The sequence below is a fragment of the Eleutherodactylus coqui genome, chromosome 1 (genome assembly GCF_035609145.1).
Source record: "Eleutherodactylus coqui strain aEleCoq1 chromosome 1, aEleCoq1.hap1, whole genome shotgun sequence".
NCBI lineage: Eukaryota > Metazoa > Chordata > Amphibia > Anura > Eleutherodactylidae > Eleutherodactylus > Eleutherodactylus coqui.
Window position 1 is genome coordinate 6,806,416 of NC_089837.1, and position 144,179 is coordinate 6,950,594.

Here is a 144,179-nt window from a genome sequence, read left to right on the forward strand (position 1 = left end):
GGTGACTCCATGGAACTCAAAGGCGGTATTACACATAAAAAAAATCTGAGTGCCCAAACATGGCAGGGTTTCACCCTGCCAAGGACCGCGGCCTCGGCCCACACCCTCAGAAATCATGGGCATAAAGCGGACTCGGATGCTAGTACAGCTGTGAACGTCTCATTAATTCAGTAACGCTCCTTTTGTTTGGCCCAAACCAGTGTCTCAGATAACTGTGGTAACACGAGAGCAAATACATATTGCCGAGTGCTGATCCCCAGACCCCAAGCAGGAGGAGATGGTAGCATAATAAGGCCGAGAAACCACGACCGAGGTAGGAGCCGCAATACTCTGTGAGGGAAATACCTGAGCGGGCCCTGTGTCAGGCTCGGTTCCATCCTCCACCTTGTGTTGTGAGGGTATATGTATATATTGCCATGTGTTTTTTATGCTTTTATACCTGTATGCAAGTTCTATTCAATGCTAAAATGAGAAAAACTTAAAGGGGTTGTCCCGCGGCAGCAAGTGGGTCTATACACTTCTGTATGGCCATATTAATGCACTTTGTAATGTACATTGTGCATTAATTATGAGCCATACAGAAGTTATAAAAAGTTTTTTACTTACCTGCTCCGTTGCTAACGTCCTTGTTTCCATGTAGCCGACTAATTTTCGCCGTCTAATGGCCAAATTAGCCGCGCTTGCGCAGTCCCGGTCTTCTTCTTTTTTCAATGGGGCTGCACGTGCTGGATGCCGGCTCTGTGTAGCTCCGCCCCGTCACGTTCCGATTCCAGCCAATCAGGAGGCTGGAATCGGCAATGGACCGCACAGAAGCCCTGCGGTCCACCGAGTGAGAAGATCCCCGCGGCCATCTTCATCAGGTAAGTAAGAAGTCACCGGAGCGTGGGGATTCAGGTAAGCGCTCTCCGGTGTTCTTTTTTAACCCCTGCATCGGGGTTGTCTCGCGGCGAACGGGGGGGGGGGGGGGGGGGGTTTGAAAAAAAAAAAACCCCGTTTCGGCGCGGGACAACCCCTTTAATATGTCGCCTTACATCAGATATTCCAAAGGTTTGCAAGGCTGAGAGAGATGTGTCCAGAAATTCAGACATGATACAGACCCGGATACGAAGGCCGCATGCTTGGCTGTTTTCCCAGAAGCGCCGTATCTAGATAACGACTGTTTAACTACGTATACAACTATCACTGCCTCAGGCGGAAATGCGGACTTCACAGATATGGTTATGCGGTGAATTTGAGCCAATGAGACCATCACCCATTCCTAGTGACGTGACCAAAGGGTATAAGACCCCATGTAATCTGTAATAAAGTGCGCAGTTATGTCCCCGTGTGAGGAACTATACCAGACCTCCGTGTGTGGTGTCTCTTCTTTACCGCCGGCAGCGGGGCATTAGGGTGGGCCTGATTGGTGCTGTACGCAGAATTTCCCTGACAGTGTGACGCAAGGTGCCGTGAGTTACATAGCTAGGGGAAATCCATGTGTCCGCACACACTTCATTCTGTGTATTTGTCAGGCAGCTGAACAGCGCTATGGGCAACCTTTGTGCACCCACAGTATAGGCAGATGTCTGAAACTTTTCTGTTGCAAGAGTATAGGTGAACCCGTCAAACCTTTCAGTTGGGAATGTATAGGTGGACCCCTGAAACTTTTCTGTTGCAAGATTATAGGTGAAGCCCTCAAACCTTTCAATAGCAAGTGTAAAGGTGGACCCCTGTAACATTTCTGTAGCAAGAGTCTAGGCGAACCCCTCAAATCTTTTAGCAGCAAGTGTATAGGCGGATGCCAGTATCATTTCTGTAGCAAGTGTATAGGTGAATCCCTTAAACCTTTCAATAGCAAGTGTATAGGTGGACCCCTGTAACATTTCTGTAGCAAGAGTCTAGGCGAACCCCTCAAACCTTTCAGTAGCAAGTGTATAGGCGGACCCCAGTAACAGTTATTGTTAACATACAGCGCGGCACGGGGTCCCGCAGTCGGCGCGCGTCGCTCCGGCGTCGGCTCCAGCAGCCTGGAGCCCTGTGTCGAGGTCATTCCAGCAGCTTGGGTTGGCCAGTGGGCGGCGGCGTGGGCGTGCCCGCCCGTAGGGTGCCGCCCGCACTCCTCTGTGCTTCTTATACAGCAGCGGGTGGAGTTGCCTCCTCCCACTCTCCGCCCCTGGGCGGAACCTTGTGGTTAAAAGACTGGCAGTGACCTGAGCTCACTGCCAGTTATTGGTTCTGCATGCACCTAGCCAGTCTGTCTGCGGTTCTGCTCAGCCAGTCCCTAGTTGTCGGTCAGCTCCCTCTGGTCCCCTATTACTCATTCTGTTTTTGTTGGTTCTGTTTGCCTCTAATCTAGTCTGGCCCAGTCAGCACTAGTTGCTATCCAGCACCCTGCCAGTTTGCCTGTGAGTTCCATCTCCAGCCTTGTAAGTTTTGTTGGTCTGATTCATCTGCCTCCTCTGTCGGCACTCTGTTCCCCCCATTAGGTAGTTTCCTGCTTGTCAGCCGCCAGGTCCCTAGCCAGGGCAGGGACCACCGTCCAGTTGTCCGCCTGGGGTTAGCCAGGGCCGAGGCAAGTAGGCAGGGACAGTGGGGTGCGGGAAGATCAGGGCATCCCACTTGGCGCTCGGGGGGCAGAGTGCCGTAACATAATAACTGGCCCTTAAAATATTGTTTTTCTTTTCATGGCGGCGATCAGCGCCCTTGCAAACCAGCTGCAAGACCTGGTGCCAGTGATCCGGGATTTGTCAGCTCGCATGGTGGCCCAGGAGCAGTGGGCGTTGTCGCAGGGGCAGAACGCCTTTACCTGTCCCGAACCCAAGTACCCTCTTCCTGAGGTGTTCTCTGGGGAGAGGAACAAGTTTTTTGTTTTTCAACAGGCGTGTCGCCTGTTTTTTCGGATGCGTCCCCATTCTTCCGGCTCGGAGGTCCAGAGGGTCGGGCTTATAATGTCCCTGCTGCGGGGCTCTGCCCAGACCTGGGCCTTTTCCATTCCCGAGGGTTCCCCCTCCCTGCAGTCGGTGGACTCCTTTTTTCAGGAACTCGGGGGTATCTTCGATGAACCGGACCGAGTGGGGTTGGCGGTTTCGCGGTTGCTGGCGCTGCACCAGGGGTCGCTTTGTGTGGAGGATTATTGCTCCAATTTCAGACGCTATGCGGGCGATACTGCATGGAACGATAGCGCCCTGAAAGACGTTTTTATGCAAGGTCTCTCGGACGCGGTCAAAGAACTGTTGATCTCCCATCCCGTTCCCGGGTCCTTAAAGGAGGCTATGGAGTTAGCAGTGAAGGCAGATAGGAGGCTCAGGGCTGGGAAGCAAGATAGACTGACCCATAGAGTCAGGGAGGTCATTTGTCCTGTTCCCTCCCCGTCCGTACCAGTCTCTGTTCCCGAACCTATGGAACTGGACCCGCTGGACCCCAAGGAGCGACGCCGGATTCGGTTATTACATCATCTCTGTCTCTACTGCGGGAAAGCTGGACATCGGGTGATAACTTGCCCCGGGAGGCCTCAGCGTCCACAGTCTGAATCGGCAGAAAGACTTCCAGTCCTAGGCGATTGCAGGGAGGGTCGCCTAGGACCTCAGGTACGTCCTAGACTTCTGATACCCTGCCAGGTTAGATTCCGGCACTTCTCCCGCCTAGGGCAGGGGTTTATTAATTCCGGAGCAGCTGCTAACCTGATTAGCATGCGTCTCGTTGAGCCCCTGAGGGCTGAACTTGTGGCGCTGAAGACGCCAATTCGTTTTGCTAGCATTGATGCTACTCCTCTTGCTTCGGGCTTGGTACGATGGAGGACCCCAGTGTTACAACTCATGGTGGGGGGTCGCCATTCGGAAGGTCTATCATTCCTGGTGATGGAGAAAATGTCGGTAGACATGGTACTAGGGATGCCGTGGCTGGCGTTGCACAACCCCCAATTCGATTGGGCCACTGGGGAGCTAACCCAGTGGGGGCCGTCCTGCCATAGCCATCGCGCTCCCCCTCCTCCCTGCTCAGTCGATACCGCACTCAGTCCCCGAGGTATCACTTACCCTCACACCCCGTCCGCCCGTCCTGCTGCTGATGTCGCCGCCGGTGCGCTGCAGGGGGGACGGAAGAAAGGGGTGGGGTCTCGTATGCAGTTGCATTTTGAGGAGAGTCGGTCGGTATTTGAGCCGTACAGGGTGGGACAGAAGGGGCACTGGTCCTCTGGAAATCGCAAAAGGAGGGGTCGCACGGGGTGCCATAAGTCCTTGTCGAAACCTGTTGTCTCTTCGGTGATGCCCACCTCCGGTCCCCCGCCGCCCACCCTGGTCTGTGATGAAGTTGAACACAAGGCCCAGGAGGTCCTGGATTCTTGCCGGGGTCCAGGAACCGTACAATATTTGGGGGCCCGGAAGAGTTTTTTGGAGTATGATAGCTCAGATGACAGTGATTTTAAAGTTAGAGATGCCTCAGATTTTGAAGGCAGCGTCATTGGTAGCGAGGATGGGTCAAAAGACAGTGGCGAATGGTTGGACATTGACTCGGAAGACGACCTGAAACATGACGATATGTCAACGGTTGGCCCTGAAGGAAATGGGGCAGCCACAGACTACCGAAGTCATGGACCTGAGGATCAGTCCATGGTGTCCGCTCAGGAGGGTCACATTCTCGGGTTGGTACAGCGTTTTCACAGCCGTTGCCTGGATAAGCCTGGTCGAGTTTCCGGGGGCCCGGAGGTCCCCCGTCAGAGGAGGGGTAATGTTACCATACAGCGCGGCACGGGGTCCGGCGGTCGGCGCGCGTCGCTCCGGCGTCGGCTCCAGCAGCCTGGAGCCCTGTGTCGAGGTCATCCCAGCAGCTTGGGTTGGCCAGTGGGCGGCGGCGTGGGCGTGCCCGCCCGTAGGGTGCCGCCCGCACTCCTCTGTGCTTCTTATACAGCAGCGGGTGGAGTTGCCTCCTCCCACTCTCCGCCCCTGGGCGGAACCTTGTGGTTAAAAGACTGGCAGTGAACTGAGCTCATTGCCAGTTATTGGTTCTGCATGCACCTAGCCAGTCTGTCTGCGGTTCTCCTCAGCCAGTCCCTAGTTGTCGGTCAGCTCCCTCTGGTCCCCTATTACTCAGTCTGTTTTTGTTGGTTCTGTTTGCCTCTAATCTAGTCTGGCCCAGTCAGCACTAGTTGCTATCCAGCACCCTGCCAGTTTGCCTGTGAGTTCCATCTCCAGCCTTGTAAGTTTTGTTGGTCTGATTCATCTGCCTCCTCTGTCGGCACTCTGTTCCCCCCATTAGGTAGTTTCCTGCTTGTCAGCCGCGCGGTCCCTAGCCAGGGCAGGGACCGCCGTCCAGTTGTCCGCCTGGGGTTAGCCAGGGCCGAGGCAAGTAGGCAGGGACAGTGGGGTGCGGGAAGATCAGGGCATCCCACTTGGCGCTCGGGGGGCAGAGTGCCGTAACAGTTATGTAGCAAGAGTATAGGGGGACACCTGTAATATTTCTGTAGCAAGAGCATAGGCGGACCCATGTAACATTTATGTAGCAAGAGTATAAGCGAACCCCAGTAACATTTCTGTAGCAAGGGTATAAGCGAACCCCAGTAACATTTCAATTGCAAGAGTATAGGCGAACCCCGTAACCTTTCAGTCGCAAGTGTACAGGCGGACCCCTGCAACAATTATGTAGCAAGAGTCTAGGCAAACCCCTCAAACCTTTCAGGAGCAAGTGTATAGGCGGACCCCAGTAACATTTATTTAGCAAGAATATAAGAGAACCCCAGTAACATTTCTATAGCAAGAGTATAGGCGGACCCCTCAAACCTTTCAGGAGCAAGTGTATAGGCGGACCCCAGTAACATTTATTTAGCAAGAGTATAGGCGGACCCCTTTAACATGTATGTAGCAAGAATATAGGCGGATCCCAGTAACATTTTTGTAGTAACAGTATAGGCAAACCCCTCAAACCTTTCAGTATCAAGTGTATAGGCGGACCCAAGTAACATTTATGTAGCAAGAATATAAGAGAACCCCAGTAACATTTCTATAGAAAGAGTATAGGCGGACCCCTCAAACCTTTCAGTAGCAAGTGTATAGGCGGACCCAAGTAACATTTATGTAGCAAGATAGAAAATGTACTTTAAAATGCGCCTCACTTGCAGTTTAAAAATGCTTTTGTAGCTAAATGAAAGGTGGACTTACCCGGTGCCAGAAGGGTTAATCCGGTGGTGAAGGAGTTAACCCCTCTGCACCTGTTGTCCACGTTTGCCTTCAGCAGGTTTCTTGCTTCTCCATGTTTCTTTTTTGGAGTGGCGTCCAGGGATATCCTTTCACCGTGTTTGCAAGCACGGTCGGGCTGGATAACTTAGTATAAAAGTAAAAAATAAAAACTATCCCGCGCCTTGGCAGAAAACCAATCTCTTTTTATTCTTTAAAACAACGCGTTTCAACACAATATGTGTCTTTTTCAAGTTCATCATTTCTGCCAAGGCGCGGGATAGTTTTTATTTTTTACTTTTATACTAATTTATGTAGCAAGAATATAGGAGAACTACAGTAACATTTCTATAGCAAGAGTATAGGCGGACCCCAGTAACATTTCTATAGCAAGAGTATAGGCAGACCCCAGTAACATTTCTGTAGCCAGAGTATAGGCGAACCCCTGTAACATTTCTGTAGCAAGAGTGTAGGCCAACCCCTGAAACATAGGTGCAGCAAGAGTATATGCGAACACCTGAAAAAATGTCGTGACCAAGAGTGTAGGCGAAGGCCGGAAAAATTTGTTAGATAACAGTGTAGGCAAAGGCATGAAATTCGGTGTACCAAGAATACAAGTGCACCACTGAAAAATTGGTCAAACGCGAGGGCAGGTGAAACCCATAAACATTTTTTAAAGACACAGCTCGCTGTTACTTAATTTGTAAGCCCTCTGAAAAGATTGGTTTCAGTTAGAGTATAAAAACTTTTGAAGCTTTTAAAAATTGTAAAAAACTTTTAAACAGAGCCTTTTTGACGGCAGAAAAATTGGCAGTTCAGCGTGATGACATGATGTTTTAGGAGGAGGAGGAGTAACAATATCCGAGAGGGATTGATGAAGCTAATTCCCCCTTTTTTGTGATGATAGAGGATGCATTTTTATCCTGTTGCAGCGAAAAGAATCATTAGGTTCTGTTGCTTTCTGCCGCTGGAGAAGAGAAGTTTGGGGAAATCCAGCCTTTGTTCATCTTTATGAGTGTAAGCATGTCGGCACTGGCAGTTGACAGGCAGGTACACTTATCGTGATGATTCCCGCAGCTGCACTAAACACCCTCTCTGATAAGAAGCTAGTGGCAGGGCAGGCCAGCACCTCCAGGGCGTACAGCACCAGTTCGTGCCATGTGTCCAGCGCAGACACCCAATAGTTGTATAGAGCAGAGGGATCAGGGATAACGGTGGTATGATCGGCTATGTACTCCCTCACCATCTTTTTACAGTGCTCTCTTCGACTCAGCATTGACTGGGGAGTGGTGACACAGTCTTGCTGGGGTGCCATAAAACTAGCAAAGGCTTTGGAGAGTGTTCCCCTGCCTGCGCTGGACATGCTGCCTGATCCCCGCGCGTCCCCTGCTAGTTGGCCCTCGGAACTGCGTCTTCTGCCACTAGCGCTGTCAGATGGGAACTTTAGTATCACTTTTTCCACCAGGGCCCTGTGGTATTTCAACACTCTCATACCCCTTTCCTCTTTGAAAATGAGAGTGGAAAGGTTCTCTTTATACTGCGGGTCTAGAAGGGTGTACACTCAGTAATCCGTGTGGGCCAGAAAGCATCTAACGCGAGGGTCACAGGAAAGGCAGCCTAACATGTATTCAGCCATGTATGCCAGGGTCCCAGCACGCATCACATCGCTGTTCTCACTTGTAGGATGACTTTCAGGATTATCCTTCTCCTTCTCCTCCTCCTGTTCAGCCCATACACGCTTAACAGATGAGAGGCAAACAGCATGGGTACCCTCTGCAGTGTGGCCAGCAGTCTCTTCCCCCTCCTCCTCCACATCCTCTCCCTGCTCCAAAACGCGCTGAGATATAGACATGAGGGTGGTCTGGCTATCAAGTGACATACTGTCATCCCCCGTTTCCTGTTTCAACTGCAAAGCTTTGGCCTTATGCTTAGCAGCGAACTTCTCAGCAGACAAAGCAGCGGGATGGTAACACTAATGATGGCCGCATCACCGCTCACTATTTGGGTAGACTCTTCAAAGTCTCCGAGGACCTGGCAGATATCTGCCATCCATGCCCACCCCTCAATAAAGAATTATGGAGGCTGACTACCACTACGCTGCCCATGTTGCAGCTGGTATTCCACTATTGCTCTACGCTGCTCATACAGCTTGGCCAACATGTGCAGCGTAGAATTCCAGCATGTGGGCACGTCGCACAGCAGTTGGTGCTCTGGTAGCTGAAACCAACGTTGCAGGGTCCTCAGAGTGAATGCGTACGTGGTGCACTTGCGGAAATGTGCGCAGACGCGGCGCACCTTGCCGAGCAGGTCAGACAAGTGGGGGTAGTTTTTCAGAAACTGCTGAACCACCAGATTGAAGTTGTGGGCCAGGCATGGCACGTGTGTAGGGCTGCCGAGCTGCAGAGCCGCCACCAGGTTATGGCCATTGTCACACACCACCATGCCCGGTTGGAAGCTCAGCGGTGAAAGCCAGAGGTTGTTCTGCTCTGGCAGACCCTGCAGCAGCTCGGGGGCCATGCGCCTCTTGTCACCTAAGCTGATTATTTTCAGCACGGCTTGCTGACGCTTGCCCACCGCTGTGCTGACGCGCCGCGCGCTACCGACTGCTGGCGATGTGCTCATACTTAATTGAGAGGTAGAGGTGGCAGAGGAGGAGGAGGGGAGGGTTCGGAGGAGGTGGCATAAAACACTGCAGATACCAGCACCAAGGTAGGACCCGCTATTCTGGGTGTGGGTAGGACGTGAGCAGCCCCAGGCTCTGACCAAGTTCACCCAATGTGCCATTAGGGAGATATAGTGGCCCTGCCCGCCAGTACTTGTCTATGTGTCCGTGGTTAAGTGGACCTTCCCAGTAACCACGTTGGTGAGTGCACGATTTATGCTGCGGGAGACGTGCTGGTGTAGGGCAGGAATGGCACTCCGGGAAAAATAGTGGCGACTGGGGACCGCCATCATGTTTTTTAAAGCCTCCGTTTCCACAAGCCTGTATGGCAGCATCTCCAGGCTTATTAATTTGGCAATGTGCACGTTAAAAGCTTGTGCATGCGGGTGGGTGGCGGCGTGTTTGCACTTTCGCTCCAACGCTTGTGTTAGCGACAGCTGAACGCTGCACTGAGAGACATTGCTGGATGGAGTGGAGGGCGGTGGAGGTGAGAATGTGGGTGCAGGCCAGGAGGCGCTCGTGCCTGTGTCCTGGGAGGGGGATTGGATCTGTGTGCCAGGTTGGGGCACTGGGGAAGAGGCAGTGGTGTGACCTGGAGGCGGTGAATGGCCTTCGTCCCACCTTGTGGAGTGCTTGGCCATCATATACCTGCACATGCTGGTGGTGGTGAGGCTGGTACTGGTGGCTTCCCAGCTGATCTTGGTGCGACACTGGTTGCACACCACTGTTCGTCGGTCGTTCACGCTCTCACTAAAAACATCCACACCCTTGAACACCTAGCCCTCTGCACGGAGGCTTGCCGCAAGGGGGTGTTTTGGGAAACAGTTGGGGGATTCTTCACTCTGGCACTGCCTCTACCCCTGGCCACCCCACAGGCTCTTCCAACCTGTCCTGCTGCTGCACTTGCCCCCCCCCCCTCTGAAGCCCTGTCCTCAGTAGGCTTAGCAAACCAGGTGGGGTCAGTCACCTCATCGTCCAGCTGCTCTTTCTCCGAATCCTCTGTGCGCTCCTCCCTCGGACCTACTGCCCTTACTACTACCTCACTGACAGACAATTGTGTCTCATCATCCTCAACCACAGAAAGCTCTTGAGACAGTTGCCGGAAGTCCCCAGCCTCATCACCCGGACTCCGGGATCTTTCCAAAGGTTGGGCATCGGTCACGACAAACTCCTCAAGTGAGAGAGGAACCAGTTTTTTCCCACTCATGTCAGGGACCCGTGAACAGTTCCCGGGAGTCTCCCTGATTAGAATGTCATTTTGATGGAGTGAGGAGGTTGGGATGAAGGAGGAGCAGCCAGAGTATTCAGAGTTGCAGTCCCTGGGCCGGAAGTAGTGGACTGCGTAGAAGACTGGTTGGTCGATACATTGCTGGACGCGTTTTCTGCCATCCACGACAGGACCTGCTCACACTGCTCTGTTTGTAATAAAGGTCTACCACACGGACCCGTAAATTGTGATATGAAGCTGAGGAGCCCAGAAACTTGCCTCTCTTGTAAACCCACAGCAGTCGGCTGTGATTCACCACGCCAAGGAACTCGGCCTATGCCAACACCCTCACTTGGATGTCCGCATCCTTGACCCTTACCCCTACTCCTCATCATGGCAGATTAAGAATAGAGCAGGGCCCAAATTTATTATCCCACTGTACAGCATTGACAACTGTGCTTAATTCACTGCACACAGAGACTTGTAGATAGCAGAGGCTCTATGCTGTGACTTCAAAAAATTAACCCGCTGTTTTGCGCTGATACCTAGGGGTAATTTACCGCTCGCAGAGACTTGTAGATAATAGAGGCTGTATGGAGTGGGAGAAGACTCTAAAGCGAGTGGCTAGTGCTTGTAACTGCGGTAATCTCAACCTCACCAAGGAAAGGGTATTGTGAGATGCTCTACACAGCGGCAGAGCTGAAATACTTTGCAGTGGCCCAGGAAATATTACAGTACTGTTTATCGGTGAGACCTCTGTCTAATGCACTGAAGACATTGAACAATATAGCTGAAATAGTTTGCAGTAGGCTAGGAAATATTAGAGAGTAGTTTCACGGTGAGAGCTGGTTGTACGGCACTGTAGGCTGAGAAAGCTATTACTGAAAGGCTGGGAACAGGCCTAGATGCGTAATAAAAAATGAATGCACTACTACTCCCAGCAGGCCACAACTATAATGCACATGGTCAGATGTAGCCCTAAGAAGGACTGTTGGGAATCTTGCACAGAGGATCAGGAGGGCTGTATAACTTTCCCTATATAGGCAGCACTGTCCCTAAACTCTGCATAATATACTGCAGACTGAGAACGCTATAGCTGGAATGGCCTGCACAGCCCGAGATGCTTAAAAAAAAAAAAAAGGTGCACTACTGCTCCCAGCTAGCCACAGCAGTAATACACACTATGAAGAGTAGCCCTAAGAAGGACCGTTGGGGTTCTTGAAGACAGGATCCTACGCTAACACTATCCCTGAATGAGCAGCAGCAATTTCCCTAACCTCTGCCAGCATGCGTTTGAGGCGAGCCGCAGGCGGGACCAGTTTAAGTACTCAGCGGTCACCTGATCTCGCCAGCCACTCACTCACTGCAGGGGGGTTGGATAGGGCTGGCACGTCACAGCAGGAAGTGGTAATGCCTTCCCCGCATGTCTATTGGCTAGAAAATGGTGCGGAACATGCGGGGAAGGAAATGCAATTGACTCGAGTACCGCATGGTGTTCGTCTCGAATAACGAGCAACTCGAGTACCCTAATACTCGAACGAGTATCAAGCTTAGACAAGTGTGCTCGATCATCTCTATCACCGAGTCATTCAGTCAGTGAGTCAGTCAGGTAGTGAGTCAGTCAGCGAGTTAGCAGGGGGAGCTGTCAGTCAGTGTGTCAGTCAGGCAGTGAGTTAGTCAGTCAGCAAGTTAGTCAGTAAGTCACTTGGTCAGTTAGAGCCAGTCAGTCAGTCAGTGAGTCAGTCAGTCAGTGAGTCAGTCAGTCAAGGAGTGAGACAGTGAGTCAGTCAGTGAGTCACTCAGGTAGTGAGTGAGACAGTGAGTCAGTCAGTGAGTCAGTCAGTCAAGGAGTGAGACAGTGAGTCAGTCAGTGAGTCACTCAGGTAGTGAGTGAGTGAGGGCTCCCACAAACTTGCGTTTGCATTTTTTGTTAACGTGATTGTCAATGGGACTTTCTAATGTTAAAAACGCAACGCAATGCACCAAAAACGCAAGTTGCGCTGCGTTGCGTTTTTAACATTAGAAAGTCCCATTGACAATCGCCTTAACAAAAAACGCAAACGCAAGTGTGTGGGAGCCCTTAGTCAGTCAGTCAGCGAGTCAGTCAGTCAGCGAGTCAGTCAGTCAGTGAGGGAGTCAGTCAGTGAGTCAGTCAGTTATTAAGTTAGTCAGTCAGTCAGCGAGTGAGTCAGTCAGCGAGTCAGTTAGGCAGTAAGTAAGTTAGTCAGTGAGTGAGTCAGTTAGTCAGTGAGTCAGTCAGCAAGCAGTCAGTCAGTGAGTCAGTCAGGCAGCAAATCATTCAGTCAGTGAGTTAGTTAGTCAGTCAGTCAGTTAGTGAGGGCTTTCACCTTCATATATATAGATATCTTCTGACATTGAGAAGCGATTCTTAAAGGGGTTGTCCCGCTGTGACAAATACATCTATACTTACCTGATCAAGTACCCCCCCCCCCCCCTATATTTACCTGTCCAATGCCCTTGGATACAGCAATTCCAGCAGTGTCTCATGCACGCGCATGCACAGTCCACTCACCCCATGGCTCTCACTGACGGTCTGGACCTTAAGATGAGGAAGAACAGCGGCTTCCCCCTGTGAACTGTCCTCAGCTAAGGGGTAAGTTTGGGATGGGGGGCTTATGTATGTTACTGTTTATGTGCTGGGGAGGGGGGCTGTCAGAGCAATTTGTCGGGCCGGGGGAAAGGGGCTGTCACAGTAATTTTTCTTGCGGGGCTGTCACAGTAATTTGTCAGGCAGGGAGACTGTCACAGTAATTTGTCGTGGGGGTGGGGGGAAGGGTTTCTTTCACAGTAATTTGTAGTGGGGGGAGGGTTGCTGTCACAGTAATTTGTAGTGGGGGGGAGGGTTGCTGTCACAGTAATTTGTCAGGGTGGGGGGCTATCACAGTAAATTGTAGTGTGAGGGAAGGGGTGCTGTCACAGTAATTTGCTGCGGGGGTAGGGTGCTGTCACAGCAATTTTTCATGGGGGTGGGGGCTGTCACAGTAATTTGTCATGGGGGAAGGGTGCTGTCACAGTAATTTGTTGTGGGGGGGTGGACTGATGCTGCTTGGGCTACTATTGTGGGGTTACTATTACTGCTGTGACTATAATTGTGGGGGCACTGATGCTGTTAGGGCTACTATTGTGGGGGCACTGATGCTGCTGAGCTATGATTGGGGGTAACTAATGCTGTTGTTGATACAATTGTGGGGGGCTGATGATGCTGTGGCTACAATTGTGGGGGCACTGATGCTCCCGTGGCCACTATTGTGGGGGCACTATTACTGTTGTGGCTATAATTGTGGGGGCACTAATGCTGCTGTGGCTACAATTTTGGGGGCACTATTACTGGGGATAGTATTGTAGGGGCACTGATGCTGCTCAGGCTATAATTGTGGGGAAACTTATGCTGTCGTGGCTACAATTGTCGGGGGCTGATGCTGCTAGGGCTACAATTGTGTGGGCACCGATGCTGCTGTGGGTATTTTTATTGGGCACTATTACTGCTGTGGCAATAATAATTTGGGCACTGATGCTGTTTGGGCTATATTGTGGGGCACTGATGCTGCTGAGGCTATAATTGTGGGGAAACCTATGCTGTCGTGGCTACAATTGTCGGGGGTCTGATGCTGCTGTGGCTACAATTGTGTGGGCACTGATGCTGCTGTGGGTATTTTTATGGAGCACTATTACTGCTGTGGCAATAATAATTTGGGCACTGATGCTGTTTGGGCTATATTGTGGGGGCACTGATGCTGCTGTGGCTACAATTGTGTGGGCACTATGTGGGAGTACCATGTGAGGGACTGTGGGAGCACCGTGTTATGTGGGAGCACTATGTTATGTGAGGTCACTGGGGGGGCACCGTTAGGAGACACTGTGGGAGTACCATGTGGTGGCAGTGTGGGGGCACCATGTTATGTGGGGTGCACTGTGGGAGCATCATGTTACGTGGGGGTGCACTGTGGGGGCACCATGTTATGCGGGGGCACTATGTGGGGGCAGTGTGTGGTGGTACTTTATTATGTGGGGACACACTGTAGGGGAACTATGTAGGTAAAGCATGGGGGGCACTGTGGGGGCACCATGTCATGTGGGGGCAATGTTTGGGGGGCACTATGTTATCTGGGGGCACACTGTGGGGGGGCAATGTCATGTGGGTGCACTATACTATGTGGGGGTGCACTGTGGGGACACAATGTCGTGCGGGGGCCCAATATTATGTGGGGGCGCACTGAGGGGGAACTATGTAGGTAAAGCATGGGGGCACTGTGTGCGTTACTTTCACTTTTCAATTACTTTCAATGGGACATAATCACCATCTCCTGCTAGAGCTGTGACAGCTGTGACAGGAGGTTCCTTCATCTCCCCGGCATGTCCCCTCATCACTGGACATGGTGACAATGATGTGACTGTTGTGTCCCAGTGTCCAGTGATGAGGGGACATGCCAGGGAGATGAAGGAACCTCCTGCTACATCTGTCACAGCTCTAGCTGGAGATGGCGATGCTTTCTTTCAGTGTGCACCTGTCGGTCTTCCAGTCATGTGACCGGCATCATCGGGACCGCGCCCGCTAAGGAGGAGAGAGAGCAGTGCATCATGGGTACTATCCCAGCGGTGCCATCTTTGAAAGTTTGTATAGGTCAGCTGTACAAGGAGAAGATAATGAATAAAAGGTGAGCAGAATATGGTTTCTATGTGTAATGCTGGATTGTAGGATGCTTTCACTTCACAGGCAGTAATGCAGCCCCTTTAATTACTGGGTATATCTGAGCCTCTACAGCAGGGAGGCACAACATTCCATCGGCCATCAGATTCCAGCACTTCGATGTATAGAATGAACTTCTGGGACCAAGTACAGTAGGCTCCGATCTCCAGAGCTGTAGGCGCTCCATGCTCTGCCTCATAGTCTGAGCTCTATAGAGGGGTCATATGAGGACATAATGAGGCTTATTTCAGTTACATTATTTGTATTTGTGTTCAACTCATTTACATAAGATACAGTTAAGATAGCCAAAGGGGAACAACCTTATATTAGCCCCTTAATGACGCGGACCCTTTTTATAATCCATTTTTGTTTTCACTGCCCCTCTTTTTAAAAATCCTAACTCATTTATTTATCCATCGACGTAGGAGGGCTTGTTTTTGTGGGACAAGTTGTATTTGCTAATGGTACTAGAAAATGTACTGAAAAACTTTAAAAAAACTGTAAGTGGAGTAAAATGAAAAAAAGAATGCAAAACAACATTCCGCCATCTTTCAGTGCGTCTTGTTTCTACGGCGCACAAACTGCACCAAAATGACATAACTTTATTCTATGGGTCACTATGATTACTACGATTCCAAAGTTATACAGTTTTTTTTGTTGTACTACTTTTTTTTCAGACATTTTGGAATACATACGACTTTTTGATCGCTTCTTATTGTATTTTTTTCTGGGAGACAGGGTGACTGAAAGTGCGTTTTTGAGGTTCTTTATTTTTTTCCGGACGATGTTCCCCATTTGGGGTAAATAAGGCACTACTTTGATAGATCGGACTTTTATGGACGCAGTAATTCCAAATACTTATTTTTGTTTTATGATTTAGATTCTTTTATTAAAAGTATTGGCATGCCATCTTTCTGCATGTACACTTTATTATAAGTGTCCTTATTTTAGAAGAATTATCTTGTAACCGATTCTGGTTCAGATAGAAGGATGACACTTCTGTCTCTACTAGGAACATTGTATGCTAGCATTTAACCCCTTAACGACGGCCCCATCGGGAAACTACGTCCTCAGAAAGTGGGCCTTAATCCTAGAGGACGTAGTTTTATGCATCCTCTTTGGATTGATGCCCACTGGCCTGAGGACGTGACAGCTCCATGCTGTCGGTGCCCGCAGGTAGCCGACAGCATGGAGCTGTCATCCCAGGATGCGGGCAGTCCCCCCCGGCATTGCGATCGGCGCTATAAAATGAATAGCGCCGATCGCAAAAAAGTACATAAAACAGTGTAAAAAAAGTAGTAATTCAGCTGCTATGATGGATCGGATCCATCACGGCAGCTGAAAACACTCACACGGCTTGTCGGCGGTGTCCCCCGGAGATCTGGTCATCCCGGACCCGCCGGCGGCCTTCTGCGCATGCGCGCCTGACGATGACGTCACGCGCACGCGCAGAAGCCCGGGTGTCCCCGGCAAATTTAAAATCTCCTGGCTCCCGGCTCCTGAAGGTAGCCGGGAACCAGGAGGTGTTACCGGGGACCACTGTGAGCGGTCCCCGGGCCCGCGATCACCGCTATCCATTGCGATAGCGGTGATCGCGAAAAAGTTTAAAAAGTAAAACAAAAGTAAAGTTTCACCTCCCCTCATGGATCGGATCCATGAGGGGAGGTGAAGATACTCACCCCCGGTCCTCTGCGATGTCCCGATGTCCCGGGACCCGAAATCCCCGTCTGCGCATGCGCGCCCGATGATTGACATCGGGCGCGTGCACAGAGGGGCTCGAGCCCCGGGAAATTCAAAATTGCTCTGCTCCTGGCTGCCATGTGTAGCCAAGAGCAGAGGGATGTCACCAGGGACATGATCACTGTCATCCAATGGATGACAGTGATCATGTAAAGTTAAAAAAAAGTGCAAAAAGTAAAAAAAAAAAAATAAAAAAAGGGGTAAAAGGTAAAAAAAAAAAAAAGTGTAAAAAGTTAAAAAAAAGTTTTAAAAAGTAAAAAAAAAGCTTGCGTTTCATCTCCCCCCACGGATCATATCCGTGAGGGAGGATGAAATGACGTACCTAAGGCCTGCGGATTTATCCGCGGACCTCAACCCAGCTTCTGCGCACGCGCCCGTCACCAATGTGGCAGGCGCATGCGCAAAAGCCGTGGTTTTTTAAAATCTCCCTGCTCCTGGCTACAAAACTTAGCCGAGAGCCTGGAGATGTCACGGAGGGCCGCGGTGAGCGGTTCCTAATCACGTGTTCGCCGTTATCCAAAGAATAATGGCGATCACGTAAAAGTTAAAAAAAGGTGAAGGTTCATCTCCCCTCACCGATGCGATCGGTGAGAGGAGATAAAACTTTTTACCAGAGGCCTCCATATTTGCACCCCGACGCAATCTTCTTCCGTGCAACTTTCCCGTATTCTGCGCATGCGACCGCTGGCAAAACACCGGACACATGCGGAGGAGTCGGGGAGCCCAGGAAACTTAATATCTCCTTGCTCTCGGCGACCAACAGTCACAGAGAGCTTGGAGCAGTGATGGGTGGCCTTGTTGAGCGGTCCCCGTTCACGTGAAAAAACGGTAGCGATCTACCTTTGGCCGGTCTCACATGACCGGATAGGAATTACGGATTCCGCATGCGTCTGATCCGCGGTAATACGCAGATCAATCGCATTGGATTACACAATTCCGCTCACATTAGCGGGTTGGAATTGCGTAATCCACTCGCAGAAAAGAGAACGCAGCAGGTTCTATTTTACCGCGGATATCCGCAACATAGAGCCCATTGTGCTCCGTGGTCGTGGATATACCCGCAGCCCATACGCAACTACGTTGTATACGGGCTGCGGGTACCCGCGTCATCGCTAAGCGATGGTGCGGGAAATACAAACAACAAAAAAAAAAGTGTACTGCGCATGACCGCCCGTGTAAGTACGCAGTTATACGCAGTACATTACGCGGCCGTACGCAGGGTCACAGCCGGGCTCACAGATGGGATCCGCTGCGGGCCTCCACAAGCAGATTCCACCTACGGCTGCGTGAGCCCGGCATTATTCAGACCGCTACCTGTAATACGCAATTTACAAGAAGCCCCGGGAACGCTCGCTTTCCTGCAGTTCCAGGAGCAGCTTGTTGAGCGCCTTCTGTGTGAGACCGCCGCACCTCGTCAAGCTTACGGAGACTCACAGAGCGCCACTTTTTACACCCCATGCCCACCACTGAGGTCAAAAAATGACTCCCAAAAAGCATGAGAGGAGGGGGGATACCCGGTTTTATTGCCCCATGTGCCCATCCCAACCAGCCTCCATAATTACCCGTCTTTGGAAATACTACACAGTTCACATTATTACTTTTATCTAAGATTTGGGGAACGCCGAAAAGGGCGTGGAGGGGGGGGGGGATTTTAGGGAGTCAATTTTTATTCCGTACAAATGAGCAATGGGGCCTGGAATTTATTCAGTTATACCCTGCAATCCAACTGGTGTTCCCTCCATTACAGGCCTTGCCATGTTTCCTGTAAGTAGATTAGGGCCACAATGGGTATGTTTTTGAACACGGGACAAACGGGGGTATCTATTTTGGGGTGAACGTCTTCATTCCTATGTACACTGTACAAAAAAAAAAAGTTTTTAAATTGACAAAATTGCCAAAAAAATGAAAATTGTAATTTTTTTCTTCTGCTTTGCTGAAATTTATTCAAATACTGTGTGGTCAAAATACGCAGTACACCCCTAGATGAATTCGTTAAGGGGTCTAGTTTTTAAAATGGGGATATTTGTGGGGGTCTTTATAGTTTTGGACGCTCAATGACTCTGTAAGTGGGCAATGGGGCCTGGAATTTATTCCGTTGTACCCTAAAATCCAATGGGTGCTCCTTCCATTATAGGCCTAGCTATGCGTCCGTTAAGTAGATTAGGGCCACTAGGGGTATGGTTCTGAACATGGGACAAACAGGGGTATCCATTTTGGGGTGAAAGTCTTCATCCCTATGTGTGCTGTACAAAAAAAACAGCTTTTAAATTGATACAACTGCCAAAAAAATGAAAATTGTAATTTTTTTCCTACTGCTTTGCTTACATTTATTCAAAAATTGTAGGGTAAAAATACACAGTCCACCCCTAGATGAATTCGTTAGGGGGTCTAGTTTTCAAAATGGGATCATTTGTGGGGGTTCTCTGTCGTTTTGGCCGCTCAAGGGCTCTACAAGTGTGCAATGGGGTCTAAATCACCTTCATGCTAAATTTCTGTTCTGAAAGCCACCGACTACTCCTTTCATTTTGGGCCCCGTTGTGCATCCAGACAAAAGATTAGGGCCACAATGGGTATGTCTCTGAACACGGGACAAACAGGGGTATCCACTTTGGGGTGCAAGTCTTCATTCATGCGTGTGCTGTACCAAAAAAGCAGTTTTTAAAACGACAGAATTGCCAAAAAAACGAAAATCACAATTTTTTCCTTTTGCTTTGCTTCAATTCATTCAAAAACTGTGGGCTCAAAATGGTCAGTACACCCCTAGATAAATTCATTAAGGGGTTTAGTTTTCAAAATGGGGTCACTTGTGGGGGTTCTCTTTGATTTTGGCTGCTCAAGAGCTCTACAAAAGTGCTATGGGCCTAAAACTCCTTCAAGGAAAATCTATGTTCTTAAAGCCACCGACTACTCCTTTCGTTTTGGGCCCCATTGTGCATCCAGACATAAGATTAGGGCCACAATGGGTATGTCTCTGAACACGGGAGAAACAGGGGTATCCATTTTGGGATGAAAGGCTTCATTCATGCGTGTGCTGTACAAAAAAAGCTGTTTTTAAAATGACAGAATTGACAAAAAAATGAAAATCACAATTTTTTCCTTTTGCTTGGCTTGAATTAATTCAAAAACTGTGGGGTCAAAATGGTCAGTACACCCCTAGATAAATTCGTTAAGGGGTCTAGTTTTCAAAATGGGGTCACTTGTGGGGGTTCTCTTTGGTTTTGGCCACTCAAGAGCTCTACAAAAGTGCTATGGGGCCTAAAACGCCTTCAAGCAAAATTTATGTTCTGAAAGACACCGACTACTCCTTTCATTTTGGCTCCCGTTATGCATCCAGACATAAGATTAGGGCCACAATGGGTATGTTTCTGAACACGGGAGAAACGGGGGTATCCATTTTGGTGTGTAAATCCTCATTTTCATGGGCTCTATAGGAACAAAATATGTCTTTAAAATGACATATTTGCAAAAATCTGAAATTTTATTTTTTGTCCCCTAAATTGAACTAATTCCTGAAAAAAACTGGTGGGGTCAAAATACTCATGACACCCCTCAGTGAATACACTAAGGGGTGTAGTTTTTAAAATGGGGTCATTTGTGGGTGTATCTATTATTCTGACACTTATGAGCCTCTGCAAACTTGGCTTGGTGCAGGAAAACAAAGTGCTCCTCAAAATGCTAAAAAGTAATGTTAAATTTGTACGTCCTCTAAATGGTTAAAAAAACACAAAAGTTTTTCAAGTGTGCATTCAGAATAAAGTAAACAGATGGAAATACATATCTTATCAAAAATTTGTACAGTATGTTTGGACATATTTGAGATATTACGGTTGAAAATGTGAAAAAATGACAATTTTTTCAAAATTTTTCCAATATTGGTACTTTTAATAAATATACACAAATTATATCGGTCTCTTTTTACAATCTAAATGAAGTACAACATGTGGCGAAAAAACAATGTCAGAATCACTGGGATATGTAAAGCCTTTACGGAGTTATGCCACATTGAACGACGCATGTCAGATTTCCAAAATTTGGCTCCGTCACTAAGGCGCAAACAGGCTTCGTCACTAAGGGGTTAAATATCAAATCGCTTTGGTGTAACTGACCATGTATTGGCCATATAGTAGGAGCATAATTATGATTCACAGTCCCTCAGAAATGTTTTCCTCCACAATTAATGTGTTCTGGTTGGCAAACATCTATTTTCTAAATCAACTGAGTTCATACCCTTTTTCAGGATGTCCAACAGGGATTCATCCATCTATCACGTCATCACACGGCCGGCCTGCCTCTGGCGTATGCCAGGGTCTCCTATGACAACACGCCGGTCTTGTCATGTCATCAGTGGCGCTGAGCGTGGTGACATCATCACGTCACGCCGCCGATCATGTCACGTGGCCTCTCAGGATGCCCAGCACAGTGACGTCACCACAGCACACAGACGATCATATCACGTGACCCCTTAGGACGTCACGGCAATTCCCGTTTTACAAATGGGTTGCACTGGGCGTCCCACTGACGTCTGATAAGCGGTCATCATGGCGATCATTATGCGTCGATTGACCGGACACTCAGGGACGTCTTATCTTCACCACAGTAATGGGTTTCTCTATACTGCAAACATTACTAATACCTATGAGAGGGGACATGGTGGTAGTGAGCAATGATCCTGTATCGTTCATTGTTTACATCAGTAATGAGGGGGAGTGTCAATCATGTACCCCCTCCTATGGGTGGAGCACAAATGCCATATATTCCCTGCAACTCCTCTTTGGCGGTTGATACTCTAGTCCACCATCAGGGCTATGAGTACTTTTTTATTTTTTATCTCTGATAGAGGGGTGATCTTTAAGAGGCGACTTTACTCGCAGCCCTAGTTAGCATTAATGTGGGGCTTAGTAGCACCGAGGGTGGCATAGCACTATCTACTGGATTAGGGTGGATCACCAACTATTCCACCTTATAACAAATTGGGTGCCACCCTAGGAGCAGTTAATTGGAGACATAGAACATAGTAGCCTGCAATATTATGGCTCCTACAAGATCTTAATACTCCCTCTCAGAGAGTACATGCTATATTACGGGAGTTGTGATTTGGGTGCACCACTATTATCAGCCCCTAACACTCCCCCTCTCTTAGCACATTCTACACTACGGGAGCTGTGATTTGGGCACCATATTATCAGCAGCCCATAACACTTAGGCCCGTGTGTGTATTAGTATCTTCCCCCTAGCACAAATGTGCTCTTCTGTGTGCCCCCATCGTGTTACAGCTCTCTGTAAATTACACTAGCTGGCAGATGGTCTGTCTTCATTAGTTTGGGCAGTTAATTGAGTTTTGGCTATGCCACTGACAATTACTTCCTGATGATCTATGAGATCCATGGGGAAACGCGTCGAAGTTTCGAGTCATAACACATATACATATACTTACACAGGGAGTCATGATCCTCTGAATTGCAATTTTGAAAAAGACCCTGTGGGTTTTGAAAGGTGCAAAAATAATGATTTGCGCAGAGAAAACATTGATTCAATAAATTCAAAATTATCCATGTTTGCCTTCCATATTTAGACCTGGATGCATTAGTAGAGGCGGGCAATCCATCATTAAGCCCCCCGCATGAGGCTGAATATACTATCCGAGCTGCATATTAGTTCCAAGTCGCAAGAAGCATTAATATATGCTATAGCTCCTTACATGGAGCAGTGATTCCATAAATTTGAATAATTAACACTGCCCTGGGTGCTCTTGGATTAGGCTGTATCAAGAGAGGTATTTCTTCTCACTTGAGCCTCCCACCTAGTATTATCTTGGAGAGAGTATCCCAGCAGCACACTTTAGGATAAGGAGTAGTGTTGGCATTAGTTTTTAAAACATATATTGTGAGTGCCAGCAGCTTCGGTTCATTGCCCAAATGGTTATTTGTTTTGTGTTCTTGTATGTTAGGTGTGCCCTATTGTGGTAAATGTTTTTAAGCAAATATCAATAAAGTTATTTTTAGAATAAGGTATATACTGTGAAACACAGACACACAACATATGAAAGCAAAAAGGGTGAAAGTAATAGAAAATACCAGTCTATGAAGCTGTTTCACACAGTCTTGGGGCGCGGAGTGAGTAGAAAGGTGGACAGTTCTGCATTTAGATGCATCTCCTGAGTCGGTGAGTGTGGGAAGATCCCCCTTTTGTTTTAAAGTCTATGAGGGTCCCACCTCCACCATCCTCTTCATGACTTCACTGAGGGTTAGCTGAATATGTGCACAGATCTTCCAGATGGAAAACCAATGTAACATTTCAGCCATATTTCCCTAGCAGGCCCTCAAATAGGTGAGATATGGCCACCATGTTTTAACCTACAAGTGGATACTTTAGGGGGTCTTTCAAGGGAGACCACTGCGAATGTTGCCGGGTCCAAATCAATGCGTCTGATCAGCGAGTACTCGGAGAAGACATAAAATGACACCACATGCAGTGTGGTGAAATCAGAATGAATTCTTCTTTATTGAAGCAAACACATCAGATTATATAGACCATAGACCATCGCCCATGCAGGAGGCGGTTATCTTACAGCCAGCATATTATTGCATAAACATATTCTTTCTTAATGAGCTATTATTTCTAAAACTTAGAGACAGAACATCCTGTTAGTCTAGCACAGATGTCCGTGGTCCGCTGCGTCCAGTTACAGGAGATAAGCAAGACCTTGAGAAGCTCGGAGAAATCAGTTTTCAACCAGCTGGTTCCTATCTCCACTAACCAAAGCATACTTTGTTTTTCAACTATTTATTCTTATTTTGATAGCTTAGCAACATAATTAACCCCGTACATAATCCCCCATTTGGACATGGAGTCAAGGCAAGCACGACTCCTAGTCCATAAACACGTACTTCATATTGGTGCAGAGAAAGCTTTTTCAGTACATTTGGTGACACATGAGATTACAATTTTTATAGCTATATACTGTGAGGGTATATATATATTGCCATATGTGTTTTTTATGCTTTTATACCTATATGCAAGTTATATTCAATTCCAAATGAAAAAAAACTTATATGGTCGCCTTACATCAGATATGCCAAGGCCTTGCCAGGCTTGAACAAAATGTATCAGCAAAGAAGAATCGGACGAAGGACACGTGTACTTGGCCGTTTTCCCAGAAACAAGATATCAAGATGTTCAAATGTACATAATTTTCACTGTCTTAGGCCGGACTTCTTAGAATTGTGTGGGTAATTCTTTGCACTGGAGTTAATTAAATACGTAATTTTCTGTATAAGCCAGAGGCGCCTCACTGTCTAAGGCGGAAATCCGGACTGCCCATATATGATTATGAGCCCATCACCCCCTAGTGGTGAGAGGGCAGAGGGTATAAGATCTCATGTAATCTGTAATAAAGTGCGCAGTTTTTTCTCCCGTGTGAGAAACTATACCAGACCTCTGTGTGGTGTCTCTTCTTGCGGCCGGCAACGGGGCAAGTGGGGTGGGGCCGATTGGTGCTGCACTTAGAATATAACCCTCATAAATGGCGCCCGAACGTGCGGCGGTAAAATCGGAGCTTACAGCGCAATTCACCCGGATCCACGCTACTGAGAAACCGTCCTACTGCAAACCGAGCCTGATCAACTCACTTAGAACTCCAGGTAAGACAAACATATATTTATGTTGTGTTTTACGCTGGGAGTCTTGCAGCAGGACTGACTATCTGTGGTTTGTGACCGGACGGGTTGGGTTAAGAGTTCTACACGGTAACTCGTGTGGGCTCCGGGTTTGCCGTCATGGACCACTGACCGTGATATGCGCACCAATGGCTCACCCAGAAATTAGTCTGTAGTTTATTTGTACTTTGAAGTCCGTAGCGTTTTAACGATAGTGGAGATTGTTTGTTGTATCTGCAGAATTTTTTTTTTTTTTTTCTCTTACTTTTCATTTGATCTCACAAGAGAAGGGACCCTCAGGTTAGTTTAGTTAGTTGTTAATGGTTTAGCAGAGAGGGATGCATTTTGTGAGATGTCTCATAGAAAGAAGGGACTTTCGGTCGGTTTGCCTTATATATGGGGCTAGCGATTTGATTTCAGAGAGATGCATTTTTATGGGACTGGTTCCATAAGGAGAAGGGACCCTCGGTTGTCTGCCGGTATATAAGGGGCTGACAATTTGAAAATTAAGAGGGATGCATTCTTTGGAGCGTGTTATTATTTTTATTATTTGTTGTTGTTCTAATATGCGTAAGATCTTATTAAAGAAGATAGAGCCCCTCAAGGGCTGCCGCCGTGTGGATGAATCTGTAGAATGTAAGAAAACTCTAATGAAAATGTGTGACACCGACCCTACGGCAGATTACAAAATGGTGTCTGGGAGGAGGTCTTTAGGACCGAGAGGTGCCTTGGAAGACCAAGGTTTGCTAGGGAGAGAGAGAGATAGTCAGAGTAAGTTACGTATGTACACATTATTTGTTTAAGAAAGTGTCCGTAAGTGAAATGTTGAAAAGTACAGTAAGTGATCAAGAGGGTGTCAGGAGAGTGTCTATTGAAGGTTATATTGGCAGTTAGGTAGGGGAGAAAAGTGCTGAAGGAGCAAGCAAGTCGATAAAGAATGTTACAATGCACGTGATTTGTTGGCAAAAAGAAAGAGATGAAAATGTGTATAATACAAGATAGATAATAGATAATATGTATAATCCATACTAGGTGGATATATGTGTGTGTATATATATATACTGTATGTGCAAATAGTTAACAGCTTGCTCTTAGGGGAGAAGAGGTTGTTGACAAGTAGCTGCAAGGTCAGGAAGATAACAGCGAGAGAGAAAATACAATAACATCCTTGGTTAATATCTTGGCTTGCTTGCAATGAATTGAAATGAATTTAATTAGTAGTTATACTGTCTTAGTAGGCAGGGAAATATAGTAATTTCTAATGTATATTCTTACTTATACAGGGGTTGAAAATGAATGTTGCAAGGTCCCAGCATATGTGTTAATTATGATTTCAAAATGTTTTTTCAACAGTTTAAGCTAAAACTTATTTCAGTTTGTGTTTCATAGTCGCGGAGAGATAAGAGGTTTGTTTTGAAAAAGTGGGGGCTTTCAGAATTCACTCCAAATTCAGGGTCACAGATTCTAAAATACTTCAGCGTTTAATACAGCATATAATAGCTTCAGTAGATAAGAAATATAGACTATTTCAGTCACTCAGCAAACTTTTTCACATAATTTGTCAAAGATAGCGCTCATTCACAATCTCATCTCAATAGAATTATGTACTTTATAAAAATAATAGCACTCACCTCGGTGTTTTTCAGCTGATGTATGTATGTTTGTCAAACTTTTTTTTGTCCGTGCATCTGTGTGTACTGGTACACCTCCAAGGGGGGTGACGGAGCAGACTTGAGCGCATGGATGGATGAGAGTTAGTGACCCGTGTTCGGGCTGTGGTGGAATGTGTGATGTGGAAATTGACTGGGGGTAAAAGTCCTACCCCATGCATGGGACTTTGCTTGGTTGAGATGTGGATGCTTGGACGGTTAAGCTGAAATTAAGTTGAGAAGACGGACGCACGGAGCCAATATCGAAGAGGTGGAGCTAGATGATGTAATAGTACGTAGTAATGTTTCATCCCTCCTCTCGACGAGGGAGGGGGTGAGCAGCTAGTAAAAATTTTTGTTTTGTTTTTTTTTCTCCTGTCTGAGATTTGATAAGAAATTGCAGGCAGGAACAGACTAATAATGAATTCACTTAAAGGGATCTCACATTTCCAATATTAATAGATGTTTTGTAGATTATTCTTCCCCGGTGTAACTCATGTTTCTGTTATAGGTGCTAACATTTTACAGGCCTTATCTGCTTCCATCAAATCTTTTTACACTGTTATAATAACTTAAACCCGGCTACTATTGTTCCAATTGAGTACCCTGGTTTAAAGGGGGGGAGGAGAAGGCATAGGTGATCTAGGTATTGCAAGTCAGCCATTTTAGGTATTGCAAGTCAGCCATTTTAGGTATGGCAAGTCAGCCATTTTAGGTATTGCAAATCAGCCATTTTTAAATTTTTTTTGCAAGTCATTTTTAAATTTTTAAATTTTTTGCAACAAGGTTCTAATCTTTTTGAAATAGCATATCAGCCTGATTGTCTAGCAGTGATGCAACAAGAAAATTTAAGTTTTAAAAAGTTACTGAAAGCCCTTGTTAATAATGCATATTTTGAGTTGTTTTTTATAGATGGTACCCAGGGTGATTGACGACTCCACACTGGATATACGGTGGTTACACAACAAGATGTCCTAAAAAGCAGAATGTCTCCGCATGTCGCAGTACAAGAAGCGGAATTAAAAGCACTCACGGAGGCGTGTAGAGTGGAGGAAGGTAAGACGGCAAACATTTACACTGACTCCCGGTATGCATTTGGCATAGCTCATGATTACGGCCCAACATGGAAGGCCAGACAGTTTTTTACCTCAGCAGGACAGCCAATTAAAAATGATGCAATGGTGCAGAGTCTCATGGAGGCCCTACTTCTACCTGACAAGGTGGAAAGCTCACACCAATTCCTACACCGGAGAAGCAAGAGGCAACGCCATCACAGACCACACAGCAAAAGCAGCGGCCCTCAAGCCGTGGAAGACAGAAGAAAAGAAGAATTTGACTAAACTTGGACTTTGATAAAAATCTTGGACTTTGATATGAACTTGGACTTTGATTATAGCTTTGGACTTTGACTAAAACTACAAATGGACTAAAAAGGGACGGCGTATGGTGAACAGTCAACAGCACTTGCTTACCATAGTCCCTGTGCCCCATGATGGCCCAGCTGACGCACGAAAAGACGCACCTCTCAAAGCAGTAATGATGTCGACGCTTGAACAAGGACGGGTGGCTCCTTGGTTTTCTGTAGCTGCTGCATCATTTGTCCAATTTTGCATGATCTTTGCCGTAAAGCAACAGGGCAGAAGTAAAATTTGCCACATCACACTTGCCTAGACCACTCTACCCATTTCAGGGATTGCAAATTGGCTACACTCAGCTCCCACTTGTTGGGAAGCATGAATATGTGCTTGTTGTTGATTTCTTTTCAGGTTGGAGACCTACCCTGTTACCAAAGTAAATAAGCAGGTAACCGCACAGAAGCTCATGAACGAGGTAATCTGCAGATACGGGGTACCGGAAGTGATTGAGTCAAACAAAGGTACAAATGTCACAGATGAAATAATGCAATACATCATGTCTGTTTTGGGTATTTCCCAGGCTTTTCACACACCCTACCATCCGCGGAGTAGGGGAAAGTAGATACAAAAGGCAATGAAGAAAATGGTAAAATTTTGAATTGAGTGTTTTCTATTAGTTTCTTTTTTCCAGGAGGATACATGCCACAGTATCAGAGTTTGGGGAATGATTTTCTTGTTAATGTTGTCATAGGTCTCTCTAAGGAATTGTTAGTAATGTATTCTGTAGTCTCTGCTTTTATCCCAGGTCCTACAGATGAGTGTCACAATCTAAAACCAGGTGACAGGGTCTATGTGGAAAAGTTTGAGCGAGAAACCCTGTTTGAATGTCCCTACCAGATGTTGTTCACCCCAACTGCAGTCAAGCTTGAAGGAAAGCCCACTTGGATCCACACTTCGCACTGAAAGAACTAATGATCCTGCATATCCTTTACATGCTATAATGTGGTACAATTCCTCTAACACACACCTTTGACTACTGTACACTAGCCCCCTGTTTCAGAACAAATTAATACAATCAAATGTGCAATATGAAGCCTACACTGAGGGGGAGAATCCAACACTGCATCGTGCTAAGAGAGACATTGGTCAGAAACGCTCTTTTCTCCTTAGGGAGAGCAACTATATACTATAAATAAGTGAGGAGACTCAAATGGCCACGCACGCTCCTCTGGGTAATATGCAAATAAGGGAGATGCAAGAGAGACATTGACACTCCAGGTGGTAACTTTGATCCACATGTACGCATAGATACAATAGGAGTGCCAAGGGGGGTGCCAAATTAATTTAATTCTAGAGATCAGGTTAAAGCAGGTTTTGAGTCCTTATTTGTTTTTGTCACTGTTAATAATAATGTAGATTGGATGAATTATATCTATTCCAATCAGCAGAGGTTTGTAAACTACACTAGAGATGCTTTTGCAAGGGTTAATTGACCGGTTGGGGCCCACTGCATCCATGGCGTTCCGAAATAGAGTGGCCCTGGATATGATTTTAGCAGAAAGAGGTGGGGTATGTAATTTCCTGTATGTGTATTTTCCCTTTGATCAAAAAGAGTATGAGTAAGGGACTGGATAATGTGACACCAACGTTTCCCTTGTTTGAAAAAAGATGAAGAGCCAGTTCCGATAATGGCAACCACGTATGTTACCAGAAGAATGGAGAGATGGACTAGTACTGTGTCTGCCTCAGTCTCATAAGATGGACTGTCAGTGGACTTCCCATTTGCCTAGGGAAAGTGCAGAAGACCTTAGGTTCCGGCGAGGGCACACCCTGCGGGGTGTTAACTCGTACAGATAGAGGGTATGGAGGCCCGGAAATAAGCCCAGGGAATCCATGGCCTCCTTCTGAGGTTAGGTAGGGATCCCTCCCTTTTAGGAGTAGGGACTTACGGGCAGTGGAGAAACCCTGACGCAAGGGAGAGACGACCGAGGAAGAGTGCAAGGTCTGATGCTTGATCTCCATATTAAGTTTTTTAGGGGGGTTTGTGAGGGTATATATATATTGCCATATGTGTTTTTTATGCTTTTATACCTATATGCAAGTTATATTCAATTCCAAATGAAAAAAAAACTTATATGGTCGCCTTACATCAGATATGCCAAGGCCTTGCCAGGCTTGAACAAAATGTATCAGCAAAGAAGAATCGGACGAAGGACACGTGTACTTGGCCGTTTTCCCAGAAACAAGATATCAAGATGTTCAAATGTACATAATTTTCACTGTCTTAGGCCGGACTTCTTAGAATTGTGTGGGTAATTCTTTGCACTGGAGTTAATTAAATACGTAATTTTCTGTATAAGCCAGAGGCGCCTCACTGTCTAAGGCGGAAATCCGGACTGCCCATATATGATTATGAGCCCATCACCCCCTAGTGGTGAGAGGGCAGAGGGTATAAGATCTCATGTAATCTGTAATAAAGTGCGCAGTTTTTTCTCCCGTGTGAGAAACTATACCAGACCTCTGTGTGGTGTCTCTTCTTGCGGCCGGCAACGGGGCAAGTGGGGTGGGGCCGATTGGTGCTGCACTTAGAATATAACCCTCATAATACATGCATAATAAAATCATCACAACTTGTAATATACTTTGTAGGATCCCCATAAACCAACCTCCTAACCCCGAGAACCAATTTGCAGGATTGAGGAAACTAAACCACCCCTGATCTTTATCTTGTTTTATGCTGGCGGCTATTTTCCCTAAGTTATTGATTCTTTGGTGTATGGATTCTGAGTGATCAGAAAGGTTAAAACAACACATCCCCTCAAATTCCTCACATCCGTGGTTTAGCGCAAGTAGCAAGTAATCTATGGTGGCCCTGTTCTGTAGGGCTGCTTTTCTAACTCCCTGTATATCTAATAGAAGAAGATCCAAAGCCTGAGATGTGGCATTCAGACCTTTTACCATATCACATGCTCGGCCATTAATTACTCTTGCCTTATATTGGGCCAGCCCGGGAACACCCACAATACTGACAGCAAGTGCCCTGTGTTCCGAAAAACTCAGTAAAGTGGGTGTTCCTTCACACTTGCTATCTAGCCCCTTCAACTCCCGTCTTTGTCTATTCATGGATCCCAGGCTGTTAGGTTTTTGGTACATTAGTATACTTAGCCTGGACAATGCACACGGTCCACCTGAAATATTACCAGGGATGTATGTATAGGTTTGATTACCACAGGATAAGACCCATCCCACCGGCAGTTTGACATGCCTAAAATGACTGGGGCTTCGGACCGTGTAGTTGCAGAGCATAGGGGTCTGTATTCTCTTGCATTGCTCCTTTGTACGGTTACAAAGTATCTGGGAATCATTAGTTACTGTGTGCCCTGGCGCACACCCTCCAATATACCTTTTATCACATGTGAAGTTATAACACACCTCAGCCGGAGCAACATTCCTTACCTGAAACCGAGTCATATTTGACCAAAGTGTGTGTTCGATGGCATCGCAATGGGGACAATATTCATATACATTTAGGAAGGTATTTTCTTGAACAACATTACCATCTCCCACATAGCTATCATTATGCACTATTGAATATATATCGCGAAGTGTTTTTACAGGAGTGGGGACAGACAGTAGACAAGTCCGCAAAATATCTTCCCCACTCCGAAGGTTGGGCATACACATGTGGGAAATATTTAATACGTCTTTTGTGAGGTATTCCCACATATTGGGGTGTCCTTCTGCCCATCCAGTCCATCTTCTTTCAATATGGATCGTTGGTGGGGGTGCATCCCGATAAAAGGACAGTCCAATAAGACAAACTGCAGATATCAGGGTCAAAATACCCAGTATTGTCCACCCTGGCATAAGTGCCGCATCCCACCCTGGTCTCCTGACCGCAACCCTCCCTTTCATTCTGTGACAGGCTCGGGCACTTTCTTGCAGTGGGAGGCGTGAATCCAAGTGGCTTTTCCTTCGAGTTTAACTGAAGTGGGAGTGGTCAGCAGCACTTGATATGGTCCGTCAAAGTGAGGTTCCAAAGCCTTTCTCATGTGTCTTTTTACGACCACCCAATCTCCAGGCTGCAAGGAGTGAGTTCCTTCTAGGTTATCAGGGTCTGGAATTGAAGAAAACACTAGATCGTGTGTTATTTTCAGCTTACGGCATAGTTCTTGTACATATTCAGTAACTTTATCACATCCTTGCTGAAGAGCCTGTGGATGGTACAGGCCTAATCTTGGCACTGAGCCAAACAGTACTTCATATGGAGAAAGTCCTGTCTTTCGATTGGGGGTGGTACGTACAGAGTAAAGGGCCATCGGGAGACACTCTGGCCATGGCTTCCCTGTCTCAGCCATGGCTTTTTGTAACTTCAATTTCAGGATACCATTTAGTCTCTCAACTTTCCCTGAACTTTGTGGGTGGTAGGGGGTGTGGAAAGCTTGCTCTACCCCCAAAGCAGCCATTACCTGCTGCATTATTTCACCAGTGAAGTGAGTTCCTCTGTCACTTTCAATTGTTTCTGGCACCCCAAATCTACACACCAATTCCATCACCAGTTTCTTGGGGGTGACTTGAGCGGTGGCACTCCCCATTGCGTAAGCCTCAGGCCACCCAGAGAAGAGGTCCATGCAGACGAGCACGTACTCATACCTTCCTGACCTGGGCAGTTGGATGTAGTCTATCTGTAGTCTCTGAAAGGGGTACATGGGCCGAGGTGTACATTTCTTAGGAGTTTTGACAACCTGCCCTGGGTTGTGTAGTGCACACACTTCACATGCCCTGACATATGCCTTTGCCATCCTGTCAAACCCTGGAGCATACCAAACCTTATCCACAAGAGCTACCATGGCATTGTGAGAGGCGTGGACCTTTCCATGGGCTAGTGACGCCAAACTAGGATAGGCAGCAGCCGGTAAACACGCTCTCTCTCTCATCATCCACACATCCTTCACTTTCCTCCCTCCTGCCATGGCCCATCTCTCCTCTTCCCTTCTGGTGGGCTTCAGTACCACCTCGGTAGAAGCGGCTAAAGAAGAAATGCCGGCAGGTACCCCGGTGTCCTCAGGTGGGCAGGATCTTTGCCGGGTACTAACCCTGCGCACTCGGTCCTCTCTGTCCAGCAGGGCTGCAGCCTTGGCTGCTCTATCGGCCTTCTCGTTGCCCTTGCTCTCCATGGACTGACCCTGGGTGTGTGCTTTAACTTTTACTATAGCTACCTGTTCTGGCAACATGATAGCTTCCATCAGTAAACGTACAGCTTTTCCATTCTTGATCGGCTTGCCTTGAGCTGTGAGGAAGCTCCGTGCGCGCCAGATAGGCCCATAGTCGTGTGCCACACCAAACGCGTACCTGGAGTCAGTGTAGATGTTGGCAGTTACACCCTCGGCTAGTTTACAGGCTTCAGTCAAAGCGCACAGTTCCGCTTCTTGTGCTGACACATGTGGGGGCAGTGGTTGACTTACCAGTACCTCCTGCAGAGTTACTACAGCAAAACCTGTCACAAAACCGCCTTTCTCATTCAGGTATCTAGATCCATCCACAAACATTTCAAGGGGGGGGGGGGGGGTTATGAGGGGTTTGTCAGTGACATGTGCGAACCCAGCTGTTTCCTGCTCCATGAGCGCTGCACAATCATGCTGGTGTTCTGTGTCAAAGGCCTCCTCCTCATCAGTCAGGGAATTTGCAAAAAGCTGGTCCCCTGTACTTACTTCCCCATTTGAATCAGTGTCACCTAATGGTAATAAGGTGGCCGGATTCAAGGTGGTGCAATGTTGAAATGAGACATTGGATGAAGAGTGTACCGCAAGTTCCATTTTAATCTGTCTAGCAAGAGACAGATGTCTACGGCTTACCTGGGTCAGAATTCCATGTACATCATGGGGTGTCAGAACCACCAGAGGGTAGTCTAGGACCATCTCAGAGGCTTTCTCAAGTAGTGTTTGTACTGCCAGAACTGCTCTTACACAGGAGGGTGAACACCTGGCTACTGTGTCAAGATTTGCACTGTAGTATGCTACAGGGCGCTTTTTATCACCATGCTCTTGTGTGAGGACGGCAGTAGCATGTCCCGCCATCTCAGTCACGAACATTTGAAAGGGTTTGTCATAGTCTGGCAGGCCCAGTAATCTGTATTTTCAGCTGATGGAAAGCTGACTCGGTTTCCGGGGTCAAAGCAAATGGCTTGGAACCCAGGCAGTCATACAGAGGCTGCATGGTCATGGAGGCAGAGCGAATCCACGGCCGACAATATGAAACTAACTCCAGAAATGTCTGCAACTGAGCATGTGAGGTAGGGAGTGGCATGTCCTCCACCACCTTGGTACGTTCTGGCGTGAGGTGTTTTGTACCAGAACCTAGGCAGTGACCAAGAAACACAACATGAGATTTGCAAAACTGCAATTTGTCTTTACTGGCTTTACACCCGCTGTCTGCAAGGAAACAAAGAAGGCTTAGGGAAGCATCTATGCATATAGACCTGTCCGGTGCACAGAGCAGTAAGTCATCAACATACTGTAGGAGGACCACTCCAGGCGGGGCGGCCCAAGCATCAAGCACTAACATCATACATCTGATTGGGGCTATTTTGCGTCCCTTGCGGTAGGACGGTCCAACAATACTGTTTCCCTCGGAATGTAAATGCAAACAAATACTGACAGTCAGGGTGCAATAGAACTGAAAAGAAGGCGTTTACTAAATCCACCACTGTATACCAGCAAGTTCCAGAAGGTACGGTTGACAACAAAGTATGTGGGTTGGAAACCAACGGTGTTTCTAAAACAGTTACTTTGTTAATTTCTCTTAAATCGTGAACCATACAGTAGGTGTCGGGCTCGCCCTTCTTTCCTTTCTTTTTCACTGGGAAGAGTGGCGTGTTAGCGGAGGAGACACAAGATTTTAAAGCATTCAAGGCACATAACTCTGTGACGGTGGAGGCTATTGCGTCTTCTTGTGCCATGGCAAGAGGATACTGGCGAATTATGGGGGCTTTTTCCCCATCTTTGAGGTACACCATGACCGGGGGTACTTGGAGATGCCCCAAGTCCATCTTCCCCCTTGCCCATAGAGTCTCTGGAACTGCTGAAAGAACCTGTGCATCTTCTGGGGTTAACATATAGACAGCAAAAGAAGGAGGCGGAGTGACCAAGTCTGCTGCCATGAGACAGAATACCTGGTGGTCGGCCGCAGTGGTGCTGACATGAGCCTCACCCGAAGGGTGAAGCTGTATGCAGCACCCCAGGGGTCCCATCACATCGGTTCCTATGATGCAATCCCCAGCAGGTGACACTAGGAAGCGAGTGAGGACTCGTGACCCTTGAAAGCAGACTTCCACAGTCTCCGTCTCTCTCATCGGGGTGGGATCGCCAGAAATACCAAATGCCACATGTATAGTGTCAGATAATGGTAGCTGAAGGTCCTGAACTTTCTTTCTACTTATACAAGACTTAGTAGCCCCAGCGTCTATCAAAAAGAGCACCTCCTCCCCCGCTAAAGTTAGAGGTTGAAAAACCTGTATTCCACATTCAGCCGCTGCCATAAGGGCTATGGGGGCAGGATTGCCGGACCTTAATTGATAATTTACATAACCTCCTGGGGCTGGCGGAGGTGGTGGCATGTCTGGTGGCTGGCGTGTGGCGACGGGCGGCTGCTGATTTCGCGGGCGTTTAGGGACTCTACAGTTGCGTGCCAGGTGACCGGGTTTCCTGCAATTGAAGCATTTACGGGTCTCTCTCTGTTGGGGCTGGTCACTTATGCGTACTCGGTCACCATCCATGGTATAATTTTTAACAGCCACACCACCGGATCGTTTATCATCCATGGCGAAGCCCACCGCTTTCTTGTAAAGCTTTGATTTTGTTGGCCAGGCTCTTTTTTATGCCTTGCATAAAAGCTTCCGTCAAAAAGGTGTCATGTATGTTATCAGGACAATTTTGTAGATTCATGTCTCTGGTACACTGTTCTAGCCGCCCATAATAACAATCAATAGTCTCATTTTTCTCTTTCTTACAGGTGGTTAAGGCTACCTGTCTGTCTCTTGATTGTTTTTCTAGCCAGGGACTTAAGTGGTCTAAGAATACTCTGCCGCTGTCAAGGGTGCGTGTATCCCGTGGCGGCAGGTCCAGTTTACAATGGGTGGAAATGTTAGCATATAACCCATCGGGACATTTAGTCAGACAGTCCATGTCTGTCCATGCGGCATTGTAATTTTTCTGTATTACTTCTATTTTTCTACGGAAGGCTGCTGGTTCAGTCTCTGGGTCTGGTAACTGTTGGCATAAGGCCATTTGGTCCGTGACTGACCAGGGACGCCATGACGAGACAGTTTTAGTCTGTTCAGTCTGTGTAAAGGAAGGGGGGGCGCTCCCCCTGCAGCTCCTTCTTCGGCCGTAGTAACATCTACGTTAGCCGTGACCCCTTTTCCAGTGGTAGTGGTGGAGGTTACAGGGAACATTTGGTGGGTAACATTAGAAGGGGGCCTATTGCCGGGGACACATTGTCCATGGGGTCTGGGGCCCCCACAAGCAAGACAATCTTCCAGATAGCAGGGATTCTGCTGCCTGCATCTGGGACAATCCCAAGCTGGACCCCTGAAAGGATTATTGTCCGGTGCTGGGGGAGCCGTAGAAGATGCGGGAGTTGGGTAGGCAGGTGGAAGCTCTTCTGCAAGGTTTGGATAAAGACCCGTAGGAATTGACGGGGTTGGTGGAGGGGCCAGAGGACAATGAACAACTATGCCTTCCCTGGCCTCCGTGTCCCAGTGTTCGTCTTGGGCTTTCCTAGATAAGTCTATTATGGCCTCGATACCTTTTTCTAGCTTTAAGTCACGTAGCATTTTAATATTTTTATTTTTAAATTGGGACCAAAATTCATAATTGAAAGTTCCCGCCTTTTTAAGTCCTATTTGTCTGTATATTTTATAGGCTTGTTTACTGATATCCTCCCCCGCCCTCTCTCTTATTATCTCGATAAGGGTAAGATAAGTTTTAGACTGTTCTGCCCCCATCTTCATATGCTCACTATTCTTCACGAAGTATACAGGACACTATATCACACAGTACTTTATAGGAGGACACACAGTCTTCCTTGTCCTGGAATAGTTTTACAGCATCTTCCAGCAATCACACAGATTACTTCGGAGGGTTCAGGGGAGACCACACTTTGCCTCTCAGGGAACTTTTGGTGATGTTATAGCAAAGCCAACAAAAACAGATAATTGCCAACGTGATACAAACAATCAGTACAGAAACTTCAAGAATTCCCTCAGGCAACATGGCATAAAACAAAAGGGTATGAGTTCTTCCGTCTATTACAGTTTCATGAACATCATACGTTAAAACATGGCGGAGTATTCTTAAAAATACATGCAGCGACGAACCTTCTGCAACATTTCATCACACAGTGTATCTTTACACACCATAAAAACTACACAACCTTAGCCATCTGATTTCCTGAAAATCTAGAATCCATAGTTGTCATAAAGGTTTTTCCACAATAGAACATAAAAATATCAAAATGGTAAAAATATCAGTAGGGTTAATACTTACTGATCAGATAGTCGCCAACACGACCTCCATTCATCTCCTACCACTTTATCTCATCTCCATAGACCCGTGCCTCAGTACTACAGGTATCTTCTGACTTTCCGTTTCGCTATTGAGGAAATTAACCGAGATCAGACAATTCTACCCAACATCTCTCTGGGATATCATGTATATGACTCGTGCTCCGAAAGCAAGAAATCTGTGAGAAGTGTCCTACAGATTTTATCAGGACCCGGAAGGACCGTCCCCAATTATTGTTGTAGAGAGCAGAGGAATGTAGTCGGATTTATTGGAGACCTGGGTTCAGTATCTACGGTGTCCATGGCTCAAATACTAGCCATATACCGATACTCACAGGTAGGTGGCATCCTCATGTCCTTAGCTCTGTCAGAAAAACATGTTTCTGGTTCTCATTGATCATTGAGACTCGGATCTTAGCTGCATAGGTTGGTATCACTGAAAGGATAATGATAAAATATGACTTTTAATACTTAGAATTAAAAATCAGGAACTGCTCATAGCTAACAGTGATGACATTAATATGAAGCAAAGCATAAACCCAAAAACACAAAACCAAAAACGACACAAAAGAAGGGAGGACGGGGGGAACGCACCATGAAATGGCTGGATCTCCTTTTGTAGTTGGTTATCCCCATAGGCGTATACAAAAATGGCCTCTAATGGGTTTCCAAGCACAAAATGTGATAATTTGTGTAATACACACCGCGATCCTTCATTTATTAAATCATGTGTGTTGCAGACACAGGCCCTTGGCATCATAATGATTGATCATGGAGGTGAAAGCACACTGTTTATTGGCAAATGCCACCATGCGAATGCGACCTCATCGGTGATGAACCATCAGATGCCGTATCAATAGTTTGTGTTAAATGTCCTAAAGTTTAAGCTTTGGTTGTATTGTTGTTATTAGGCCACTATCAATAGACCTTACACGCATCCGTTGTGGTACCCATCTAGTGACGTGATGAGCGATAAACTCTTTTTATAACAACCGTTGTTTGACACTACGCACATTGCAACCACGTTAATGGTATCATCAGGGGTCCTATATGTGGACGTAACATTTATAACCATAAGCACAAAATGCAATGAAGGTCTAGGTCTAACCACCCTATTCCTACACCCGATCTTAGCACCATTTATTATTTGTATATTTTGAGCTGCTGGGTGATTCCCTGTTCCATCATTTACATCAGATTTGAGTTCTACGTATGCATTTTATGCTAGTATTATAATTGTTACATCCACATTACTGTCACTGAACGGCCACTCCTAGTAGGATATGAGGTACCAAGGATCAATGAACCAAAAAAGAAACTGGTACTTTCCGATATAGGACCGCTGATAGTTTGGTTGAAACATGCGTAGGGTCAAATAATGGTTGTTACAAAAGACGAGTCAATTAATGGATGTTATAAAAAGAGTTTATCGCTCATCACGTCACTAGATGGGTACCACAACGGATGCTTGTAAGGTCTATTGATCTTGGCCTAATAACAACAATACAACCAAAGCTTAAACTATATGACATTTAACACAAACTATTGATACGGCATCTGATGGTTTGTCACCTACTAGCTGATTACCCGGCGTTGCCCGTGTATTTCTTTTTATACTCACTGACTTCTCCTGTAATTTTTGTTGCCAATGGCTATTTCTTATACCGCTGAGGTAAAATGAAAGCTGCACTGTGATTGGTGCCTATGGGTAACACAGACTTCCTTTCAGACAGCTTTCATAAGAGTGGGTGCTGGACTCATTTCTGTGTGGTACATAGTGGCTCAGTGCTAGTGGGAAGCTGTGTGGTAGTTGGAGCAGAGGAGGAGGTTGTCTGTGTAAGATATCGGAGGAGCAGGAGGTCTGTGTAATAGATTAGTATTTCAGGAGGAGGAGGTCGTCCATGTAATAGATTAGTGTATGATGAAGAGGAGGTTGTCTGTGTTAGATAAGACTGTGAAATAAAACCCATCTGCTCAAGTGCAATTCCTGCATTCCCACACCCCTACCCATATACATACTCACAGACAAGTGGTCGTTAGTAGTTTGATTATCCTTTCAGTGATACCTTGTTATTATAAGGATACCCATGACGTCTATACTGAGTATGCCATTTTCCAAATAAGGAATATGGAAAAATACCTCTGCAGCGCCACCTATAGGAGGGTGGCATTCCTTCAAATTAACGTGACTTTTTCACAAGTCTTAACAATGATTGGGAATAGAAAACCAAGGCAGGAAACCATCCACAGACAGCTGCTGTTTTTCTGGTTTGGTTTCCTATTCCCAATCATTATTAAGACTTGATAAAAAGTTACATCGATTTGGGAAGATGAAACAAAAGTGGACCTTTTTGTACAAATGCACAATGTTATATTTGAAGGAAAAGAGAGCACTCAACACCAACACCAAAACCTCATCCAACAGTGGAGCCTTGTGGAAGGCGGATCATGGTTTGGAGCAAATAGTGGAAGGAGCATCATGGTTTGGGGCTATGATAGAAGCAAAAGGTTTTTTCAGGCAGCACTCACTCAACATCCACAAAGGCAGGACCAAAATCCCATGCAATGCCACGGAATCGGCATCCCAGATCTCAGTTCCACATAAACAGCATATAGTAGAAAGTGAGGTCCACAGCAGCATAAGTTGATGCATAAAATCTTTGTATTTTAGTCCCCCATGTAGATTGCGACGATCTACATGGAGGAATAAAATACAACATTTTTATGCATCAACTTAAGCTGCCGTGGACCTCACTTTCTACTATAGTTTGGGGCTACAGTGGAGGAGGTATCATGATTTAGGGCTATGATGGAGGGGTTTCATGGTTTAGGTGGCTTTGGCATGTGATCACAGAGGAAACAATGATCAAACTGAAGGGTGATGCAACAAGACAAGGATCCAAAGTACACAAGTGATAACATAAACAATGGTGGTAAAAAAAAAATGTTTTAGAATGGCAAAGTCAATCCTGGCCTTAATGTTATAGAGATGCTGGGACATCAACTGAAGAGGGATGCTCACACAAGGCATCCCAGAAATAATGATAACCTGTAAAACATTTTCAAGGATAAATGGCCCAGCATTTCTCAATATTGTGCAAATCTTATTTGCAGCTACAGCCCATCGCAGAATAGACATATTTAAAACTGAATTTTATTCAAACTATTAAAAAATTCAGGCTGAAAACACATACAGAAGCTGAGTAGTACCCACACATGAAGTTTGGAAAGTGCAGGGCTGTAAACTTTGAGACATACACATTACATAAAACTACATAGACAAACCCCTGTTGGTATCCAAGATGAAGGAATCCCTATACAGTATACAGAACACAATGACCCATAAAGCAAAGATTGGTAAAAGGAAAGAGATCTGATTTAAGGTATGCCAACCAGTAAATGGGTTACACTGTAAGGTTAGTACACTGAGAATGACAGGGCCAGGATTGTCTTACTGCCTTCATTCATTCAACACAGATCTAAAATATGATCCTTGGATTAAACAGTAAGTTGATTTGTGATTTTCAAATGTAACCTAGAATGATTTTTACTTTACAGAGTGAATTCATTCATGGTTTAGTACTAGAGATGAGCGAGCATACTCGTCCGAGCTTGATGCTCGTTCGAATATTAGGGTGCTCGAGATGCTCTGGAAAGCAATGGGCTGCGGGCGATCTCAGGATGAATTTTTGGGAAGGGCTTAAAAATATAAGCCCTTACCTGAAAATCATCCTAAAATGTGTAAAAAAAAAAAAAAAAATGTATACTCACCTTTCCACTGCAGCCGGAGTTCAGCCGCATCCGGCCGGCAGTTCTCCTGAACTGCTCTGTGTAGTATTCAGCAGCCGGGGATTTAAAATCCACGCCTGCTGAATGAGCTGCCTCTGATTGGTCACAGCCTCACCAATCAGAGGCAGCTCTCACTCACACCCATTCATGAATTCATGAATGGGTGAGTGCTGCCTCTGATTGGCTCAGCGCAGGGACCAATCAGGGGCAGCTCTCAGCTGTCAATCAGAGGCAGCACTCACTCACCCATTCATGAATTCATGAATGGGTGTGAGTAAGAGCTGCCTCTGATTGGTGAGGCTGTGACCAATCAGAGGCAGCTCATTCAGCTGTGGCAGAGGAGAACGATCTTTATGCTGACAATGCGGGGGGGGGGCGGGGGGCACTCTTGTCGCTATTGTGGCTTAATAGTGGGACCTGGGAACTTGAGATGCAGCCCAACATGTAGCCCCTTGCCTGCCCTATCTGTTTCTGTGTCGTTCCCATCACTTTCGTGAATTTCCCAGATTTTCACAAATGAAAACCTTAGCGAGCATCGGCGATATACAAAAATGCTCGAGTCGCCCATTGACTTTAATGGGGTTCGTTACTCGAAACGAACCCTCGAGCATCGCGGGAAGTTCGACTCGAGTAATGAGCACTCGAGCATTTTGGTGCTCGCTCATCTCTATTTAGTACACGTTGGTTCATGGTTTGACGTGTTTCACCATAACAACAGCTCATCAGGAACCTACAGAACCTATTCTCTCAATAGAGAAAAAGGCAATGAAAACTTCCCAGATTTTGGGAGGAATCAACTATAGGATCTATATGTAACAGGACCCAACCTAAGGGGTTGTATGAATACTCGGTCCTAATAGGCAGTTAGATAGTGAGAGTTTTCTCAACCTTCGGCTAATAATATAGTCATACAGAGACTCGGTTAGGAAGTAAAGAGGAAGAAATAACTGGGTTTTCAAATTAATCTCTGAGGGAGAGGTGGGATAATAAACTATCTATGTTAGACCCCCATTTCTCAATGTCTGCTCTATATCAACCTTCACCTTGTAGTTAGTATAACCACAAAAACTAAGTCCCTTTGAGGAGTACTCGCACTCTAAAATCATTTCTAGGCTAGCTTAGAACAACCAGGTTACGCAGCTAAGGCTGTTCCTGGACCTAGAGGGCTAGGACCAGGTTAGCTAAGCTAAATAGTAGATGGAAGCATAACACCTGGCTGTATGAAGCTTAAGTTCTTGTGTAGTGGCACAGCATATGCTTTCCTGCCCCCTCCATGAATATCATATTTGCTATGTCTAATGTTGATGTACTGTGCAAAAACTGTCAAGTCATCGTGCTATGTGTATTGCACAGCTGCAGCACGTGATGGGTTAACTGTTTGCATGAGACTGGGATATGACTGTCCCTTAAAAGTAGCAATTTATGTCCTGTCACATGGTGTGTCTGAGATTATAAATGTGTGTGATTGCGAGCGGGAAAGTTAGTTCCATTCAGGGTTCATCTTCCTAGTCTAGGAGAGGAAAGCACAGAGCAACATGGGGGTACCTTTAACCCTAATGTGGTGAAGATGGAAGAGGAGGAGAGGTTTCCCATTGTGAAAGGACCATGAATGCTAGAGGAGTGATCCCCAAAGAGAGAGAAAGCATGAGCTGAACATGAGACTAATTGTCCAAGGCCCAGTGCAGAGGTACTCTAGTTATTTCTGAACTTCCTACATGAGCCTCCTAAAGTCTGGGATCACCACGTAGAGCTACTCTTCTTCAATTGTTCACACCTGAGCGTCCTGAAGTCTGGGACCACTGGGTGGAGGTACTTCTACTCAAGTCTGTCTTAATGCTTGCACTTGGAATATTTTTTTTTGCCTTGTACTGATGGAAGTTCATTTCAAGTAAAGTTTCGCCAAGCCCTGACTGTTCCCATGGACCTGAGGTACATTATATCTGTCTGTGGCTCATTTATTCTCTGCCAAAGGTCATTCCAGTGTGTAACGGAAAAGTAGTGTCACCCATGACAACACCTCAATCACTGTTCGCTATGTTTATTGGGCATCCCTTTCCAAGGAGTGTCCGGAAGAAGCCCAGCAGTGCCCTGGCTGTGGCTACATGCAGTCCTCTGGAAGGGAGCGTGGTAAGTGCCGCCGTGACAAGCCAGCATCTTGTCGTCCCAACTCCTTAACGTATGCCCTGTGTCCAGGATCTAGATAAATATGATTTAAAAATAATAAAAGATGAGACGTGACCTGTAGCCCTGATGGTGGACTATAGGCAGGGGCATAACTATAGGGGATGCAGTTGCACCTAGGCCAAGGAGCATTAGGGGGCCATAAGGCAATATAGAAAGCCCAATACTATAAATAAAGCATTATAGTTATGGGGCCCTGTTACAGTTTCTCGTGCGGACGGTGCGCTGAATACATCAAGAGACACATGCTTCTTTAGGCACTCAGTGCATACTCCCATCCTCCGTGTGCCTCGACAGAAATGTATGCCTGTTCCCAACAGGCCCACATTTCTGGCATAACTTAGGCCAGTGTCTGGGATAAATTATTCATAAGTTTCTTGGTACACCCTCCAAACAAGCTGCACCCACTTTTCAAAGAAGGTTGCAGGGCTGACGCAGAAGGCTTAAAAGTCACGACATTTTTGTGCAAACGGCCCTTGCAGAAAATGTTCCCCATTGTGTCTGGCTATAATTGTAACTTAGATACAACCCGACCACATTTTATAATCAGTGCAGAAATGTATGGACTTCATTTACTGTTTCTTCCATCTGCAGTTAGAGTCCAAGAGCGGAGGTTCTGCCCTATGTGTGGGCTAGGCTGCTATTTCATACCAGCAATCATTTCTATTTCTTTTGGTTTTCCATTAGATTCTAGGCTGTTTATTTGGCATTAATACTTGTTTTATATCATTACTCTTTATAGATCAGTTATGGGGCAACAAGTTCTGTTTTAAATGATCGACATCGCTACCCAACTTTTTACAGGACCAGTCAAAGTGCCCAGATCAGTTGTTTGGTGTTATCCAAGATAATGAAGTTCTTTAGATGGACATGGGTTGGGATTGTATCTTCAGACGATGACAGCGGTAATGAGGAGATTCGGATTTTGACACAATATCTAACCATGAATGAAATCTGTGTGGCCTACACCATAAAAGTAAAGCGTGTGAGCTTAAATGCTATACATGAGATAGAAAGAAAAAACATGGAGATCATCAGCAAGTCATCAGCCCAGGTTATCATACTCTGTGGGACGTATTCTGTATACCTTGCAGATTGGTTACACGCATTACGAATTGTGTTGCGGGATAAGACTCTGGTCTTCGGTCCTCCATTTGCTTTAATGGCAGCTCTTATAGAACATCACAAAGAAGCATTAAATGGGAGTTTGGCTATTGAACCTTCTCGGCTGCCTCTTCCAGATATGAGCAGCTTCTATGAAAGTTTCCAGACTGTAAATCATCCAGAAGACATGTTACTGGTTCATATTTGGCTGGTAAATGTCCACTGTCTATCAAGAGATCCTCGAATGAATGAATTACATCAGTTTGCATACAATAAATCTCTTCATAACTGTACTGGGACAGAAAGGGTCACAAACTTTTATAACTTCCAAGACCCTGGTCTCTCTGACCGAGTCTATAAAGCTGTGTACATATTGGCTCAGGCTCTACATGATCTACGCCTCACCAGGAACTGTCAATCTGCAGAGATAAATTATAAGTACAGTCACCTGGTAAGTGCAAAATGCGAGTGCCCATAAACATCTTATGGTATAACTGATATGTATGCCCATCTGTACTGTGAATAGTTGATCGTTGGCACATACGCCGGCGTTGTGTACCTACTGCCATTATATTGCACTGCTAATGATGTTCTCCCTCTCCTAACATTCACTTTATTCACAAGCTGTTGGCAGAGATATATGTACAATGTATATACTCCGTGATGGTAGTAATTGTACACAGTAAAGGCTCTCATACACATTAGTGTTTAGTCATCCAATCCCCCTATTACAGCTGGGCCAGACAAATCTCTAATTTCTATGCGGGCTCCTCAACTTCCTCTGACAGATGAGTTTGGAGAAAAAAAGTATCAGGGACCTTGATGTCTGAGCCTTGTGTGGTGCAGAGTGTAAGCTCTCACCTACAATTAGAAGGTTGCAAGTTCAATCCTTGTGTGGTTCAGGTGGCTGGCTCAAGGTTGACTCAGCCTTCCATCCTTCTGGGGTCTGTAAAATAAATAAATAATTACCTGAAAGTGCTGCAGAATACGTTGGTGCTATATAAATAGCAAGATTTTTTTATTTTAATGCTTGATCCTTTTGTTCTCTTGAAGAAAGTTTGTATGGCTGTGACCTATCCCCCCTAAAGATGTAAACACCCAGCCAAGCCCAACAGAGCTGAGGGACACAATGATCATTCAGCCAACAGCTGTTGAAGGTGTGTGGGCACCTTTAATTTAACCCCTTGGTAACCAAGCCTACTTGTACCTTAATAACCAGGCAAATTTTTGGAAACCTAACATGTGTAACTGTAACATAGAATAACTCCGTAAAGGTTTTGCATCTCCAAGTGATTCTGACATTACTTTTTCGCCACATATTGTGCTTCACTTTGGTCGTAAAAATAGACTGATATAACTTGTGTACATTTGTTAAAAGCAACACAATTGGGAAAATTGGGGAAAAATTGTCTTTTTTTTTTAATTGCAATATCTCAAATATGTGCAAACATACTGTCCAGATTTTTGATAAGATATATACTCCATGTGTTTAACTTTATTCTGGAAGCGCATTTACAAAACTTTAGTTTATTTTTTTTTAGCATTTAAAGGTGAATATCCACTAGCGTTTTTCCACTCGCGAATTCGCTGCGTTGTTTTTTTTTCCAGATGTCAATGGGACTTTCTAATGTTAAAATCTCAATGCAGTTGACGTTTTTGCTGCGTTACCATTTTAACATTAGAAAGTCCCATTGATATTTGAAAAAAAACAAAAACGCAGTGAATTAACAGCGGGAAAAAAATGCTAGTGGGTAGTCACCCTTAGAGACATACAGATTTAACATTCATTATTAAAATTTTGAGGAATATTTTGTTTTCCTGCACGAAGCCAAGTTTGCAAACGCTCAGAGGTGTCAGAATGATAGATACCGACACAAATGACCCTATTTTGAAAAATACACCCCTTAACGACCGCCAATATGCCTTTTGACGGCCTCCCAAGCTGGCTCTCTCCTAAACCCCCTGCCCCTCCCCTGAACCCCCTGCCCCTCCCCTGCACCCCAAAGCAAAAAGTTTTAGTGCACCTGGAAATATAGAAAGCTGCCAAATCCATATTTTGTAAATAGAAACTACCAGGGACCCTTGTGATTGGTCCATGGAGACATGGATGGCTGTGATAGTCATATCACAGCCATAGATGGCATGTGTTTTGAGAATTATGCACAAGATTAGTGCTGTATGATGCTCTGCCCTCTCAGAGCGTTTTCTGGGAGGAGAGAGAGAACACGTTCTTCTTGCGCTGTGACGTGCCGTGCTAAGCTAACCCACGAGAAAAGGTTAGCAGAGGCAGGCGAGGGCCCCCGCCTCTACCTTGCCCAGCTTCTCGGAGGGGGTGCCCAGGCTTGGGGCAGTCACCTCATTCTCACACCACTGCATGGGAGAGGGGATCACAGAGAGTCAGACGGTGGAGACGGGCAGGCCCCCGCCTCTACTTTGCCCAGCTTCTCGAAGGGGGTGTCTAGGCTTGGGGCGGCCGCCTCATCCTTGCACCGCAGTGTGGGAGAGGGGCTCGCAGGGGCTCACATGGCAGAGGTGGGCGAGGGCCACCGCCTCTACCTTGCCCGGCTTCTCAGAGCTTGTGTCTGGGCTTGCGGCGGTCACCTCATCGTCGCACCACTGCGTGCGAGAGGGGCTCACATGGGGGTCACACGGCGGAGACGGGCAGGCGCCCACATCCACCTTGCCCTGCTTCTCAGTGGGGATGCCCAGGCTTGGAGCGGTCGCCTCATCTTCGCACCGATTGCGTGGGAGAGGGGCTCACAAGGGGTCACATGGCAGATATGGGCAGGCGCCCACCTCAGCCTTGCCCGACTTCTCGGAGGGGGAGCCCAGGCTTGAAATGGCCACACATTGGCCCCACGGCCAGACAAGCAGAGTGGGGACTTGGCAGGGAAGAGGGGGACTCAGTCGCTCTGCCCCAAGGGAGGCAGCGGTGGGGGAAGGCTGTGGTGCATTGACTGAGTGCGTCCCCACTCCTCAGCACTTTGAGAAAATGTGTCAAAGACCACAGCTCTTTCCCATTGGCCCCGACAAGGTGCTCGTTGTGACGTTTTGCGAGTCCTTACTTTACCGACGTCGGCTCTATCAGGGGAAACTCGCCTGCTCCTTCCGCTTTCTGGGAAACGCTGCTCGGCCCGGAGCGCCCAGGATTTTCCTCATTCCACGTTACCATCATTAGCGTTACCATCCCACTGCTTTGCCTTCTGAGAAGTTTGCTGCTAAGCATAAAGGCCAACGCTTTGTGGTTGGAACAGGAGACGGGGATGACAGTATGTCGCTTAATAGCCAGACCACCCTCATGTCTATATTTCAGTGCGGTTTGGAGGAGGAGGGGGAGGAGGAGAAGGAGGAGGGGTAAGAGCCTGCTGGCCACACTGCAGAGGGTACCCATGCTGCTTGCCTCTCATCTGTTCAGCACGTATGGGCTAGTGAGGAGAGCGATGTGTTGCGTACTGGTACCCTGGCACACATGGCTGACTTCATGTTAGGCTGCCTTTCCCGTGACCCTCGCGTTAGACGCATTCTGGCCAAACATGGATTACTGGGTGTACACCCTTCTAGACCCACGTTATAAGGAGAACCTTTCCATTTTCATTCCCGAAGAGGAAAGGGGTACGAGAGTGATGCAATACCACAGGGCCCTGGTGGAAAAAGTGATGCTAAAGTTTCCATCTGACAGCGCTAGTGGCAGAAGACGCAGTTCCGAGGGCCAAGTGGCAGGGGAAGCGCGGGGATCAGGCAGCATGTCGAGCACAGGCAGGGGAACACTCTCCAAGGCCTTTGCCAGTTTTATGTCTCCCCAGCAAGACTGTGTCACCACTCCCCAGTCAAGGCTGAGTCGGAGGGAGCAATGTAAAAAGATGATGAGGGAGTACATAGCCGATCATACCACCATCCTCCATGATCCCTCTGCTCTATACAACTATTGGGTGTCAAAGCTGGACATGTGGCACAAACTTGCACTGTACACCTTGGAGGTGCTGGCCTGCCCTGCTGCTAGCGTCTTGTCAGAGAGGGTGTTTAGTGCAGCTGGGGTATCAACTGCCAGCGCCGACATGCTTACACTCATAAAGATGAACAAAGGCTGGATTTCTCCAGACTTCTCTTCTCCACCGGTGGAAAGCAGTGGAACCTAAAGATTCTTTTAGCTGCAACAGGAGAAATATGCATCCTCTCTCTAACCCCCAAAAAAGGAAGAAGTAACTTGGTCTATCCCTTTCGGAACTTCCTCCTCCTCCTAAAACAGCATGTCATTGTGCTGAAACGCCAATTTTACGGGGGTTAAAACAAATGTTGTCGGAGGGCTGTCTCCAGGCTCTGTTGCAAATAAAGCGACAGCTACATTAAAAAAAAAATGTTTATGGCTTTTACCTGCTTTCAGGGTTAAGCAATTTTTCAGGGGTACACTTGTACTCTTGGTACACCGATTTTTCAGGCCCTCGCCTATACTCTTACCCAACAAATTTTTCTTACCCTCGCCTATACTCTTGGCAAACAAATTTTTTCAGGTGTTCGCTGATACTCATGGTACACCAATGTTTGAGGGGTTCGCCTATGCTCATGGTACACCAATGTTTGAGGGGTTCGCCTGTACACTTGCAAAAGAAAAGTTTCAGGGGTCCGCCTATACACTTGCTACTAAGAGGTTTTGGGGGTCTGCCTATGCACTTGCTACTAAAAGGTTTGACGGGTTCGCCTATACTCTTGCAAGAGAAAATTTTCGGGGGTCCACCCATACACTTGCTGCTAAAAGGTTTGGGTGGTCCACCTATACACTTGCTACTAAAAGGTTTGAGGGGTTCTCCTATACTCTTGCAACAGAAAAGTTTCAGGGGTCCGCCTATTCACTTGCTACTAAGAAGTTTGGGGGGTCCACCTATACACTTGCTACAGAAAGGTTTGATGGTTTCGCCTATACACTTGCTACTAAAAGGTTAGAAGGGTCCGCCTATGCACTTGCTACAAAAAGGTTTGAGGGGTCCGGCTATACTCTTGCAACAGAAAAGTTTCAGGGGTCGGCCTATACACTTGCTACTAAAAGGTTTGGGGGGTCTGCCTGTACACTTGCTACAGAAAGGTTTAAGGGGTTCACCTGTACTCTTGCAACAGAAAATTTTCAGGACTTCACCTATACTTTTGCTACAGATATGTTTCTGGGGTTTACCTATACATTTGCAACAGAAAAGTTTCAGGGGTCCGTCTATACATTTGCTACTAAGAGGTTTGAGGGGTTCGCCTAAACACTTGCTACTAAAAGGTTTGGTGGGTTCTCCTATACACTTGCTACTAAAAGGTTGGAGGGGTCTGCCTATACACTTGCTACTAAGAGGTTTGAGGGAGTCGCCTATACACTTGCTACTAAAAGGTTGAAGGGGTTCGCCTATACAATTTCTGCTTAAAGGTTTGAGGGGTTCGGCTATACTCTTGCAACAGAAAAGTTTTTCAGGGGTCTGCATATACACTTGCTACTAAGAGGTTTTGGGGGTCCGCCTGTGCACTTGTTACTAAAAGGTCTGAGCGGTTCGCCTATACCAGTGATGGCAAACTTTTTAGAGATCGAGTGCCCAAACTGCAACCTAAAGCCTACTTATTTATTGCAAAGTGGCAACACATCAGGGGGCGGGGCTTATGACGACATATGATTTTTACCTCCATCGTTCTTAAAAGAACAGGGCCGTTTAGAAATAGACCAGGTGCAGATTTTGACTTCTTTTGGATGCGGAAATGCTGTGGAATTTGCCATGGTAATTTCCGCTGAGGACATTCTGCAGCATTTTCACCTCGTGTAAACATATCCCAGCAGTGATAGTGACCCCCCAGAGCGGCCCCAGTGGTAATAGTGACCCACCCCAGTGCAGCCCCAGTAGTAATGGTGACACCCCACAGCGGCCCCCAGTAGTAATAGTGACACCCCACAGCGGCCCCCAGTAGTAATAGTGACACCCCACAGCAGCCCCCAGTAGTAATGGTGACACCCCACAGCAGCCCCCAGTAGTAATGTGAAACCCCACAGTGGCCCCCAGTAGTAATGGTGACACCCCACAGCGGCCCCCAATAGTAATGGTGACATCCCATAGCAGCCCCAGTAGTAATAGTGAGACCGAGACCTATATACTTACCCCCTCCTACTCTGCTCGGCGCTGCTGCTGGCGCCCATTCCGGGTGCACACTGTGATGACAGTGTGCTTCAGGACGCCTCAACCCCCTGCTCCCGTGGAACCTAAGAGAGACAGCAGGGGAGGGGTATCCCGGCTGCACATTGACGACACTGTGTGCGCCGGGATCAGCGCTGCTGAGTGAACGCTGGCAAGGGAGCTGCGGCCCCTGCCAGTAATCACTAACGTGGTGAGCGGCCGAAGGTGGCACGTGCCATCAGGGAGGGCTCTGCGTGCCGCCTCTGGCACACGTGCCATAGGTTCATCATCACTGGCCTATACTCTTGCAACAGAAAATTTTCAGGGGTCCATCTATACTCTTACAACAGAAAAGTTTCAGGGGTCTGGCTATACACTTGCTACTAAGAGGTTTAGGAGGTCCACCTATACACTTGCTATAGAATGGTTTGGGGGGTTCGCCTGTACACTTGCTGCTAAGAAGTTTGGGGGTCCGTGTATACACTTGCTACTAAAAGGTTTGAGGGATTCTCTTATACTCTTGCAACAGAAAAGTTTCAGGGGTCCGCTTATACACTTGCTACTAAGAGGTTTGCGGGGTCCACCTATACACTTGCTACTAAAAGGTTTGAGGGGTTCGCCTATACACTTGCTACTAAAAGTTTGGTGGGGTCCGCCTATACACTTGCTACAGAAATGTTTCAGGGGTCCGGCTATACACTTGCTAATAAAAGGTTTGAGGGGTTCGTCTATACTCTTGCAAAAAAAAAAAAAATCAGGGGTTCGCCTATACACTTGCTACTAAGAGCTTTGAGGGGTTCACCTGTACACTTGCAACAGAAAATTTTCAGGGGTTCACCTATACTCTTGTTACAGAAATGTTTCTGGGGTTTGCCTATACATTTGCAACAGAAATGTTTCAGGGGTCTGCCTATGCATTTGCTACGAAGCGGTTTGGGGGGGGTCTGCCTATACACTTACTACTAAGAGGTTTGGGGGGTCTGCCTATACACTTGCTACTAAAAGGTTTGATGGGTTTGGCTATACACTTGCAACAGAAAAGTTTCAGGGGTCCGCCTATACACTTGCTACTAAAAGGTTTGAGGGGTTCGGCTATACTCTTGCAACAGAAAGGTTTCAGGGGTCCATCCATACATTTGCTACTAAAAGGTTTGGGGGGTCCACCTATACACTTGCTACTAAAAGGTTGGAGGGGTCTGCCTATACACTTGCTACTAAGAGGTTTGGGGGGGTCCGCCTATACACTTGCTACTAAAAGGTTTAAGGAGTTCGGCTATACTCTTGCAACAGAAAAGTTTCAGGGGTCCATCCATACATTTGCTACTAAAAGGTTTGGGGGGTCCACCTATACACTTGCTACTAAAAGGTTGGAGGGGTCTGCCTATACACTTGCTACTAAAAGGTTTGAGGAAGTCGCCTATACACTTGCTACTAAAAGGTTGAAGGGGTTCGCCTATACAATTTCTGCTTAAAGGTTTGAGGGGTTCGGCTATACTCTTGCAACAGAAAAGTTTTTCAGGGGTCTGCATATACACTTGCTACTAAGAGGTTTTGGGGGTCCGCCTGTGCACTTGTTACTAAAAGGTCTGAGCGGTTCGCCTATACCAGTGATGGCAAACTTTTTAGAGATCGAGTGCCCAAACTGCAACCTAAAGCCTACTTATTTATTGCAAAGTGGCAACACATCAGGGGGCGGGGCTTATGACGACATATGATTTTTACCTCCATCGTTCTTAAAAGGACAGGACCGTTTGGAAATAGACCAGGTGCAGATTTTGACTTCTTTTGGATGCGGAAATGCTGTGGAATTTGCCATGGTAATTTCCGCTGAGGACATTCTGCAGCATTTTCACCTCGTGTAAACATATCCCAGCAGTGATAGTGACCCCCCAGAGCGGCCCCAGTGGTAATAGTGACCCACCCCAGTGCAGCCCCAGTAGTAATGGTGACACCCCACAGCGGCCCCCAGTAGTAATAGTGACACCCCACAGCGGCCCCCAGTAGTAATAGTGACACCCCACAGCAGCCCCCAGTAGTAATGGTGACACCCCACAGCGGCCCCCAGTAGTAATGTGAAACCCCACAGTGGCCCCCAGTAGTAATGGTGACACCCCACAGCGGCCCCCAGTAGTAATAGTGACACCCCACAGCGGCCCCCAGTAGTAATAGTGACACCCCACAGCAGCCCCCAGTAGTAATGGTGACACCCCACAGCGGCCCCCAGTAGTAATGTGAAACCCCACAGTGGCCCCCAATAGTAATGGTGACATCCCATAGCAGCCCCAGTAGTAATAGTGAGACCGAGACCTATATACTTACCCCCTCCTACTCTGCTCGGCGCTGCTGCTGGCGCCCATTCCGGGTGCACACTGTGATGACAGTGTGCTTCAGGACGCCTCAACCCCCTGCTCCCGTGGAACCTAAGAGAGACAGCAGGGGAGGGGTATCCCGGCTGCACATTGACGACACTGTGTGCGCCGGGATCAGCGCTGCTGAGTGAACGCTGGCAAGGGAGCTGCGGCCCCTGCCAGTAATCACTAACGTGGTGAGCGGCCGAAGGTGGCACGTGCCATCAGGGAGGGCTCTGCGTGCCGCCTCTGGCACACGTGCCATAGGTTCATCATCACTGGCCTATACTCTTGCAACAGAAAATTTTCAGGGGTCCATCTATACTCTTACAACAGAAAAGTTTCAGGGGTCTGGCTATACACTTGCTACTAAGAGGTTTAGGAGGTCCACCTATACACTTGCTATAGAATGGTTTGGGGGGTTCGCCTGTACACTTGCTGCTAAGAAGTTTGGGGGTCCGTGTATACACTTGCTACTAAAAGGTTTGAGGGATTCTCTTATACTCTTGCAACAGAAAAGTTTCAGGGGTCCGCTTATACACTTGCTACTAAGAGGTTTGCGGGGTCCACCTATACACTTGCTACTAAAAGGTTTGAGGGGTTCGCCTATACACTTGCTACTAAAAGTTTGGTGGGGTCCGCCTATACACTTGCTACAGAAATGTTTCAGGGGTCCGGCTATACACTTGCTAATAAAAGGTTTGAGGGATTCGCCTATACTCTTGCAACAGAAAAGTTTCAGGGGTCCGCCTATACACTTGCTACTAAGAGGTTTGAGGGGGTCTGCCTATACAATTGCTACAGAAAGGTTTGAGGGGTTTGCCCCAACTGTGGGTGCACAAAGGTTTCCCATAGCTGTGTTCAGCTGTCTGGCATGAATACACAGAATGACTAGGGCAAAGGTGTGGGCCGAGATTCTGGGTGGGGTGAAACTCTGCCATGTGTGGTCACTCTGATTTCTTCATGTGTAATACTGTTTTTGAGCTTCATGGGCTCGCCTATGCTGTGGGTGCACAAAGACTTCCCATTGCGGAGTTTTACCTATTTGGCAAAAATACACTGACTGACTAGGGTAGGGTGCAGAGTGCAGATGGCTTTCCCATTGCAGTGTTTAACTATCTAACACCTACACAGAATGAATTGTGTGAGGACACATGGATTTCCCATAGCTATGTAACTCACGGCACCTTGCGTCACACAAGGTGGATGCTGGAACTGAGCCTGACCCAGGGCCCGCTCACGTGCTTCCCACACAAAGTATTGTGGCTCCTACCTCGGTCATGGTTTCTCGGGCTTATTATGCCACCTCCCCCTGCTGCTTGGGGTCTGGGGATCTGCGTTGGTCGGCATGTATTATCTCTCGTGCTACAAATTACCACAGTTATCCGAGATACTGGATTGGAGCATCCACAGGAAGCGTTAGTGATTTCATGAGACTTTCACAGGGTCACTGTATACCTGTAGTGGCTACTTTTGCGACACCTCCTGCTGCAAACCAATCTTTGGTGTTAGTATGTGCTGCTGCATTGTGGAGATGTGTAGAAGTACTGGCACCTGAGTCCCCTTTATGCCCACGTTAGCGGTTCCGGACAATTTTGTGACGGAGGTGGCACGGGATTGGAATGATGATCGTACGCAATTTATCATCAATTCTCAACAGCATTGTGGGCTATCGCCCGCACTTTCGAAGAGGGTCGCTGCCTAGCCATGCCAACCCTCTGTAGTGTTAGTCTCCGGTTCCTCCTCATCCAGTACGCACTTATAAATAGACATGAGGGTGGTGTGGCTATGCAGCCAGCGTGTGGCATGAGGGCAGCTGAACGCTGCGCAGGGAAAATTTGTGTGTGCTGTGGACGCAGGGTTGTGCGGGGGGTTGGGCAGCATGTAACCCAGGAGAAGAGGCAGCGGTGTCACCCGCAGACAGTGATTGTCCTTGGTTGCAGGTAGTGTGGTGCTTAGCTGAGGTGTGCCTTGTTAATGAGGGTTTGTCCGATGTAAATTCTTAGGGGGGTGACCGCCAGACTCTTGCCCCTATTGTGGCTTAGTGTGGGACCTGGGAGACTCAGATGCAGCCATGCATGCTGCCCCTGCCCTTCCCTATCCGTTTCTGTGGTGTTTCCATGACTTTCTGAGGTTTTCTGGTGTTTCACAAATCATCCCCTATGCGGAGCATCGGTCCCATACAAAAATGCTCGAGGCCCCGTTTGACTTCAATAGGGTTCGTTACTCGAAACGAGCTCTCGAGCATTACGGAAAGTTCGACTCGAGTACTGAGCACCCGAGCATTTTAGTGCTCGCTCATCTCTAGTCTTAACTGATTCAAGCTGGCTCTCCGGTATACCACTGGAACATCGGGTTACTGATATATGCGTTCTTGGATGTTGGGTGGCGGTGGGTCCCCTTGGGCAGGGTGTGTCTCATCTGGCACCAGGTAAGTCAATCTACCACCTCCTTTCTTTTTTTTCTCTTATTGGATTTCTAAACTATGGAGCACTATTTCAAGTTTTGTTTTGCCTCAAAGTTTGGATTTTATGGCTGCGGTCAAGATCTAAAGAATTGAATGACACAAAAGTCCTAAGGTGAGGCAGACTGGTCAAAGTGCGGTGCAAGAAAAAGCATGTAGGCTTATTTATATTAGATATAGGGTGATTATGAGGGCATCTCAGTGGTCCTGGGATAATTTGCTTTGTTCTTAAAGGGGTTGTCCCGCGGCGAAATGCAATTTTTTTTTTCAACCTACCCCCGCATTCTGCACCGTTAAAATCAATACCGTTTGAAATTAAAAAAAAAAAAATCGCTTACCTCCTTCCCAGTTCGCGCAGAATCTTCTTTTCTTCTTTTAAAGATGGCCGCCGGTACTTTCCCAATGATGCACCGCGGTTTTCTCCCATGGTGCACCGCGGGTCTTCTCCCATGGTGCACCATGGATTGTCTTCTCCTTCCTTGCGTTCCACTGCCAATACAGCCACCTAATTGGCTGATCGGCACCACGTGATGGAGGCTGAGCTACGATGACGACGCGCAGACCAGCTCTATGGCGCGAGCGTGCCGGAGCGGCCCCATTCACCAGGCAGAAGACCGCACAGCGCAAGCGCGTCTAAAGAAGCCAGAAGACACAGAAATTAAACGGAGCCATGGAGACGGGGACGCCAGCACCGGAGGGGGTAAGTGTATAACTTCTGTATGGCCAATATTTAATGCACGATGTATATTACAAAGTGCATTAATATGGCGATACAGAAGTACTTAACCCCACTTGCTTTCGCAGGACAACCCCTTTAACAGGAGACAAACAGCAGATGGACTTTAGTGTGTAACACTGAACCACCATGTACCCAAACCTCATGTGGAATTTCAGCAGTTCTTGCTGCCTTGCCACTTTTCAGCTGTTTGCTAGCCTTGATGTCTCCTCCAAGGTGGGGATCTCATTAAGTTCTGTTTCCTCTGACTGTTTTGGGATGCAATGTATTGCTGAGTCCTGTACCATGTGTTGGTGCTGACCACTGATTTAGGATAGATGTCTTGTCTTCTAGAAGTGTTAGACCATCTACACCGTGCAAGGGACTTTGAATTCTGTGTAAAAAAACCTATATATCATCTTCAGAGCCTCATAAAACACCATGCATTCATCAATCTCTGTGAGGAGCTGATTTTTCTCTGCAAGATTGGTCCACAATTCTTTTTGGATAACTCACAGTCTATACTGAAGGTTACTACAAGTAATGGGAAGTGTTTGTGCACCCACAGCATATCCAAGCCCCTGGATCCCAAGAAAAGTATTACACATGAAGAAATCAGAGTGCCCAAACATGGCAGAGTTTCACCCCCGCCAAGGGCCTCGGCCCACATTTCTATCCTAGTCAGTCAGTGTATTTGTGTCAGACAGGAAAAACACCGCAATGGGAAGTCTTCGTGCACTCACAGCATAGGCAAGCCCAAGGAACTCAAGCATGGTATTACACTTGAGGAAATCAGCGTGCCCAAACATGGCAGAGTTTCACCCTGTTAAAAACCTCTGCCTACATTTCTACCCTAGTCAGTCAGTGTGTTTGTGCCAGACAGGTAATACAACGCAATGGGAAGTCTTTGTGCACCCACAGCATAGGTGAGCCCAAGGAAATTAAAGATGATATTACGCCTAAAGAAATCACAGCACCCAAATATGGCAGAGTTTCCCCCTGCTAAGGGCCTCGGCCCATATTTCTACCCTAGTCAGTCAGTGTATTTGTGCCAGACAGGTAAAACACAGCAATGGGAAGTCTTTGTGCACTCACAGCATAGGCAAGCTCAAGGAACTCAAGCATGGTATTACACTTGAGGAAATCAGCGTGCCCAAACATGGCAGAGTTTCACCCTGTTAAGAGCCTCTGCCTACATTTCTACCCTAGTCAGTCAGTGTGTTTGTGCCAGACAGGTAATACAACGCAATGGGAAGTCTTTGTGCACCCACAGCATAGGTGAGCCCAAGGAAATTAAAGATGATATTACGCCTAAAGAAATCACAGCACCCAAATATGGCAGAGTTTCACCCTGCTAAGAGCCTTGGCCTCGGCCCACATTTCTGCCATAGTCAGTCAGTGTGTTTCGGCCAGACAGGTAATACAACTCAATGGGAAGTCTATGTGCACCCACAGCATAGACGAGCCCCTGGAAACCAAGGAAAGTATTACACATAAAGAAATCAGAGCACCCAAACAAGGAAGTTTCACCCTGCCAAGGACCTCCACCACGGCTCACACCCTCAGTAATCGTGGTCATAAAGCGGACTCGGATGCTAGTGTAGCTGTGACCGTCTCATTAATGCAGTAACGTTCCTTTTGTTTGGCCCAAACCAGTTCCTCAGATAACTGTGGTAACACAAGGGAAAATGCATGTTGCCCAGTGCTGATCCCCTGACCCCAAGTAAGAGGAGGAGGTGGCCTTTCAAGGCCAAGACACCATGACCAAGCTAGGACCCGCAATAGTCTGTGTGGAAAGTACGTGAGTAGACCCTGGGGCAGGCTTGGTCCTAGCTTCCACCTTGTGTGACCCAAGGTGCCACGAGTTACATAGCAATAGGAAATCCATGTGTCCACACACTATTCATTCTGTGTAGGTGTCAGATAGCTCAACACCGCAAGGGGAAGTCTTTGAGTTACTTGGGCTCGCCTATGCTTTCAGTCCACAATGATAGTATTATATAGGATGAAATCAGAGTGCCCAAACATGGCACAGTTTCACCCCGCCAAGGACCTTGGACTCAGCCCACATTTCTGCCCTAGTCAGTCAGTGTATTTGTACCAAATAGGTAAAACACTGCAATGGGTAGTCTTTGGGCATCCACAGTATAGGCAGACCCCTGTAACATTTCTGTAGTAAAAGTGTAGGCGGACACCAGTAACATTACAGTAGCAGAAGTATAGTCAGACCCCTGTAACATTCCTGTAGCAGAAGTATAGGCAGACCCCAGTAAAATTCCTGTAGCAGAAGTATAGGCAGACCCCTGTAACATTCATCTAGCAGAAATATAGGCAGACCCCTGTAAGATTTCTGTAGTAAAAGTATAGGCAGACCCCAGTAACATTCCTGTAGCAGAAGTATAGGCAGACCCCAGTAACATTCCTGTAGCAGAAGTATAGGCAGACCCCAGTAACATTCCTGTAGCAGAAGTATAGGCAGACCCCAGTAACATTCCTGTAGCAGAAGTATAGGCAGACCCCTGTAACATTCCTCTAGCAAAAGTACAGGCAGACCCCTGTAACATTTCTGTAATAAAAGTATAGGCAGACCCCAGTAACATACCTGTAGCAAAATTATAGGCAAACCCCTGTAACATTTCTGTAGCAAGAGTATGGGTGGACCCCAGTAACATTCCTGTAGCAGAAGTGTAGGTGGATCCGAGTAACATTCCTGTAGCAGAAGTGTAGGTCGACCCGAGTAACATTTCTGTAGTAAAAGTATAGGCGGACCCCAGTAACATTCCTGTAGCAGAAGTATAGGTCGACCCCTGTAACATTCCTGTGGCAGAAGTATAGGAGGACCCCTGAAACATTGGTGTACCAAAACTATAGGCAGACCCCAGTAACATTTTGGTAGCAAAAGTATAGGCAGACCCCTGTAACATTTCTGTAGCAAGATTATAGTTGGACCCCAGTAACATTTCTGTAGTAAAAGTATAGGCAGACCCCATTAACATTTCTGTAGCAAGAGTATAAGCGAAACATTGGTGTACCAAGAGTGTAGGCGAACACCTGAAAAAATGTTGTTACCAAGAGTGTAGGCGAAGGCCGTAAAAATTAGTTAGATAACAGTATAGGCAAGGGCCAGAAAAATTGGTGTACTAAGAGTACAAGTGCACCCCTGAAAAATCGCTCAACCGCGAGGGCAGGTGAAACCCATAACTCGCTGTTGCGTAATTTGTAACAGAGCCTGGAGGTAGCCCTGTGAAAAAAATAGGTTTCTGTTAAAGTATCAATACTTTTGAAACTTTTAAAAATTGTAAAAAAATTTATAAACAGAGCCTTTTGGGCCTCAGAAAAATTGGCAGTTCAGCGTGATGACATGCTGTTTTAGGAGGAGGAGTAGGAGGAGTAATAATATCCGAGAGTGATTGACAAAGCTTATACCCCCTTTTTTCTGGTGATAGAGAATGGTTTTTTCTCCTGTTGCAGTGAAAAGAATCATTAGGTTCCGCTGCTTTCCGCCAGTGAGAAGAGAAGTCTGGGGAAATCCAGCCTTTGTTCATCGTTTTGAGTGTAAGCATGTCGGCACTGGCAGTTGACAGGCGGGTACGCTTATCCGTGATGATTCCCCCAGCTGCAATAAACACGCTCTTTGACAAGACACTAGCGGCAGGGCAGGCAAGCACCTCCAGGGCGTACAGCGCAATTTCATGCCACATGTCCAGCTTTGACACCCAATAGTTGTATGGAGCTGAGGCATCACGGAGGACGGTGGTACGATTGTCTACGTAGTCCCTCACCATCTTTTTACAGTGCTCCCTCCAACTCAGCCTTGACTAGGGAGTTGTGACACAGTCTTGCTGGGGAGCCATAAAGCTGGCAAAGGCCTTGGAGAGTGTTCTCCAGCCTGCGCTCGACATGATGCCTGATCTCCGCGCCCCCGCTGCTACTTGGCACTCGGAACTGCATCTTCTGCAACTAGTACTGTTAGATGGGAAGTTTAGCATCACTTTTTCCACCAGGGCCCTGTGGTATTGCATCATTCACGTAGCCCTTTTCTCTTCGGAAATGAAAGTGGAAAGGTTCTCCTTAAACTGTGGGTTGAGAAGGGTGTACACCCAGTAATCCGTGTTGGCCAGAATGGTGAGGGTCATGGGAAAGGCAGCCTAACATGAAGTCAGCCATGTGTTGCAGAGTATCAGTACGCAACACATCGTTGTCCTCACTAGGAAGATGACTTTCGGGATCCTCCTCCTCCTGTTCTACTCTACGGCCCATACACGCTGAACAGATGAGAGGCAAGCAGTATGGGTACCCTCTGCAGTGTGCCCAGCTGTCTCTTCCTCCTCCTCCTCCTGCTCCTCCCTCTCCTCCAGAACATGCTGAGATATAGACTTGAGGGTGGTCTGGCTATGAAGTGACATACTGTCACCCCCTGTGTCCTGTTCCAACTGCAAAGCGTCGACGTTTATGTTTTGGAGCAAACTTCTCAGCAGGCAAAGCAGCGGGATGGTAACACTAATGATTACCGCACTGCCGGTCACATCTGGGTAGACTCCTCAAAGTTTCCAAGGACCAGGCAGATGTCTGCCATCCATGCCCACTCCTCAGTAAAGAATTGCAGAGGATGACTACCACTCCACCGCCCATGTTACGGCTGGTTTTCCCCTATTGCTCTACGCTGCTTGTACATTTTGGCCAACATGTGCAGCATAGAATTCCAGCAAGTGGGCACGTCACACAGCAGTCGGGGCTCTGACAGATGAAACCGATGTTGCAGGGTCCTCAGGGTTGCAGCGTCCCTGGTAGACTTGCGGAAATGTGCGCAGACGCGGCACACCTTGCTGAGCAGTTCAGACAAGTGGGGGTAGTTTTTCAGAAACCGCTGAACCACCAGATTGAAGACGTGGGCCAGGCATGGCACGTGTGTGAGGCTGCCGACCTGCAGAGCCGCCACCAGGTTACGGCCGTTGTCTCACACGACCATGCCCGGTTGGAGGCTCAGCAGCGAAGGCCAAAGGTTGGCCTGCTCTGTCTGAATCTGCAACTGCTTGGGGGCCGTGTGCCTCTTGTCACCTAAGTTGATTAGTTTCAGCATGGCTTGATGGCGCTTGCCCACCGCTGTGCTGCCGCGCGCTACCGACTGTTGGCGACGTGCTCACACTTCTTAATTGAGAGGTAGAGGTGGCAGAGGAGGAAAAGGGGGAGGGTTTGGAGGAAGTGGCATAAAACGCAGCAGACACCAGCACCGAGGTAGGACCCGCTATTCTGGGTGTGGGTAGGAGGTGAGCAGTCCCAGGCTCTGATTCAGTCCCAGCCTCCACCAAATCCACCCAATGTGCCGTCAGGGAGATATAGTGGCCCTGCCCGCCAGTCTTTGTCCATGTGTCCATGGTTAAGTGGACCTTCCCAGTAACCGTGTTGGTGAGGGCACAATTTATGTTGTGGGAGACGTGCTGGTGTAGGGCTGGGACGGCACACCCGGAAAAATAGTGGCGACTGGGGACCGAGTAGCGGGGGACCACTGCCGCCATCATGTTTTTGAAAGCCTCCGTTTCCACAAGCCTGTACGACAGCATCTCCAGGCTAATTAATTTGGCTATGTGCACGTTTAAAGCTTGTGCGTGAGGGTGGGTGGCGCCGTGTTTGCGCTTTCGCTGCAATGCTTCTGTTAGCGACAGCTAAACGCTGCACTGAGAGACATTGCTGGATGGAGTGGAGGACAGTGGAGATAAGGGTATGGGTGCAGGCCCGGAGGCGCTCGTGCCTGTGTCCTGGGAGGGGGATTGGATCAGTGTGGCAAGCTGGGGCACAGGGGAAGAGGCAGTGATGTGACCCGTAGATGGTTAATGGCCTTCGTCCAAGTCCCAGGGGTGCTGGGGGGTGGTGAGGCTGGTACTGGTGGCTTCCTGGCTGATCTTCGTGCGACACAGGTTGCACACCCCTGTTCGTCAGTCGTCCGCACTCTCACTAAAAAACATCCACACCTTTGAACACCTAGCCCTCTGCATGGAGGCTTGGCGCGAGGGGGTGCTTTGGGAAACAGTTGGGGGATTCTTCATTCTGGCCGTGCCTCTACCCCTGGCCACTCCACTGCATCTTCCAACCTGTCCTGCTGCTGCACTTGCCTCCCCCTCTGAAGCCCTGTCCTTGGTATGCTTAACAAACCAGGTGGGGTCAGTCACCTCATCGTCCAGCTGCTCTTCCTCTGAATCCTATGTGTGCTCCTCCCTTGGACTTACTGCCCTTACTACTACCTCACTGATAGACAACTGTGTCATCATCCACAAAAAGCTCTTGAGACAGTTGCCGGAGATCCCCAGCCTCATCACCCGGACTCCGGGAACTTTTCAAAGGTTGGGCATCGGTCACGACAAAATCCTCAGGTGTGAGAGGAAACATTTTTTCCCACTCATGGCAGGGACCCAAGAACAGTTCCTGGGAGTCTGCCTGCTCATCAGAATATGTCATTTTCATGGAGTGAGGAGGCTGGAAGGAAGGAGGAGCAGCAGCCAGAGGATTCAGAGTTGCAGTCCCTAGGCCAGGAGTAGTAGACTGCGTAGAAGACTGGGTGGTCGATACATTGCTGGAAGCATTTCCTGCATTCCACGACAGGACCTGCTCACACTGCTCTGTTTGCAATAAAGGTCTGCCACGCGGACCCGCAAATTGTGATATGAAGCTGGACAGCCCAGAATCTTGCCTCTCTCCTAATCCCGCAGCAGCCGGCAGTGAATCACCACGACCATAAACTCGGCCTGTACCCACACCTTCAGTTGGACGTCCACATCCGCATCCACGTCCACATCTTCGACCCTTACCCCTATTCCTCATCATGGCGGATTAAGAATATAGCAGGGGCCAAATAAATTACCCCACTGTACAGCACTAACAACTGTGGCTTAATTCACCGCACACAGAGACTTGTAGATAGCGGAGGCTCTATGCTATGACTAGGAAAAAGTAACCCGCTGTCTTGCGCTGATACCTAGGGGTAATTTACTGCTCGCAGGGACTTGTAGATTATAGAGGCTGTGTGGAGTGGGAGAAGACTCTAAAGCCAGTGGCTAGTGCTGGTAACTGCGGCTATTTCAACCCCACCAAGGAAAAGGTATTGTGGAACACTCTGCACAGCGGCAGAGCTGAAATATTTTGTAGTGGCCCAGGAAATATTACAGTACTGTTTAGCGGTGAGACCTCTGTCTAATGCACTGCAGACACAGAGTGGTATAAATGAAGTCGTTTGCAGTAGGCTAGGAGATGTTAGAGTGCTGTTTCACGGTGAGAGCTGGTTGTATGGCACTGCAGCCTGAGAACGCTATTACTGAAAGGCTGGGAACTGGCCTAGATGCGTAATACACTCCCTACTACTCCCAGCAAGCCACAAGTATAATGCACACGGTCAGATGTAGCCCTAAGAAGGAGCTTTGGGGTATTTGGCACGGAGGATCAGGACTGTATAGTGTATAACTTTCCCTATAAAAGTGGCTGTGCCCCAACACTCTGTGTTGCTCTGTGTGCTCCCAGCCAGCCACAACAGTAATGCACACTATGAAGCATGAGTAGCCCAAAGAAGGACTGTTGGGGTTCTTGAAGACTGGATCCTAGTTTAACACTTTCCCTATGTCAGCAGCAGCACTTTCTCTAACCTCTGCCAGCATGCGTCTGAGGCGAGTCGCGGGCGGGACCGCTTTAAGTACTCGCGATCACTTGATCTCACCAGCCACTCACTACTGTGGGGTGGGATAGGGCGGGCAAGTCACAGCAGGAAGTGGTAATGGCTACCTCACATGTCTATTGGCTAGAAAATGGTGCTAAACATGCGGGGAAGGAAATGCAATTGGCTCAAGTACCGCGTGGTGCTCGTCTCGAGTAACGAGCATCTCGAGCACCCTAATGCTCGAACGAGCATCAAGCTCAGACCAGTGGGCTCGCTCATCTCTAATTATAAACTCTAATAATAAACTTGTCATCTCCATGGAATCTTTATATATGATATAGAGACACAAATTAGGAAGAGCGCCTTGCACTTGGGTAAAATAATAGATAGTGAATCCACTCCACTTACCCGGTGTTGGGCGGAACAGCAAAAAAAATTTTTTTGTGTCCCGCCTACACCTGGAATCCAAGTAAGCCTTCAATAGGTATCTTTAGTCAGGATCCTCCGTATCATCCAAAAAATATATGTGTGTCTGATATCCTACACAATATAAACTTTTTTGGAGAGCAGCAGCTCTAAAGAAAACCCCAATTCTCTGGCAGAAAAAATTGGGATAGTACAGTATAGAAAAAAAGGAAAAAAACTTTGTCCAGCTGTGCTCTGTCGCAGGACCTCAAGAGCATATAGGGAATAAGCTTCCACAATAGTAAGGCAAGTTAAATCCCATAAAAATAGAACAGAATAATAACAGGTTTATAGTACCTCTACTATCGGGTAAGCAACGCGTTTCTGCGTCATCTGACGCCTTTGTCAAGCATATAAACCTTATACCCAATCTTATATATATATATATATATATATATATATACACAAAACATACCCTAATCAAAGATCCATATGGGGGACATCTGATTCCATCCCTTAACCACGCCAAACGCCATCAAAGCGTGTATGGGTGAAGGGCGGAAGCTAAAGTGGTTCCGCTTTCATCAACGGATGCTGAAGCGCACCTGCGTTCCACATAGATAGCCTTCCATGCAATGTAAAAAAGATCCACGTAATGCGTCATCACACTGTAGGGGAGGACGCATCGTGGATGAGGTTATCACGCTCCTGAAAGGAGCGCGCGGGGCTTGTCAATGCTCTGTGTAAATAACAACGTGCCGCGTCATCACGCTCTGCTCCGAGGTCCGCAGTGACTTAATTCCCCTATATATATATTTTATTAGAATAATCTATTGATCACCCTTTGCATGGGAACCAGGAGTTGCCATTTGGGAGATAGGGTTTGTAGGTATGGAATTAAGTTAATGTATCACCAGCTGTTGAAAGAGATAATTGACATATAATGTGGGCAATTCCCAAACATCTGTAACGTATGGTAATAGATCCAGGGTGTTTTACAGACTGACATGCATCGTGTGCTCCATCTATGATCAATTAACTAAACTGTCAGTCTATAGCGTGCATTGACACGCTCCGTGCGTTCCATCTGAAGCGTGACTAATTAAGTCACTGCGGACCTCCGAGCAGAGCGTGATGACGCGGCACGTTGTTATTTACACAGAGCATTGACAAGTCACGCGCGCTCCTTTCAGGAGCGTGATAACCTCATCCACGATGCGTCCTCCTCTACAGCGTGATGACGCATTACTTGGATCTTTTTTACATTGCATGGAAGGCTATCTATGTGGAACGCAGGTGCGCTTCAGCATCCATTGGATGATGAAAGCGGAACCACTTTAGCTTCCGCCCTTCACCCATACACGCTTTGATGGCGTTTAGCGTGGTTAAGGGATGGAATCAGATGTCCCCCATATGGATCTTTGATTAGGGTATGTTTTGTATATATATATATGAGATTGGGTATAAGGATTATATGCTTGATAAAGGCGTCAGATGACGCAGAAACGCGTTGCTTACCCGATAGTAGGGGTACTATAAACCTGTTACTATTCTGTTTTATTTTTATGGGAGTAAACTTGGCTCATTATTACCGGCCGTTGTGGAAGCTTATTCCCTATATGCTCTTGAGGTCCTGCGACAGAGCACAGCTGGATAAAGGTTTTTCCCTTTTTTTCTATACTATATATGATATAGACAGTTCACAGGTTCTTCACTGCTTGTCATGTCACACTATGTCTTAGGGTCCTCTCACACATGAATGTAACATCGACTCTTTGCGCTTCTTCAGAAGAAACAATATCCCCTCAGACCCACATCCAAGGCCTCTCACACAAGGAACCAATATCCTGCTCTGCACTGACAAGGCACAAACACTCCAAAACAGCCTGTCTGCAGAAAGGCATCTTTCCTATCTGGAGAAGTGTCTTCTTTGGCTTGTACCCTTATTAGAGATGAGCGAACGTACTCGTCCGAGCTTGATGCTCGGGCGAATATTAGGGTGTTCGGGATGTTCGTTATTCGTAACGAACACCACACGATGTTCGGATGTTCGGGTTACTTTAACTTTCTTCCCTGAGAAATCTTTTCTATATGCGCTCAATGGGGCCGGCGGCAGCAGCGCCAACCCCATTGAGAACATATAGAAGACAAATCCTTCTTCTCTGCCACAGCTGTAACAGCTGTGACAGAGAAGAACGATGTTTGCCCATTGAATTCAATGGAACCGGCAATACAGCCGACTCCACTGAATGCAATGGGCTGCCGGCGATCGCGGGATGAATTGTCGGAAAGGGGTTAAATATATAAGCCCTTTCCTGCAATTCATCCAGAAATGTGTAAAAATAAAAAATATATATATACTCACCTGGTGCCGACAGATGGAGTTCAGCGCGGCAGGCTGCAGTTCTCCTGAATTCATGAATGGGTGAGTGAGGGCTGCCTCTGATTGGTCAGGCTGTGACCATTCAGAGGCATCTTATTCAGCAGGCGGGGATTTTAAATCCCCGGCTGCTGAATACTACTCACAGCTGTTCAGAGCAGTTCAGGAGAACTGCAGCCTGCCGCGCTGAACTCCGTCTGTCGGCACCAGGTGAGTATATATATATTTTTTATTTTTACACATTTCTGGATGAATTGCAGGAAAGGGCTTATATATTTAACCCCTTTCCGACAATTCATCCCGCGATCGCCGGCAGCCCATTGCATTCAGTGGAGTCGGCTGTATTGACGGCTCCATTGAATTCAATGGGCTAACATCGTTCTTCTCTGCCACAGCTGTTACAGCTGTGGCAGAGGAGAACTTGCTGTGTCGTTCCCATCATTTTCTTGAATTGCCAAGATTTTCACACATGAAAACCTTAGCGAGCATCGGCGAAATACAAAAATGTTCCGGTCGCCCATTGACTTCAATGGGGTTCGTTATTCGAAACGAACACCCGAACATCGCGGGAAGTTCGTTTCGAATAACGTGAACCCGAACATTTTGGTGTTCGCTCATCTTTAATCCTTATATTCAACACAAATAGACATTACACATATGTGAAGGGATTCCTGGAAATAACCAGATACATTTCCCTCCTTCATTCTTCCAGCTTCACCGATACCTGGGAAGTCAGAAAGATAATACTGGAAATCTGCTATTCTACGACAATGGAGATTTCATCTCCCAATATTCCATCGTGAATTGGCTGAGTTCACAGAATGGATCGGTGTTCGTAAAATATATTGGTTCTACAACAACAAAACAAAATGATGCTGCATTTAATATCAAAGCGGATCAGATCTTGTGGAAGAACAGGGTCAGCGAGGTGAGACTATGGTAATCTGGGCAAGAATTGTAGGATCGCCAGTGAAAAGAGAGAGGAGGGAAGTTGGACTGGAAGACTGAGCTAATAAATCCTGAAAAATCCTCTGGTCCTGGACTTGTGGTCACAGTTATAGGTCACTTACTAGAATGATATAATCAGCCATCTTCCGGGTCAACCACAAAACATTTCTCTTGACTCACCATATGGTGCTATATGATGGAGGCTAAAATGAACCCATAGTGTCAGACAGCAGTATATGTTATATTAGAGTAGAGGTGCAAAGTATCTCTGACTAGTTAGTGAGGAGATCCAACACACCAGAACTGAGTATACGGTTCCTGAGAGCTAGTATATAGGAGAGCTACTGTGCTAAAGAGTAAAACTTGGAAACTGAAGTAAGAATGACCCTTACAGCTTATCTCCCCTTATCTACCCCTTTTCATTTCTCTTTGAAGGGTAGAAATTTTTGGAGTCACATCGGAATCACCAAGAAATGTTGTGGAATATCATCCACAAGTCTGAAGGAAGAAGTTTATTCACGATGGTCCCATAGCAATAACAATTTAAGCACATGTACAACTATATGTGTGTTTTTAGTTTAGTCAGATTTTGTCAATAGTTGTGACTTAATTAACTATGAGATGACATTTTATTAGTAATCAATGTGGAGATCTAGGGGTGTACAAAGGGCTCACTTACTTTTTCCTGCAACCATAAATGTATGCAGCTGTGAGTGGTCAGCGTTAATGTTAGAATCAGATGGAGGCACAAGGACATCAACATAAAGTACAAGTGGCTGGTTAAAACCTGTGAATAATGCAAAAGCAGAGTATGTTGTGGTAGGAAATAGTCTCTCTTACACGCATAGTGGCATAGAAGGTTTAGGCAGGAATCATCAGCCAGGTTTGGCATACTTAATTGAGAGACTGTAAATTTAGTTTACGATGCCCTTCTAGAGACTGTAATTATTACATTTGCAAAGAGAAAAAAGTCTGGAATTATGTTAGCAAAATATGACTGTTCTCAGCAAGAGAAACCAAGTAATCTTGTAGATATGATACCTTTTAATGGCTAACAAAAATACATGATGTTACAGCAAGCTTTAAAATTTACATAGGGTTCTTTCTCAGGCTTAATGGAACAGATCCGAAGAGGCATAAATATTTATACACATACACATGAAAGTGCACAGACATGGTGTGATTAATTTGCACTTAAGTCAATACCAGAACAGGATGAGTAGATGAGTCCACTAATAAGGATGTGAAAGTTTTATGCTATCTGTCACATAGCAGACCAGAGGAGCCTCTGTCCTCGATCATTCTAACAGTATTGAAAGCTTGAAGTCATTAGAATACTGTCTAATTTATACCCAGCTTTCCCAGGCTTATGCACACATGCAAAGCGAAAGCTCAAATCATCCACCTATTCCATTCTAACGCACTCCACATCTCTACAATGCTCATACAAATACACACTGCCACCACCAGTTTTGATATCTGTAAACTGAAACACAATCTATGAATTATGAACATAATCTATGACGTTATGATTCATTTTTAAAATGCACAAGGCAGACTTCTAAATTGCAGATTTAATCTAGAAAAAGTCTATCAGGGCAAGATACCTGATATGTACAAAGATATACAAAAAAGGTTGTAACATGGGAGCATAAGGAAATGCAGTATGAATACACAACAAGGCAGATTTTTAAAATAAGCAGGGACAAAATAAAAGAAAGATATCAAATTTGAATATTGGTCCAATGTTCCAATATGTGCGGAGTCACTGAAGCAAACGGGACAGCCTTAGCCGAAGAGTATTTCTGTAGGATCTGACAATTTGGAGCCTGTGGGATCCCAAATTATAAAGAGTCTCAAGCTTTGACACCCAATAGTTGCATGGAGCTGAGGCATCACAGAGGACGGTGGTACGATCGGCTTAGTACTCCCTCACCATCTTTTTACAGTGCTCCCTCCGACTCAGCCTTGACTGGGGAGTGGTGACGGAGTCTTGCTGGGGAGCCATAGAGCTGGCAAAGGCCTTGAAGAGTGTTCCCCTGAACATGCTGCCTGATCTCCGCGCTTCCCCTGCTACTTGGCCCTCGGAACTGCGACTTCTGCCACTAGCGCTGTCAGATGGGAAGTTTACCATCAGTTTGTCCACCAGGGCCCTGTGGTATTACATCACTCTCGAACCCCTTTCCTCTTCGTTAATGAGAGTGGAAAGGTTCTCCCTATACCGGGGGTCGAGAAGGGTGCACACCCAGTAATCCGTAGTGGTCAGAATGCATCTAACGCGAGGGTCACGAGAAAGGCAGGCTAACATGAAATCAGCCATGTGTGCCAGGGTGCCAGTACGCAAGACATGGCTGTCCTCACTAGGAAGATCACTTTCAGGATCCTACTCCTCCTCCTCCTCCTCCTCCTCCTCGTCCACAGGCCATACACGCTGAACAGATGGGAGGCAAGCAGCATGGGTTCCCTCAGCAGTGGGCCCAGCTGTCTCTTCCCCCTCCTCCTCCTCCTCCAAAACGCGCTGAGATATAGACATGAGGGTGCTTTAACTATCAAGCGACATACTCTCTTCCCCCATCTTCTGTTCCGATCGCAAAGCGTCAGTCTTTATGCTTTGCAGCAAACTTCTCAGCAGGCATAGCAGAGGAATGGTGATGCTAATGATTGCAGCATTGCCACTCACAATCTGGGTAGACTCCTCAAAGTTTCTGAGGACCTGGCAGATGTCTGCTATCCAGGCCCACTCCTCGGTAAAGAATTGGGGAGGCTGACTCCCACTATGCCGCCCATGTTGGAGTTGGTATTACACAATTGCTCTACGCTGCTCATAGAGCCTGGCCAACTTGTGGAGCGTAGAATTCCACCATGTGGGCATGTCGTACAGCAGCCAGTGCTCTGGCAGATTAAACCGATGTTGCAGGGTCCGCAGGGTGGCAGCGTCCGTGTTGGACTTGCGGAAATGTGCGCTGACCCGGCGCACCTTGCCAAGGAGGTCTGACAAGTGTGGGTAGTTTTTCAGAAACCGCTGAACCACCAAATTAAAGATGTGGGCCAGGCATGGCACGTGCGTGAGGCTGCCGAGCTGCAGAGCTGCCACCAGGTTACGGCCGTTGTCACACACGACCATGCCCGGTTGGAGGCTCAGCGGCAAAAGCCAGATGTTGGTCTTCTCAGTCAGACCCTGCAACAGCTCGGGGGTCATGTGCCTCTTGTCACCTAGGCTGAGTAGTTTCAGCACGGCCTGCTGACGCTTGCCCACCATTGTGCTGCCGCGCTCTACCGACTGCTGGCGACGTGCTGTTAACATTTCTTAATTGAGAGGTAGAGGTTGCGTAGGAGGACGAGGAGAGGGTTTAGAGGAGGTGGCATAGACCACCGCAGATACCAGAACGGAGGAAGGACCCGCAATTCTGGGTGTGGGTAGTACGTGTGCGGTCCCAGGCTCTGACTCGGTCCCAGCCTCCACCAAATTCACCCAATGTGCCGTCAGGGAGATATATTGGCCCTGCTCACCAGTACTTGTCCACGTGTCCATGGTTAAGTGGACCTTCCAGTAATCGCGTTGGTGAGGGCACGATTGAAGTTGCGGGAGACTGCTGGTTTAGGGCTGGGACAGCACACCGGGAAAAATAGTAGCGACTGGGGACCGAGTAGCGTGGGACCGCCACCGCCATCATGTTTTTGAAAGCCTTCATTTCCACAAGCCTGTATGGCAGCATCTCCAGGCTGATCAATTTCACAATGTGCACGTTTAAAGCTTGAGCGTGCGGGTGCGTGGCGGTGCATTTGCGCTTGTGCTACAAGGCCTGCGCTAGCGTCAGCTGGATGCTGCGCTGAGAGACATTGCTGGATGGGGCCAAGGACAGTGGAGGTGAGGGTATGGGTGCAGGCCCGGAGGCACTCATGCCTGTGTCCTGAGAGAGGGGTTGGATCTGAGTGGCAGGTTGGGGCCCAGGGGAAGAAGCAGTGGTGTGACCCGGAGGCGGTGAACCGCCTTCGTCCCACCTCGTGGGGTGCTTGGCCATCATATGCCTGTGCATGCTGGTGGTGGTGAGGCTGGTACTGGTGGCTCCCCGGCTGATCTTGGCGCGACACAGGTTGCACACCACTGTTCATCGGTCGTCAGCGCTCTCACTGAAAACATCCACACCTTTTGATGACCTAGGCCTCTGCAGGGTGACTTGGCGCGAGGGGGTGCTTTGGGAAATAGTTGCGGGAGTCTTCGCTCTGGCCCTGCCTCTACTCCTGGCCACCCCACTGCCTCTTGCAACCTGTCCTGCTGCTGCACTTGACTCCCCCTCTGAAAACCTCTCCTCAGTTGGCTTAGCGAACCAGGTGGGGTCAGTCACCTCATCGTCCAGCGGCTCTTCCTCCGAATCCTCTGTGCGCTCCTCCCTCGGACTTACTGCTCTTACTACTACCTCACAGATAGACAACTGTGTCTCATCATCATCGACCTCCTCGCCCACTGAAAGCTCTTGAGACAGTTGCCAGAAGTCCCCAGCCCCATCACCCGGACCCCGGGAGCTTTCCAAAGGTTGGGTATCGGTCACGACAAACTCCTCAGGTGGGAGAGGAACCATTTTTTCCCAATCAAGGCAGGGGTCCGAGAACAGTTCCTGGGAGTCTGTCTGCTCATCAGAATGTGTCATTTTCATGGACTGAGGAGGCTGGGAGGAAGGAGGAGCAGCAGAGAGAGGATTCAGAGTTGCAGCAGTGGACTGCGTAGAAGACTGGGTGGTCGATACATTGCTGGATGCATTTTCTGCTATCCACGACAGGACCTGCTCACACTGCTCATTTTGTAATAAAGGTCCAACACGTGGACCCATAAATTGTGATATGAAGCTGGGGACCCCAGAAACTTTCCTCTCTCCTAATCCTGCAGCAGCCGGCTGTGATTCACCTGGACCAGGAACTCGGCCTGTGCCCACACCCTCACTTGAACCTCCGCGTCCTCGCCCGCGTCCACGGCCACATCCTCTGGGCCTACACAGAATACAGCAGACACAGAGCGGTGTAAAAAATTAGGCAATTATTGGCCTGCACTTGGAGGCTGACAGCGGTTATGTTACGCACACTGTAGGCCAAACAAATTATACGCTAGGCTGCAGAAAGGCCTAGCTGGCTAATAGTGAGCAAGTACAACTCCTAGCTGCCACGCAGTAAACTGCACACACGCACAGGTAGCCCTAAGGAGTGTTTTGTTCATTTTTTTTTTTTTTTTAAAACAGCCGCCTAGATAGCATGTATATGTCTTTCGCTCTATCAGCGGCTGTTGCTGCACGCTGTGCGTGAAGTTGATGGGACGCACACAGCTGTGTAAAAAAATTGGCAATTATTGGCCTGCACTTGGAGGGTCACAGCGGTTATGTAACGCACACTGTGGTCCGAAAAAATTATACGCTGGGCTACAGAAAGGCCTAGCTGGCTAATAGTGAGCCACTACAACAGTAATGCACACACTTACAGGTAGCCCTAAGGAGAAGTTTTTTTGGGGTACTTGTTGACAGAATTGTACACTACCACTATCCCTGCCTGACCAGCACTGCCCCTATACTCTGCATAATAGACTGCAGACTGAGAACGCTATAGCTGTAATGGCCTGCTCAGCCCGAGATGAAAAAAAAAAATTGTGCAAAACTGCTCCCAACCAGCCACAACAGTAATGCACACGGTCAGATGTGGCCCTAAGATGGACCGTTGGGGTTCTTGTAGACACTAACACTCTCCCTATAGCAGCAGCACTCTCCCTAATCTCTCCCAGTGTGTGTCTGAGGCGAGCAGCGGGCGGGACTGCTTTATATACTCCGCGGTCACTTGATCTCGCCAGCCACTCACTGCAGGGGGGTGGGATAGGGCTGGCACGTCACAGGAGGAAGTTGTAATGCCTTCCCTGCATGTCTATTGGCCAGAAAATGGTGCAAAACATACAGGGAAGGAAATGGAATTGACTCGAGTACCGTGTGGTGCTCGTCTCGAGTAACGAGCCTCTCGAGTACCCTAATACTCGAGCGAGCATCAAGCTCGGACGAGTACGTTCGCTCATCTCTAGTTATAAACCTGTACTACAAAATTCTTCTATGACATTGAGATTTGAAGATACCTTTTAATATACTAACTTTCATGGTATATCTATTTGCCAAAAGAGGAAATAATTGTGTTTGAGGATGAACAACACACAATCTTTTCTTATTTTGAAATAGAGATATTCCTGCAACTCACTGGAACTGTCATGGGCAGCAAAATGGCACCGCAATACGCCAACTTTTTCATGTCAAAACTGCTAAGTGACCTTCTGGCTTCCTGCTCCATCAAACCATTTGTCTACTTCTGCTACATTAATGACATCATAATCATCTGGGCCAGCTCTGACCAAGAACTAATAAAATTCCATGAGATGTAAGGCATTCCACCCCACAACAAACCTGACATTAAGCTACTCACCATAAAACACCACCATAAAAATTTTAAACAACTCAGTACAAACATCCCTGTGCCGAAAACCCATTGATTGGCACACATACCTCAGATGGGACAGTTTCCATCCTAAACACATCAAAAAGTCGATTGTCTACAGCCAGGCTATCAGATACAACCGGATCTACTTCAACCAAAAAGACAGAGAAGTACATCTATACCATCATAAAAAAAAAAAAACATTTTTAAATCGGGGCTACCATCCCACATCAATTGATGACCAAATCACAAGAGCCACCAGGATACCCAGGAATCAATTGCTCTAATACAGAGAGAAGGAATGAAATGACTGTGTACCTCTAGTTGTGACCTACAATCCGTATCCGGAGGTGAATAAGGAAAACCCCAAAGAAACTCCACCATACCTACACAAGAATGACCATCTGAACACCATATTCCTGGACTCTCCCCTCTGTGTTACAGGCAACCTGCAAATTTGAGTAGCTTTATAATCAGGAGTCCATTGTCATCCGACACACAAAAAGCAACTTATCACTGCAATGTAAGGAGCTGTAAGATCTGCTGACATGTACGGACCGTGGACAGGATACAAATCCCCAACACACAGCAGCACTACAAAATCCAAGGGACATTCACATGTTCCATGTCCAATGCTGTGTACCTGATCCTGTGCAGTGAATGCCCTCTTGGGGAGCCGTTGTGTTGGCAAGGATGAGATCTCATCACCACACAATTAGAGAGGGAAAGACTGAATTACCTGTGGCGGAGCACTTTACTAGCCACAGACACAACATAGAATATATGAAGGTTACTATATCAAAAGGCAACTTTAAATCTCAACCTCCCAGATGAATTTTGGAGTGCGAATTTATAGCCATCTTTGACACTCTGAAGACAGAAATCCACATTGTAAGTGGCTTCATGCATCATTGGAGAATATGAGAAATCTATAGCAGAGATAACACTCTGGCCTGGTGACCCCCTAACACCAATTTAGAGACCATAAAATTTTCACCCCTAATCACCAGACGAGTTAAATATTTACTCCGCTACTCATCCTGTTCTAGTATTGTTTTAATTAATTGTTTTTATTAATCACGCCATGTCTGTGCCTTTTCATATGTATATATATATATATATATATATATATATATATATATATATATATATAATATATATATATATATATATATATATATATATATACATACGTTATATAATATATATATTGGATTGCATTGGGTTAAAAGATATATCTACAAGACTATGTGGTTTCTATTACATTTGTGTGCTTCCACGCGCAAATAATAAAAATTTTTGTTTACATCAACGAGTATTTGAGACATTCCAGCATGGTGTACAATCCCTTACACGCCCATCATAGAAAAGTATTGGATATGGTTATATGGACTGTGAAAAAATTATTGCACAGGAAACATAGATCATTCTAGAAGTTTACTCATGCAAAGTAAATTGTCTTTCTCCCAAGATCCCTGCATCTCAATGTTCAGAGAACTGTTTACCAGGAACTCGTAAAGTCTCCCACTCCAAAATCCATACCTGCTGCTACAATTGTGTCCAGTGCTCCTCAGGAGAAATCTCCAACATTACAGGTATGAAAACCTTACGCATAGGTGTGCTCCACTGATGATTATGGACTAACGATATATTGATGATTCTTCAGATACTGAATATTTATGGTTTTTATTTTTTGATTTTCCAGACAGTGAAACCTGCATGAAATGTACAAATCTTGATTGCCCCAACAAGAAGAAGGACCATTGTGTGCCAAAGCGGCTGGAATTTCTCTCCTACACAGATGACACAATGGTCCTGGTTATTTCCCTGGTCTCTACTATATTTTCTTTCCTTACATTCATGATTCTTGTTGCTTTTATTTTGCACCAAGACACGGCCATCGTGAAGGCCAATAACAGGAACCTGAGCTTCCTCCTTCTGGTCTCCATCATGCTGAGCTTCCTCTGTGTCTTCTCGTTCCTTGGACATCCCGTGGACCTCACTTGCATACTACGTCAGGTCTCATTTGGAATCCTCTTCACAGTAGCCGTTTCTTGTGTCTTGGCCAAGACCATCATGGTTTCCATTGCTTTCAGAGCCACCAAGCCTGACAGTTTCTGGAAACACTGGATTGGAAGCAAGTGGACTAATTTTTTGGTGGTGTTTTGCACATCCATCCAAGTAATAATCTGTATGGGTTGGTTGGCTCTAGCGCCCCCCTTCCTGGAGCTGGACACTCATTCCTATCAGAGAAAGATCATTGTGCAGTGTAATGAAGGTTGTGTTATTGGGTTCTACTCTGTCCTGGGTTATATGGGGGTCTTGGCGGCTGTTAGCTTTATTATGGCTTTTTTAGCTCGGACATTACCGGACAGTTTTAATGAGGCCAAGTACATCACCTTCAGCATGCTGGTGTTCTGTAGTGTCTGGATTGCCATGATCCCAGCTTATCTGAGCACCAGAGGGAAATACATGGTGGCTGTGGAGATATTTGCCATACTCACCTCATGTGCTGGACTTTTAGGGTGTATATTCTTCCCAAAGTGCTACATTATCCTATGGAGACAGGACCTCAACACAAGAACACGTTTACTGGAGGGAAGAAGCAGATGAGAGATTTACATAGTAACAAAGTATGTTAGGCTGAATGAAGACAATGTCTATCTAGTTCAGCCTGTTTCAACCCCCCACCCTCCTTTGTTGGTACAGAGGAAGGCAAAAAAAAAAACAGCAAGTCAATTAGTTCCTATGGAGGGAAAAAACATCCTTCCTGACTCCATAATGGCAGCCAGAGTAATCCCTGGATCAACATTTGTGATCAACAACCCTGCTGATTATTTAATGTCTATATCCTGTGATATCATAGTGTTCTAGAAAGACATCTAATCCCTCTTAAACTCTATGGATTTTTACATCACCACGTCCTCAGGCAGAAAGCTCCACAGTCTCACTGCACTTACAGTAAAGAACCCCCTCCTGTGTTGGTGATGAAACCTGCTTTCTTCTAGACGTAGAGGATGCCGTCTTGTTACCGTCGCAGTCCTGACGCAGTATTAGGGTGTGTATAATGGGCATCCTTCCAGGGGCAGACGGGCACCGTCTCATTCGTCCCAGCATACCAGTCACCTAAGTCTCATCCATGGCGCCCAGATTCGAGTGAATTTATCGTGGGAGTTTGTAGACCAACTGTGTAGCTCTTCTAAATTATAGAGGTTATCAACTTTTTCTTTCCATTGTCTGAGCTAGGGGTGTGTGTTTTGCATCCAAAGAGAAGGTATTAAGGACTTAGCTGCATCAAATAGAAGGGCTAATAGTTTGTCCTTCAGTGGGTGAAACTGGTGTGACGGTCTCCACAGGAGGACCATGTCTGGTGAGATGGATAAATTCGGGTACAGTTTCTGAATAATTTTCTCTACCTCTTTCCAAAAGGAGGTTATTAATAGGCACGTCCACCACAGGTGTAAGTATGATCCAATGTCCCTCCCGCATCTCCAACAAGAACCCTGGGTTGCGAGGTTGTGGTCATGTAGCCATTGGGGGGTCCGGTACCATCTGGCTAATAGTTTATAATGTGATTCCTGAGCGAGTATGCAAGGAGATCTCCCGAAGGAGGTTTTTAGGATCGCCTCTACCTCGCTTGCTGAGAGTACAATATTCAACTTCCTTTCCCACGAGGTAAGAAATGCTGGTTTACAAAATGAGAGGGGAGTTATACAGTTTTTCCGCAGAAAGGAGATTTTCCTGAGGGAGGCTTTATTTTCGGTCAGGGCCTTCTCAAAGGCGGTCCGTGGCCTAGTGGATCTAAATGTTAGGAGGAATTTCTTGAATATCCCCAGTACATGGGCTCTCTGTAGAAAGGAGAATTTTTCAGATGGTAATAGCCTGTTTAAAATGATTGCTGGCTGAAGATTGCTAGCTAGAGCTTGAAGGTCAGCTATCGTGGATGATTTGAATCTTTTCCAGACCGAGGCAGTACTCAGGTCCGGTGGGAGACCTAGCGTGTTGATAATATTGTATAATGGAAGGATGGGAAGAGGGGAGCGGCGCAAGGTCCACCCTCAGCTCGTCCCACACCCCGCAGGCACCTCTGAGTAACGGGTTGAAAGCTTTCGTTTTATAGCGGGACCCCGATGGGAGCCAAAGGTCCTCCGACAATGTGGCGCCACTGTAACCCTCCACCAGCGTGGACAAAAGAGTGTCTCTGCGGCCCTGTGACAAGTCTATCCAGTAACGTAGTTGAGACGCTCGGTAGAAGTCGTACGTATCCGGGAGATCAATACCTCCCTCGGCGCGCCTCTTAGTCAGCAGTTTATGTGCCAGTCTCGGTCTCCTCTGTCTCCACACAAAGCTTGAAAAAGCCGAGCGTTTTCTCTTGAAGAAGTTGGCTGGGAGGTGAATTGGGATCATTCTAATTTTATATAAAATGATAGGTAGTATATATGATTTGATAATATTTTTCCTGTCAAACCATGATATGAATGGCACATCATAGGATTTGAGGAGATGTTTAATTTGGCTCAGCAGGGGGTAAAGTTTTCTTTGTATAGGTCCTCTGCATGCTTGGACAGCTTAATGCCGAGGAAGTCCAACGAGGAGGACGACCATGTAAATGGGGAATTGGTTCTTAAAAGCCTACATTGGTTCTCGGGAATAGATACATTCAGCACTGTCGATTTTGCGAAGTTGATCTTAAAGTTGGATACGGCACTAAACTCCTCCAGTAAATCTATAAGACGCGTAAGGCTCTTATGTGGGTCAGTTACTAGAAAGACGATGTCGTCAGCAAATGCCGCTGTGTGAAGGGATTGGCTGTCAGGCGACAGTCCTCGGATTGTCTGGTCCTGTCTGACCTTCAATAGCATTGGTTCCAATGCCAGAATAAAAAGGGAGGGAGAGAGGGGGTAGCCCTGCCGAGTACCATTTCTTATATCAAAGGGGGGAGAGAGGATATCATTGATTTTGAGTCTAGCATAGGGGCACGCATAGAGAGAGAACACTGCTCGGATAAACTCCGACGGGAAGTTAAAATGATATAAGACGCTTTCCATATATCGCCAGTCTACTCGATCAAAAGCCTTTTCCGCGTCCGTGCCTACTAAGGCTAGTGGAATCTTATGGTGTTGTGCATAGCGGGTTGCATGGAGTAATCTAATGCAGTTGTCTCTCCCCTCCCTTCCCTTGACAAAGCCCACCTGCTCAGTATCAATCAAACCAGGCATGAGAGGCTCAAGTCCTCTGGCGAGTAGCTTGTCCCATAATTTCATATCTAAGTTGATCAGGGATATTGGGCGATAGCTTCCACATAACTCTGGGTCCTTATTTTCCTTATGAATCAGGCTTATATGGGCCTCTTGAGATTGTCTCGGCAGGGCTGCCCCATCTAATAGATTATTGAATAGGTCCGTCAGTCTTGGTTTTAAGACAGGCATGAAAGCTTTATAATATTGAATGGGAAGGCCATCCGGGCAGGGGCTTTTGTTTGGGGGGCATGAAGCTATCAATTTCTCTACTTCGGGTTGGGTGACCCGAGCAGTCAAGGCAGATGCATCTGCAAGATTTAGTTTGGGAATGTTAAGATGGCATAGGAACTTGTCTATCAGGGTGACTGGATCATCCGGAGCCCCGGATTGCGGGGGACCCTTCAAATTATACAGGTTGGAGTAGTAGCTCTGAAATTCTAATGCTATGTCCTTGGATGAGGTCATTGTTAAACCAGAGGTAGATTTGATGGAGCTAATCTGATTCCTCGCCCTGGTCTTTTTAATCAGCGCGGTCATCAGCTTGCTCCCTCGGTTGCCCTGCGCATACACCTTATGCTTAAACTGCATTTGTTTTTTATTAAATCTTGTTGTTATGACGAATCTCAATTCTGCCCTTAGAGCCGACAGATTATTCAAGTTCTGTTTTGTTTGGGAGAGTTTCGCTGTCAGTTCCATTTTTGCTATCTGCGTTAATTTTTAGTCGATTTCCTTTTGTAAGCGTTTTTTGATGCGTGTGCGCAGGGCAATCAGGAGGCCCCACATGTAGGCTTTGTGAGCCTCCCAAACCATTGGTGTCTCTATCTTGTCTGATGAATTCAAGAGGAAGTATTCCTCAAGTAATTTGGATAAATGCTCCCTCTCCTCGGGTGAGTCCAGTAAAGAGGCATTAAGAGACCATCTCCACTCCCGAGGGAGCGGGGTTGGCGCTCTGAGGGTCGCGTGTACTGGTGCGTGGTCAGAGATTGACATTGTATCGATGTCAACCTTAATCAGGGAAGTGAGGAGATCAGAGGAGACCAGAACGTAGTCCAATCTCTGGAACGTAGAGTGCACCGGGGAGAAAAATGAGTAGTCTCTCCTTGACGGATGTAATGTACGCCAGGCGTCAACTAGTCCCATTTCCTGCAGAGTCCTACCGAGTTTTCTTAGTCTAGACTGTGAAGTCTGGGAATGACCGGAAGATGAATCCAGCGGGTTGAGGGTCACATTAAAGTCGCCCGCCAAAATTGTCTGGCCTGTTCTAAAGTGTTTTAATATCTCCAGCTGTTTTAAAAGCCAGGGTACCTGGTCAGCGTTCGGGGCGTATATGTTAGCTAGTGTCAGTTTAACGTTATTTAGAGACCCTCCGATGAAAAGGACTCTACCCTCGTCATCTCTGAATTGAGCCTCCTCTACGAAATTAATCGATTTGTGAAAGAAAATGGAGACTCCCTTCGAGGCCGACGAGGGGTGAGTGCTATGGAAGGCCTTAGGGAATTGTTTTCCTGGTAAGTCCATGTGTTTGTGGCCCTTGAAATGCGTTTCCTGTGTGAAAAGAATTTTGGTGTCATACCTTTTCAGAAGAAGCGCCAGGTTATGCCTTTTGAGTGGTGCATTCAGGCCCCTGATATTAAAGGACGTGAGACGGAGTCCGTTCATACTGATGTTCTTGAGCTATAGATGAGGGAGTTGAAATGTCAGACATAGTTACAGTGAGTTGCGTACCAAGAGCGGTGTGGACAGCTGCCAATCACCCCACGCAGCACCCAAGGGTATCAGGAGGGGACGGGTTAGAAGGGGTAGAGGAAGGAGGGGGGTAGGGAAAAATTAAGACACAGAAGGGTACAAATAAAAGATAATTAGCAAAACAATAAGTAAACAACACTAAGTCAGCAGAAAAATACCACTGATCAATTTAAACAGGCGTGGGCCAGGGGGGGGGGGGGGGGTCAGAGGACCCAGTACCCCGGACCACTTGGGGGCAGATTACTAAGATCCTACAGAGTCGTAGACCCTGCAGAGATGTCAGAATAATTTTTCACTGCCTGGACAGACAGGCAGCACCCTCGACCCACAGGGGGGAGAGCGAAAGTGACTGGGTGGGCTCCCCAGTCGCATGCTGCTATGGCAGACAGGTTCAACAAGGAACAAATCGTGTAGAACATCAAATAGAACAATTTATGAAAGAAAAAGTTAACGGGCACAAAGCGAGAAAACAAAGGAGTGTAATTATTCGGGTGAATCCCCCGAGGGGGGGGGGGGGGGGAAATGTATAGTCTCCAGTTCGCTTCCGGAGGAGTGGTACGGCCTGGGTATTTAAGTGTCCTCGGGGCTTCCAGAGTCTCCTCTGTGGGGTAGTAAAACTGGATAGGGGAGCATGTCACTCCATCATTATGGGGCCCAAGGTAAATTGGACCACTCTGGGTGGGAGACGAACGGTGTCTAGTCTCGCCGGATAACAGATCTGTCGTCTCACATTCTCACCGATCTTCCTTTGCCTTTTGGGGATTTAGAGCTACCCGCAACCAGCCACCTCCCCGGGTTCTCCAGATGGGGTAGCTGAGGAGGTTCAGGGAGCGATTGCCGGCTCGGGAGCTCTATGGGATCAATGTCCAGCAATTTCCACAGGTTCTGAAGATCTTCGGGCATACGCACGCTCACTCTTTTGCCGCTGTGCATAATGCTAAGTCCGAAGGGGAAGAGCCACGCATACTTTATCTCCATGGATCTGAGGACATCCAGCAGTGGGCGTAGAACGCGGCGTTTTGCTAATGGGGAGGGTGCCAAGTCCTGGAAAATTTGTATCGGGGTCTCCGCATATTTTAAATCTTTGTGGGTTCCAGTAGCTCTCAATACAGCTGCTGTGTCAGGAAAGGCTAGCAGTTTGCAAATGACGTCTCTAGGTGGTTCAGACGCACTAGGTGGGGGCCTAAGAGCTCTGTGTATTCTTTCAATGCATATCGTGGAAGCTCTATCCGCGCCTAGTAACGTGTTGAAAATTTATTTCGCAATGTTAGGAAGGCACTCACCCGTGAAGGTGTCCGGAAGACCCTTGATGCGCACATTGTTGCGGCGATTTCTATTTTCCAGGTCTTCCTGCATCAATAGCACCCTATTCAGGTGTGCGTGAGTGCTGGTCCTTCACCACTTGCTCAAGCTTCATGGCATGGGTAGAGATAGCTGCAGAAGTAGATTCCAAATCTTTAACTCTGTGCCCCAGCTGCCTGAGCACCTCTTTGATTTCAGCCAAGTCAGAGCTGATGGGGCGCAGGGCTTGTGTTATTAGCTCCTTCATAAAGCCTCTGGACACCCCTTCGCTGTCCTCCTCCTTTGACAGGGTCTCTTCTTCATCTCATCTGCTAGGAGCGGGAACAAGCTCACGAGCCGGCGCCATCTTGGAGGGGGGGGGGGCGGGGGCCAAGCGCTCCGGTCTCTGAAGAAACGCTGCATATCCACTTGCCCCTTAGACGTCCGGCGGGTTCCCTGATGTTCTGCTGCCTTGTTTTTTTGTGATTTTGCCCATGTTGCTGTATGTCTGCCGCTGCTATGGGTCTCGGGAGAAGCCTACTATTGGGAGCGCTGCTCTCACACTACCATGCCGCTCGGCATCCAGGCTCCACCACCCCCGATCTTTTTCCATCTCACTTTTCCCTAGCAATACCCCATTTAGTGTATACTGGAGACATCCGTTTCTCCTGCCCATGTGCAGAACCTTACATTTATCCACATTAAACTTCATTTACCCTTTTTCTCCCCAAGCCCCCGGCTTATCTTGGTCCTTTTGTAGCTGTACATTGTCCTCTGTTGTATTAATTGTCTTATATAATTTTCTATCATCTGCAAATATTGATTTTTTACTGTGAAGCCCCGCTATCAGGTTGTTGATAAATATATTAAACAGAATGGGGCCTAATACTGAACCCTGTAGCCCCCTACTGATGATGGTGGCCCAATCAGAGTATGAACCATTTATTACTCCCCTCTGTTTTCTATCTCTGAGCCAGTAATTTACCCATTTTCACCCAGTCCGAGCTTCTCATTTTATATATCAGCCTATATCAGATCTTTGTTTTCAATATATCAGCCTATTATGCGGCACTGTGTCAAATGCTTTAGAGAGGTCCAGAAATACAGGATCAACAGACTCTCCTAGGTCCAGCCTAGAACTTACTTCATTGTAGATGCTGATCAGATTGGTCTGACATGATCGACCCCTCATGAACCCATGCTGGTAAGGAGTTATTCCGTTGTTCTCATTGAGGTATTCTAGGATGGCGTCTCTCAGAAACCCCTTGAATATTTTTTCTAATTATTGAAGTAAGACTTACCAGCCTGTAGTTACCAGGGTCCCTTCTTGACCCCTTTTGCTATATTGACAAATTTGATTACACACATATATATATATATATATATATATATATATATATATATATATATATATATATATATATATATATATATAAAGTTCCCTAAACATGTAGAATGTATAGCTAATATACTATGTACCAAATATAACTAACTGCAAGAACATGGATCCCTAGTGTTAACCCTATCATGTTGTGATCAACGTACAGTAAAACATTCGCAGAGTGCTACCTTTGTGACACCATTGACCCTTCGCTATGTAATCCTAGAGGTCCAATGGGTTACTACAGAAACTGTTTGCCAGTCAATGGCGTCCAGGAAGCATATACCTATATTACACTAAAGTTCATCACTAACAAATAGAGATGAGCGAGCACCAAAATGCTCGGGTGCTCGTTGCTTAAGTCGAACATTTCGCAATGCTCGAGAGCTCGTTTCGAGTAACGAACCCCATTGAAGTCAACTGGCGACTCGAGCATTTTTGTATGGGACCGATGCTCAGCATAGGTCATGACTTGTGCAACACCAGAAAACATCAGAAAGTCATAGAAACACCACGGAAACGGATATGAAAGGGCAGGGGCAGCATACATTGCTGCATCTGAGGCTCCCACGTCATACTATTAATCCAAAATGGGGGCAAGAGTCTGGCGTCACCCCCCCTAACAATTTACTTTGGACAAACCCTCATTAGCAAGGCACATGTGCTCATACATCTTACTCAAGCACCACACTAACTGCAACCAAGGACAATCACTGCCTGCGGGTGACACCGCTACCTCTTCTCCTGGGTTACATGCTGGCATTGCTGTCCACGCATGCCCCTGCATCCACAGCGCACACAAAAGTTTCCCTGAGCAGCGTTCAGCTACCCTCATGCCACACACTCGCTTATAGCCACACCACCCTAATGTCTATTTATAAGTGCGTACTGGATGAGGAGGAACCGGAAGCACACACTGCAGAGGGTTGGCAGGACTAGGCAGCGACCCTCTTTGAAAGTGTGGGCGATAACTCACAATGCTGTTAAGAATTGATGATAAATTGACGTACGATCATCATTCCAATCCTGTGCCACCTCCATCACAAAATTGTCAGGAGCCGCAAACGTGAGCATAAAGAGGACTCTACACAACTTCTCCACATCTCCACAATGCAGCAATACTGTGTGTGGGAAGCACATGAGCAGTCCCAGGGTCAGGCTCGGTCCCAGCCTCCACCTTGTGTGACCCAAGTTGCCAAGAGTTACCTAGCAATGGGAAATCCATGTGTCCCCACACAATTAATTCTGTGTGGGTGTCAGATAGATCAACATCGCAATGGGAAGTCTTTGAGTTCCTTGGGCTCGCCTATGCTGTCGGTGCACAAAGATGGTATTACACAGGAAGAAATCAGAGCGCCCAAACATGGCAGAGTTTCACTCCGCCAAGGACCTTGGCCCACATTTCTACCCTAGTCAGTCAGTGTATTTGTGCCAGATGTGTAAAACACCGCAATGGGAAGTCTTTGTGCACCCACAGTATAGACAGATCCCTGTAACATTTCTGTACCAAGAGTATAGGCAAAACCTAGTAACATTTCTTTAGCAAAAGTATAGGAAGATCCCAGTAACATTTCTGTAGCAAAAGTATAGACAGACCGCAGTAACATTTCTATAGCAAAAGTATAGGCAGACCCAAGTAACATTTCTGTAGCAAAAGTATAGGCGGACCCCTTAAATCATTCAGTAGAAACTGCATCGGCGGACCCCTGTAACATTTCTGTAGCAAGAGTATAGGCGAACCCCTGAAACACTGGTGTACCTAGAGTATAGGCGGACCTCAGTAACATTTCTGTAGCAAAAGTATAGGCAGACCCCTGTAACATGTCTGTAGCAAAAGTATAGGTGAACCCCTCAAACCATTCAGTAGAAACTGCATAGGCGGACCCCAGTAACATTTCAGTAGCAAAGGTGTAGACGAACCCCTGAAATATTGGTGTACCAAGGGTATAGGCCGACCCCAAGTAACATTAGTGTACCAAGAGTATAGGCCGAGCCCAGTAACATTTCTGTAGCAAAAGTATAGGCAGACCCCAGTAAACTTTCTGTAACAAAAGTATAGGCAGACCCCAGTAGCATTTCTGTAGCAAAAGAATAGACAGACCCCAGTAACATTTCTGTAGCAAAAGTATAGGCAGACCCCAGTAACATTTCTGTAGCAAACGTATAGGCCGACCCCAGTAACATTCCTGTCGCAGAAGTATAGGCAGACCCCTCTAACATTTCTGTAGCAAGAGTGTAGGCGAACCCCTGAAACATTGGTGTACCAAGAGCATAGGCGGACCCCAGTAACATTTCTATAGCAAAAGTATAAGCGGACCCCAGTAACATTTCTGTAGCAAAAGTATAGGTGAGACCACAGTAACATTTCTGTAGCAAAAGTATAGTATGATAGAGAATGCATTTTTCTCTTGTTGCAGCAAAAAGGACATTAGGTTCTGCTGCTTTCCGAAGAAGAGTAGTCTGGGGAAATCCAGGCTTTGTTCAACTTTATGAGTGTTAGCATGTTGGCACTGTCAGTTGATAGGCGGGTACGCTTATCCGTGATGATTCCCCCAGCTGCACTAACCACCCTCTCTGACAAGACGCTAGGGGCAGGGCAGGCCAGAACCTCCAGGGTGTACAGCGCAAGTTGGTGCCACGTGTCCAGCTTTGACACCCAATAGTTGTATGGAATAGAGGCATCACGTAGGACGGTGGTATGATCGGCTACATACTCCCTCACAATCTTTTTACAGTGCTCTCTCCGACTCAGCCTTGACTGGGGAGTGGTGACACAGTCTTGCTGGGGAGCCATAAAGCTGGCAAAGGCCTTGGAGAGTGTTCCCCTGCCTGCGCTGGACATGCTGCCTGATTCCCGCTACTCCCCTGCTATTTGGCCCTCTGAACTGCATCTTCTGCCACTAGTGCTTTCAGATGGGAAGTTTAGCATCATTTTTTCCACCAGGGCCCTGTGGTATTGCATCACTCTCGTACCCCTTTCCTCTTCGGGAATGAGAGTGGAAAGGTTCTCCTTATACCGGGGGTCAAGAAGGGTGTACATCCAGTAATCTGTGTTGGCCAGAATGCGTCTAACGCGAGGGTCACAGGAAAGGCAGCCTAACTTGAAGTCAGCCATGTGTGCCAGGGCCCCAGTACGTAACACATCGCTGAACAGGCAAGCAGCTTGGGTACCCTCTGCAGTGCGCCCAACTGTCCCTTCTCCCTCCTCTCCTCCCCCTCCCTCTCTCCCTCCAAAACATGCTGAGATATAGACATGAGGGTGGTCTGGCTATCAAGTGACATACTGTCATCCCCCGTCTTCTGTTCCAACCGCAAAGTGTCGGCCTTTATGCTTTTCAGCGAACTTCTTAGCAGGCAAAGCAGTGGGTTGATAACACTAATGATTGCCGCATCGCCGCTCACCATCTGGGTAGACTCCTAAAAGTTTCCAAGGACCTAGCAGATATCTGTCACCCATGACCACTCCTCAGTAAAGAGCACCGACTGCTCTGCGACGTTCCCACGCGTTGGAATTCTACGCTGCACCAGCTGCAACATGGGCAGCACAGTGGTAGTCAGCCTCCGCAGTTCTTTGCAGAGGAGTGGGCATGGATGGCAGACGTCTGCCAGGATCTCGGAAACTTTGAGGAGTCTACCCAAATGGTGAGCAGCGATGCAGCCAACATTAGCATTTCCATCCCGCTGCCTTGCCTGCTGAGAAGTTTGCTGCTGAACATTAAGGTCGATGACAGTATGACGCTTGATAGCCAAACCACCCTCATATCTATTTCTCAGCATGTTTTGGAAGAGGAGGGGAGGGTGAGGAGGAGGAGGAGAGACTGCTGCCCACATGCAGAGGGTAGTCATGCTGCTTGCCTCTCAATTGTTCAGCATGTTTGGGCTGAAGAGGAGGATCCTGAAAGTCATCCTCCTGGTGAGAACAGCAATGTGTGGCGTAATCAGACTCTAGCACACATGGCTGACTTCATGTTAGGTCACCTTTCCCGTGACCCTCGCGTTAGATGCATTCTGGCCAACACAGATTACTGCGTGTACACCCTTCTAGACCCATGGTATAAGGAGAACCTTTCCACTCGCATTCGCAAAGAGGAAAGGGGTACAAATGTGATGCAATACCACAGGGCCCTGGTGGAAAAAGTGATGCTAATGTTGCCATCTGACATCGCTAGCGGCAGAGGACGCAATTCCGAGGGCCAACTAGCAGTGGAGGCGCAAGGATCAGACAGCATGTCCAGCAAGGCAGGGGAACACTTTCCAAGGCCTTTGCCAGTTTTATGGCTCCCCAGCAAGACTGTGTAAGCACTCCCCAGTCAAGGCTGAGTCGGAGGGAGCAATGTAAAAGGATGGTGAGGGAGTACATAGCTGATCGTACCACAATCCTCTGTTATCCCTCTGCTACATACAACTATTGGGTGTCAAAGCTGGACACGTGGCACGAATTCTCGCACTGGAGGTGCTGGCCTGCCCTGCCGCTAGCATCTTGTCAGAGAGGGTGGCTAGTACAGCTGGGGGAATCATCACGGATAAGCGTACCCGCCTGTCAACTGCCAGCGCCGACATGCTTACACTCATAAAGATGAACAAAGGCTGGATTTCCCCAGACTTCTCTTTTCCACCAGTGGAAAGCAGCGGAACATAATGGTTCTTTTAGCTGCAATACAAGAAATATGCCTCCTCTTTCTAACCCCAAAAAAGGGGAAAAGTTGCTTTGTCTATCCCTTTCGGAACTTACTCCTCCTCCTCTTCCTAAAACAGCATGTCACCACGCTGAACTACGAATTTTTTTGCGGGCCAAAAGGCTTTCTTAAAACCAATGTTTTCAGAGGGCTGCCTCCAGGGTCTGTTACAAATAAAGTGACAATGAGCTGCATCTTTAAAAAATGTTTATTGCTTTCACCTGCCCTCGGGGTTAAGCAATTGTTAAGGGGTACACTTGTACTCTTGGTACACCAATTTTTCAGGGGTACATTTATACTCTTGGTACACCAATTATTCAGCTCCTTGCCTATAGTCTTAGCCAACAAAGTTTTCCTGCCCTCGCCCATACTCTTGGCAAACAAACTTTTTCAGGTTTTCGCCTATACTCTTGGTACACTAATGTATAAGGAATTTGCTTATACTCTTGCAACAGAAAAGTTTCAGGGGTCCGCCTATACATTTGCTACTAAGAGGTTTGGGGGGTCCGCCTATATACTTGCTACAGAAAGGTTTGAGGGTTTCGCCAATACTGTGGGTGCACAAAAGTTTCCCATAGTGGTGTTCAGCTATCTGGCAGAAATACACAGAATTACAGAAGTGTGGGCCGAGGTCCTTGGCGGGGTGAAACTCTGCCATGTGGGCACTCTGATTTCTTCATGTGTAATACTGTTTTTGAGTTTCATGGGCTCGTCTATGCTGTGGGTACACAAAGACTTCCCATTGTGGTGTTTTACCTATCTGGCAATAATACACTGAATGACTTCCCAGCCCGGTGTTTAGCTATCTGACACATACACAGAATGAAGTGTGTGGGGACACATGAATTTCCCATTGCTATGTAACTCACGGCACCTTGGGTCACACAAGGTGGAGGCTGGGGCCGAGCCTGACCCTGGGCCCGCTCACGTGCTTCCCACACAGAGTATTGCGGGTGCTACCTCGGTCATGGTTTCTCGGGCTTATTATGCCACCTCCTCCCCCTTCTGGGAGTCTGGGGATTAGTGCTGGGCACTATGTATTATCTCTCGTGTTACCACAGTTATGTGAGACACTTGTTCGGACCAATCAGAAGAAGCATAACTGAATTAATGAGACTTCACAGCTGAACTGGCATCCGAGTCCGCTTTATGCCCACGATTGTTGAGAGTATGGGCAGAGGCCGAGGTCCTGGGTGGGGTGAAACTCTGCCATGTTTGGGCACTGTAATTGCTTCATGTTTAATACTTTCCTTGGGTTCCAGGGGCTTGCCTATTCTGTGGGTGCACAAAGACTTCCCATTGCAGAGTTTTACCTGTCTGGCACAATTACACTGACTGACTTGGCTAGGGTCCAGATGGCTTTCCCATTGTGTCATTTTACCTATCTGGCACTAATACACTGAATGACTTGGACAAAAGTGCGGGCTGAGGTCCTGGGCAGGGTTTGGGCACTCTCTTTTCTTCATGTTTAGTACTGTCTTTGAGTTTCAAGTTCTCGCCTATGCTGTGGGTGCACAAAGACTTTCCCATTGCATTGTTCAGCTATCTGACACAAACACAGAATGAATTGGGCAGAAATGTGGGCCAAGGCTGAGGTCCTTGGTGGGGTGAAACTCTGTCATGTTTGGGCACTCTCTTTTCTACCTGTTTAATTCTGTCCCTAGGTTCCAGGGGCTCGCCTATACTGTGGGTGCACAAAGGCTTTCCCATTGCGTTGTTCAGCTATCTGGCGCATACAAAGAATGAATTGGACAGAAATGTGGGCCAAGACTGAGGTCCTTGACGGGGGGAAACTCGGCCTTGTATGGGCACTCTGATTTCTTCATGTGTAATACTGTCCGTTAATAATGCTGTGGGTGCACAAAGATTTTCCATTACGGTGTTTGTCTATCTGTAACTATCTGTCACCTACACAGAATGAACTGATTTCATGAGACGTTCACAGGGTCACTGTATACGTGTGGTTGCTACTTTTGTGATACCTCCTGCTTCAAACCAGTCCTTGGTGTTAGTATGTGCTGCTGCATCATGGAGATGTGCAGAAGTGCTGGCACCTGAGTCCCCTTTATGTCCACGTTTGCGGCTCCTGACAATTTTGTGACGGAGGTGACACGGGATCGGAATGATGATCGTACGTCAATTTATCATCAATTCTCATCAGCATTCTGGGCTATCGCCCACACTTTCAAAGAGGGTCGCTGCCTGGCCCTGCCAACCCTCTGCAGTGTATGCCTCCCGCTCCTCCTCATTGCAGATGCACTTAGAAATAGACATGAGGGTGGTGTGGCTATAAAGTGAGTGTGTGGCATGAGGCCAGCTGAATACTGTGCAGGGAAAATGTTGTGTGTGCTGTGGACGCCGGGTTGTGCGGGGGGTGGGACAGCAATGCCAGCATGTAACCCAGGAGAAGAGGCAGCGGTGTCACCCGCAGGCAGTGATTGTCCTTGGTTGCAGCTAGTGTGGTGCTTAGCTAAGATGTGCCAGCATGTATGCCTTGTTTCTTATGGTCTGTCCCAAGTAAATAGTTAGGGGGGTGACCGCCAGGCTCTTGCCCCTATTTTGGCCTAATAGTGGAACCTGGAAGCCTCAGATGCAGCCATGCATGTTGTCCCTGCCCTTCCCTATCCGTTTCTGTGGTGTTTACATGACTGTCTGATGTTTTCTGGTGTTTGACAAGTTATCAGCTATGCAAAGCATCGGTCCCATACAAAAATGCTCGAGTTGCCCATTGAATTCAATATCCTGTGGAATAAATGATACATACTTTTTATCTTTGAGAGCATGCACTTAAAAAAGCAGAAAAAAAGCCAAGCAGCTTTTTTGTTTATTTTTGCCTCCCAAAAAATGCTATAAAATTTATCATAAAAACTACACATACCTGAAAACTGTAGTAGTACTAATTACAGCTCGTTACTGAAGAAAACAAGCCCTCGCAGACCTCCATCCATAGGAGCATAAAACAGTTATTGGGCTTTTAATGCAGCGATTTGAAAAAAATACTTATCAATGAAAGTGTGTTTATTAAAAAAACATGGTAATCGTACAGAGCTGCAGAAAAAAAATGAATCATGTCATTTATGCTGTATGCTTAGTTCTGTAAAAATGGCAGAATTGATGTTTTCTTCTTGCCCTTCAGCAAAATATAATGAAAGTTATTCAATACATTCTATGTACGCAAAAAAGGTAAAACGACAGTTCGCCAAGCAAAAAACAAACGCTGAGATGGCACCAAACCCGTTTTCTTACGTCCAAATTAGGTTGTGTCACAAAAGGGTTAACATTAGAGATGAGCGAGCCTACTCGGCCACGCCCCTTTTTTGCCCGAGCACCGCGATTTTCGAGTACTTCCGTACTCGGACGAAAAGATTCGGGGGGCGGCGTGGGTGAGTGGGGGTTGCAGCGGGGAGTGGGGGGAAGAGGGAGAGAGAGAGGGCTCCCCCCTGTTCCCCGCTGCTACCCCCTCTCCGCCACGCCTCCCCTCGCCCCCCGGTGCCCCCGAATCTTTTCATCTGAGTACTGAAGTACTCGAAAATCGCGGTGCTCGATCAAGTAAATACTCGAAAAGAGTAGATTCGCTCATCTCTAGTTAACAGTGCAGGTAAAATACTATTTCGAGAGATGCTACACCAGCAGACCTTATGTGAGGGGAATTCTGTCATGAGCCTCTCTGGGAGGGAAAGAAGGGGAGAAGACTACATCTCCCATCATCCTCAGGGAGTGAGACAGGAAGTTGGAGGGGCCAACAATGGGAAGAAAACTGGCGGTAAAAACCATTACTCAATGCTGTGAGAGAGAACAATCCTGAGGGAAAACATGTGAGGAAATGTGGAGACAAGTTACCTGAAGACGTAATACCAAGGAGCTGCCCAGCGGAGCAGTCAGAGGAAAATACAGATGTAACGCTGCTTTGGGGAGGGTATGAGTAATAACTAGAGATGAGCGAGCACCAAAATGCTCGGGTGCTTGTTGCTCGAGTCGAGCTTTCCGCGATGCTAGAGGGTTCGTTTCTAGTAGCGAACCCCATTGAAGTCAATGGGCGACTTGAGCATTTTTTGTATATCGCCGATGCTCGCTAAGGTTTTCATTTGTGCAAATCTTCAAAACCTAAGGAAGTGATGGAAACGACACAGATACGGATAAGGCAGGTGAGGGGCTACATGCAGGGTTGCATCTCAGGTTCCCAGGTCCCACTATTAAGCCACAATAGCGGCAAGAGTGGGCCCCCCCCTAACAATTTTTACTTCGGAGAAACCCTCATTAGCAAGGCACACCTTAGCTAAGCATCACACTACCTCCAACCAAGCACAATCACTACCTGCGGGACACACCGCTGCCTCTTCTCCTGGGTTACATGCTGCCCATCCCCCCCCCCTGCCCTCATGCCACACGCTGGCCTCATAGCCACACCACCCTCATGTCTATTTATAAGTGCGTCTGCCATGAGGAGGAATCGGAGGAACACACTGCAGAGGGTTTACAGGGCCAGGTAGCAACCCACCTTAAAAGGGGCGGGGCAATAGCCCACAATGCTGTAGAGAATCGATGAGAAATTGACGTTCGATCTTCATTCCAATCCTGTGCCACCTCCGTCAGAAACTGCAAACGTGGGCATGAGTTACATAGCTATGGGGAATCCAGGTGCCCACACAGTATTCATTCTGTCTAGGTGTCGCATAGCTCAATCGACACCGCAAGGGGAAAGCCATCTGCACTCTGCCCCCTACCCATGTCAGTCAGTGTCTTTGTGCCAGACAGGTCAAATACCGCGATGGGAACTAAGTGGGCACCAACAGCATAGGTGGGTCCTAGGCAACCCAAGACATGAACAATTAATAAATCATAGCGGCCAAACATGGCAGACTTGCACCACGCCGACGACATAGGCCTCGGCCCACAGCTTCAGCAATCGTAGGCATGAAGCGGACTGCGATGCTAGTTCATCTGCGATCGGCTCATTAAATCAGTTAGCTTTCCTTTCAACACTCCAATGACTGAATTAGCAGGAAAAAGCTCCACAGCCCCAACGTGGCGTACTTGCACTTCCCCCGGGACATAGGCCTCAGCCCACACCCTCAGCAAATGCGGGCATGAAGCGGACTTCGATGCTAGTTCATCTGCGACGGGCTCAGTAAATCAGTTACCTTTCCTTTCACCGCTCCAATGACTGGATTAGCCAGGAAAAAGTTGCACAGCCCCAACCTTGCGCAGTTGCAGTTTCCCCGGGACATATGCCTCGGCCAACAGGTTCTGAAATCCTAGGCAGGAAGCGGACTTTCACTACACCCAGGATAAAGGCCTCTGCACAAACCCTCAGCAATCACGGGCCTAGAGCGGACTCCAATGCTAGTGTAGCTGTGAACATCTCATTAGCGCTGTATCGCTCCTCTTGTTTGTTCCAATGCAGTGCCCCGGATAGCTAAGCTAACGTGAGATAAAGTACAGGTTGGCTTCGGCCAACACTGCATGCTCTAGTCAGACTGCGATTCTCTTAATAATAGTCACGCAGGTACAACTCCGCAATGGAAAGTCTGTGTGCACCCACAGCATGGGTAGCTCCCTGGAACCCACCGACGGTACATAAATCCCATTGCAGTGCCCCGGACAGCTGATCTAACGTCAGATAAAATACAGGTTGGCTTCAGCCCACACTGCATGCCAGAGTCAGTCTGGCCTTTTTTCATAGTCACAGGCAGGTACAACTCAGCTATGGGAAGTCTGTGTGCACCCACAGCATGGGTGGCTCCCTGGAAGCCACCGACGGTACATAAATAAATCCCATTGCAGTGCCCCAGATAGCTGAGCTAACGTCAGATAAAATACAGGCTGGCTTCGGCCCACACTGCATGCCCTAGCCAGACTGTTTTTTTTTTTTTAATTAACAGTCACAGGCAGGTACAACTCCGCTATGGGAAGTCTGTGTGCACCCACAGCATGGGTGACTCCCTTGAACCCACCAGCGGTACATAAATAAATCCCATTGCAGTGCCCCGGACAGCTGAGCTAACGTCAGATAAAATACAGGTTGGCTTCAGCCCACACTGCATGGCAGAGTCAGTTTGGCTTTTTTTTATAGTCACAGGCAGGTACAAGTCCGCTATGGGAAGTCTGTGTGCACCCACAGCATGGGTGGCTCCCTGGAACCCACCGGCGGTACATAAATAAATCCCATTGCAGTGCCCCGGACAGCTAAGATAACGTGAGATACAATACAGGTTGGCTTCACCGCACACTCCATGCCCTAGTCAGTCTGGGTTTTTTTTTAGGGTCAGATATGTAAAACAACACAATGGGAAAACTTAGTGCACCCATACTATGCACAGACCCCTGTAATTTTCCTGTAGGTATAAGCTGGGCCCACTAACAGTTATGTTTCAGAAGCCTAGGTAGACCCCAGTAACATTTCAGTAGTTAAAGTATAGACAGACCCCAGTAACATTTCCGTAGAATAAGTATAGACAGACCCCAGTAAAATTTCCGTAGCAGCAGTATAGGCAGAGCTCTGTAACATTTCAGTAGCAGCAGTATATGCAGAGCCCATTATTAGTAACATTTCAGTAGTAACAGTATACCCAGACCCCAGTAACATTTCAGTTGCAGCAGTATAGGCATAGCCCAGTATTAGTAAAATTTCAGTAGTAACAGTATAGACAGACCCCAGTAACATTTCATTTGCAGCAGTATAGGAAGAGCCCAGTAACAGTTCAGTAGTAACAGTATAGACAGACCCCAGTAACATTTCAGTTGCAGCAGTATAGGCAGAGCCCAGTAACATTTCAGTAGTAAGAGTACAGACAGACCCCAGTAACATTTCAGTTGCAGCAGTATAGGCAGAGCCCAGTAACATTTCAGTAGTAAGAGTACAGACAGACCCCAGTAACATTTCAGTTGAAGCAGTATAGGCAGAGCCCAGTAACATTTCAGTAGCAGCAGTATTGGCATAGCCCAGTATTAGTAACATTTCAGTAGTAACAGTATAGCCAGACCCCAGTAACATTTCAGTTGCAGCAGTATAGGCAGAGCCCAGTAACATTTCAGTAGTAACAGTACAGACAGACCCCAGTAACATTTCAGTTGAAGCAGTATAGGCAGAGCCCAGTAACATTTCAGTAGTAACAGTATAGACCGACCCTAGTAACATTTCAGTAGCAGCAGTATAGGCATAGCCCAGTATTAGTAACATTTCAGTAGTAACAGTATAGCCAGACCCCAGTAACATTTCAGTTGCAGCAGTATAGGCATAGCCCAGTATTAGTAAAATTTCAGTAGTAACAGTATAGACAGACCCCAGTAACATTTCATTTGCAGCAGTATAGGAAGAGCCCAGTAACAGTTCAGTAGTAACAGTATAGACAGACCCCAGTAACATTTCAGTTGCAGCAGTATAGGCAGAGCCCAGTAACATTTCAGTAGTAAGAGTACAGACAGACCCCAGTAACATTTCAGTTGCAGCAGTATAGGCAGAGCCCAGTAACATTTCAGTAGCAGCAGTATTGGCATAGCCCAGTATTAGTAACATTTCAGTAGTAACAGTATAGCCAGACCCCAGTAACATTTCAGTTGCAGCAGTATAGGCAGAGCCCAGTAACATTTCAGTAGTAACAGTACAGACAGACCCCAGTAACATTTCAGTTGAAGCAGTATAGGCAGAGCCCAGTAACATTTCGGTAGTAACAGTATAGACCGACCCTAGTAACATTTCAGTTGCAGCAGTATAGGCAGAGCCCAGTAACATTTCAGTAGCAGCAGTATAGACAGACCTCAGTAACATTTCAGTTGCAGCAGTATAGGCAGAGCACAGTATTAGTAACATTTCAGTAGTAAAAGTATAGACAGACCCCAGTAACATGTCAGTTGCAACAGTACAGGCAGAGCCCAGTAACATTTCAGTAGTAACAGTATAGACAGACCCCAGTAACATTTCAATTGCAGCAGTATAGGCAGACCCCAGTAACATTTCCGTAGCTGCAGTATAGGCAGAGCCCAGTATTAGTAACATTTCAGTAGTAACCGTATAGACAGACCACAGTAACATTTCAGTTGCAGCAGTATAGGCAGAGCCCAGTAACATTTCAGTAGTAACAGTACTAGACGGACGACAGCAAAAGCATTTGCCAAGAATATTTTTATTTTTGGAGGACGAGGAGGGGGAGGGTTTAGAGGAGGTGGCATTACAAGGCCAAGACACCATGAACAGGACCCGCTATGGTCTGTAGTCTAGGGAGACCCTAGTAACATTTCTGTAGTTACAGTATAGACAGACTCCAGTAACATTTCCGTAGCAGCAGTATAGGCAGAGCCCAGTAACATTTCAGTAGCAGCAGTATAGGCAGAGCCCAGTATTAGTAACATTTCAGTAGTAACAGTATAGACAGACCCCAGTAACATTTCCGTAGCAGCAGTACAGGCATAGCCCAGTATTAGTAACATTTCAGTAGTAACAGTATAGACAGACCACAGTAACATTTCAGGAGCAGAAGTATAGGCAGACCGAAGTAACATTTCTGTTGCAGAAATATAGGCAGACCCCTATAACAGTACTGTGGCAGAAGTATAGGCAGGCAGACCTGAGTTACATTTCTGTAGCAAGAGTGTAGGCCAACCCCTGACACATTGGTGTACCATGAGTGTAGGTGAGGGCCAGAAAAATTACTTGGATTACAGTGTAGGCGAGGGCCCAAAAAATTAGTGTACCAACAGTACAAATGTACCCCAGAAAAATTGCTCAACTGAGAGGGCAGATGAAACCCATTAATCTTTTAGCTTACTGTGGCTTAATTTGTAACTGAGCCTGGAGGCATCCCTGTTAAAAAAATTGGTTCATGTTGAAGTTTCAATGCTTTAGCTAGAAACGTAGGAATATTGTTTGAAAAAAGTTATATGAGCCTTTTGCGCCACATAAAAATTGGCAGTTCAGCGTGATGACATGATGTTTTAGGAGGAGCAGGAGGAGGAGGACTAATATCATACACAGATTGACACAGGTAAATGTCCCTTTTTTACGGTGATAGAGAACAATGCTTGCATCCGTGGTTGCAGCGAAAAGAATGTTTAGGTAACGTTGCTCTCCGCTGGTGGAGAAGAGAAGTTTGAGGAAATCCAGGCTATGTTCAACTTTATGAGTGTTAGCATGTCGGCACTGTCAGTTGATAGGCGGGTACGCTTATCCGTGATGATTCCCCCAGCTGCACTAAACACCCTCTCTGACAAGATGCTAGCGGCAGGGCAAGCAAGCACCTCCAGGGCATACAGCGCGAGTTTGTGCCACGTGTCCAGCATTGACACCCAGTAGTTGCACGGAGCAGAGGCGTCACGTTAGACGTTGGTACGATCGGCTATGTACTCACTCACCATCCTTTTACAGTGCTCCCACCGACTCAGCCTTGATTGGGGAGTGGTGACACAGTTTTGCTGGGGAACCATAAAGCTGGCAAAGGCCTTGGAGAGTGTTCTCCTGCGTGCGCTGAACATGCTGCCTGATTTCGGCACCTCCTCTGTTACTTGACCCTCGGAATTGCGCCTTCTGCCACTAGCGCTGTCAGATGGAAAGTTTCCCATCAGTTTGTCCACCAGGGCCCTGTGGTATTGCATCACTCTCGAACCCCTTTCCTCTTCGGGAATGAGAGTCGAAAGGTTCTCCTTATACTGTGAGTCGAGCAGTAATCCGTAGTGGCCAGAATGCGTCTAACGCGAGGGTCACGAGAAAGGCATCCTAACATGAAGTCAGCCATGTGTGCCAGGGTACCTGTACGCAACACATGGCTGTCCTTACTAGCAAGATCACTTTCAGGATCCTCCTCCTTCTCCACAGGCCATACACGCTGAACAGATGACATGCAAGCATCATGTGTACCCTCTGCAGTGGGCCCAGCTGTCCTTCCCCCTCTTCCTCCTCAGGCTCCTCCCCCTCCCCCTCCTCCTCCTCCTCCGAAACACGCTGAGATATAGACATGAGGGTGCTCTGACTATCCAGCGACATACTGTATTCACCCGTCTCCTGTTCCGACCGCAAAGCGTCAGCCTTTATGCTTTGCAGGGAACTTCTCAACAGGCATAGCAGAGGAATGGTGACGCTAATGATTGCAGCATCGCCGTTCACCATCTGGGTAGACTCCTCAAAGTTTCCAAGGACCTAGCAGATATCTGCCATCCATGCCCACTCCTCGGTAAAGAATTGAGGAGGCTGACTCCCACTACGCCGCCCATGTTGGAGTTAGTATTCCACTATAGCTCTACGCTGCTCATACAGCTTGGCCAACATGTGCAGCGTAGAGTTCCACAGTGTGGGCACGTCGCACAGCAGTCGGTGCACTAGCAGATTAAACCGAAGTTGCAGGGTCCGCAGGGTGGCAGCGTCCGTGTTGGACTTGCGGAAATGTGCGCTGACCCGGCGCATCGTGCCGAGGAGGTCTGACAAGTGTGGGTAGTTTTTCAGAAACTGCAGAATCACCAAATTAAAGACGTGGGCCAGGCATGGCACGTGCGTGTGGCTGCAGAGCTGCCACCAGGTTACGGCCGTTGTCACACATGACCATGCCCGGTTGGAGGCTCAGTGGCGAAAGCCAGCGGTCGGTCTGCTATGTCAGACCATGCAACAGTTCATGGACCGTGTGCCTCTTCTCTCCTAAGCTGATGAGTTTCAGCACGGCCTGCTGACGCTTGCCCACCGCTGTGCTGCCGTGCCGCACGACACCGACTGCTGGCGACGTGCTGCTGACACATCTTAATTGTGAGGTAGAGGTTGCGTAGGAGGAGGAGGAGGAGGAGGGGGAAGGTTTAGTGCCGATGCCGCAGATACCAGCACCGAGCTGGGGACCGCTATTCTGGGGATGGGTAGGACGTGAGCGGTCCCAACCTCCACTAAATTCAGCCAATGTACTAAATTCACCCAATGTACCGGCGGTACATAAATAAATCGCATTGCAGTGCCCCGGACAGCAGAGCTAACGTCAGAGAAAATGCAGGTGGGCTTCGGCACACAGGCAGGTACAACTCCGTGTGGACTGACAGCATGGGTGACTTCCTGGAACCCACCGGCGGTACATAAATAAATCCCATTGCAGTATCCTGCACAGCTGAGCTAACGTCAGATTAAATACAGGTGGGCTTCGGCCCACACTGCATGCCCCAGTCAGACTGGGTTTTTTTATAAATAGACACAGGCAGGTACAACTCCCCTATGTGAATTCCGTGTGCACCCACAGCATAGGTGGGTCCCAGGAAGCCACCGGCGGTACATAAATAAATCCCATTGCAGTGCCCTGGACAGCAGAGCTAACGTCAGATAAAATACAGATGGGCTACGGCCCACACTGCATGCCCCAGTCAGACTGTTTTTTTTTTATAAATAGTCACAGGCAGGTACAACTCCGCAATGGGAATTACGTGTGCACCCACAGCATGGGTGGCTCCCTGGAACCCACCGGCGGTACATAAATAAATCCCATTGCAGTGCCCCAGACAGCAGAGCTAACGTCAGAAAAAATGCAGGTGGGCTTTGGCCCACACTGCATGCCCCAGTCAGACTGGTGTTTTTTATAAATAGACACGGGCAGGTACAACTCCCCTATGTGAAGTCCGTGTGGACCAACAGCATTAGTGGCTCCCTGGAACCCACCGGCGGGACATACATAAATCCCATTGCAGTGCCCTGCACAGCTGAGCTAACGTCAGATTAAATACAGGTGGGCTTCAGCCCACACTGCATGCCCCAGTCAGACTGGGGTTTTTATAAATAGATACAGGCAGGTACAACTCCACAATAGGAATTCCGTGTGCACCCACAGCACGAGTGGCTCCCTGGAACCCACCGGCGGGACATACATAAATCCCATTGCAGTGCCCTGGACAGCAGAGCTAACATCAGATTAAATACAGGTGGGCTTCGGCCCACACTGCATGCCCCAGTCAGACTGGGTTTTTTTTATAAATAGACACAGGCAGTTACAACTCCCCTATGGGAAGTTCGTGTGGACCCACAGCATGGGTGGGCCCAAGGAAGCCACCGGCGGTACATAAATAAATCCCATTGTAGTGCCCTGTACAGCTGAGCTAACGTCAGATTAAATACAGGTGGCCTTTGGCCCACACTGTATGCCCCATTCAGACTGTTTTTTTTTTATAAATAGTCACAGGCAGGTACAACTCCCAATGGGAATTCCGTGTGCACTCACAGCACGGGTGGCTCCCTGGAACCCACCGGCGGTACATAAATAAATCCCATTGCAGTGCCTAGGACAGCAGAGCTCACGTCACATTAAATATAGGTGGGCTTCAGGCCACACTGCATGCCTATTCAGTCTGGGGTTTTTTTTGGGGGGCCATATACATTGAATACCGCGATGGGAACACTTAGTGCACCCATAGTATGCACAGACCCCTGTAATACTGCTGTAGCAAAGGTATAAGCTGACCCCACTAACAGTTATGTTGCAGAAGTCTAGGGAGACCATAATAATACTTCTGTAGTAACAGTATAGACAGACCCCAGTAACAGTTCAGTAGCTGAAGTATAGGCAGAGCCCAGTATCAGTTACATTTCAGTAGTAACAGTATTGACATTTCCGTAACAGCAGTATAGGCAGAGCCCAGTATTGGTGGGATTTCAGTAGTAACAGTAACAGTATAGACAGATAGACAACAACTATGTGGAAAAGCTAGTATTTTCTGAGACAAGAGAGGGGCATTTGATTGCAATGACAAGGATACTCAAGGTACTGAAAGTCTGCACTCCTCATCTCAAGCTGAAATATGGAAAGGCTTCATTCATGTTTTCTGTTGTCCATTTCAAAGTGTTAGCAAATAGCAATCCAAGTTTCCGGCTACTACCACGGATCTTTCTTAGGAATTACCAAAGATGATCACAAGTAAAGGCCTCATCATCAGTCAGTCTAAAATTATTCAGGGAGTACGTGGTTCTCAGCTGGCCTGCTTCCACCAAGGATCGGTGCCTGCTGCTACTCTGTCCCTTGCCCTGCAGGGATGCTGTGTACTATAGTCACCTGTATTCCGACCTCAGCTGTACGCTTATCTTTGGACTTAGCATTACCAACAAGTTGGAAGCCACCATTGCTCTACCAGTCGGCTGAAAGCTTCAGCTAGGGATAACGGACTAGTACCGCGGTTTTATGTATTTAGTTTTCGAAATGTGGCCAGAATTAAGTGGGCCATGGCGGGGGTGGGGTGGGGGGGGGCTTTCTTATTGTGTCGTTTAAGGTGAAATTCTTGAACTGCCGCCAGACGGACCACTGTGAAAGCATTTGCCAAGAATGTTTTCATTGTTGGAGGAGGAGGAGGGGGATGTTTTTAAGGCAGTACGTGTCCTGTGCACGTCTCCGTGGTTATATGCAGCTTCCCAGTAACCGCGTTGGTGGAAAATTGTTGCGACTGTGGACCTAGTAGCGTGGTTTTATTTAGTTGGTTTTCGGAATGTGGCAAGGATGAAGTTGTGGAGTGTGGACATAGTAGCACGGTTTTATTTAGTTGGTTTTCGGAATGTGGCCAGGATTAAGTTGTGGAGTGTGGGCCTATTAGCACGGTTTTATTTAGTTGGTTTTCGGAATGTGGCCAGGATAAAGTGGGCTGTGGCAGGGGGATTAGTGGTGGGTGGCTTTCTTATTGTGTCATTTAAGGTGAAATTCTTGGACTACTGCCAGACGGACCACTGCGAAAGCATTTGCCAACAATGTTTTTTATTGTTGGAGGAGGAGGAGGAGGAGGAGGAGGGGGATGTTTTTAAGGCAGTACGTGTCCTGTCAACGTGTCCGTGGTTATATGCACCTTCCCAGTAACCGCGTTGCTGAAAAATTGTCGCTCCTGGGGACCTAGTAGCATGGCCTCACCACCATCATGTCTTTGGGAAGCCTCCGTTTCCACAACCCTGTAACATAGCAGTAGCAGCAGTATAGGCATCGCCCAGAAATAGTAACATTTCAGTGGTAAGAGTATGGACAGACCCCAGTAACATTTCTGTAGCAGCAGTATAGGAAGAGCCCAGTATTTGTAATGTTTCAGTTGCAGCAGTATAGACAGGCCCCAGTAACATTTCCATAGCAGCAGTATAGGGAGAGCCCAGTATTAGTAACATTTCAGTAATAGCAGTATTGACAGGCCCCAGAAACATTTCAGTAGTATCAGTACGGACAGACCCCAGTACCATTTCAGTTGCAGCAGTAGGGACACACCCCAGTACCTTTCCAGTAGTATCAGTCGGAAAGACCCCAGTACCATTTCAGTTGCAGAAGTAGGGATAGACCCCAGTAACAGTTCAGTAGTATCAGTAGGGACAGACCCCAGTATCATTTCAGTTCCAGCAGTGCCGACAGACCCCTGTAAAATTTCAGTAGTATCAATAGGGACAGACCCCAGTAAAATTTCATTGACAGCAGTACTGATAGACCACAGTAACATTTGAGTTCCAGCAGTGCAGACAGACCCCAGTAACATTTCAGTAGTAACAGTAGTTACAGACCCCAGTAACATTTCTGTAGTAACAGTAGTTACAGACCCCAGTAACATTTCAGTTGCAGCTGAGCAGAAAGACCCCTGTAACATTTCAGTAGTATCAGTAGGTACAGACCCCAGTAACATTTCAGTACTAACAGTAGGGAGAGACCCCAGTAACATTTCCTTGGCAGCAGTAGGGAAAGACCACTGTAACATTTCAGTAGTATAAGTATAGATATACCCCAGTAACAGTTCAGTACTAACAGTAGGGAGAGACCCCACTAACATTTCATTTGCAGCAGTATAGACAGACCCCAGTAACATTTCATTTACAGCTATATAGACAGTATATACAGACCACAGTAACAGTTCAGTTCCAACAGTATAGACAGACCCCAGTAACATTTCATTTGCAGCTGTTTAGACAGACCCCTGTAACATTTCAGTAGTATAAGTATAGATATACCCCAGTAACAGTTCAGTACTAACAGTAGGGGAGACCCCAGTAACATTTCATTTGCAGCAGTATAGACAGACCCCAGTAACATTTCATTTGCAGCTCTATAGACAAACCCCTATAACATTTCAGTAGTATAAGTAAAGATAGACCCCAGTAACAGTTCAGTACTAACAGTAGGGGAGACCCCAGTAACATTTCATTTGCAGCAGTATAGACAGACCCCAGAAACATTTCATTTGCAACTGTATAGACAGACCCCTGTAACATTTCAGTAGTATATGTAATGACAGACCTCAGTAACAGTTCAGTACTAACCGTAGGGAGAAACACCAGTAACATTTCATTGACAGCAATAGGGACAGACCCCAGTAACATTTCAGTAGCAACAGATTGGACAGACCCCAGTAACAGTTCAGCAGTAAAAGTAGGGAGAGACCCCAGTAACATTTCCTTGGCAGCAGTAGGGAAAGACCCCTGTAACATTTCAGTAGTATAAGTATAGATATACCCCAGTAACAGTTCAGTACTAACAGTAGGGAGAGACCCCTCTAACATTTCATTTGCAGCAGTATAGACAGACCCCAGTAACATTTCATTTACAGCTATATAGACAGTATATACAGACCACAGTAACAGTTCAGTTCCAACAGTATAGACAGACCCCAGTAACATTTCATTTGCAGCTGTTTAGACAGACCCCTGTAACATTTCAGTAGTATAAGTATAGATATACCCCAGTAACAGTTCAGTACTAACAGTAGGGAGAGACCCCAGTAACATTTCATTGGCAGCAATAGAAACAGACTCCAGTAACATTTCAGTAGCAGCAGTATAGACCGACCCCAGGAATAGTTCAGTAGTAAAAGTAGGGAGAGACCTCAGTAACATTTTTTATTGGCAGCAGTAGGGACAGACCCCAGTAACATTTCATTGGCAGCAGTAGGGAAAGACCCAGTGACATTTCAGTTCCAGCAGTGCAGACAGACTCCAGTGACATTTCAGTAGTATTAGTAGGGGCGGACCCCAGTAACATTTCAGTACTAACAGTAGGGAGAGACCCCAGTAACATTTCCTTGGCAGCAGTAGGGACAGACCACAGTAACAATTCAGTCTCAGCAGTGCAGACAGACCCCAGTTAGATTTCAGTAATATTAGTAGGGATAGACCCCAGTAACATTTCAGTAACAACAGTATAGACAGAACCCAGTGATTTTTCCGTACTAACAGTAGGGAGAAGCCCCAGTAACATTTCATTTGCAGCAGTATAGACAGACCCCTGTAACATTTCAGTAGTATAAGTATAGACAGATCCCAGTAACAGTTCAGTAGTAACAGTAGGGAGAGACCCCACTAACATTTCATTTGCAGCAGTATAGAGAGACCCCAGTAACATTTCATTTACAGCTATATAGACAGTATATACAGACCACAGTAACAGTTCAGTTCCAACAGTAGGGAGAGACCCCAGTAACATTTCATTGGCAGCAGTAGGGAAAGACCCAGTAACATTTCAATAGCAACAGTATAGACAGACCCCTGTAACATTTCATTAGCAACAGTGTAGACAGACTCCAGTAACAGTTCAGTAGTAAAAGTAGGGAGAGACCCCAGTAACATTTCATTGGCAGCAGTAGAGACAGACCCCAATAACATTTCATTTGTAGCAGTATAGACAGACCCCAGTAACATTTCATTTGCAGCTCTATAGACAAACCCCTGTAACATTTCAGTAGTATATGTAATGACAGACCTCAGTAACAGTTCAGTACTAACAGTAGGGGAGACCCCAGTAACATTTCATTTGCAGCAGTATAGACAGACCCCAGAAACATTTCATTTGCAACTGTATAGACAGACCCCTGTAACATTTCAGTAGTATATGTAATGACAGACCTCTGTAACAGTTCAGTACTAACCGTAGGGAGAAACACCAGTAACATTTCATTGACAGCAATAGGGACAGACCCAGTAACATTTCAGTAGCAACAGATTGGACAGACCCCAGTAACAGTTCAGCAGTAAAAGTAGGGAGAGAAACCGGTAACATTTCATTGGAAGGAATAGGAACAGACCCTCAGTAACATTTCAGTAGTATTAGTAGGGACAGGCCTCAGTTACATTTCAGTTCCAGCTGTGCAGACAGACCCCAGTTACATTTCAGTAGCAACAGTATAGACAGACCCCTGTAACATTTCAGTTTTATCAATAGAGACAAACTCCAGTGATATTTCAGTAGCAACAGTAGAGACAGACCCCAGTAACAATTTAGTAGTAAAAGAAGGGAGAGACCCCAGTAACATTTCATTGGCAGCAGTAGAGACAGACCCCAATAACATTTCATTTGTAGCAGTATAGACAGACCCCAGTAACATTTCATTTGCAGCTCTATAGACAGACCCCTGTAACATTTCAGTAGTATAAGTAAAGATAGACCCCAGTAACAGTTCAGTACTAACAGTAGGGGAGACCCCAGTAACATTTCATTTGCAGCAGTATAGACAGACCCCAGAAACATTTCATTTGCAACTGTATAGACAGACCCCTGTAACATTTCAGTAGTATATGTAATGACAGACCTCAGTAACAGTTCAGTACTAACCGTAGGGAGAAACACCAGTAACATTTCATTGACAGCAATAGGAACAGACCCCAGTAACATTTCAGTAGCAACAGATTGGACAGACCCCAGTAACAGTTCAGCAGTAAAAGTAGGGAGAGAAACCGGTAACATTTCATTGGAAAGAATAGGAACAGACCCTCAGTAACCTTTCAGTAGTATTAGTAGGGACAGGCCTCAGTTACATTTCAGTTCCAGCTGTGCAGACAGACCCCAGTTACATTTCAGTAGCAACAGTATAGACAGACCCCTGTAACATTTCAGTTTTATCAATAGAGACAAACTCCAGTGATATTTCAGTAGCAACAGTAGAGACAGACCCCAGTAACAATTTAGTAGTAAAAGAAGGGATAGACCCCAGTAACATTTCATTGTCAGCAGTAGGAACAGACCCCAGTAAGATTTCAATAGTAACAGTAGGGACCGACCCCGTAACATTCCATTTGCACCAGTATAGACAGACCCCAGTAACATTTCATTTGCAGCTGTTTAGACAGACCCCTGTAACATTTCAGTAGTATAAGTATAGATATACCCCAGTAACAGTTCAGTACTAACAGTAGGGAGAGACCCCAGTAACATTTCATTGGCAGCAATAGAAACAGACTCCAGTAACATTTCAGTAGCAGCAGTATAGACCGACCCCAGAAATAGTTCAGTAGTAAAAGTAGGGCGAGACCTCAGTAACATTTTTTATTGGCAGCAGTAGGAACAGACCCCAGTAACATTTCATTGGCAGCAGTAGGGAAAGACCCAGTAACATTTCAGTTCCAGCAGTGCAGACAGACTCCAGTGACATTTCAGTAGTATTAGTAGGGACGGACCCCAGTAGCATTTCAGTACAAGCAGTAGGGAGAGAACCCAGTAACATTTCAGTTCCAGCAGTGCAGTCAGACCCCAGTACCATTTCATTGGCAGCAGTAGGGACAGACCCCACTAACATTTCATTAGTATTAGTAGGGACAAGCCACAGTAACATTTTGGTTCCAGAAGTTCAGGCAGACCCCAGTAACATTTAATTTGCAGCAGTATAGACAGACCCCAATAACATTTCATTTGCAGCTGTATAGACAGACCCCTGTAACATTTCAGTAGTATAAGTATATACAGACCACAGTAACAGTTCTGTTCCAAAAGTAGGGAGAGACCCCAGTAACATTTCATTGGCAGCAGTAAGGAAAGACCCAGTAGCATTTCAGTAGCAACAGTATAGACAGACCCCTGTAACATTTCAGTAGCAAAAGAAGGGAGAGACCCGGTAACATTTCATTGGCAGCAGTAGGAACAGACCCTCAGTAACATTTCAGTAGTATTAGTAGGGACAGGCCTCAGTTACATTTCAGTTCCAGCTGTGCAGACAGACCCCAGTTACATTTCAGTAGCAACAGTATAGACAGACCCCTGTAACATTTCAGTTTTATCAATAGAGAAAAACCCCAGTCATATTTCAGTAGCAACAGTAGAGACAGACCCCAGTAACAGTTTAGTAGTAAAAAAAGGGAGAGACCCCAGTAACATTTCATTGGCAGCAGTAGTAACAGACCCCAGTAACATTTCAGTAGTAACAGTAGGGACAGGCCCCAGTTACATTCCATTTGCAGCAGTATAGACACACCCCAGTAACATTTCATTTGCAGCTGTTTAGACAGACCCCTGTAACATTTCAGTAGTATAAGTATGGACAGACCCCAGTAACAGTTCAGTACTAACAGTAGGAACAGACCCAAGTAACATTTCAGTAGCAACAGTATAGGCAGACCCATATAAAGTTTCAGTTATATCAATAGGGACAGACCCCAGTAACATTTCAGTAGCAACAGTATAGACAGACCCCAGTAACAATTCAGTAGTAAAATTTGGGAGAGACCCCAGTAACATTTCACTGGCAGCAGTAGGGACAGACCCCGGTAACATTTCATTTGCATCAGTATGGACCGGCCCCAGTAACATTTCAGTTCCAGCAGTGCAGACAGACCCCAGAAACATTTCATTGGCAGCAGTAGGAACAGACCCCAGTAACATTTCAGTAGAATCAGTGGGGACAGGCCCCTGTAACATTTCAGTTGCAGCAGTGCAGACAGACCCTAGTAATATTTCAGTAGTATTAGTAGGGAGAGACCCCAGTAACATTTCATTGGCAGCAATAGAAACAGACTCCAGTAACATTTCAGTAGCAGCAGTATAGACCGACCCCAGGAATAGTTCAGTAGTAAAAGTAGGGAGAGACCTCAGTAGCATTTTTTATTGGCAGCAGTACGGACAGACCAAAGTAACATTTCATTTGCAGCTGTATAGACAGACCCCCAGGAACATTTCAGTGGTATTTGTAGGGACAGACCACAGTAACATTTCATTTGCAGCAGTATAGACAGACCCCTGTAACATTTAAGTAGTATAAGTATAGACAGACCCCAGTAACAGTTCAGTAGTAACAGTAGGGGCAGATCCAAGTAATATTTCATTTTCAGCAGAATAAACAGACCCCAGAAACATTTCATTTGCAGCTGTATAGACAGACCCCTGTAACATTTCAGTAGTGTAAGTATAGACAGACCGCAGTAACATTTCAGTACAAACAGTAGGGAGAGAACCCAGTAACATTTCAGTTCCAGCAGTGCAGAGAGACTCCAGTAACATTTCAGTAGTATTAGTAGGGACAGACCCCAGTAACATTTCAGTACAAACAGTAGGGAAAGAACCCAGTAAGATTTCAGTTCCAGCAGTGCAGTCAAACCCCAGTAACATTTCATTGGCAGCAGTAGGACAGACCCCAGTAACATTTCAGTAGTAACAGTAGGGACAGGCCCCAGTAAAATTTCAGTATTATCAGTAGGGACAGGCCCAAGGAACATTTCAGTTGCAGCAGTGCAGACAGACCCCATTAACATTTCAGTAGTATTAGTAGGGACAGACCCCAGTAAAATTTCAGTACTAACAGTAGGGAGAGAACCCACTAACATTTCAGTTCTAGCAGTGCAGTCAGACCCCAGTAACATTTTATTGGCAGCAGTAGGAACAGAACTTAGTATCATTTCAGTAGTATTAGTAGGGACAGGCCCCAGTAACATTTCAGTTCCAGCAGTGCAGACAGACCCCAGTTACATTTCAATAGTATTAGTAGGGACAGACCCCAGTAACAATTTATTTGCAGCAGTATAGACAGACCCCGGTAACATTTCAGTAGTATAAGTATAGACAGACCCCAGTAACGGTTCAGTAGTAAGAGTAGGGGCAGACCCCAGTAACGTTTCATTTACAGCAGTATAGACAGACCCCAGTAACATTTCAGTAGCAAAAGTATAGACAGACCCCTGTAACATTTCAGTTGTATCAGTAGGAACAGACCCCAGTAACATTTCAGTAGCAAAAGTATTGACAGACCCTAGTAGCAGTTCAGAAGTAAAAGTAGGGAGAGACCCAAGTAACAATTCATTGGCAGCAATAGGGACAGACCCCAGTAACATTTCAGTAGTAGTAGTAGGGACAGGCTCCAGTAACATTTTATTTGCAGGAGTATAGACAGACCACAGTAACATTTCAGTGGTATAAGTATAGACAGGCCCCAGTAACAGTTCAGTAGTAACAGTAGGGACAGACCCCAGTAACATTTAATTTGCGGCTAAATAGACAGACCCCTGTAACATTTCAGTAGTCTACGTATAGACAGACCCCAGTAGCAGTTCAGTACCAACAGTCGGCAGGGACCCCAGCAACATTTCATTGGCAGCAGTAGGGAGAGACCCCCAGTAACATTTCAGTAGCGACAGTATAGAAAGACCCCTGTAACATTTCAATTGTATCAGTAGGAACAGACCCCAGTAACATTTCAGTAGCAACAGTATAGACAGACCCCTGTAACATTTCAGTAGTATAAGTATGGACAGACCCCAGTAACAGTTCAGTAGTAACGGTAGGGACAGACCCCAGTAGCATTTCATTTGCAGCAGTATAGACAAACCCCAGTAACATTTCAGTAGCAACAGTATAGACAGACCCCAGTAACATGTCAGTTGTATCAGTAGGGACAGACCCCAGTAACATTACAGTAGCAACAGTACAGACAGGCCCCAGTAACATTTCAGTAGTATCAGTAGGACAGGCCTCAGTAACATTTCAGTTGCAGCAGTGCAGGCAGGCCCCAGTAACATTTAAGTTACAGCAGTGCAGACAGACCCCAGTGACATTTCAGTACAAACAGTAGGGAGAGAACCCATTAGCATTTCAGTTCCAGCAGTGCAGATAGACCCCAGTGCATTTTAGTAGTATTAGTAGGGACAGACCCCAGTAACATTTCAGTACAAACAGTAGGGAGAGAACCCAGTAACATTTCAGTTACAGCAGTGCAGTCAGACCCCAGTAACATTTCATTGGCAGCAGTAGGACAGACCCCAGTAACATTTCAGTAGTAACAGTAGGGACAGGCCCCAGTAACATTTCAGTAGTATCAGTAGGGACAGGCCCCAGTAACATTTCAGTTGCAGCAGTGCAGACAGGCCCCAGTAACATTTCAGTTCCAGCAGTGCAGACAGACCCCAGTAACATTTGAGTAGTAACAGTAGGGACAGGCCCCAGTAACATTTCAGTAGTACCAATAGGGTCAGGCCCAAGTAAAATTTAATTTCCAGCAGTGGAGACAGACCCCAGTAACATTTCAGTAGTATTAGTAGGGACAGACCCCAGTAAAATGTCAGTACCAGCAGTGCAGACAGACCCCAGTAACATTTCAGTAGCATTAGTAGGGAAAGACCCCAGTAACATTTCATTTGTAACAGTACAGACAGGCCCCAGTAACATTTCAGTAGTATCAGTAGGGACAGGACCCAGTAACATTTAAGTTGCAGCAGTGCAGACAGGCCCCAGTAACATTTCAGTTCCAGCAGTGCAGACAGACCCCAGTAACATTTCAGTACAAACAGTAGGGAGAGAACCCAGTAACATTTCAGTTCCAGCAGTGCAGTCAGACCCCAGTAACATTTCATTGGCAGCAGTAGAACAGAACCCAGTAACATTTCAGAACTATCAGTAGGGGCAGGCCCCAGTAACATTTCAGCAGTATCAGTAGGGGCAGGCCCAGTAACATTTCAGTTCCAGCAGTGCAGACAGACCCCAGTAACATTTCAGTAGTATTAGTAGGGACAGACCCCAGTAACATTTCATTTGCAGCAGGATACACTTGAAAAAGGCCATCCAGCCGAAACGCGTTGTGTATTTATTTATTGCACACATTAAAATCGTGAAAATATCTCCATTGCCATTGGTGTCCATTAACATCTGATAAGTCATTCTGGATTAGGAGTCGCCTTTGCTATAGGCGCCTCCATAAAGTAAGTTTCACAACTATTTATTCATTTACTTTTATATACTGCATGGTGTGAGCGCTGAGGAACTTTTTTCTTTATTGCATTTGCAGCAGTATAGACAGACCCCTGTAACATTTCAGTAGAATAAGTATAGACAGACCCCAGTAACAGTTCAGTAGTAACAGATGGGGCAGACCCCATTAATATTTCATTTGCAGCAGTATAGACAGACCCAAGTAACATTTCATTTGCAGCTGTATAGACAGACTCCCAGGAACATTTCAGTGGTATTTGTAGGGAGAGACCACAGTAACATTTCATTTGCAGTAGTATAAACATACCCATGTAACATTTCAGTAGTGTAAGTATAGACAGACCCCAGTAACATTTCAGTACAAACAGTAGGGAGAGAACCCAGTAACATTTCAGTTCCAGCAGTGCAGAGAGACCCCAGTAACATTCCATTGGCAGCAGTAGCACAGACCCCAGTAACATTTCAGTAGTAACAGTAGGGACAGGCCCCAGTAACATTTCAGTAGTATCAGTAGGGTCAGGCCCAAGTAACATTTAAGTTCCAGCAGTGCAGACAGACCCCAGTAACATTTCAGTAGTATTAGTAGGGACAGACCCCAGTAAAATTTTAGTACTAACAGTAGGGAGAGACACCAGTATCATTTCAGTTCTAGCAGTGCAGTCAGACCCCAGTAACATTTTATTGGCAGCAGTAGGAACAGAACTTAGTAACATTTCAATAGTATTAATAGGGACAGGCCCCAGTAACATTTCAGTTCTAGCAGTGCAGACAGGCCCCAGTAACATTTCAGTAGTATTAGTAGGGACAGACCCCAGTAACATTTCAGTACTAACAGTAGGGAGAGAACCCACTAACATTTCAGTTCTAGCAGTGCAGTCAGACCCCAGTAACATTTTATTGGCAGCAGTAGGAACAGAACTTAGTATCATTTCAGTAGTATTAGTAGGGACAGGCCCCAGTAACATTTCAGTTCCAGCAGTGCAGACAGACCCCAGTTACATTTCAATAGTATTAGTAGGGACAGACCCCAGTAACAATTTATTTGCAGCAGTATAGACAGACCCCGGTAACATTTCAGTAGTATAAGTATAGACAGACCCCAGTAACGGTTCAGTAGTAAGAGTAGGGGCAGACCCCAGTAACGTTTCATTTACAGCAGTATAGACAGACCCCAGTAACATTTCAGTAGCAAAAGTATAGACAGACCCCTGTAACATTTCAGTTGTATCAGTAGGAACAGACCCCAGTAACATTTCAGTAGCAAAAGTATTGACAGACCCTAGTAGCAGTTCAGAAGTAAAAGTAGGGAGAGACCCAAGTAACAATTCATTGGCAGCAATAGGGACAGACCCCAGTAACATTTCAGTAGTAGTAGTAGGGACAGGCTCCAGTAACATTTTATTTGCAGGAGTATAGACAGACCACAGTAACATTTCAGTGGTATAAGTATAGACAGGCCCCAGTAACAGTTCAGTAGTAACAGTAGGGACAGACCCCAGTAACATTTAATTTGCGGCTAAATAGACAGACCCCTGTAACATTTCAGTAGTCTACGTATAGACAGACCCCAGTAGCAGTTCAGTACCAACAGTCGGCAGGGACCCCAGCAACATTTCATTGGCAGCAGTAGGGAGAGACCCCCAGTAACATTTCAGTAGCGACAGTATAGAAAGACCCCTGTAACATTTCAATTGTATCAGTAGGAACAGACCCCAGTAACATTTCAGTAGCAACAGTATAGACAGACCCCTGTAACATTTCAGTAGTATAAGTATGGACAGACCCCAGTAACAGTTCAGTAGTAACGGTAGGGACAGACCCCAGTAGCATTTCATTTGCAGCAGTATAGACAAACCCCAGTAACATTTCAGTAGCAACAGTATAGACAGACCCCAGTAACATGTCAGTTGTATCAGTAGGGACAGACCCCAGTAACATTACAGTAGCAACAGTACAGACAGGCCCCAGTAACATTTCAGTAGTATCAGTAGGACAGGCCTCAGTAACATTTCAGTTGCAGCAGTGCAGGCAGGCCCCAGTAACATTTAAGTTACAGCAGTGCAGACAGACCCCAGTGACATTTCAGTACAAACAGTAGGGAGAGAACCCATTAGCATTTCAGTTCCAGCAGTGCAGATAGACCCCAGTGCATTTTAGTAGTATTAGTAGGGACAGACCCCAGTAACATTTCAGTACAAACAGTAGGGAGAGAACCCAGTAACATTTCAGTTACAGCAGTGCAGTCAGACCCCAGTAACATTTCATTGGCAGCAGTAGGACAGACCCCAGTAACATTTCAGTAGTAACAGTAGGGACAGGCCCCAGTAACATTTCAGTAGTATCAGTAGGGACAGGCCCCAGTAACATTTCAGTTGCAGCAGTGCAGACAGGCCCCAGTAACATTTCAGTTCCAGCAGTGCAGACAGACCCCAGTAACATTTGAGTAGTAACAGTAGGGACAGGCCCCAGTAACATTTCAGTAGTACCAATAGGGTCAGGCCCAAGTAAAATTTAATTTCCAGCAGTGGAGACAGACCCCAGTAACATTTCAGTAGTATTAGTAGGGACAGACCCCAGTAAAATGTCAGTACCAGCAGTGCAGACAGACCCCAGTAACATTTCAGTAGCATTAGTAGGGAAAGACCCCAGTAACATTTCATTTGTAACAGTACAGACAGGCCCCAGTAACATTTCAGTAGTATCAGTAGGGACAGGACCCAGTAACATTTAAGTTGCAGCAGTGCAGACAGGCCCCAGTAACATTTCAGTTCCAGCAGTGCAGACAGACCCCAGTAACATTTCAGTACAAACAGTAGGGAGAGAACCCAGTAACATTTCAGTTCCAGCAGTGCAGTCAGACCCCAGTAACATTTCATTGGCAGCAGTAGAACAGAACCCAGTAACATTTCAGAACTATCAGTAGGGGCAGGCCCCAGTAACATTTCAGCAGTATCAGTAGGGGCAGGCCCAGTAACATTTCAGTTCCAGCAGTGCAGACAGACCCCAGTAACATTTCAGTAGTATTAGTAGGGACAGACCCCAGTAACATTTCATTTGCAGCAGGATACACTTGAAAAAGGCCATCCAGCCGAAACGCGTTGTGTATTTATTTATTGCACACATTAAAATCGTGAAAATATCTCCATTGCCATTGGTGTCCATTAACATCTGATAAGTCATTCTGGATTAGGAGTCGCCTTTGCTATAGGCGCCTCCATAAAGTAAGTTTCACAACTATTTATTCATTTACTTTTATATACTGCATGGTGTGAGCGCTGAGGAACTTTTTTCTTTATTGCATTTGCAGCAGTATAGACAGACCCCTGTAACATTTCAGTAGAATAAGTATAGACAGACCCCAGTAACAGTTCAGTAGTAACAGATGGGGCAGACCCCATTAATATTTCATTTGCAGCAGTATAGACAGACCCAAGTAACATTTCATTTGCAGCTGTATAGACAGACTCCCAGGAACATTTCAGTGGTATTTGTAGGGAGAGACCACAGTAACATTTCATTTGCAGTAGTATAAACATACCCATGTAACATTTCAGTAGTGTAAGTATAGACAGACCCCAGTAACATTTCAGTACAAACAGTAGGGAGAGAACCCAGTAACATTTCAGTTCCAGCAGTGCAGAGAGACCCCAGTAACATTCCATTGGCAGCAGTAGCACAGACCCCAGTAACATTTCAGTAGTAACAGTAGGGACAGGCCCCAGTAACATTTCAGTAGTATCAGTAGGGTCAGGCCCAAGTAACATTTAAGTTCCAGCAGTGCAGACAGACCCCAGTAACATTTCAGTAGTATTAGTAGGGACAGACCCCAGTAAAATTTTAGTACTAACAGTAGGGAGAGACACCAGTATCATTTCAGTTCTAGCAGTGCAGTCAGACCCCAGTAACATTTTATTGGCAGCAGTAGGAACAGAACTTAGTAACATTTCAATAGTATTAATAGGGACAGGCCCCAGTAACATTTCAGTTCTAGCAGTGCAGACAGGCCCCAGTAACATTTCAGTAGTATTAGTAGGGACAGACCCCAGTAACATTTCAGTACTAACAGTAGGGAGAGAACCCACTAACATTTCAGTTCTAGCAGTGCAGTCAGACCCCAGTAACATTTTATTGGCAGCAGTAGGAACAGAACTTAGTATCATTTCAGTAGTATTAGTAGGGACAGGCCCCAGTAACATTTCAGTTCCAGCAGTGCAGACAGACCCCAGTTACATTTCAATAGTATTAGTAGGGACAGACCCCAGTAACAATTTATTTGCAGCAGTATAGACAGACCCCGGTAACATTTCAGTAGTATAAGTATAGACAGACCCCAGTAACGGTTCAGTAGTAAGAGTAGGGGCAGACCCCAGTAACGTTTCATTTACAGCAGTATAGACAGACCCCAGTAACATTTCAGTAGCAAAAGTATAGACAGACCCCTGTAACATTTCAGTTGTATCAGTAGGAACAGACCCCAGTAACATTTCAGTAGCAAAAGTATTGACAGACCCTAGTAGCAGTTCAGAAGTAAAAGTAGGGAGAGACCCAAGTAACAATTCATTGGCAGCAATAGGGACAGACCCCAGTAACATTTCAGTAGTAGTAGTAGGGACAGGCTCCAGTAACATTTTATTTGCAGGAGTATAGACAGACCACAGTAACATTTCAGTGGTATAAGTATAGACAGGCCCCAGTAACAGTTCAGTAGTAACAGTAGGGACAGACCCCAGTAACATTTAATTTGCGGCTAAATAGACAGACCCCTGTAACATTTCAGTAGTCTACGTATAGACAGACCCCAGTAGCAGTTCAGTACCAACAGTCGGCAGGGACCCCAGCAACATTTCATTGGCAGCAGTAGGGAGAGACCCCCAGTAACATTTCAGTAGCGACAGTATAGAAAGACCCCTGTAACATTTCAATTGTATCAGTAGGAACAGACCCCAGTAACATTTCAGTAGCAACAGTATAGACAGACCCCTGTAACATTTCAGTAGTATAAGTATGGACAGACCCCAGTAACAGTTCAGTAGTAACGGTAGGGACAGACCCCAGTAGCATTTCATTTGCAGCAGTATAGACAAACCCCAGTAACATTTCAGTAGCAACAGTATAGACAGACCCCAGTAACATGTCAGTTGTATCAGTAGGGACAGACCCCAGTAACATTACAGTAGCAACAGTACAGACAGGCCCCAGTAACATTTCAGTAGTATCAGTAGGACAGGCCTCAGTAACATTTCAGTTGCAGCAGTGCAGGCAGGCCCCAGTAACATTTAAGTTACAGCAGTGCAGACAGACCCCAGTGACATTTCAGTACAAACAGTAGGGAGAGAACCCATTAGCATTTCAGTTCCAGCAGTGCAGATAGACCCCAGTGCATTTTAGTAGTATTAGTAGGGACAGACCCCAGTAACATTTCAGTACAAACAGTAGGGAGAGAACCCAGTAACATTTCAGTTACAGCAGTGCAGTCAGACCCCAGTAACATTTCATTGGCAGCAGTAGGACAGACCCCAGTAACATTTCAGTAGTAACAGTAGGGACAGGCCCCAGTAACATTTCAGTAGTATCAGTAGGGACAGGCCCCAGTAACATTTCAGTTGCAGCAGTGCAGACAGGCCCCAGTAACATTTCAGTTCCAGCAGTGCAGACAGACCCCAGTAACATTTGAGTAGTAACAGTAGGGACAGGCCCCAGTAACATTTCAGTAGTACCAATAGGGTCAGGCCCAAGTAAAATTTAATTTCCAGCAGTGGAGACAGACCCCAGTAACATTTCAGTAGTATTAGTAGGGACAGACCCCAGTAAAATGTCAGTACCAGCAGTGCAGACAGACCCCAGTAACATTTCAGTAGCATTAGTAGGGAAAGACCCCAGTAACATTTCATTTGTAACAGTACAGACAGGCCCCAGTAACATTTCAGTAGTATCAGTAGGGACAGGACCCAGTAACATTTAAGTTGCAGCAGTGCAGACAGGCCCCAGTAACATTTCAGTTCCAGCAGTGCAGACAGACCCCAGTAACATTTCAGTACAAACAGTAGGGAGAGAACCCAGTAACATTTCAGTTCCAGCAGTGCAGTCAGACCCCAGTAACATTTCATTGGCAGCAGTAGAACAGAACCCAGTAACATTTCAGAACTATCAGTAGGGGCAGGCCCCAGTAACATTTCAGCAGTATCAGTAGGGGCAGGCCCAGTAACATTTCAGTTCCAGCAGTGCAGACAGACCCCAGTAACATTTCAGTAGTATTAGTAGGGACAGACCCCAGTAACATTTCATTTGCAGCAGGATACACTTGAAAAAGGCCATCCAGCCGAAACGCGTTGTGTATTTATTTATTGCACACATTAAAATCGTGAAAATATCTCCATTGCCATTGGTGTCCATTAACATCTGATAAGTCATTCTGGATTAGGAGTCGCCTTTGCTATAGGCGCCTCCATAAAGTAAGTTTCACAACTATTTATTCATTTACTTTTATATACTGCATGGTGTGAGCGCTGAGGAACTTTTTTCTTTATTGCATTTGCAGCAGTATAGACAGACCCCTGTAACATTTCAGTAGAATAAGTATAGACAGACCCCAGTAACAGTTCAGTAGTAACAGATGGGGCAGACCCCATTAATATTTCATTTGCAGCAGTATAGACAGACCCAAGTAACATTTCATTTGCAGCTGTATAGACAGACTCCCAGGAACATTTCAGTGGTATTTGTAGGGAGAGACCACAGTAACATTTCATTTGCAGTAGTATAAACATACCCATGTAACATTTCAGTAGTGTAAGTATAGACAGACCCCAGTAACATTTCAGTACAAACAGTAGGGAGAGAACCCAGTAACATTTCAGTTCCAGCAGTGCAGAGAGACCCCAGTAACATTCCATTGGCAGCAGTAGCACAGACCCCAGTAACATTTCAGTAGTAACAGTAGGGACAGGCCCCAGTAACATTTCAGTAGTATCAGTAGGGTCAGGCCCAAGTAACATTTAAGTTCCAGCAGTGCAGACAGACCCCAGTAACATTTCAGTAGTATTAGTAGGGACAGACCCCAGTAAAATTTTAGTACTAACAGTAGGGAGAGACACCAGTATCATTTCAGTTCTAGCAGTGCAGTCAGACCCCAGTAACATTTTATTGGCAGCAGTAGGAACAGAACTTAGTAACATTTCAATAGTATTAATAGGGACAGGCCCCAGTAACATTTCAGTTCTAGCAGTGCAGACAGGCCCCAGTAACATTTCAGTAGTATTAGTAGGGACAGACCCCAGTAACATTTCAGTACTAACAGTAGGGAGAGAACCCACTAACATTTCAGTTCTAGCAGTGCAGTCAGACCCCAGTAACATTTTATTGGCAGCAGTAGGAACAGAACTTAGTATCATTTCAGTAGTATTAGTAGGGACAGGCCCCAGTAACATTTCAGTTCCAGCAGTGCAGACAGACCCCAGTTACATTTCAATAGTATTAGTAGGGACAGACCCCAGTAACAATTTATTTGCAGCAGTATAGACAGACCCCGGTAACATTTCAGTAGTATAAGTATAGACAGACCCCAGTAACGGTTCAGTAGTAAGAGTAGGGGCAGACCCCAGTAACGTTTCATTTACAGCAGTATAGACAGACCCCAGTAACATTTCAGTAGCAAAAGTATAGACAGACCCCTGTAACATTTCAGTTGTATCAGTAGGAACAGACCCCAGTAACATTTCAGTAGCAAAAGTATTGACAGACCCTAGTAGCAGTTCAGAAGTAAAAGTAGGGAGAGACCCAAGTAACAATTCATTGGCAGCAATAGGGACAGACCCCAGTAACATTTCAGTAGTAGTAGTAGGGACAGGCTCCAGTAACATTTTATTTGCAGGAGTATAGACAGACCACAGTAACATTTCAGTGGTATAAGTATAGACAGGCCCCAGTAACAGTTCAGTAGTAACAGTAGGGACAGACCCCAGTAACATTTAATTTGCGGCTAAATAGACAGACCCCTGTAACATTTCAGTAGTCTACGTATAGACAGACCCCAGTAGCAGTTCAGTACCAACAGTCGGCAGGGACCCCAGCAACATTTCATTGGCAGCAGTAGGGAGAGACCCCCAGTAACATTTCAGTAGCGACAGTATAGAAAGACCCCTGTAACATTTCAATTGTATCAGTAGGAACAGACCCCAGTAACATTTCAGTAGCAACAGTATAGACAGACCCCTGTAACATTTCAGTAGTATAAGTATGGACAGACCCCAGTAACAGTTCAGTAGTAACGGTAGGGACAGACCCCAGTAGCATTTCATTTGCAGCAGTATAGACAAACCCCAGTAACATTTCAGTAGCAACAGTATAGACAGACCCCAGTAACATGTCAGTTGTATCAGTAGGGACAGACCCCAGTAACATTACAGTAGCAACAGTACAGACAGGCCCCAGTAACATTTCAGTAGTATCAGTAGGACAGGCCTCAGTAACATTTCAGTTGCAGCAGTGCAGGCAGGCCCCAGTAACATTTAAGTTACAGCAGTGCAGACAGACCCCAGTGACATTTCAGTACAAACAGTAGGGAGAGAACCCATTAGCATTTCAGTTCCAGCAGTGCAGATAGACCCCAGTGCATTTTAGTAGTATTAGTAGGGACAGACCCCAGTAACATTTCAGTACAAACAGTAGGGAGAGAACCCAGTAACATTTCAGTTACAGCAGTGCAGTCAGACCCCAGTAACATTTCATTGGCAGCAGTAGGACAGACCCCAGTAACATTTCAGTAGTAACAGTAGGGACAGGCCCCAGTAACATTTCAGTAGTATCAGTAGGGACAGGCCCCAGTAACATTTCAGTTGCAGCAGTGCAGACAGGCCCCAGTAACATTTCAGTTCCAGCAGTGCAGACAGACCCCAGTAACATTTGAGTAGTAACAGTAGGGACAGGCCCCAGTAACATTTCAGTAGTACCAATAGGGTCAGGCCCAAGTAAAATTTAATTTCCAGCAGTGGAGACAGACCCCAGTAACATTTCAGTAGTATTAGTAGGGACAGACCCCAGTAAAATGTCAGTACCAGCAGTGCAGACAGACCCCAGTAACATTTCAGTAGCATTAGTAGGGAAAGACCCCAGTAACATTTCATTTGTAACAGTACAGACAGGCCCCAGTAACATTTCAGTAGTATCAGTAGGGACAGGACCCAGTAACATTTAAGTTGCAGCAGTGCAGACAGGCCCCAGTAACATTTCAGTTCCAGCAGTGCAGACAGACCCCAGTAACATTTCAGTACAAACAGTAGGGAGAGAACCCAGTAACATTTCAGTTCCAGCAGTGCAGTCAGACCCCAGTAACATTTCATTGGCAGCAGTAGAACAGAACCCAGTAACATTTCAGAACTATCAGTAGGGGCAGGCCCCAGTAACATTTCAGCAGTATCAGTAGGGGCAGGCCCAGTAACATTTCAGTTCCAGCAGTGCAGACAGACCCCAGTAACATTTCAGTAGTATTAGTAGGGACAGACCCCAGTAACATTTCATTTGCAGCAGGATACACTTGAAAAAGGCCATCCAGCCGAAACGCGTTGTGTATTTATTTATTGCACACATTAAAATCGTGAAAATATCTCCATTGCCATTGGTGTCCATTAACATCTGATAAGTCATTCTGGATTAGGAGTCGCCTTTGCTATAGGCGCCTCCATAAAGTAAGTTTCACAACTATTTATTCATTTACTTTTATATACTGCATGGTGTGAGCGCTGAGGAACTTTTTTCTTTATTGCATTTGCAGCAGTATAGACAGACCCCTGTAACATTTCAGTAGAATAAGTATAGACAGACCCCAGTAACAGTTCAGTAGTAACAGATGGGGCAGACCCCATTAATATTTCATTTGCAGCAGTATAGACAGACCCAAGTAACATTTCATTTGCAGCTGTATAGACAGACTCCCAGGAACATTTCAGTGGTATTTGTAGGGAGAGACCACAGTAACATTTCATTTGCAGTAGTATAAACATACCCATGTAACATTTCAGTAGTGTAAGTATAGACAGACCCCAGTAACATTTCAGTACAAACAGTAGGGAGAGAACCCAGTAACATTTCAGTTCCAGCAGTGCAGAGAGACCCCAGTAACATTCCATTGGCAGCAGTAGCACAGACCCCAGTAACATTTCAGTAGTAACAGTAGGGACAGGCCCCAGTAACATTTCAGTAGTATCAGTAGGGTCAGGCCCAAGTAACATTTAAGTTCCAGCAGTGCAGACAGACCCCAGTAACATTTCAGTAGTATTAGTAGGGACAGACCCCAGTAAAATTTTAGTACTAACAGTAGGGAGAGACACCAGTATCATTTCAGTTCTAGCAGTGCAGTCAGACCCCAGTAACATTTTATTGGCAGCAGTAGGAACAGAACTTAGTAACATTTCAATAGTATTAATAGGGACAGGCCCCAGTAACATTTCAGTTCTAGCAGTGCAGACAGGCCCCAGTAACATTTCAGTAGTATTAGTAGGGACAGACCCCAGTAACATTTCAGTACAAACAGTAGGGAGAGAACCCAGTAACATTTCAGTTCCAGCAGTGCAGTCAGACCCCAGTACCATTTCATCGGCAGCAGTAGGACAGACCCCAGTAACATTTCAGTAGTAACAGTAGGGACAGGCCCCTGTAACATTTCAGTAGTATACGTATAGACAGACCCCAGTAACAGTTCAGTAGTAGTAGGGACAGACCCCAATAACATTTCATTTGCAGCAGAATACACTTGAAAAAGGCCATCCGACCGAAACGCGTTGTGTATTTATTTATTGCACACATTAAAATCGTGAAAATATCTCCATTGCCGTTGGTGTCCATTACCATCTGATAAGTCAGCCTGGATTAGGATTCGCCTCTGCTATAGCGGCCTCCATAAAGTAAATTTCACAACTCTTTAGTCATTTACTTTTATATACTGCATGGTGTGAGCGCTGAGGAACTTTTTTCTTTATTGCATTTGCAGCAGTATAGACAGACCCCTGTAACATTTCAGTAGAATAAGTATAGACAGACCCCAGTAACAGTTCAGTAGTAACAGATGGGGCAGACCCCATTAACATTTCATTTGCAGCAGTATAGACAGACCCAAGTAACATTTCATTTGCAGCTGTATAGACAGACCCCCAGGAGCATTTCAGTGGTATTTGTAGGGACAGACCACAGTAACATTTCATTTGCAGCAGTATAGACAGACCCCTGTAACATTTCAGTAGTATAAGTATAGACAGACCCCAGTAACAGTTCAGTAGTAACAGTAGGGGCAGATCCCAGTAATATTTCATTTTCAGCAGAATAGACAGAACCCTGAAACAATTCATTTGCAGCTGTATAGACAGACCCCTGTAACATTTCAGTAGCAACAGTATAGACAGACCCCAGTAACATTTCAATTGTATCAGTAGAGGCAGACCCTCGTAACATTTCCGTAGCAACAGAATAGACAGACCCCTGTAACAATTTGGTAGTAACAGTAGGGAGAGACCCCAGTAACATTTCATTGGCAGCAGAATTGACATTCCCCAGCAACATTTCAATTGTATCAGTAGGAACAGGCCCCAGTAACATTTCAGTTCCAGCAGTGCAGACAGACCCCAGTAACATTTCATTGCCAGCAGTAGGGACATACCCTAGTAACATTTCAGTAGTATCAGTAGGTACGGGCCCCTGTAACATTTCAGTTGCAGCAGTGTATACAGACCCCAGTAACATTTCAGTAGTATCAGTAGTGACAGGCCTCAGTAACATTTCAGCAGTAACAGTAGGGGCAGGCCCCGGTAGTATTTCAGTTCCAACAGAGCAGACAGACACCAGTAACATTTCAGTAGTATTAGTTTGGACAGACTCCAGTAACATTTCATTTTCAGCAGTATAGAGAAAACCCCTGTAACATTTCAGTAGAATAAGTATAGACATAGCCGAGTAACAGTTCAGTAGTAACAGTAGTGGCAGACCCCAGTAAAATTTCAGTAGGAACAGAATAGACAGACCCCTATAACAATTTGGTAGTAACAGTAGGGAGAGACCCCAGTAACATTTCATTGGCAGCAAAAGGGACAGTCCCCAGTTACATTTCAGTAGTATCAGTAGGAACAGGCCCCAGTAACATTTCAGTTCCAGCAGTGCAGTCAGACCCCAGTAACATTTCATTGGCAGCAGGAGGGACAGACCCAAGTAACATTTCTGTAGTATCAGTAGGGACAGGCCCCTGTAACATTTCAGTTCCAGCAGTGCAGACAGACCCCAGGAACATTTCAGTGGTATTTGTAGGGACAGACCACAGTAACATTTCATTTGCAGCAGTATAGACAGACCCCTGTAACATTTCAGTAGTATAGGTATAGACAGACCCCAGTAACAGTTCAGTAGTAACAATAGGGGCAGATCCCAGTAATATTTCATTTTCAGCAGAATAGACAGACCCCAGAAACATTTCATTTGCAGCTGTATAGACAGACCCCTGTAACATTTAAGTAGTGTAAGTATAGACAGACCACAGTAACATTTCAGTACAAACAGTAGGGAGAGAACCCAGTAACATTTCAGTTCCAGCAGTGCAGAGAGACTCCAGTAACATTTCAGTAGTATTAGTAGGGACAGACCCCAGTAACATTTCAGTACAAACAGTAGGGAAAGAACCCAGTAAGATTTCAGTTCCAGCAGTGCAGTCAAACCCCAGTAACATTTCATTGGCAGCAGTAGGACAGACCCCAGTAACATTTCAGTAGTAACAGTAGGGACAGGCCCCAGTAAAATTTCAGTATTATCAGTAGGGACAGGCCCAAGGAACATTTAAGTTGCAGCAGTGCAGACAGACCCCATTAACATTTCAGTAGTATTAGTAGGGACAGACCCCAGTAAAATTTCAGTACTAACAGTAGGGAGAGAACCCACTAACATTTCAGTTCTAGCAGTGCAGTCAGACCCCAGTAACATTTTATTGGCAGCAGTAGGAACAGAACTTAGTATCATTTCAGTAGTATTAGTAGGGACAGGCCCCAGTAACATTTCAGTTCCAGCAGTGCAGACAGACCCCAGTTACATTTCAATAGTATTAGTAGGGACAGACGCCAGTAACAATTTATTTGCAGCAGTATAGACAGACCCCGGTAACATTTCAGTAGTATAAGTATAGACAGACCCCAGTAACGGTTCAGTAGTAAGAGTAGGGGCAGACCCCAGTAACGTTTCATTTACAGCAGTATAGACAGACCCCAGTAACATTTCAGTAGCAAAAGTATAGACAGACCCCTGTAACATTTCAGTTGTATCAGTAGGAAAAGACCCCAGTAACATTTCAGTAGCAAAAGTATTGAGAGACCCTAGTAGCAGTTCAGAAGTAAAAGTAGGGAGAGACCCAAGTAACAATTCATTGGCAGCAATAGGGACAGACCCCAGTAACATTTCAGTAGTAGTAGTAGTAGGGACAGGCTCCAGTAACATTTTATTTGCAGGAGTATAGACAGACCACAGTAACATTTCAGTGGTATAAGTATAGACAGGCCCCAGTAACAGTTCAGTAGTAACAGTAGGGACAGACCCCAGTAACATTTAATTTGCGGCTAAATAGACAGACCCCTGTAACATTTCAGTAGTCTACGTATAGACAGACCCCAGTAGCAGTTCAGTACCAACAGTCGGCAGGGACCCCAGCAACATTTCATTGGCAGCAGTAGGGAGAGACCCCCAGTAACATTTCAGTAGCGACAGTATAGAAAGACCCCTGTAACATTTCAATTGTATCAGTAGGAACAGACCCCAGTAACATTTCAGTAGCAACAGTATAGACAGACCCCTGTAACATTTCAGTAGTATAAGTATGGACAGACCCCAGTAACAGTTCAGTAGTAACGGTAGGGACAGACCCCAGTAGCATTTCATTTGCAGCAGTATAGACAAACCCCAGTAACATTTCAGTAGCAACAGTATAGACAGACCCCAGTAACATGTCAGTTGTATCAGTAGGGACAGACCCCAGTAACATTACAGTAGCAACAGTACAGACAGGCCCCAGTAACATTTCAGTAGTATCAGTAGGACAGGCCCCAGTAACATTTCAGTTGCAGCAGTGCAGGCAGGCCCCAGTAACATTTAAGTTACAGCAGTGCAGACAGACCCCAGTAACATTTCAGTACAAACAGTAGGGAGAGAACCCATTAGCATTTCAGTTCCAGCAGTGCAGATAGACCCCAGTGCATTTTAGTAGTATTAGTAGGGACAGACCCCAGTAACATTTCAGTACAAACAGTAGGGAGAGAACCCAGTAACATTTCAGTTACAGCAGTGCAGTCAGACCCCAGTAACATTTCATTGGCAGCAGTAGGACAGACCCCAGTAACATTTCAGTAGTAACAGTAGGGACAGGCCCCAGTAACATTTCAGTAGTATCAGTAGGGACAGGCCCCAGTAACATTTCAGTTGCAGCAGTGCAGACAGGCCCCAGTAACATTTCAGTTCCAGCAGTGCAGACAGACCCCAGTAACATTTGAGTAGTAACAGTAGGGACAGGCCCCAGTAACATTTCAGTAGTACCAATAGGGTCAGGCCCAAGTAAAATTTAATTTCCAGCAGTGGAGACAGACCCCAGTAACATTTCAGTAGTATTAGTAGGGACAGACCCCAGTAAAATGTCAGTACCAGCAGTGCAGACAGACCCCAGTAACATTTCAGTAGCATTAGTAGGGAAAGACCCCAGTAACATTTCATTTGTAACAGTACAGACAGGCCCCAGTAACATTTCAGTAGTATCAGTAGGGACAGGACCCAGTAACATTTAAGTTGCAGCAGTGCAGACAGGCCCCAGTAACATTTCAGTTCCAGCAGTGCAGACAGACCCCAGTAACATTTCAGTACAAACAGTAGGGAGAGAACCCAGTACCATTTCAGTTCCAGCAGTGCAGTCAGACCCCATTAACATTTCATTGGCAGCAGTAGAACAGAACCCAGTAACATTTCAGAACTATCAGTAGGGGCAGGCCCAGTAACATTTCAGTTCCAGCAGTGCAGACAGACCCCAGTAACATTTCAGTAGTATTAGTAGGGACAGACCCCAGTAACATTTCATTTGCAGCAGGATACACTTGAAAAAGGCCATCCAGCCGAAACGCGTTGTGTATTTATTTATTGCACACATTAAAATCGTGAAAATATCTCCATTGCCATTGGTGTCCATTAACATCTGATAAGTCATTCTGGATTAGGAGTCGCCTTTGCTATAGGCGCCTCCATAAAGTAAGTTTCACAACTATTTATTCATTTACTTTTATATACTGCATGGTGTGAGCGCTGAGGAACTTTTTTCTTTATTGCATTTGCAGCAGTATAGACAGACCCCTGTAACATTTCAGTAGAATAAGTATAGACAGACCCCAGTAACAGTTCAGTAGTAACAGATGGGGCAGACCCCATTAATATTTCATTTGCAGCAGTATAGACAGACCCAAGTAACATTTCATTTGCAGCTGTATAGACAGACTCCCAGGAACATTTCAGTGGTATTTGTAGGGAGAGACCACAGTAACATTTCATTTGCAGTAGTATAAACAGACCCATGTAACATTTCAGTAGTGTAAGTATAGACAGACCCCAGTAACATTTCAGTACAAACAGTAGGGAGAGAACCCAGTAACATTTCAGTTCCAGCAGTGCAGAGAGACCCCAGTAACATTCCATTGGCAGCAGTAGCACAGACCCCAGTAACATTTCAGTAGTAACAGTAGGGACAGGCCCCAGTAACATTTCAGTAGTATCAGTAGGATCAGGCCCAAGTAACATTTAAGTTCCAGCAGTGCAGACAGACCCCAGTAACATTTCAGTAGTATTAGTAGGGACAGACCCCAGTAAAATTTTAGTACTAACAGTAGGGAGAGACACCAGTATCATTTCAGTTCTAGCAGTGCAGTCAGACCCCAGTAACATTTTATTGGCAGCAGTAGGAACACAACTTAGTAACATTTCAATAGTATTAATAGGGACAGGCCCCAGTAACATTTCAGTTCTAGCAGTGCAGACAGGCCCCAGTAACATTTCAGTAGTATTAGTAGGGACAGACCCCAGTAACATTTCAGTACAAACAGTAGGGAGAGAACCCAGTAACATTTCAGTTCCAGCAGTGCAGTCAGACCCCAGTACCATTTCATTGGCAGCAGTAGGACAGACCCCAGTAACATTTCAGTAGTAACAGTAGGGACAGGCCCCTGTAACATTTCAGTAGTATAAGTATAGACAGACCCCAGTAACAGTTCAGTAGTAGTAGGGACAGACCCCAGTAACATTTCATTTGCAGCAGAATACACTTGAAAAAGGGCATCCGACCGAAACGCGTTGTGTATTTATTTATTGCACACATTAAAATCGTGAAAATATCTCCATTGCCGTTGGTGTCCATTACCATCTGATAAGTCAGCCTGGATTAGGATTCGCCTCTGCTATAGCGGCCTCCATAAAGTAAATTTCACAACTCTTTAGTCATTTACTTTTATATACTGCATGGTGTGAGCGCTGAGGAACTTTTTTCTTTATTGCATTTGCAGCAGTATAGACAGACCCCTGTAACATTTCAGTAGAATAAGTATAGACAGACCCCAGTAACAGTTCAGTAGTAACAGATGGGGCAGACCCCATTAACATTTCATTTGCAGCAGTATAGACAGACCCAAGTAACATTTCATTTGCAGCTTTATAGACAGACCCCCAGGAGCATTTCAGTGATATTTGTAGGGACAGACCACAGTAACATTTCATTTGCAGCAGTATAGACAGACCCCTGTAACATTTCAGTAGTATAAGTATAGACAGACCCCAGTAACAGTTCAGTAGTAACAGTAGGGGCAGATCCCAGTAATATTTCATTTTCAGCAGAATAGACAGAACCCTGAAACAATTCATTTGCAGCTGTATAGACAGACCCCTGTAACATTTCAGTAGCAACAGTATAGACAGACCCCAGTAACAGTTCAGTAGTAACAGTAGGGGCAGATCCCAGTAATATTTCATTTTCAGCAGAATAGACAGAACCCTGAAACAATTCATTTGCAGCTGTATAGACAGACCCCTGTAACATTTCCGTAGCAACAGAATAGACAGACCCCTGTAACAATTTGGTAGTAACAGTAGGGAGAGACCCCAGTAACATTTCATTGGCAGCAGAATTGACATTCCCCAGCAACATTTCAATTGTATCAGTAGGAACAGGCCCCAGTAACATTTCAGTTCCAGCAGTGCAGACAGACCCCAGTAACATTTCATTGCCAGCAGTAGGGACATACCCTAGTAACATTTCAGTAGTATCAGTAGGTACGGGCCCCTGTAACATTTCAGTTGCAGCAGTGTATACAGACCCCAGTAACATTTCAGTAGTATCAGTAGTGACAGGCCTCAGTAACATTTCAGCAGTAACAGTAGGGGCAGGCCCCGGTAGTATTTCAGTTCCAACAGAGCAGACAGACACCAGTAACATTTCAGTAGTATTAGTTTGGACAGACTCCAGTAACATTTCATTTTCAGCAGTATAGAGAAAACCCCTGTAACATTTCAGTAGAATTTGTATAGACATAGCCGAGTAACAGTTCAGTAGTAACAGTAGTGGCAGACCCCAGTAAAATTTCAGTAGGAACAGAATAGACAGACCCCTATAACAATTTGGTAGTAACAGTAGGGAGAGACCCCAGTAACATTTCATTGGCAGCAAAAGGGACAGTCCCCAGTTACATTTCAGTAGTATCAGTAGGAACAGGCCCCAGTAACATTTCAGTTCCAGCAGTGCAGTCAGACCCCAGTAACATTTCATTGGCAGCAGGAGGGACAGACCCAAGTAACATTTCTGTAGTATCAGTAGGGACAGGCCCCTGTAACATTTCAGTTCCAGCAGTGCAGACAGACCCCAGGAACATTTCAGTGGTATTTGTAGGGACAGACCACAGTAACATTTCATTTGCAGCAGTATAGACAGACCCCTGTAACATTTCAGTAGTATAGGTATAGACAGACCCCAGTAACAGTTCAGTAGTAACAGTAGGGGCAGATCCCAGTAATATTTCATTTTCAGCAGAATAGACAGACCCCAGAAACATTTCATTTGCAGCTGTATAGACAGACCCCTGTAACATTTCAGTAGTGTAAGTATAGACAGACCCCTGTAACATTTCAGTACAAACAGTAGGGAGAGAACCCAGTAACATTTCAGTTCCAGCAGTGCAGACAGGCCCCAGTAACATTTCAGTTCCAGCAGTGCAGACAGACCCCAGTAACATTTCAGTACAAACAGTAGGGAGAGAACCCAGTAACATTTTAGTTCCAGCAGTGCAGAGAGACCCCAGTAACATTTCAGTAGTATTAGTAGGGACAGACCCCAGTAACATTTCAGTACAAACAGTACGGAAAGAACCCAGTAACATTTCAGTTCCAGCAGTGCAGTCAGACCCCAGTAACATTTCATTGGCAGCAGTAGGACAGGCCCCAGTAACATTTCAGTAGTATCAGTAGGGTCAGGCCCAGTAACATTTAAGTTTCCGCAGTGCAGACAGACCCCAGTAACATTTCAGTAGTATTAGTAGGGACAGACCCCAGTAAAATTTCAGTACTAACAGTAGGGAGAGACCCCAGTAACATTTCAGTTCTAGCAGTGCAGTCAGACCCCAGTAACATTTTATTGGCAGCAGTAGGAACAGAACTTAGTAACATTTCAGTAGTATTAATAGGGACAGGCCCCAGTAAGATTTCAGTTCCAGCAGTGCAGACAGACCCTAGTTACATTTCAATAGTATTAGTAGGGACAGACCCCAGTAACAATTTATTTGCAGCAGTATAGACAGACCCCTGTAACATTTCAGTAGTATAAGTATAGACAGACCCCAGTTGCAGTTCAGTAGTAACAGTAGGGGCAGACCCCAGTAACGTTTCATTTACAGCAGTATAGACAGACCCCAGTAACAGTTCAGTACTAACAGTAGGGGGAGACCCCAATAACGTTTCATTGGCAGCAGTAGGGAGAGACCCCAGTAACATTTCAATAGCAACAGTATAGACAGACCCCTGTAGCATTTCAGTTGTATCAGTAGGAACAGACCCCAGTAACATTTCAGTATCAACAGTATAGACAGACCCCAGTAACTTTTCAGTTGTATCAGTTGGGACAGACCCCAGTAACATTTCAGTAGCAACCGTAAAGACAGACCCCAGGAACAGTTAAGTAGTAACAGTAGGGAGAGACCCCAGTAACATTTCATTGGCAGCAGTAGGACAGACCACAGTTACATTTCAGTAGTATCTGTAGGAACAGGCCCCAGTAACATTTCAGTTCCAGCAGTGCTGACAGACCCCAGTAACATTTCAGTAGTATTAAGAGGAACAGGCCCCAGTAACATTTCAGTCCCAGCAGTGCAGACAGACCCCAGTAACATTTCAGTAGTATTAGTAGGGACAGACACCAGTAACATTTCAATACTAACAGTAGGGAGAGGCCCCAGTAACATTTCAGTTCAGGCCGTGCAGTCAGACCCCAGTAACATTTCATTGGCAGCAGTAGAGACAGACCCCAGTAACATATCAGTGGTATCAGTAGGGAATGGCCCAAGTAACATTTCAGCTCCAGCAGTGCAGACAGACCCCAGAAACATTTAAGTAGTATTAGTAGGGACAGACCCCAGTAACATTTCATTTGCAGCAGTAAAGACAGACCCCTGTAACATTTCAGTAGTATAAGTATAGACAGACACCGGTTACAGCTCAGTAGTAACAGTATGGCAGACCCAGTAACATTTATTTGTAGCAGTATAGACAGACCCCAGTAACATTTCATTTGCAGCTGTATAGACCGACCCCTGTAACATTTCAGTAGTATAAGTATAGACAGACCCCTGTAACAGTTCAGTACTAACTGACCCAAGTAACATTTCAGTAGCAACAGCACTGACAGACCCCTGTAACAATTCAGTTGTATCAGTAGGAACAGACCCTAGTAGCATTTCAGTAGCAAAAGTATTGACAGACCCCTGTAACATTTCAGTTGTATCAATAGAGACAGACCCCAGTAACATTTCAGTAGCAACAGTATTGACAGACCCCAGTAGCAGTTCAGTAGTAAAAGTAGGGAGAGACCCAAGTAACATTTCATTGGCAGCAGTAGAGACAGACCCCAGTAACATTTCAGTAGTATTAGTAGGGACAGACTCCAGTAACATTTCATTTGCAGGAGTATAGACAGACCCCAGTAACATTTCAGTAGTATAAGTATAGACAGGCCCCAGTAACAGTTCAGTAGTAACAGTAGGGACAGACCCCAGTAACATTTAATTTGCAGCTATATAGACAGACCCCTGTAACCTTTCAGTACTCTAAGTATAGACAGACCCCAGTAACAGTTCAGTACAAACAGTAGGCAGCGACCCCAGTAACATTTCATTGGCAGCAGTAGGGAGAGACCCCCAGTAACATTTCAGTAGCAACAGTATAGAAAGACCCCTGTAACATTTCAATTGTATCAGTAGGAACAGACCCCAGTAACATTTCAGTAGCAACAGTATAGACAGACCCCTGTAACATTTCAGTAGTATAAGTATAGACAGACCCCAGTAGCATTTCATTTGCAGCAGTATAGACAAACCCCAGTAACATTTCATTTGCAGCTGTATAGACAGACCCCTGTAACATTTCAGTAGTATAAGTATGAACAGACCGCAGTAACAGTTCAGTACTAACAGTAGGGACAGACCCCAGCAACATTTCAGTAGCAACAGTATAGACAGACCCCAGTAACATGTCACTTGTATCAGTAGGGACATACCCCAGTAACATTACAGTAGCAACAGTACAGACAGGCCCCAGTTACATTTCAGCAGTATCAGTAGGGACAGGCCCCAGTAACATTTCAGTTGCAGCGGTGCAGACAGACCCCAGTAACATTTCAGTACAAACAGTAGGAAGAGAACCGAGTAACATTTCAGTTCCAGCAGTTCAGAGAGACCGCAGTAACAGTTCAGTAGTATCAGTAGGGACAGGCCCCAGTAACATTTCAGTTGCAGCAGTGCAGACAGGCCCCAGTAACATTTCAGTACCAGCAGTACAGACAGACCCCAGTAACATTTCAGTACAAACAGTAGGGAGAGAACCCAGTAACATTTCAGTTCCAGCAGTGCAGTCAGACCCCAGTAGCATTTCATTGGCAGCAGTAGGACAGACCCCAGTAACATTTCAGTAATAACAGTAGGGACAGGCCCCAGTAACATTTCAGTAGTATCAGTAGAGACAGGCCCCAGTAGCATTTCAGTTGCAGCAGTGCAGACAGGCCCCAGTAACATTTCAGTTCCAGCAGTGCAGACAGACCCCAGTGACATTTCAGTAGTAACAGTAGGGAGAGAACCCAGTAACATTTCAGTTCCAGCAGTGCAGAGAGACCCCAGTAACATTTCAGTAGTATTAGTAGGGACAGACCCCAGTAACATTTCAGTACAAACAGTAGGGAGAGAACCCAGTAACATTTCAGTTCCAGCAGTGCAGTCAGACCCCAGTACCATTTCATTGGCAGCAGTAGGACAGACCCCAGTAACATTTCAGTAGTAACAGTAGGGACAGGCCCCTGTAACATTTCAGTAGTATAAGTATAGACAGACCCCAGTAACAGTTCAGTAGTAGTAGGGACAGACCCCAGTAACATTTCATTTGCAGCAGAATACACTTGAAAAAGGCCATCCGACCGAAACGCGTTGTGTATTTATTTATTGCACACATTAAAATCGTGAAAATATCTCCATTGCCATTGTGTCCATTACCATCTGATAAGTCAGCCTGGATTAGGATTCGCCTCTGCTATAGCGGCCTCCATAAAGTAAATTTCACAACTCTTTAGTCATTTACTTTTATATACTGCATGGTGTGAGCGCTGAGGAACTTTTTTCTTTATTGCATTTGCAGCAGTATAGACAGACCCCTGTAACATTTCAGTAGAATAAGTATAGACAGACCCCAGTAACAGTTCAGTAGTAACAGATGGGGCAGACCCCATTAACATTTCATTTGCAGCAGTATAGACAGACCCAAGTAACATTTCATTTGCAGCTGTATAGACAGACCCCCAGGAACATTTCAGTGGTATTTGTAGGGACAGACCACAGTAACATTTCATTTGCAGCAGTATAGACAGACCCCTGTAACATTTCAGTAGTATAAGTATAGACAGACCCCAGTAACAGTTCAGTAGTAACACTAGGGAGAGACCCGAGTACCATTTCATTGGCAGCAGTAGGGAAGGACCAAAGTAACATTTCAGTAGCAACAGTATAGACAGGCCCCTGTAACATTTCAGTTGTATCAGTACAGGCAGACCCCCGTAACATTTCAGTAGCAACAGAATAGGCAGACCCCTGTAACAATTCAGTAGTAACAGTAGGGAGAGACCCCAGTAACATTACTTTGGCAGCAGAAGGGACAGTCCCCAGTAACATTTCAATTGTATCAGTAGCAACAGGCCCCAGTAACATTTCAGTTCCATCAGTGCAGACAGACCCCAGTAACATTTCATTGCCAGCATTAGGGACATACCCCAGTAACATTTCAGTAGTATCAGTTGGTACGGGCCCCAGTAACATTTCAGTTGCAGCAGTGTATACAGACCCCAGTAACATTTCAGTAGTATTAGTAGGGACAGACCCCAGTAACATTTCAGTACACAGAGTAGGGAGAGAACCCAGTAACATTTCAGTTCCAGCAGTGCAGTCTGACTCCAGTAACATTTCATTGCCAGCAGTATGACAGACCCCAGTCACATTTCAGTAGTATCAGTAGGGACAGGCCCCAGTAACATTTCAGTAGTATCAGTAGGGGCAGGCCCCAGTAACATTTCAGTTCCAGCAGTGCAGACAGACCCCAGTAGCATTTCAGTAGTATTACTAGGGACAGATCTCAGTAACATTTCATTTGCAGCAGTATAGACAGACCCCTGTAACATTTCAGTAGTATAAGTATAGACAGACCCGAGTCACAGTTCAGTACTAACAGTAGGGAGAGACTCCAGTAACATTTCAGTAGCAACAATATAGACAGACCCCTGTAACATTTCAGTTGTATCAGTAGGAACAGACCCCAGTAGCATTTGAGTAGCAACAGTATAGACAGACCCCTGTAACATTTCAGTTATATCAATAGAGACAGACCCAAGTAACATTTCAGTAGCAACATTATAGACAGACCCCAGTAACAGTTCAGTAGTAACAGTAGGGAGAGACCCCAGTAACATTTCATTGGCAGCAGTAGGGACAGACCCCAGTAACATTTCAGTAGTATCAGTAGGAACACGCCCCAGTAACATTTCAGTTCTAGCAGTGCACTCAGACCCCAGTAAAATTTCGTTGGCAGCAGTACTGACAGACCCCAGTAACATTTCAGTAGTATCAGTAGAGACACGCGACTGTAACATTTCAGTTCCAGCAGTGCAGACAGACCCCAGTAACATTTCAGTAGTATTAGTAGGTACAAACCCCAGTAACATTTCAGTACTAACAGTAGGGAGAGACCCCAGTAACATTTGTATTCCAGCAGTGCAGTCAGACCCCAGTGACATTTCATTGGCAGCAGTAGAGACAGACCCCAGTAACATGTCAGTGGTATTAGTAGGAACAGGCCTCAGTAACTTTTCAGTTCCAGCAGTGCAGACAGACCCAGTAAGATTTCAGTATTATTTGTAGGGACAGACCCCAGTAACATTTCAGTCCTATTAGTAGGGAGAGACGACAGTAACATTTTAGCTCCAGCAGTGCAGACAGACCTCAGTAACATTTCAGTAGTATCAGTAGTGACAGGCCCCAGTAACATTTTAGTTCCAGCAGTGCAGACAGTCCCCAGTAACATTTCAGTAGTATTAGTAGGGACAGACCAAACTAATATTTCAATAGCATCAGTAGTGATAGGCCCCAGTAACATTTCAGTTCCCGCAGTGCAGACAGACCCCAGTAAGATTGCATTGGCAGCAGTAGGTACAGACCCCTGTAACATTTCAGTAGTATCAGTACGACAGGCCCCAGTAACATATCAGTTCCAGCAGTGCAGACAGACCCCAGTAACATTTCATTGGCAGCAGTAGAGACAGACCCAAGTAACATTTCAGTAGTATCAGTAGGAACAGGCCACAGTAACATTTCAGTTCCAGCAGTGCAGACAGAGCCCAGTAACATTTCAGTAGTAGTAACAGTATAGACAGACCCCTTTAACATTTCTATAGCAGCAGTGTAGGCTGACCCTAGTAACATTTCATATGCAACAGTATAGACAGACTCCAGTAACATTTCAGTAGCAGCAGTCTAGGCAGAGCCCAGTACCATTTCAGTAGTAACAGTATAGGCAGACACCAGTAACATTTCATTTGCAGCAGTAGGAACAGACCCCAGTAACATTTCATTTACAGCAGTATTGACAGACCCCAGTAACATTTCAGTAGTAATAATTGTATAGACAGATCCGTTTAACGTTTCCGTAGCAGCAGTATAGGGAGAGCCCAGTATTTGTTACATTTCAGTAGTAGCAGTATAGACAGACCCCAGTAACATTTTCGTAGAAGCAGTATGGGCAGAGCCCAGTAATTGTTACATTTCAGTAGTAGCAGTTTGGACAGGCCCCAGTAACATTTCTGTAGCAGCAGTATGGGCAGAGCCCAGTATTAGTAACATTTCAGTAGTAGTAGTATAGACTGGCCCCAGTAACATTTCTGAAGAAGCAGTATGGGCAGAGCCCAGTATTAGTAACATTTCAGTAGTAGCAGTATAGACAGGCCCCAGTAACATTTCTGTAGAAGCAGTATAGGCAAAGCAGCAGATTAACATTTCCGTTGCAGCAGTATAGGGAGAGCCCAGTATTAGTAACATTTCAGTAGTAGTAGTATAGACTGGCCCCAGTAACATTTCTGAAGAAGCAGTATGGGCAGAGCCCAGTATTAGTAACATTTCAGTAGTAGCAGTATAGACAGGCCCCAGTAACATTTCTGTAGAAGCAGTATAGGCAAAGCAGCAGATTAACATTTCCGTTGCAGCAGTATAGGGAGAGCCCAGTATTTTTAACATTTCAGTAGTAGCAGTATAGACAGGCCCCAGTAACATTTCCGTAGAAGCAGTATGGGCAGAGCTTAGCTTTAGTTACATTTCAGTAGTAGCAGTATAGATAGACCCCAGTAACATTTCCGTAGAAGCAGTATGGGCAGAGACCAGTATTTGTTACATTTCAGTAGTAGCAGTATAGACAGACCCCAGTAACATTTCCGTAGAAGCAGTATGGGCAGAGCCCAGTATTAGAAACATTTCAGTAGTAGCAGTATAGACAGGCCCCAGCAACATTTCCGTAGAAGCAGTATAGGGAAAGCAGCAGATTAACATTTCCGTTGCAGCAGTATAGGAAGAGAACAGTATTTTTAAGATTTCAGTAGTAGCAGTATAGACAGGCCCCAGTACCATTTCCATAGAAGCAGTATGGGCAGAGCCCAGCATTAGTTACATTTCAATAGTAGCAGTATAGACAGACCCCAGTAACATTTCCGTAGAAGCAGTATGGGCAGAGCCCAGTATTTGTTACATTTCAGTAGTAGCAGTATAGACAGGCCCCAGTAACATTTACGTAGCAGCAGTATAGGCAGAGGCCAGTATTAGTAACATTACAATAGTAACATTAAAAACAAACCAAGGTCACATTTCAGGAGCAGAAGTATCGGCAGACCGAAGTTACATTTCTGTTGCAGAAGTATAGGCAGACCCCTCTAGCATTACTGTGGCAGAATTATAGGTAGGCAGAACAGAGTTACATTTCTGTAGCAAAAGTGTAGGCCAACCCCAGACACATTGGTGTACCATGAGTGCAGGCGAAGCCCATAAAAATTACTTGGATTACATTGTAGATGAGGGCCCAAAAAATTGGTGTACCAACAGTACAAATATACCCCAGAAAAATTGCCCATGCCAAACCCAGACGGCAGGTGAAACTCATTAATCGCTTAGCGTACTGTGGCTTAATTTGTAACTAGGCCAGGAGGCAGCCCAAGTTAAAATAAAAATTGGTTCAGATGGAAGTCTCAATGCTTTAATGAGAATTGAAACGTATAAATATTGTTTACAAAAGTTATATGAGCCTTTTGGGCCACAGAAAAATTGCCAGTTCGGGGTGATTACGTGAGGTTTCAAGAGAAGGAGCAGGAGGAGGAGGACGAATATCATACACAGATTGACAAAGGTAAAGGTCCCCATTTTTTACGGTGATAGAGAACAATGCTTGCATCCGCAGTTGCAGCGAAAATAATCTTTAGGTACCGCTGCTGTCCGCTGGTGGAGAAGAGAAGTCTGGGGAAATCCAGGCTTTGTTCATCTTTATGAGTGTAAGCCTGTCAGCACTGTCAGTTGACAGGCGGGTACGCTTATCCGTGATGATTCCCCCAGCTGCCTTAAACACCATCTCTGACAAGACGCTAGCAGCAGGGCAAGCAAGCACCTCCTGGGCATACAGCGCGAGTTCATGCCACGTGTCCAGCTTTGAAACCCAGTAGTTGTACGGAGCAGAGCCATCACAGAGGACGGTCGTACGATCGGCTACGTACTCCCTCACCATCCTTTTACAGTGCTCCCTCTGACTCAGCCTTGACTGGGGAGTGGTGACACAGTCTTGCTGGGGAGCCATAAAGCTAGTAAAAGCCTTGGAGAGTCTTCCCCTGACTGCGCTGAACATGCTGCCTGATCTCCGCACCTCCCCTGCTACTTGGCCCTCAAAACTGCGCCTTCTGCCACTAGCGCTGTCGGATGGGAAGTTTACCATCAGTTTGTCCACCAGGGCCCTGTGGTATTGCATCACTCTCGAACCCCTTTTGTCTTCGGGAATTAGAGTGGAAAGGTTCTCCTTATACTGTGGGTCGAGCAGTGTGTACACTCAGTAATCCGTAGTGGCCAGAATGCGTCTAACGCGAGGGTCACGAGAAAGGCATCCTAACATGAAGTCAGCCATGTGTGCCAGGGAACCTATACGGAACCCATGGCTGTCCTCACTAGGAAGATCACTTTGAGGGTCCTCCTCCTCCTCCGCAGGCCATACACGCTGAATGGATGAGAGGCAAGCATCATGTTTACTCTCTGCAGTGGGCCCAGCTTTCTCTTCCCCTTCCTCCTCCTCAGGCTCCTCCCGCTCCTCCTCCTCGATGCGCTGAGATATAGACAGGAGGGTGCTCTGACTATCCAGCGACATACTGTCTTCCCCCGCCTCCGTTTCCGACTGCAAACCATCAGCCTTTATGCTTGGCAGGGAACTTATCAACAGGCATAGCAGTGGAATGGTGACGCTAATGATTGCAGCATCGTCGCTCACCATCTGGGAAGACTCCTCAAAGTTTCCAAGGACCTGGCAGATATCTGCCATCCAGGCCCACTCCTCTGTAAAGAATCGAGGAGGCTGACTCCCACTACGCCGCCCATGTTGGAGTTGGTATTCCACTGTGGGAGATTTCCAATAGGTTCACCATTTTGTAAGTATTTTCTGTTGTAAACTGTAAACATACTATATTTTGTCTATAATGTAAACCTCTGGGGGAAGGGAACATCGCCCCCCACCCGCCCCTACTCCACAAGAATTTAAGGAGCAGTGTTTATTGTCCATAAACTGGTCAAACCAGTTCTAACTGGCAGGAACCTATCTAGGAATGTTTTTGCCTTTGTCTTGGTCAAGCAGAGAGGAGAAACAGGATGATCTTCTCATGAGACCAAATTCAAGAATGAACTGAGCGTGCTCACCGAAGTTCCTCCCAGATGAATGACCTCACAAGCGACCTCACAAATACCTTTCTCTGAGTATGACCTATCAGCTCACAAAATAATGTAACTGTATCCTAAATTACTTCACTTCCTGTGTTGAGATTTTATTTAAACTTTACGCGCTTGAATAAAGGCAGACTCTTTTGGGACACATGATGTGAGACGTGTGATCTTTGAAAGGCTCTCCAGGCCTGTACATATTATCTAATTTGAAACGCACAGTATATATGAAATAGCGAATTTTGCGCTAATACACTATACCTCTACACTGCTCATACAGCCTGGCCAACATGTGGAGCGTAGAGTTCCACCGTGTGGGCACGTCGCAAAGCAGGCGGTGCAGGTTAAACTGATGTTGCAGGGTCAGCAGGGTGGCAGCGTTTGTGTTGGACTTGCGAAAATGTGTGCTGACCCGGCGCACCTTGCCGAGGAGGTCTGACAAGTGTGGGTAGCCTTTCAGAAACCGCTGAACTACCAAATTAAAGACGTGGGCCAGGCATGGCAAGTGCGTGAGGCTGCCGAGCTGCAGAACCACTACCAGGTTACGGCCGTTGTCACACATGACCATGCCCGGTTGGAGGCTCAGCGGTGAAAGCCAGCGGTCGGCCTGCTCTGTCAGACCATGCAACAGTTCGTGGGCCGTGGGCCTCTTTTTTCCTAAACTGAGTCGTTTCAGCCAGGCGACACGGACTGCTGGTGACGTGCTGCTGCTGACACATCTGGATTGCGAGGCAGAGATTGCATAGGAGGAGGAGGAGGAGGAAGGTTTAGTGGAGGTGGCATACACCGCCGCAGATACCAGCACTGATCTGGGGCCCGCAATTCTCGGGGTGGGTAGAATATGAGCGGCCCCAGGCTTTGACTCAGTCCCAGCCTCCAATAAATTCACCCAATGTGCCGTCAGGAAGATATAGTAGACCAGCCCACCTGTGCTTGTCCACGTGTCCGTTGTTAAGTGGACCTTCCCAGTAACCACGTTGGTGAGGGCGCATACAACGTTGCGGGAGACGTGGTCGTGCAGGGCTGAGACGGCACACCGTGAAAAATAGTGTCGACTGGGAACAGAGTAGCGCAGGGCCGCCGCCATCATGTTTTTGAAAGCCTCCGTTTCCACAAGCCTGTACGGGAGCATCTCCAGGCTGATCAATTTGGCTATGAGGACATTTAAAGCTTGAGCGTGCGGGTGCGTGGCGGCGTATTTGTGCTTTCGATCCAACGATTCTCTTAGCGACAGCTGGACGCTGCGGTGAGAGACATTGCTGGATGGGGCCGAGGATAGCGGAGGTGAGGGTGTGGGTCCAGGCCTGGAGACGCTCATACCTGTGTCGTGAGAGGTGGGTTGGATCTCAGTGGCAGCTTAGGGCCCAGGGGGAGAGGCAATGTTGCAACCCGGAGGCGGTGAACGGCCTTCGTCCCACCTTGTGGGGTGCTTGGCCATCATATGCCTGCGCATGCTGGTGGTGGTGAGGCCGGTGGCTCTCCGACTGATCTTGGCGAGACAAAGGTTGCACACCACAGTTCGTCGGTCGTCCGCGGTCTCAGTGAAAAACTGCAACACCTTTGAAGACCTTGGCCTCTGCACGGTGGCTTGGCGCGAGGGGGTGCTTTGGGAAACAGCTGGGGGATAATTCGCTCTGGCCCTGCGTCTACCCATGGCCACCCCACAGCCTCTTCCAATCTGTCCTGCGGCTGCAATTGCCTCCCCCTCTGAAGACGTGTCCTCATTTGGCTTATCACACCAGGTTGGGTCAGTCACGTCCAGCGACTCTTCCTCCGAATCCTCTGTGCGCTCCTCCCTCAGACTTACTGCCCTTACTACTGCCTCACTGATAGACAACTGTGTCTCATCGTCATCGTCCTCCCCACCCACTGAAAGCTCTTGAGACAGTTGCCGGAAGTCCCCAGCCTCATCCCTTGGACCCCGGGAACTTTCCAAAGGTTGGGCATCGGTTACGACAAACTCCTCCGGTGGGAGAGGAACCATTGTTGCCCAATCTGGGCAGGGGCCCAAGGACAGTTCCTGGGAGTCTGCCTGCTCCTCAGAATGTGTCATTTTCATGGAGTGAGGAGGCTGGGAGGAAGGAGGAGCAGCAGCCAGAGGATTCAGAGTAGAAGACTGGGTGGTCGATAGATAGCTGGATGCAATTTCTGCCATCCACGACAGGACCTGCTCACACTGCTCGTTTTTTAATAAAGGTCTACGACGTGGACCTACAAATTGTGATATGAAGCTGGGGACCCCAGAAACTTTCCTCTCTCCTAATCCCACAGCAGCCGGCTGCGATTCACCAGAACCAGGAACTGGACCTATGCCTACACCCTCATGTGGAACTCCGCGCCCTCGACCGCGTCCACGTCCTCTACCCCTACCCCTCAGCATGGTGGATTAAGAATCGAGCAGACACCGAGCGGTGTAAACATTTTTGTGAATTATTGCCACGCAGTTGGTGGCTGCCAGCAGTTATATAACACAAAATGAAGCCAGAGATAAATTATAAGGAAGGATGCAAGCAGGACTAGCTGTGCAATATGCAATTGTGATGCACCTGAACTCCCACAGGCCACACAGTCAAATGCACTGGGTCACAGGTAGCCATAAAAAGCATTTCTTTTTTAATATCTGTTTTTTTCAATGCAATGCAGGCTATACAGCGTGTATCGGACTTTCCCTCTATGGGTGTCTGTCACCATACACTGTGCAGGCAGCTGACAACTAACACAGAGCGGTGTAAAAAATGTGTTGTATGTTGGCGTGCACTTAGCGGCAGACAGAGTGACGAAATTATCGCGATGCTCGAGGGTTCGTTTCGAGTAACGAATCCCATTGAAGTCAATGGGCGACCGGAGCATTTTTGTATTCCGCCGATGCTCGCTAAGGTTTTCATGTGTGAAAATCTGGGCAATTCAAGAAAGTGATGGGAACGACACAGCAACGGATAGGGCAGGCGAGGGGCTACATGTTGGGCTGCATCTCAAGTTCACAGGTCCCACTATTAAGCCACAATACCGGCAAGAGTGCCCCCCCCCCTCCCAACAACTTTTACTTCTGAAAAGCCCTCATTAGCATGGCATACCTTAGCTAAGCACCACACTACCTCCAACAAAGCACAATCACTGCCTGCATGACACTCCGCTGCCACTTCTCCTGGGTTACATGCTGCCCAACCCCCCCACCCCCCCACGACCCAGTGTCCACAGCGCACACCAAACTGTCCCTGCCCAGCCTTCAGCTGCCCTCATGCCACGCCACCCTCATGTCTATTTATAAGTGCGTCTGCCAGAGGAAAAGCAGGCACACACTGCAGAGGGTTGGCACGGCTAGGCAGCGACCCCCCCCCCCCCCATAAAAGGGGCGGGCCGATAGTCCACAATGCTGTACAGAAGCAATGAGAAATCCAATCCTGTGCCACCTCCATCAGGAGCTGCACACGTGGGCATAGCAATGCGGAACCTATGTGCCACGCACTATTCATTCTGTCAAGGTGTCTGCATGCCCCAGTCAGACCGCGTTTTTTTAAAAATAGTCACAGCCAGGTCCAACTCCGCAATGGGAATTCCGTGTGCACCCACAGCATGGGTGGCTCCCTGGAACCCACCGGTGGTACATAAAAATATCCCATTGCATTGCCCATCACAGCTGAGGTAATGTTGTGGTTAATGCAGGTGGGCTTCGGCCCACACTGCATGCCCCAGTCAGACTGGGGTTCTTTACAAGTGGACAGATGTAGTAACAACTCCCTGTGGACCCACAGCATGGGTGGGTGCCAGGAAGCCACCGGCGGTACATAAATAAATCCCATTGCATTGCCCATCACAGCTGAGGTAATGTTGTGGTTAATGCAGGTGGGCTTCGGCCCACACTGCATGCCCCAGTCAGACTGGGGTTCTTTACAAGTGGACAGATGTAGTAACAACTCCCTGTGGACCCACAGCATGGGTGGGTGCCAGGAACCCACCGGTGGTACATAAAAATATCCCATTGCATTGCCCATCACAGCTGAGGTAATGTTGTGGTTAATGCAGGTGGGCTTCGGCCCACACTGCATGCCCCAGTCAGACTGGGGTTCTTTACAAGTGGACAGATGTAGTAACAACTCCCTGTGGACCCACAGCATGGGTGGGTGCCAGGAAGCCACCGGCGGTACATAAATATATCCCATTGCAGTGCCCTACTCAGCAGAGCTAACGTCAGATACAATACAGGTGGGCTTCGGCCCACACTGCATGCCCCAGTCAGACTGGGGTTCTTTACAAGTGGACAGATGTAGGTTCAACTCCGTGTGCACCTATAGCATGGGTGGCTCCCTGGAACCCACTGGTGGTACATAAATAAATCCCATTGCATTGCCCATCACAGCTGAGGTAATGTTGTGGTTAATGCAGGTGGGCTTCGGCCCACACTGCATGCCCCAGTCAGACTGGGGTTCTTTACAAGTGGACAGATGTAGTAACAACTCCCTGTGGACCCACAGCATGGGTGGGTGCCAGGAAGCCACCGGCGGTACATAAATAAATCCCATTGCATTGCCCATCACAGCTGAGGTAATGTCGTGGTTAATGCAGGTGGGCTTCGGCCCACACTGCATGCCCCAGTCAGACTGGGGTTCTTTACAAGTGGACAGATGTAGTAACAACTCCCTGTGGACCCACAGCATGGGTGGGTGCCAGGAAGCCACCGGCGGTACATAAATATATCCCATTGCAGTGCCCTACTCAGCAGAGCTAACGTCAGATACAATACAGGTGGGCTTCGGCCCACACTGCATGCCCCAGTCAGACTGGGGTTCTTTACAAGTGGACAGATGTAGGTTCAACTCCGTGTGCACCTACAGCATGGGTGGCTCCCTGGAACCCACCGGTGGTACATTAATAAATCCCATTGCATTGCCCATCACAGCTGAGGTAATGTCGTAGTTAATGCAGGTGGGCTTCGGCCCACACTGCATGCCCCAGTCAGACTGGGGTTCTTTACAAGTGGACAGATGCAGTTACAACTCCGTGTGGACCCACAGCATGGGTGGCTCCCTGGAACCCACCGGCGGTACATAAATATATCCTATTGCAGTGCCCTACTCAGCAGAGCTAACGTCAGATACAATACAGGTGGGCTTCGGCCCACACTGCATGCCCCAGTCAGCCTTAACAGTAACCTCGTTGGTGGTAATATGGTGGTGACTGCGGACCTAGTAGCGCGGTTTTATTTAGTTGGTTTTCGGAATGTGGCCGGGATTAAGTGGGCCGTGGCGGGGGGATGGTGGTGGTGCTCTCTTGTTGTGTCGTTAAAGGTGAAATTCTTGGACTGCCACCAGACGGACCAATGCAAAGGTATTTGCCAAGAATGCTTTCATTGTTGGAGGAGGAGTGGGATGTTTTGGAGGCACTATGTGTCCTCTCCACGTGTCCGTGGTTATATGCACCTTAACAGTAACAGCGTGGGTGGGAAATGGCCTCGCTGCCATCATGTCTTTGTGAAGCCTCTGTTTCCACACCCCAGTGACATACCATTAGCAGCGGTATAGGCAGAGCCGAGAATTATTAACATTTCAGCAGTAGCATTAGGGACAGGCCCCACTAACATATCACTAGCAGCAGTATTGGGGGAGCGCAGTCTTAGTTCCATTTCAGTAATAGTAGCACTCAAGACAGGCCCCAGTAACATTCCCATTGCAGCAGTTTAGGGAGATAACAGTCTCTTTCACATTTCAGTAGCTGCAGTATAGACAAGGCCCCAGTTACATTTATGTAGCTAAAGTGTAGGCCAACCCCACACACCTTTCTGTACCATGAGTGCAGGCGAAGAACATAGAAATTACTATGATTACACTGTAGGTGAGGGCCCAAAAAAATTGGTGTACCAACAGTACTAATGTACCTCAGAAAAAATTGGCCATGCCCTAACCAAGATGGCAGGTGAAACCCATTAATCGCTTTGGTTAATGTGGCTTAAGTGGTAACTAGGCCTGGAGGCAG

The 144,179-nt window shown here is 46.5% G+C and overlaps 1 protein-coding gene across 1 annotated transcript; it reads left to right on the forward strand.

Moving 5' to 3' along the window:
* Positions 1-12,088: 12,088 nt before the first annotated feature.
* Positions 12,089-75,863, forward strand: LOC136580853 (vomeronasal type-2 receptor 26-like; the record flags this gene model as incomplete). Its single annotated transcript, XM_066581737.1, has 6 exons — positions 12,089-12,106; positions 36,743-37,021; positions 43,397-44,209; positions 66,559-66,774; positions 74,722-74,845; positions 74,956-75,863. Coding segments are annotated over 6 exons (2,358 nt in total), but the record flags the coding sequence as incomplete, so codon positions are not given.
* Between the last annotated feature and the right edge of the window lie 68,316 nt (positions 75,864-144,179).